The following is a 137035-nucleotide window of genomic DNA, read 5'->3' as shown; positions in this document are numbered from 1 at the left end:
AAAAATCATGAGAGTCCCGCACCCACCTGGTCTGATATGCATATGACATCACACGCTACCAGGCATCCATCATGGCACGTAATACGTACATTTCGCGTATGTGCCAGGAGTCAAGTACTAGGCGCGTAACGTCTGCATTGGAATAGTCTAGTCGTACTCGTCGCACACCCTACGCAGATCCTATACAGCAATCCTAAAATGGCAGACACGTTTCACATATTGAACGAGCAGGGTGCGCTTAGGGTGCACGACTCCCCAAAAAAACTAAAAAAATAATTTAAGTATATTATTAACAAAATAAAATATAAAAAAATATATATTTTTATTTTTTAAAAAATGTATAAAAAAAGTGTGATTTAATTTAAAAAAATAACATATCTAAAAATAAAAAGATTAAAAAAATGTAGTTAAAAATATTTTTAAAAAAGAACAATAATTATATTTAAAAATTATCATTTAAATAACCTTTGAAATTCACTAAAAAAACATAGGTTTTAGATATGTTATAGTTAGGAATTAGCATTTAAAAAACCTTTGAAATTCACTGAAAATACCATAGGTTTCAGACATGTTATAGTTAGGAATTAGCATTTAAAAAACCCTAGAAATTCACTGAAAAACATAGGTTTTTAGGGTTGTTAGTTAGCTAGACATTTCACTCGTACAAAACTATTGAAATTCCCCCGTTATAGTTAGTTGTACTAACTATACCATGTTTTGGGCTTACCACGCCCTTGATCACTGGCCATACGACTGTCCCGGCAGCCAGGGAAACTTAAATACCTGAAGACCCACCCCTGTGGGTTTCCTGTGCCTTATGGTCTTGGTAGTTTCCTGCCTTTCACATGGTGTGTGCTCTCCGTGATAAAGGTATGCAAAGTCTGTACTCCCCAAGTGGGTGACTGCGGGGAGAAGCCACAACATCTCTGCTTGTTGTAAAGGAACAAAATGGAAGGTGCACTCAAATGAAGTCAGTAACAAAAGTAATTTGTAAATATCTTCTTCTTTATTCAAAAAGTATTCATGAAGCAACGGCACAGCCAACAGCGTTTTGTTCCCATTTTTTGCCTTTAAGGAACTTCGTCAGTGCGAGTTAATATTCCTAAGGGGCAGAACTCGTAAGTCAACCAAAATTAGTGCACCGGAAATAACAGCATGCTCGCTAGGTCAAAGATCGTCACCTTAATAGGGAAAATCCATCTTGAGACTAGGATCATTTCTGATGAGAGCCCAATGCTTACTCATGATGTTATGTATGGCAAACTAATTTTGTTTACTGTATGTAACAACTAATCTGGTTGGTTCCGAGTTTGACATACAACTGGTGGCTTTCTTCTTTGTTTTAGTTGTGAGTGCCTCATCTCTATTTAGGGCATCTGTACATTTCATGGCTGCTTTAATTGTCTTATCTGAGTAGCCTCTAGCTAAGAAACGTAAACGGCATAATGCCGGAGCTTCTTTCACATCCTCTTGCTATGGCTTAGATGTCTTGGATGATGGCTAGAGGCGTGCAGCACAGTGTTGCCTGCAGTGGCCTTGCGATGGAGGTTGGTTTGGATAGTGTTGTTGTCTATGTAAACCTCTACATCCAAAAAATAACAGACATGGCACTCAAGTTAGAGGTAAAATGCAGATTCAGTGAATTACAATTCAGCTCCTTGATAAAGGAACATGCTGTTGGGGTTCAAGGGGGCCTGGGTCTTTCTGTCTAGTTCCCCGTTAGTGATTTATCCTTAAAAGTGCCAAGTGCATATGTGAATTTATGGACGCTCCCTAGGGTTCGCTTTAAAAGGGGGCTGCCAACAGGAAACAGGTGCTTGGTTTCTTTATTGGTCCCTTGCCGTGTGATTCCTGTTCCTGTGGTTCTACCTTGTTTCCATTCCTTCGAGCTACATTCCAGCGGTCTTTTCTAGTGCTGGGTTTTGACCCCATTTTTCCCCTGCTCCCCTGTTTTCCTACTCCCTTGGGCATTACTGAACCCTCTTATTTGGGGACCTGTTTTTGATCTTTGGTGACGTTCATGATTCGCGGCTGCGTTTCCTTGAGTTGTATCATCCCATAATTATCCCTTTTTTGTATCCAAACCATCTTGTTATGTGCATTATTTGGGTGGTTTCACGAAGTAGCTGAATAACGGCCGTTTTTGCGCTACCTTCGTGTTCTTTTTTAGATTGCAGGGGTTTTTTGGGTGTCTTTCATATTCCCTTGATACCATTTTTCCCCTGTCCCTTTTTTGTCCAAAGAATTGTAAATTCCACCCCCTTAGTCATTCTCGGTGTTTCCCGAGGGGGTGTGGTTGGTCTGGGGTTACGCAAAGAAACAACCAATACGATTGTAGTGGAAGAATTCCTGTTTCGTATCAAGCTACACCCGTTTGTTATCTGGGGTAAGCAGGAAGGTCGGTGGTTTGCGTGTGTACTTGGCACTAGTCATAGTAATAGGGGTGTATTTAATCTTGTCCCCTTCTTTCATTTTAGCGGTCTCGTCTGTGTCAAGCTGTCAGCTGCCAAGAAGCCAGAGGAGACGAGTTGTGTTCCCCAAGACCTTGGGTTCCCTTGTTTTGTTACCCACCTTCTCCCGGCGTCGTGTTCTCCACCATCCATCTTGATTGCGGGTGTTGGGGGTCACGGTGAGGGCAGAGGATTGGGACGTTCTTCAATCCTGCGGTGTTGGGCCGGTCGGCATCGGAACACATGCTAGACTTTCCTCTCCCTTCCAGATAATAAACAGATCATCTATATATCTGTAAAGGCATACTACATGATCATTCATGGTTTCAGCGTGAAGGACTCTGAGAACCTGCTTCTCCCACAGTCCCATGTGCAGGGAAGCATAACTGGGGGAGAAGCAGGATTCCATCGCCACCCCTCTAGTTTGCTGGAAACACATTTGTTGGAACATGAAAAAGTTATTCTCTAGGGATATTTCGATCATGCTCAACAGCATCCTGTTGTGTGTATAACAGTGTAGTGGCCTACTATCTATAAATCACCCCGAACTTCCAAGATAGGAGCGGACTTGAGTGGGCCACAGGTTTTGAAAATTTCGCGACGATTCGTAAATCGGTGCCAAAGTTATTGGGAATAGAGTTGAGATTTTCCTATGGTAACTAGGTCCTAACTATATCTTATATATATATTCACTGAAAAAAACATAAGTTTCACACACGTTATAGTTAGGAATTAGCATTTAAAAAACCTTGCAAATTCACTGAAAAAAACATAGGTTTCACGCACGTTATAGTTAGGAATTAGCATTTAAAAAACCTTGCAAATTCACTGAAAAAAAACATAGGTTTCACACACGTTATAGTTAGGAATTAGCATTTAAAAAAACCTTGCAAATTCAGTGAAAAAACCATAGGTTTCACGCTCATTTCTATCTATATCTGGTCTAAAACATTTGTTTTTTTCAGTGAATTTGAAAAGTTTTTAACATGCTCATTATTGTATTAATTTTTTTGTTTCATATGTCTTTATTTTTCACAAAGTGCCTTTGTAAATTATAATGTATTGACTGTATCCAATAATATGCAGTGGCACAACAACTTTTTATGATTTGCTTAAAGTTGAACAGTATAGTGCCGCTCGCAGCTGTTTCTTGGAGTTTGTTCGCTGCCACCGGGAGGGAAGGTCCTGCCAGAAGTTCCCCTGGATACACTGCAGAGGGGATTTATTGACTGTTCGTGACTGTTCGTTCTTTGCATCAGAGGGTGACTGTGAGTACCAGTGGACAGAGCGAGCAGACCATCAGGCACACCTGTGACTCTTCCCGCCCCCCTCCTCCCCCGCAGCTTATTACGGCTCGCGGCCCCCGCTACGCGGGAGCCGCTTGCAGCCGTTTCTTGGAGTTAGTTCACGGCCACCGGGAGGGAAGGTCCTGCCAGAAGTTCCCCTGGATACACTGTGGAGGGGATTGATTGACTGTTCATGACTGTTCGTTCTTTGCCTCAGAGGGTGAGGGACTGCGAGTCCCAGTGGGCAGAGCACGCAGACCATCAGGCGCACCTGTGACTCTTCCTGCCCCCCTCCTTCCCCGCATATAGGTCTACAGGCGCACACGCAGGACATGCGCGGGCGTGCGCTGGGCCAAGCCCGGGCAAAGGGCGGGCCCTCTGTTGCCCTCAGAGGCCAGGGGAGGTTGGGCCAGGCAACCCCCCTTGATTTTGGGGGACAAAGTACACAAACTAAGGTATGCGCATCTAGAGACTATCCACGAATGCTTCTGCTTCCTCTAAATGGTTTACCTATGGGTTATTAAGATACCCACGGGACCGATATAGGTTCGTGTATGTTATTATTGGCTATAACTTAGTTGTACAATGGCTTTTAAAGGGGCCTCCAAACAAACACTCTCTCTGGGGGGGTAACTCAAGGGGACACTGGACTACGAACTTATTAGGGTAAGATCGGCAATTGAGAGAGCAGAACATAGTTTGTCTACTGATTCTATATCCTGCAAACGATCCCCTTTGATTTCAACTGACTCACCAAATTCTTTATTACTGAGGGAAATAAATGAAATTTGTAACACTAGGTACTTCCCAGTAGCACAGGGAACTGATCAATTCAGTCCCCCATCATGCCCTATGGTAAATAGAAGCCCCCAGTTTAATAAATTTCCCCACCCGAATAATAGTCCCCTGGAATACCCTTTTTCATTAATAGACAAAGCTAACACTCAAGCGATGACATATTCCTAGGTCCCTCCCCAGAACAGAAAGCGTAAAGGTGCGGAACATAGGGGGAGTCTAGTGAAACATCCAAAAATGATTTCAAGTCCCCCCTCGGTCTATGTCACTATCACATCTGAACCAAAAAAATCATGTCCAGTACTAGAAACATCTGTATCCACTTTACCATCCAATTTTTTGGTCCAGCTTGAAGAACTGGTTAAAACCTTATTATCCCCGCTCATAGAAAGGATAGAGAGAATAGGGGAAAAGCGTGCGTCGATAGAAGAAACTATCAAGCTAAGTAAGAAACCGCAGAGCCTAGTTGCTTCCAATATGCTTGAAACCACTGCACATAGTATAATTGCCCAAAATCGGTCACTAGATTCCACATTAATAGCCTTAAAAAGCAAGGAAGTACCCAAAAAATCAACAAAGGAACCGAGATCTGCCGCCAGAGCAGGGCCGTCTAAAGTAGCCACGAGCTCTGAGGGGTCAGTTGCTAACCAAGGTAAAATGCGTAGAAAAATCTATTGCATAAATCTACCACCAGAAGCAGCACCTTATGTGTGCATCCTCTCAGGAGTACCGGTGCTCACTAACGGGAAAACTGAAGGGCATCAGGACCTCAAAAATAAAGTACAATTTTGGTTAACTAAGAATAGACCCCTTCCATCTAATATTGATTTAAATGTCAGAAGGGTGGGATGGTTAGGTTCCCGTCCTAAGGACATAGTTGGAGACCTGGTAATTTTTACCTTCAGGGATAACCAGGCCATCCCATATCTACGTAGTTGGGACTCAAAAGAAGGGGACGGGCCCATAGTAACAAGAGAATTGTCCAATTTCTATCCCAGAACTGCGTATCCTCCCCCCCCACAAGATGGAGCGTAGAGGAAAACCACTGGATGGGCAGGAGGGGCCCGTAACGAGTAGTTACAAGATACCCATCTACAATCGTTATGACCTTCTTCATGGCTTAGATTTGGTGATCTGAAAGTATCCAATAAGCACAGTTACCTTTTTCCGTTGTCAAATGTAATGAATCCTAATTGATGTCACCTATGTGCTTTCTTTTACATAGCCCAGATACAGTTTTATATCCAGTTCACTTCCTCGATTGTAATTCTTTCTTTTTTAACTTGCAAAATCTATCTTGTTGGGTTGCCTTCTTACTGTCTGTCCACAGTAAATTGATTTCTGTTTTTCTAACTATATTTTATTGTAAATGAAATTTGTACGCTGTATGCTTTTATGGTTATTAATCTTAACCGAATAACGTACTTTGAACAGTATAGTCTACAACTTGAATCAATAAATAGCAGTCATAGTTGTTATTAATATTTTTTTTTTCAGCGTGCGCGCTCCATGCACGCACCCTTAATTTGTTTTTATAAAATTAAAGAAAAATTTCGGCCTTCAGGGGTCCTTCAGGGACCCCCTAAGAAGGCCTACAGGGTCAGGGAGTGTCTTCACTACCTCTTTTACCACGTTCTCCACTATTTTTTTTTAATCACTTTTGCTTTGGGGTGCTTGCATTGTGCGCGCACCTCGCAATCTTATTTTTAGAAAAAATACCTTTTTTTTACCCTTTAGGGGTCCTTTAGGGACCCTCTGAGAAGGCCTGGAGTGTTTGGGAATCTCTTTAGTGCCTCCTTTACCACATTCTCCACTATTGTTATTTACTCACTGTTGCTTTTGGGTGCGTGCACCGTGCGCGCACCTCGCGATTTTTTAATAAAAAATAAATGCTTTTTTTGTCCATCAGAGTGTTTCAGGGATCCCCTGAGTAAGCCTAGGGTGTCAGGGACTCTCTCCCATGCCTTCTTTTTATGTTTTGAAACTTTTTAGGAAATCGGGCAAAACGCCATTTTGAAGCAGCGTGCGTACACCGTGTGCGCATGCGTGTGCGCATTTTGGGCGCACGTAAAGTCATGTGACTTGAAAACACCACTTTTCATTGGTTTATGGCAGTTTCTATTCAAGAATGTTCAAACACCATACCCACTTCTCTCACTATTTCTTTCACTTCTTTGGAGAAGCACCTCTGCAAACATCCTCTACATTTCAACTCTGAAGACGGCACAGGAATCTTCATCAGACAGTGATATACAATCCTTGCTTGTGGAGCCACCGAAAGATAAGAAAAAAAGATCTTTTATTTGGCAATTTTTTACGATACCAGAGGGGCTAATAAAAAGGTAAATGCCCTCAAAGTGACCTGTATGATCTGTGGGAGTGTTTTGTCCAGAGGAGACCCGAAGAAAAAATATAGTTTTAGCATTCATACTATGATTAGGCACATCAAGAAAGTGCATCCCATCAACTATGCTCGTGCTGCAACCAGAGCAGAAGCTATGGAACTTCCACCTGCTGTGCCGAGCACATCTTCAGGAATTCAATCTCCTAGTACAACAGAACTGGACAAACATCCACATTTCAAGAAAGTGCACATTTCCTGCAATAAATGAAAGGATATCATTTGCTATGGAGAGCAAAGTTTAAACCTGATTGGTATTAAGATTTTAGAGCACAAATGCAGCAAAGACTAATTTTTTTTCATTTTTGATTTTCTTTGTTCCTGTTGAACAGTTTTGCCATTCCAGTTTGCTGTTCCTGTTTGAAAAAATATATATATAAAACTTTCAAAAAAGAAAAAAATATATAAAACAGCAAAAAAAAAGATATTTTCAGAACTAACTCACTTCTCAAAAAAGAACTGTATTTCTTACACCCTGTGTCATTAATTTTTTAATGAATGTGTAGTGTATAAATGAATGACTGAAATAACTGAGTGAAGGGGAGGAAGGGACTAAAGGAATGAGTGAAGAAAGGGGAGTATGGTGAGTGAGGAAAAGGGAATCAAAGAGTGACTGAAAGAAGGGGACTACGGAAGTAGGAGAGTGAGTTAAGGGGAGTGAAAAAGTAAGGGAAGGGCACTAAGGAAAAGAGAGTGAAGGAGGGGGAGTGCGAGAAGTGGAGCAGGGGCGGACTTAGGGAATGGGAGTAAGAGACGGAGAAAGGGAAATAGACTATGGTAAGGGGAGTGAAGGTAAGAGAAGTGAAATGATGGTGAGGGAATGGGTATGAGGATGATAAAAGGGGGGTAAGTGAAAGTGAGAAGTGGGGGTGAGTAAGAGAAAAATTGAGTGATGGAATGGATGGACTTATGAAAGCGTACAGAGAGAATGGGACTGAGGATTTAAATGAGTGAAGGAGAGATAGGGAGAGTGAGGGAAACAGAGTGGAAAAGACAAGAGAGGTGATTTACAGACAGGAGGAAAGGCAAGTGAGATACTGTGAGAGAGGGATAAAAAAAGTGTAGTGAAAATGAGTGAGAGACTAAAGGAATGGGATTTAGCAAAAGGAAATGAGGAAAGGGAAATAAGGGAAAGGGGATTCACGGATGGAGTAAGCAAAAGAGACTGAGGGGGACTGAGGGAATGGGAGCAGGAGAAAAGGAAATAGAAGTGATGCACAGAGAGGACAACATGAAGTGGGAGAAGAGGAGTGACATTGAGTGAAGGGCAGTGAAAGTGAGGGAAGGGATATAAGAGTGAGGGGAGAGGGGTGATGAAAAAAGAAGCATATTAAGAGAAAGGAAAAAGAAGTATGTGAGAGACATGTATTTATGGAAAGACAGAAAAGAAAAGGAAAAAATATGAAGAGAGTGAAAGAGACAAACAAAAGGAGACTGAGGGAGTGTGCAGGAATAAAACACTTACAGTTACTAAAACAGAGCAAGAGACTTAGAAACAGATGGAGGAAAGGGGAGTGAAGGAGGGAATAAAGGAAGGGAAGTGAACAAAAGGGAGTGAATAAGTAAGAGAAGTGGAGTGACTGAAGGTTATTAAGGGATGATGTGATAGAAAAAGAAAAAAGGGGGAGTGAGATAACATTGAACGATACAGCAACACAAGGTAGTGATTGAGGAAGATAGGAAAGAGAAGTGAGAGACAAGCAGTGGAAAAAGGAAGTTAGACAAGGTCAGTTATTGTAAAGGAACAGTACTTTTGGGGAGAAAAACAGTGTAGAGGTGAATTAAGGGTAGTACTAACAATGACAAAAGCACAGTAAGATCAGTAAAGGAAGGTTAGTAAGAGAGAGATTAAAGAATGTGAAAGACAGAAAGAAAAATAAGGTAAAGATGAAAAAGTATTTTTTGTTTATCAACCTTACCTTCCAAATAATGACAACGTTATACTATATTGTTTTAAAAAATAGACTATCTGTGGAACGAAAGAAAAAATGTAGGTATAATATATATTTCATAATAGAAAAAAAAGTAAAAGTGAAGGAAACAGAAACGGAAAGACAGGAAGAGTGAGAGAGAGAGAAAGACAGAGATAGAGTGAGAGAGAAAAAGAGGGAGAGTGAGTGACTGAGATGGAGTAAAGCAATTACATTCAGTAAGACAGAAAAAGAAACGGATAGAGAAATCGAGTTAAGGAGAATGGGGGAGTAAAGAAACTTTATCATCTGACTCATATGTGGAGTTTATTGAAGAGCAGCCACGTACTAACATCCTTTATCTGGAGGTTTTCCACCTTTCTACAGGGGCATCCCCTTCATCGACTGCTCTAAATATCTGGCTACTTTTCGCCAATGTCCACCTCCAATGCAACTTGTGCCATGATGTTCTTTATTATCTGTAAAGTAAGAATCAGTAAAGCAGTTACAGTGAGTAAGACAGAGGTAGACAAAGAGAACATTTTTTTAACAAAAAGTGACAGAGGCAGTAAACAAAAGTGACTAAGTGAGATGTAGTGAGGGTGTAATGAAAGAGGAATAAATGAAAGAAAGTGAGGAAAGGGGAGTGATAGAAGCAGAGTTAGAGAGAGTGACTAAAAAGGAGCGGGAAAGTAAAGTGGTGAACAATACAGATAGGATGAAGTGCAGAGAGAGAAAGTGAATGATGGTGATTGAACAACAGTGATAGTTACAGAAGTAGTATGAGGAAGAGAAAAGAAAAATGAGGGAGAAGGAACAAAATTAAGAGACAGGAAAAATGATTGAGGAAAGGAACAAGAGTGATAGAAAAAGAGAGAATAGGAGTTTAAGGGTAAAGGAGAGAGAAGGACAGAGTGAGAGACAGGGAGACGGAGAGCAAAGAACTGAGAAGGAGTGAGCCAGTGAGACTCAGTGACACAGAGTCAAACAGGGAGAGAAAAATGGATGAAAAAAAGAGGGAAAGAATAACTGACGTGGATTAAATGAAATGCAGTGAGGGAGTGAGAAAAGGGGACTGAGGCAAGATGACTAAGGGAGAACTACTAAGTGAGTGAAAGGCAGTAACCCTGAGAAAAGGGGTATATAGGGGACAAAAGACAAGGAGCGAGAAGGAACAACACTAAGAGAGAAGAAAGAGCACTAAGGGATAAAGTAAGAATGAAGGAAACAGAAAGAGAAAAACAGGAAGGGTGAGGGAGAGAAAGAGAGAGAGAGTAACAAAGAAAGAGACTGACAGGAAGTGACTGAGAGGGAGTAAGGCACTTAGACTGAGTGGGATAGACGGTGAAAGGAAAATAGAAAAGGGATGAAAGGAAGTGTGGGACTAAACAAATGGGACTAAACAAAAATGATTGAGGAAAGAGGAGTAACGAAAAGGGAATGCCGTACACATTGACATAAACAAAGAAAGAGAATTGAGCAACAGGGAGTGAGGGAGTAACAGAAATGGAATAAGTGACGGTCAGTGAGATTTAATGTTATGGAGAGTAAGGGGGGAGTGAAAAGAGACTGAATGACACAGTAACAAAAAGGTAGTGATGTAGGAACATAGGAAAGAGAAGTGAGAGACAGACAGGGTAAACAGGGAGTTGAACAAGGTGACTGACAGAAAACCCACAGTACTCATAGTCTCAAAAAAACTAAAAAAGTGAATCAAGGGCAATAATTAGAAGGGGAAAGAGGAAAGTTAGACGACTAGAGGAAGAAGAGGAAGAAAGAGATTAAAGAATAAGAAAGAGAGAAACACAAGTAAGAGAGTGAAGAAACCTTATTTTTCTGTTTGACATACTTTCCTTTTTAATAATGACAACTTAATATAATTCTTTTCCATAAATATAGTATCTGTGGAAGACAAGAAAAAAATAAGTTACAATATATTAATCATAATACAAAAGAAAGTACAAGTGAAAAAAAACAGAAAGGGAAAGAAAGGAAGGGTGAGGGAGAAACACAGAGGAAGAGAGGAACTGAGTGATGGACTGAAAGGAGTAAGAGACTAAAGGAATGAGAGTTACCAAATGGGATTGAGGAAACGAGATTAAGGGAAAGGAATTGACGGATGGAGTAAGCAAAAGAGTGTGAGGAAGAGTGAGGAATGGGTGCAAGAGAAATGGAATGAGAGTGATGCAGAGAGAAGAGAACATGAAGTGGAGGAAGAAGAGTCATATTGAATGAAGGACAGGGATAGTGAGGGAAGGTATATAAGAGTGAGAGAAAAATAGTGAAGGAAAAAAAACAAATATTAAGAGAAAGGAAAAAGAAGTAAGTCAGAGAGAAGAATTTATGAAAAGAGAGAGAAAACAAAAGGAACACTAGGGGAGACAGAAGGAGACAGTAAAATAAAGAAACAGAGAGAGAGTGATAGACTGTGTGAAGTAGTAAATCAGTTATACTGACTACACAAAGGAACAGACTTAGACAAAAATCGAAAAAAGGGCAGTGAGCGAAAGGGAGTGAGAAAGTGAAAGAAGTAGGGTGAGTGAAGGTCACTCAGTGATGATATGAAGGAAAGAGAGTAATGTGGCAGTGACAAGAGACTGATTGATACAGAAAGACAACAATAGTGATGGAGTAAGTTAGGAAATAGAAGTGAGTAACAGACAGAGGAAAGAGGGAGTTAAACAAAATGAGTAAAGGTGAAAGTACAGTACTGATGGTGACAGAAGCAGAGTAAAGGTGAATGAAGGGGAGTAAGTAGAATGAGGGAAGATGAGTAACATGAGGAAAGGTAAAGAAATAAGACAGTCAGTTAAGAAAGGATAGAGAGAAATAGAAGTAAAAAAAAATGTATTTTTTTGTTTCTGATACTTACCTAAATATAATTTCTGTGGAAGAGAAGAAATATTGAGTTATAATATATTTTTCACAATACAAAATACAAAATATTTTGTACAATATGTTATATATTTTATTTTGCTGTTCTCAGAATGTATTGAATTTCACTAAAAACAGTGAGTTCAATACAACTCATCATATCACAGCGGGCAAAAAAAAACACAATCAAAAAGATTGTGTTTAAAAAACCCATTCAACATTTTCATTCCCAATGTAACAATTAGAAAAAAACATATCTTAAATGTCTTTTTCAACCCGCAATTTCTTACCTAAGTAAACAATGTGAAGAATAATCACAAAGTAACAAAACATTACTACTTCTTTCTTATACACTCTAAATAAACTAATATCCAAACATATGCTAACAAAATCTACCCGAAATAGTCATTTGTTTGTGATACTATTCCTATTGGCCAAATACTATCTGTGAAATCCTTAGTTTCGTAGTTACGGAATAGTACTTTCAAGCACCCGTCTCCCAACCTTCTGAAACCAAAGCACCCACATCTTTTGTACCATCTAACAATGGTTATACCTCCACCCAATAGTATTTATCATGAACATAGAACCTTAAACAAATAGCATGCTATCGGAACCTCAACATCATCTGGTATGCCGATCACACTCTGCTCATCCTTTATTTCACTAAGGAGCTGTATACCGTTAAAAGAAATCTCTTCAAGGGAATAAAAAATGTCACCAACCTCTCCAACAACTATAACGAATCTAAAACACCTCTGCCTCACTTATGATCAGCATTTCATGTAATACTTATATCACTCACTATATGATACACTTACACTACCTCTATGACAAGTTTAAGGTTTTTTTATCTTCATCATCCTGACTTACAAAGTAATTCTCAGCAGCAGATTAACCTTTTTTTTACAGCACTAATCTTCATAGGCCAATTGTTTTCCCTAAAATTTAGGTTCCAAAAACACTAGGTAAGAATTTGGTAAGTCAAAAGGCAAACGTTGTTTAAAAGTCAATTCAGTGTCATTACAATGAGTCCAGCCTTTGCACATTTTAAGTATGCTGTATAATGTCCTGATGTTGTAGAAGAACCATCATGCAAAATAATTGCTACAGTTACAAAACTTCTTCCTGAAATTGATATCTGAGAAGCCACAAACCTTTTAATTAAAGTTGTCAATTTTGTTACATCAGGTCTGCATCGTTGAAGCATTAAAATTACATACTGTCCATATCTTTGTATAAATAATGTTGATAACATTTCTGAGTTGCATTGGGTACAGACCATGTTTTGATTTGGTTCTCTAACTAGATTATTAAAAGTCACTGATTTGCAGTCTGGTAATGTCAAATATATAGATCTTTCTGTGTCTATTTGAGTACTACTTGAAAACGAACAATTATCACAGTCATGTTGCCATTTATAAGATACACAAATACATTTTCAATATCTATACCTTTGTCTTCCAATACAACAAGCATATACATAAGAAATTCCTGACAATCTTGCTAAATATTCTGTGAAAATTGATTTACTCCAGAACATATGTCTAAAACATTTCGAATATCAGAAACACTTTCTATTTTTGTTTTATTACTGCTACATTTCTCAAACACTCATTTCATCAAACAACAAAATCTTTGATCCTGATTATCAACAATCTGTTGCTGTAAAGTTTGAAGAAAAACACAACATTAACCACTACATTAGCATAGCAGTTGACACCAGAACTGTTTTCAAACTGAAAACCAACAACCTCTTCAATACTATCCTTTTTGTTTTTCTTTGTAATTACTGGTTCATCTATTGTTTTTCTTCTCTCAACAACCTCACTACAATTTTTCTCCAATGTTCTTTTTCGACGTACCACAACATTTTCAAATAAAGGATATTGAGGTAAATTTGGAGCATATTCTCTTCTTAACCTATTCTACTCTTTCACACAATTCAGATCTGCACTAATCTTTGTCTCATCAAAATCAATCAAATATAATCCATATAAAGTTCTGACTCGAGATAATGCAACATATGCCATACCTTCCTTGAACACAGTACTTCTAATATTCACCAAAGCACTATCTACACTTAAACCTTGAGATTTATGAATAGTCACTGCATATGCCAAACAAACATGAAACTGTTTTCGGCGCACATATAAATCTTACAAGCAAAAATCGAGTTGAACAACAACACAATTGTTGAACTTCTTCAATGTCATCAAATTTGATTTTAATAATTTCAATCTTATCTCTATTTGGGTAATTCACAAAATCAACAACATGAACCATTGCTCCATTTACTAAACCTCTTTCCACAAACCAGCTGTTTTAGATATGGACTTGTCTAAAGAATCCAATTTTGACTTCAACTTTTCTGACACAATAATAGTAGATCCTTCATGCTCTATTCTATCAATAGCTTCCAATTTTATAATTTCTTGATTTTCTAACTTCAACATTTTTTCATTGAAGATTCCACATTCTTGCAGAGTTGGCATCAAGCATATTACTGATTTATTTTCTGCAATTTTTCTATATATATTTTCTGCACCAATATTTTCCTTTGGAAATAAATTAGAAAGTAATCGTGCCTGTAGAGCTTTTTTCCCATGTTCACTTACTTTTCCAATTCTTATATCTTCAAGAATACTTTTATAATCAGCATCCTTTGCCTGTCGCATATTTTGAGTCAGTTCTGTATATTTGAAATATAACCATATATTAACATTCCCAATGCTTCCCAGGCACTTTCTGATATCTTCATGTGTAACAATTTTAAACACTGGTTGTCCTTTCACAGGTGTTAGCTGTAGTAGATCTCCAAAAAACGATGATGTGTTTTCCTCCAAATAACACATCATACTCTGTTTTAAGAATGTGTTGCATTTTTAAATGCACAAAGGCAAGCATTAAATTTAATACTATGCTTACCTCATCAATAATGAGAAGTTTCATTTTTATTAGAACTCTGGAAACTTCACAACAAGCTTCTCCAGATAGCTTGTGGTATTCTAATTTATTGTCATGCTCTACTGGCAGCACCAACAAATGATGTAAAGTAATCCCTTTAATGTTATGCGCTGCCAACCCAGTTGGAGCGGTAACAACAGAAGCGAGTGATGACTCTGTTCTTTTTTGAAGATAAGATGCAATTCCTTTAATTAGAAAACTTTTTCCAGTTCCTGCTTGTCCACTCACATACAGTCGGACAGGTTGAAATGACGTTCATGGGGACTCTTTTTTCTCATGAAGTAAACCATGCTCAATCTGCTCAGTCACTTCATACATATTGGTTTTTGCTGAACATTTAGTTGTTTTTCCAATTCTTCTAAGTTTATTATATCCTCCTGAGCTTGTTCCATTGCTCTTTCCACCTCCTCCATGGCAGTGGCTGCTTCATTTTGGATAATTGGTCCTCCTAGTGGATCCTGACTGAACGAAGCAGAACTTTGACTGTCTTGAGAACTGTCTCTAGCAATCTCTGCTGCAATTGTAGCTTCTTGATGTATTTCCTCGTTCAACATTTGTAGATAATTAGTGAAAACAGGACTTTCTATAGTATTTTTGGTTGCGTTGAATGAATCTTCATAACTGAGAAAATCTCCAAGTAGTTCCTCTTCTGTAAGTCATGGTTTAAAGAGTTGCAAAAGAGCTAAATAATAAAATTCCCTTTTGGCAGGAGTTTCGCAACTCAGTTTTTGATGATTAATCAATGTCCTTTTCTTTGTTTCACCAGACAACCTTCAGATCCAATCACAGCATATACTCCTTTGTTAATATATTCCTCTTAAAAATATAGCTTTGCAGTGCTTCATAGAGACAAACGTTCTCAAGATGATTACTTCTATTTGGATAGTATGTATGCAACTTATTTGTTTTCAAAATATCTGTACTGTTTGGTTCTTTCTCTGCTAAATACTCATTTTCTTGTACAGATTTCCAAACTAGATTTTGTGTTCTTGCAAGTCCTAAACTCACCCAAATAATTGTTCTAGATTTGGCATATAGACTTGCAGATGATAATCGATCTGAACATTCATATGCTCCAATTTCTCGATGAGACAACCTCTTCAAACTGTAGCTGTACAATTTCTTACTTAGGCTCTTTTCATGAGAAATTTCCTCCCACATTTCCTTTAGTTCTGTCTTCTCAGATTTTGTAATGTAAGATGTAACATATTGAGCCACAGCAATAGAGTTGTCTGCAACATATTGAATATCCATGTTAGCATTCCACATTGACAAAATGACTGGGTTATAGTCATTTATGTATTTTGACTCTTCATTTCTCCTTAAGTTGTACGTATTTTTCGGTGATTTTCTTGTCACAGTATGTCGCAAAGATGACATAAAATTGTTCACTCTTCCTTTCAATATTACTGGACGTGGAAATCCAAAACGACATTTTGTGAAGAACTTATCCTTAGATTTGAATTTTCGACAACAGTATTTTCCACAAAGATGGGTTTGAAATCGTAAGACTTGTTGTCTTAAATTCTTTTCTTCTGTACTTTTTGGTACAGCACATGTAGCATATTGTTAAATAAAACTCATCACTGTATCATCTGAATCTGTTCCGAATTTGGGGGCATCTTTAAGCCATAGCCGCATATGTATGTGAGAAGCACCTCTTGCTTGATACTCCTTTCTCTAAAAGAAATCCAGAACCTCTCAAGAGGAGGTTTTTTTTGGTTTGTTATAAAAGACATCATACCTTCAAATCGATGATTGAAATACCTGCATACATTAACTGGATCCAAAGACCACAATTCTCCAGGTGTTTTGTATTCTATATTTTCTATGTTTGCATTTGCCTCTCAAAGAAATTGAAGTAAATCTTCCCAAGCATACTCAGCACAGCTTAGAGTAAGGAACCATGTCGGACTTCCTAAGTTTCTTAACATACATTTCAATTCCCCATGACAAAGGTACCAATACTCATTAGCACCACGCTGACATGCCATGAGATTAATTAGCTAAGATTCCAAAACAGTTTCATTCTGTTGGACTTTATTCATAAAGTCCCTTGCCGAAAAATTCTGCAGATGTACTAAGTGGTTCACTGCATAAGAAAGTCCAGAAAAAGTCACTCTCAAACAGAAGATGAAACAAATATGGAATACATTGATGAAACCTTGGATCTTCTGCATATAATCTTGATGTCCGGTATTCAGATGCTGGTATCTGTACAGGTCAGTCATCATATCGCCCACCTTGTCCTGTTGGAAATACCTGAGGAAAACAACGAGCTTCCAAGATTTCTTCCCATACACTAATGGGACTTCCTTTTGCTTCTTTTATTTGGAATAACTCAATAGCTTAACCCATTACTTCTTTGGAATGCAGTGGGTGAACACTGTAATGTTCGTAGATTTGTTCACTTCTGGACACATCCACTTTTTCAATTTGTCCAGCTGACAAATCACTATCCTCCTCTACAGTTGTCTCCTCTTCTTCTACATATACATGTTTGTAGTATTGATTGTTTTTTACCAAATACAACGTTTCCTTTTTCACTTTCCTAACATCCACTAATTCTTGACAGATTTTCTTACTCTTCGAAGGAACGCCATTAACTAGAATAACTAGAGGTTCCTTTTCCACATTTTCTACACCAATTGTTTCAGTATTTTTCTTTATATTTAGAGGTAAATATACAACTCTTCCCTTTAATCCTCTCTGTAAATCAGAAGGAGGCAATTTCACTGTCTTAGACTCCATACGAACAATAGCCTGAAATGGATGCACACATTGAATAAGAATAGACTCATAAGTATTTAAATCCATCAGTTCAGAAGGAATATTTACCACCTCAAGATTATTATGAACAGCTCTAGCAGGCATCTTATTCTCATCTGATTTATTATAACAATATTTACAAATACGTCGAACAAAACCCAAATCAAAACAATTCTCTACCAACAAATAAGTTTCAAATTCCTTCCACTCATTATTATTCTCCTTTTCACTTTTTAAATATAGATCAACTAACCTGGTCTGATTTTTATAATGAATTCTTCTATAACAAAGGCAAGAAAAATTGGGCCTTTCTCCTGAAGTGACCTTAAACCTTGTAATTTCTTGGTCAAAATTTTCTGTACCAAAATTTTGAACATTTTCATCGACATTTCCTTCTATTACTGTATCAGTTTCTGCACTGTCTTCCTCAGGATGAAAGTAACTAACCTCAATTTCTTCACAAATGTTCTTTACATCTATTACACATCCATGTAAAAGAGCACTGTTTAACTGTTTTAGCTTAAGTGCTGGACTTTTTGCATAATACAACCTTCTCACTAATTTCCTCACTTCAGTATGATGCACTGCTAACATCCTAAAATGATGAAAAACACTCTGACATAATTTTTTAAGAAAGACAAGCCAGAGAATGACCTTGCAGGTCGCTCCCCTCGCTACCCCCTACACATCAGCCTGCTCCTGGTGGTATGGTTTTCACCTTGCTGTGCACGCTCCGCTATCTGCAGCGCCTCTTTACAGACTTGGTTTCACTGCTTAATTAATTATTTATTGTAGCGCCGTGCGCCAGCTTGCCACAGGCTTGGTTTCACTGCTGAATTAATTATTTATTGTAGCGCCGTGCCCCAGCTTGCCACAGACTTGGTTTCACTGCTGAATTAATTATTTATTGTAGCGCCGTGCCCCAGCTTGCCACAGACTTGGTTTCACTGCTGAATTATTTATCTATTGTAGCGCCGTGCCCCAGCGTGCCACAGACTTGGTTTCACTGCTGAATTATTTATCTATTGTAGCGCCGTGCCCCAGCTCGTCCTGCGCTGTTTGTATCACTGCCATTTTGTGCTTTTGCTGTTGTTGTTGTTTTGCCTTGCCTACCAGCCCAGCACCCGCCTCCCAGCTGCTCCTCCCTCGCCCCTCCCCCCCACTATCGATATATGACAGATGCTTTTACGCGCAGCGTCCACGCGCAATGTTCGCACCGAAGGTGCGCCAAAGGTAAGCCCGTCTACGCCCGTCCGCGCCAAGCCCGCGCACAGCGCCAGACCCCCTGGCCCCCGTACCACCCACCCCACCCGCATCACATACGACGCCACCACCCTCTTAGCCCTAAACCCCGGCCGTCTCCCCAACTGCGTCCAAGCCGCTCCTGGACACATCCATGGACCCTTCTCCTGCAACTCCTGCAAGTTCGACGGCACCAAGAACAACTCCTCATCCTCGGACACAAAACAGTTCTCTGACACAAACCACCTAAAATGCATCCTGCTCAACACCCGCTCGGTCCACAGGCACGCCATCGACCTCTGGAATCTTCTTGACACCATCTCTCCAGACGTCGCCTTCCTAACCGAAACATGGATGAGCGCCACATCAGCCCCAGACATCACCATTGCCGTCCCGGAAGGCTACAAGATCATCCGTAAGGACCGCACTGACCAAACAGGAGGAGGCATCGCTATCATCCATAAGAAATCCATCCGCATCTCAACCAGCTCAGACGTCAATCTCGCTAACGCAGAACACCTTCACTTCCAGATCCACATCGACCCCAAGACCACACTCAGAGGCACCCTCCTCTACAGGCCACCAGGACCCCGTGCACAATTCAGTGAAGACATCACGGACTTTATCACCCCACACGCCCTCCCCTCCAAGGATTACATTCTTTTGGGAGACCTCAACTTTCACCTGGAAAAGAACAACAACCGCAACGCCACCACCCTTCTGGACAATCTTGCCAACCTCAGACTCAAACAACTTGTCACTACCCCCACCCACACTGCAGGTCACACACTCGACCCTATCTTCACCTCCAGCAAACATGTCTCCTTCAGCCACACCACAGCTCTCCTTTGGATGGGCCACAGCTGCGTTCACTTTACCTACAATAAGACCACAACCCACAACCATCCTCAATCCACTCTGCGAAGAAACTGGAACAAAATCACCATCGACCAGATCTCCTCATCGCTTCTTCAAAACCCCCCTGCCCACTCCTCAAACCCCGACCAAGCAGCCATTAACCTCACCCAATGGCTATCCAACAGCGCCGACATCCTAGCACCGTTGAAAAAACGTCAAATCGAACTAGGCAGCAAAAAAGCCTCCTGGTTCAACGATGATCTTAAGAAATCTAAGAAACTCTGTCGCTCCCTTGAGAAGGCCTGGAAAAAAGACCCAAACACCAGCACCAAGGACGCCTTCAAAAACGCCACCCGTATACACCACCAACTGATTCGGACTGCCGAGAAAGCCGCTTTCAAGGACCGACTAGATAACAACGCCCACAACAGCAAGGAATTATTCAACATCGTCAAGGAATTTACCAACCCCTCAGCCAACTCCAACGACATCACCCCCTCTCAAGCCCTCTGCAACTCCCTAGCTTCATTCTTCCACAACAAGATCGCAGACATCCACAACAGCTTCGACAACCGACCCGAAGACCAACCCACCCAACCCTCTGCAGGACCTCCACCCCCCTTGAACATTCTCAATGACTGGAACCCAATCTCCACTGAGGACACCATCCGCCTGATGAACTCTATCCACTCAGGATCCCCCACAGACCCATGCCCTCACCACATCTTCAACAAAGCAGACTCCATCATAGCACCGCACCTCCGAGACGTCATCAACTGCTCCCTCAACTCTGCCACCTTCCCGGAAAGCTGGAAACACGCCGAACTCAGCGCCCTTCTGAAAAAACCCACAGCTGACCCCACCGAACTCAAAAACTACCGCCCCATCTCACTCCTTCCATTCCCGGCCAAAGTAATCGAGAACGCTGTCAACAACCAGCTCGCCGCCTTCCTCGAAACCAACAAATCCCTCGACACCTCACAGTCCGGCTTCCGAGCCAAACACAGCACGGAGACCGCCCTCATCGCAGCAACAGACGACATTCGAACTCTACTGGACAATGGAGACACAGTCGCCCTCATCCTCCTCGACCTCTCCGCAGCCTTTGACACAGTTTGTCATAGGACCTTAATACAACGCCTCAGAAACATCGGAATCCAAGGAAAAGCACTGGAATGGATCACCTCGTTCCTTGCCGGAAGAACTCAGAGAGTCCGCCTTCCACCATTCAAATCAGAAGCCACCGAAGTCATTTGCGGCGTGCCACAAGGATCTTCACTCAGCCCCACCCTCTTCAACGTATACATGAGCCCCCTCGCAGCCATCGCACGCCAACACAACCTCAACATCATCTCCTACGCTGATGACACTCAACTGATACTATCACTCACCAAAGACCCTAACACCGCCAAAACCAACCTACATGAAGGAATGAAAGAAGTAGCCGAGTGGATGAAGCACAGCCGTCTAAAACTGAACTCAGACAAAACAGAAGTCCTTATCCTAGGTACCTCCCCCTCCGCCTGGGATGACTCTTGGTGGCCAGAGACCCTTGGAAAAGCACCCATCTCGACGGACCACGCACGGAACTTAGGTGTCATCCTGGACTCCTCACTCTCTATGAACAGACAAGTCAACACCCGTCTCATCATCTTGCTTCAATATTCTTCGCATGCTCAAAAAAACATTTTGCTGGATCCCCACCGAAACTAGAAAAACGGTCACCCACGCACTGGTCACGAGCTGCCTGGACTACGGAAACACCCTATACGCCGGTACCACCGCAAAACTCCAGAAAAAACTCCAACGCATCCAGAACGCTTCAGCCAGACTCATACTAGACATCCCGCATAAAGACCACATCTCTGGCCACCTGAAAAACCTCCACTGGCTCCCCGTTAACAAGAGGATTACTTTCCGCCTCCTAACCCACGCACACAAATCACTTTACGAACTTGGACCCGAATGCCTCAACTCACGACTTTCCTTCTACACCCCCTCCCGCCAGCTACGATCCTCCAACCAAGCCCTTGCAACTGTACCCAGCATCAACAAAACCACCATGGGAGGCAGATCCTTCTCCTACCTGGCAGCTAAAACCTGGAACTCACTTCCCACTCACCTTCGCCTCACTCAGAACCACCTAACATTCAGAAAGCAACTCAAAACATGGATATTCGACAAGTAATTCCCCACCCTTCTTCAAGCGCCTTGAGACCCTCTGGGTATGTAGCGCGCTATATAAATCACTTGACTTGACTTGACTCTCACTAGGCAGGGGTCTAATTCTTGCAACATCTTAATCTTCTGTTTGATACTTTTCTTACTATACTTACGTAAGAAATTGGGCAAAAAAATCAATTGAATCCTGCCGTACACTACAAATACAATTACTATTCCAAGTGTACACTGGAGCCTTAGGACGTCTCCCTAAAACTTCATCAGCTAATACCTCTTCTGCATTTCTTGGTACAATTTTCTCTTTTTCAATCGGACAACCGTCCTTCACCTCATATGCTCGACCACTGGTGTCAACTGCATGCAACAAATCATTAGTCTGAATGTAAGCCTCTTCGTTAAAAAATGGCTCAGACCTTGAACTATGCTTCCATTCTCCAGAAAAAACATTACAAAAATTAGTTCTATTATTAAGTCTTTTCCACTAACTTTTCCCTTTTAAAAAATGAATTGCCTTGTCTAGTGTACGAAGTCTATTGATTACTAAAAAATATAATTTCTTTTCTAATTCTAACACTTCATCCACAATACCTTCAATTTTTTTTTTTTTTGCTCATAAAAAGCTGTTTTTCTTTTTGAAATCTTTCCACTTTTCAACAAATTTAAAATAATTCTGTTATAAAACACTCTCTTCCGAATTTCTAAAAATTGATCCCTATGTCCATTACTATAGATATTCTCATTGCCACAATTTTCCACATTTTTTTGTGTTCCTTCTTTTTTTTGTTGTTAGAGAAGATTTTTTGATTGTTACCACATTATTCACATTTTTTTTCCTTTCAGTTAATCTCCTTATAAAATTCTCTGTTGTCTTACCAGGAGCATTCTTCTTTTTCTCTATACAATGATGTCTTTTTTTTTTTTGTCCTCATTTGCCTTCCCTTTCCGTCAAGGATCATACCAACCACCTTGCACGACTTAAAGACGTGAATTAATTTTGCGATGGCATAGGTGTCTCAAAACAGAGAAGGAGTATATTTAGCTCCATTTAGGTATTTTTCAACCAGTAGGACCAAATCGATTCTGAGCTGAACCTGATTCAAGAGCAATGATGGCATAATCATCGGACCTGGGGAAGAAAAAAAAACCCGGGTTTATTTCCAGTTAATTAGGAGATCCCAAAAGGCCAAATTACGTTTACTGGCAGTTCTTTTGAGGTCCATTTTAGATGTTTCATATAAAGATGAAAGCCACCGAGAATATAAAGGGGGAGTTTTTTCTATCCACTGGATACAAATCTGTCTCCTCACCAATAGGATCGCATAAAAGAGGAAAGATTTCTCATTGCCCTTAATATTGTCTTCTATTCCAAAAATGACAAGTGGAAGAGTAATTATCAAAGATCTATGTAGGATAGAATTAAGGGTGTTCTTCACCTCTTCCCAAAAATTCGAGATATCTGGGCATTCTAGAAACATATGTATGTCGTTGGCACCTACCATGTTACATTTATTACATTTTTTGTCTGGTAGGAATTTAGACAGTTTTAGTGGTGTTATGTATGCACGGTGAATTGAAAAAAGATGATTGTGTCTTAACCATGCAGGTTTTACCGTTTTGTACAATAAGCTACAAGATTGTCGCCATTTCTCATCGCATGGAATATTAGTCGCTGTTCCCCATAACTCGTCTGGTAGTTTAAACTCCCCATCATTTTCTTCTAAGATCTGCCAATACCAGGTCGCTACTTCTTTTCCTCCACTAGGTCGCTCTACCAGCATTTGTTCTAATACATTAATTTTTCCAATGTTGGTATCTGTGCGGCTCTGTGATCTCACCCAGCTATCTAGTTGGATATATTTAAATCTAGATATTTCTGTTCCTACAAGTTCTTGTAGTTCATTCCAGGCAATTAATTTCCAGTTTATAATCAGTTGACCCCATCTAGTAATACCTGCTTGTTTCATGGTATTTGATAGCCTATCTTCCAAAATTGATGGTAGGCTGGGTGAGTAAAAAATTGGAGAATACGTAGAATAATATGACAAGCCTATTTTTTTCCTTATGTTATACCAATTTTTAGCCCATGATTGTGCCATTTTAAGTTTAATTTTTTTAAAGAATTTGTAATTTCCAAATTTGAACATAAACTCCTCTGGTCTTAAGTTTGCCCCCAATAATATTGCTTTGTACATGGAATTAGAAGTTATGTTAGATGGTGTCTTCAATAGCATCCTCGAGTGTGACATCTGAAAGGCCCATGAGTAATACAAAAGGTCTGGGAGTGCAAGTCCCCCCTTTTCCCTTCTTCTTCTTAATTTCTTCCATGCTATTCGTGTTGTTTTATAATTCCATATAAAGGAGTTAATTTCTTTTTGAAATTTTTCAATTTGTTTCTGCTCAAATGCAGTTGGGATGGTGTTAAAAATAAAAGTAAACTTGGGGAGAATACACATTTTAACTAGATTTATTCTACCCATTATAGAGAGTGGTAAATGTGTCCAAGACTTTAGAAGTTTTTTACTTTCAATATGTATTCTTTCAAGGTTGTTTGATCCAATCTTGTCCACTTCCTGTGTTATTCTTATTCCTAAATAGCGCATTGATGTTGATATTGAAATATTTGTCTCTAACTGAATATTTGGAAGGTTCCATACCATAATCTCTGTTTTGCTAGAATTTATGTCATATCCCGATATCTGACCAAAATCTTTTGCACATGCGATAATAACTGGGAATGCCTTAACTGGATTAGATGTACAGACCAGGATATCATCAGCGTATAAAGATACCCGCTTTTCCCACTCTCCATAGCTAAAAGATGGAATATTAGCCTCGTTCCTTAGAATTTGAGCGAACGGTTCGATATATAAGTTGAAAAGGAGCAGGGAGAGCGGGCAGCCCTGCCTTGTGCCTCTAGTTATGTTGAAGGCTTCAGATAAACCCCCTTTAATCATTATCCTAGCAGAAGGTGTATTATATAAGAGTTTAATTGTTCTACGGAAGCCTTCCCCACAATTACATTTTTTTAGTACGTCGTTTAGATAGAGCCAATTGGTTGTCTTGATGCATCTTGTAATTGTGTGCTTTTGGCAAAGTGATCCTTTTTATATTTCCTTCTCTTCACCTCCTTTGAGGGCAACTTCATTTTCTTTAGTCTTTTCTTTAACCCCTTCGAAGCTAATGACGAGCTGGGCTCGTCATGGTGCTTACCTGCCGTGCGCGGATGACAAGGCCAGCTCGTCATGAATTACCGTGATTTTGGTTTTTTCAGCACAGGACGGGAAAACGCCTAGCAGCCATGTGGTTAAATCTATTGTTAAGGGAAAAAAACATGTTATTGACCACTACTAACATACTACATATCAATTACAACAACTACATGATGTAAACACTGATTCACTTTATAAGTAAGTTGAAAGTACAGCAACAGTGCCTGAGCAGAGTTGCAAATCATACAGTCACTGCTGTTTTTAAGTTCATGATAGTGCAGTGGTGTTTTAGAGTTCTGAACAGTGCAGTGATGTTTTGACAGTGTAGAGAGTCATGGTGAGATTCATATTTCTGACTTTAGAGCAACACAGTTGTATGTAGTCAGTATATGGTATCATACAACGGCCAGAAGTATAAAGCACTGCATGTCCTAAAGTCTAACTCACTCCAGGAGTACATGTATTCCCATATCTTTAAACACATACACCGAGGAAGTGAAATGATTACTACATGCTACAGAGAAACTTGCTATGGCATTTCTACAACACAGCCATGATCTCCAGTACACAGCATGGAGACTATTTCCTAATTAACAGGCCTGACAGACATACTGCATAGCAGTTTCTAATACTACATACCCTAAAGCCTAACACACTTCATCAGAACGTCTATTCTCATAAATTATAAATTATAAATGTATTCATCAAACATTTCATATTCCAATAAAACTTCCAACATGACTTCGTCCGGTATTTCATTTTCATAAAATACAAAATTTCCATCTTCAAATTCAAAATCTTCCACCGCTTCCACAAAATCACTGTCCAAACTCTCATCAAAGAAATCTTCATTTTCAGTATCAATTTCCTCTGGAAAAGGTCCATCTTTGACATCCTCTATTAATTCGCCTGAGATCTCAAAATTCAAAGCAAACGTTCTCTGGATACTCTTCCATTGCACCAATAAGATAATGTTGCTGGTCCTTGCAAAAAAATAAAAACACGTAATTATATCGTTTTCACTAATAGATAATAAAAAACTACCTTTATCAATTTGATAAGTACATATATTCCCATATTTTTAAACACACTAACTACACACATTATTCTGCCACCTTCCTCTTAAATCAAAACAGACTCACACTGTGATCTTACACACATAACACTATCCCTTCCAATTCAGTAAAATGGTTAATACAATCAAACAGAGTCTTGGTGGGAATATTCTTTCAGGCTTTACAACACTGCAGTTGTGTTACAAGAGTTTAGAATATTTTTGTATGTATGAATGGAGTTTCATGGTTTAGGACAATGAAGTGATTTTAAAGCAGTGTAGTGAGTCAAAGTGTGACTGGGAATGTACAAATAAAATTCACTGAAATGATTACTACATGCTACAGACACAGTTGCTTTTCCATTTCAACAGCACACCAAACATATAAATTGCAGAGCATGAACACAATCTGAAAACTAAGATGCCAGAAACACATACTATATAGGACTTTCTACAACTACATCACCTAAATCATGACTCACTTCTTCATTAAGGTGATGTAGCACACAGAGGGAGAAAAAGTACAAACAGACACAAAATCATACAGGCAGAGGGTTCAAGACTACAGACTGAGAGGGGAAAATATAACATGGTAGCACTTTCTAATACACACCAGCAGCCATATCATAATAGGCCTCTAAAGAAGCACATGAGAGGGTACAGACAGAGGCTTCACACCGCTACCATGTTAAATATTTTCCTTCTCTGCCTGTAGTCTCACACCCCTGTGAGTATCATAACTGTGTCTGCTTGCACTATCTGTCCTTCTGACTGCACCCACGGACCCTTCAGCTGCCACACCTGCAAGGTCACCTGCATCCGGACCTGCCCTGCACCAGCACCCGCCAAGCCGAACACCAGCAGAAACCACCTCAAGTGCATCCTGCTCAACACCTGCTCCGTCCACAGACACGCCATCGAACTCTGGAACCTCCTCGACACAACAGCCCCTGACGTTGCCTTCCTCACGGAGACCTGGATGAACGCCTCTTCAGCGCCTGACATCGCCATCGCCATCCCAGAGGGCTACAAGATCACCCGGAGGGACAGCACAGCCAACCAGATGGGAGGAGGCATCGCCGTCATCCACAGAGACACCATCCGCATCACAACCAACACCGATGACACCCTAACCACCGCCGAACACCTGCACTTCCAGATCCACACCGACCCGAAGACCACCCTCAGAGGCACCCTGATCTACCGACCCCCGGGACCACGCACACAATTCAGCGAGGACATTGCCGACTTCGTCAGCCCGCATGCCCTCCCCTCCGCTGACTACATCCTCCTGGGGGACCTCAACTTCCACCTGGAGAACAACAACGACCGCAACACCATCACCCTGCTCGACAACCTCACCAACCTCGGACTCAAGCAGCTGGTGTCCACCCCCACCCACCTCGCCGGACACACACTCGACGCCGTCTTCTCATCCAGCAAAGACATCGCCTTAAGCCATGCCACAGGACTCCACTGGACGGACCACAGCTGCGTCCACTTCACCTTCAAAAGAACGACGATCCACCACCACCAGCAACAGGTTGCCCGAAGAAGCTGGAACAAGATCACAACCGACCAGCTCACCGCTTCCCTGAGCCAGCACCCTCCTGCCAGCTCAGCGAACCCCAGCCAGGCCGCCGACAACCTCACGAAGTGGATCAGCAACTGCGCGGACGAACTCGCCCCTCTGAGGACCCCGCCCAGCAGACCCGGCAGCAAGAAAGCCCCATGGTTCACCGACGAACTCAAGAGCTCCAAGAAGAACTGCCGAGCCCTCGAGAAAGTCTGGAGAAGGGAACCAACACCGGACAACATGACCACCCTCAAGCTTGCCACCCGGAAGCACCACCAACTGATCCGCGCCGCCAAGAAAACTGCATTCAAGGACCGGCTGGACAACAACGCACACAACTGCAAGGAACTCTTCAACATCGTGAAAGAGCGCACCAACCCCAACGCCGGAAACAACGACATCACCCCATCGCAAGACCTCTGCAACTCCCTCGCCTCCTACTTCCACAACAAGATCACGGACATACACAACAGCTTCAGCACTCAATCGACGAACTCCACGACCGAACCACCGCCCCCCACCACCACCCTCCGCGCCTGGACTCCGATCAGCACCGAAGACACCGTCCGCATGATGAACTCCATCCACTCCGGATCTCCGACCGACCCCTGCCCTCACCACGTCTTCAACAAGGCCGACGCTGTCATCGCACCCCACCTGCGGGACATTATCAACACCTCCTTCAACACCGCCACCTTCCCGGAGAGCTGGAAGCACGCCGAACTCAGCGCTCTACTCAAGAAACCTACAGCAGACCCCACCGAACTCAAGAATTACCGCCCCATCTCGCTCCTCCCGTTTCCAGCCAAAGTCATCGAGAAGACCGTCAACGAACAGCTGGCCGCCTTTCTCGAGACTAATGGATCCCTCGACCCCTCACAGTCTGGCATCCGAGCCAACCACAGCACCGAGACCGCCCTCATCGCTGCCACCGACGACATCCGAGCCCTGATGGACAACGGAGAAACAGCGGCCCTCATCCTCCTAGACCTCTCCGTGGCATTCGACACTGTCTGCCACCGCACCCTAGTGCAGCGCCTCAGTAACGTCGGAATCCAGGAGAAGGCACTGGAATGGATCATCTGAGGTTCCGTGACAATTATAAGTGGTGCATTCGACTCGCACGAATAATGGTCGAGTCTGGTATCTATGAACCGCAAATGACGAGTTTAATGAGTGTGCGCAGTTTCGCTGCGCTAACCTAAACCGTTTGTCTGTTACGTGGGTATTACTATCTGTACCCACGGGTTCCATCTTAGATACGGCATCCATTTTGTCTCTTGCCCTCAAGTAGCCAGCGAACGGACGTTGTCCGCTTCGCGACCCTGGGACTCCAAAGATATTTGCGGAAGACACATGTCCTTTGTAAGTGTCTTTATGACGAGGGGGATGTTACTGTAAGGCAGATGGCACCGCTCGAGGCTCATCTTGCCGCACGGACTTATTGTTTCAGCCGTGCATCTCATTAGGCACGTCTCTTTGATGCCTGTATCTCGTGTTTCCCGATACCTCCCCTTTTACACCCTTTCCGAATCCCCCACTGTCTCCGTCTTCCTCTGCACCTGTCTTTGTTCCTATTTTCGATCTGTTTATTACCGATTGGAATGCACTAATGTTGGGAAGATGGGTTTTTACAGTTGGGAACCGCCAAATGTTTCCGCACTTATGATCCGGACCTTGTGTGTTTTCAAAATGACCAAAGCGACCCCTCTGGGGGATGATGGTGGGAACCGGGTTGTAAACTTTTGTGTACCATGTTGTCTTATTGGTAAAAACTGTATAAAAGGAGCGATCTACAGAACCAATTTGAAGCAGTCTCCCCAAGTTGCACGTGTGTTGCTTGTCGTGATTACTGTATTCCCTGCAGTAAATAAACCTTGAATCTTTGACGCCAAAGGAAGTGTTCCGTGTCTCTGTCATTCGTACGCCGGAGCAGGTTACCCACGAAGGTTTCAGGTGTTGTGCCCTGGCACCGCTGGGTCCTACAGAACCCAGTCCTTCAGTTGGCGCCCTTCGTGGGGCTGCATCAGTGGTACCGGTCCAAGCCCGACGATCGTGAGGAACTTCGTGTGAAATCACCAAGGGAAGGTGCACCCCGCTTCATCGATCCTGTTGTCAAAATAAGTGGCCCGAAGACTTTTCCCGCGAAGATTCCCACCTCCTGACGGCTGCGACGGACTGCTGCCCTGACTGTAGACCTGTTTTGGCGCCTGGCGTAGACCTTGGTAGAGCGAGACGATAGACGGGCCTTCCTGGTGACGCCATTGATCTTTGAGTTAAGTATTTGTGGGTCGCTCCCAGAGTTCTTGGTTGTTGACACTTTAGCGAGTGTTTTTGTTGTTAACGCTGTGTGAGTGTTTTTGAGGCCCCGATCTTAGATAATTTAGAGATTAAACTGTTCGAAAGAAAATCAAGGCCGGCCATGTTTGATGCCTTTCGGTTGTGGCGCAAAGAAGCCCGACAGAAGGAAATTAGACAAAATAAACGAAATCAGCGAGATAATGTTGCTACCATAGTGAAGAAAGCAGAGCAATATCAGCGTAATAAGGAGGATAAGGATAAGGAAGTGTTTGATAGATTACAGCGCATGACCATAGATAAATGTTATCCCGCTTTGCCTACGGAGTCAGAAAAGAAGGAAGAGCCAGTTGAGGATCCTTTAATGTCTTATCTTATGAAGTCGCCACCTCCCTACATGCAGGGTACCGCAGCTCCTGTGGTTCCCGCCGTACCTATTCCTCCGCCTGTTCCTCAACCTGCACCCGCTCTTCCGACTGTTCCTGCTCCTTTGCCTGTTTCTATCCCTACTGCTCCTCCACTTCCACATACTCCTGCTCCCGCTGTTGCTCCTGTTTTGTTAACTCCTGCTGTTGCTACTGTTTCTACTCCTTCACTCGTTAGTCCTGTATCTTATACTTCTCCCTCTACTCGTTCTCGTAATTCTCCTCTTGCAGCTAGTTTCTGTCATTCGCTCGGGCCTGTTCATGGGTCCGCTAGCTCCGATGGTCCTCAGAGACGTAGTCAGCTTCCTGGGAACAGAGAACGCGTTGCACTATATAATATGGCGATGGGTTGGATGGTAAACCCTCTTAGAAACCCGCCACGTGTTGTACTCGAAACGTTTTGTCAATTCAATATACCAACCCAAAGATACGTGTTTGATGAAATGTGTAAGTTTCTTCGCGTTCAGATATCGGCTGATGCGCCTGACGAGGTGCTGGCCGCTTTGTCTGATCTTCAGCTTCAGTTCTCAAATGGACTGATAGTGGATACTAATGTTCGACGTGCTATTGAGCGGTTGCTATCTTTTCGCCCCGCTCCGATCCCTCATGCATTGTTTATTGAGGATGTTGAAAGACTGCCAGATGAGTCTGGTCAGTTTCCCATGCGTGAAGTGCCACCGGTTTGGATACCACCTAATCCTAATGCTCAACCTCCGACGACAGTGGGGCATTTTCAGAGAATATGGATACATCTTCCATGGAAACGCTCGGAAGTGTTACAGGTGAAGCAATCTTTGCCTGACCCTCGCAAAAATCCTACAGGGTATTACAAGGAATTATCGCAGCTCGTGGATGCTACGGTAATGAACCTCGCCAATATCGACATGTTGTTCGGCAATGTTGTACCGCAACCGGTATGGGCTAAGATTCGTCATGAAAACCATCCGAATGAATTAGGTGGTGCTTGGGCTGCCATTGTAGCGGCAGATGCCGGACAAACGGCTGCTGCTAAACCCGACCAACTGATTGTTGATCTTCCTCAACGAATAATAACATTAATGAAAACTCTTATGCCAGCCATGAGGGTAAATTGGGACAAATTGTCAGCTTGTAAGCAAAAGAAGGACGAGAGTGTTTCCGACTTCTTTACGAGGTTCGAGGAAGCATTCATTGACCATAGTGGACAGGATATGGGTACCGAGGGTGGTCAGCGATTGTTTGTGGATAAATTTGTTTCAAACTTATTGCCCGATTTGAGCAATAAATTAAAGAATTCGGAAAGTGCATGGGCCGTTTCTACTTCAGCTCAGATATTGGCCACAGCACAATATTATGAGAACAGAGAGAAAGAAGAGAACGACCGTGCTGATAAAAAGACGAAAGAGCTTAAGACTAAAGTGTTGCTTCAACAAGCATATCCTCCGCGTTCAAATCAGAATGCATCTCAACAGAATAGATCACAGTCGCAATCAAACCGATCTCAAACGCGTAATGATTCCTCCTCCCAAAGATCGTCGTTAGGGTATAATCAATGTGCTTATTGTAGACAGGAGGGACATATTAAATTCAATTGCCCTGTTTTGAATGAACAAAATAGTGGTAACTCATCTAGAGGAGGTCGTGGTGGTTCGCAGCAGGCACCACGTGGTAGAGGTCGTGGTATTCAGAATGATCGTTCTGATAACTCCTCTAATAATAATAATTGTTTCGATCAACGTGGATCATCGCAAGGACGATCTGCGCAGTACAATGTAGACGACTATTACGTCGATCAGGGAACTGACGACAGTAATTACTAGGACAGCCAAAGACAAGGAGAGGGAGTGGTATCAGTTCCGGTTGATCAGAGAGGGCCTTACGTCGCAGTTGCTACATCAGGCGTCGTTGAGCCTTTTCTGTTGGACACTGGTGCAGCTAAAAGTTCCATTCAGCATTCGAAACTGCCTGGCGCACCTTTGTCTGGCTTAACAAATGTTTCCGTTGGATTCTCTGGCGCCCCCGTTAGCAATCCAGTTTCGCGCCCTTTGCCCCTTACAATTGGGCCACGTGAGCTTCAGGCTCCGTTAATTTTGACTACTGGTTGTGGTGAAAACCTTTTGGGCCTGGATTTGCTTAAACGTTTGTATGCAACTTTGTATTGTTCTCCTGCGGGTGTAAAGCTTACGTTAGGAGAAAGGGTTGTCTCTCCTATGTATTTGTCTCTTGATAAGCTTCCACCGGAATTGAGTTCTCTTCCTGCGTCTTTGTGGGCGACGGGTCCGAATGACGTGGGCCTACTTGATATCTCCCCTTATGTTGTTCAGTTGAAATCTAATGTGCGTTTGCCACGTATTCCCCAGTATCGTATCTCTCTTGATGGTGAACGAGCGTTGTTAGCGATCATTTATGATCTGATCGAGAAAGATGTTATTGAAGAGACTCGGGGAAACGTGTGCAACAGCCCTGTGCTGCCCATTCTTAAACGTACGGATCCTTCCAAACCGCCTGTTTATCGCTTTGTTATCGATTTACGGGAGGTGAATAAAATAGTGGTCCCTCAATTCCCTGTTGTGCCTGACATCACGGCGCTACTGACTCTGATTCCAGCTTCTGCATCGTGGTTTTCGGTGATTGACTTGAAAAATGCGTTTTTTAGCATCCCGATTGCCGAAGAGAGCAGGGACCTTTTCGGTTTCTCTCTCGGTGGACGCAGTTTCCGGTTCAAGCGCGCTCCTCAGGGCTACTGTGAAAGTCCATCGATTTACAGTCAAGCCTTGAAGGGTCAACTGGATGCGTTTCGGTTGCCGGTTGGTGAAGCCTTAATCCAATACGTCGACGATTTATTGGTGGCTGCCGATACTCAGGACATTTGCAAAATTGCTACAGTGTCGTTGCTGCAACATCTCTGTGAATTGAATCACAAGGTGTCACCTACTAAACTCCAATATTGTTGTCAAGAAGTAACCTATCTAGGTCACTTATTGTCAAAGGAGGGAAGGAGGTTGACCCCAGAGAGGATTGCAGCGATTGCGCGAATGGCTGTGCCAAAAACCCAAAGAGATGTGCGTGCCTTTCTAGGTATCACGTCGTACTGCAGGCAATGGATTCCTAATTTTTCATTGCTAGCGAAACCATTGGTGGCTCTTACGTGTAAGGATGTTACAACTCCTTTACCATGGACGGAAGAATGTCAGAAAAGTTTTTCTGAATTACGTGATTCATTGTGTTCGGCTCCTGTGTTGGGTACTCCTGACTACAGCAAGCCATTTACATTATATGTTCACGAGAGGGAAGGTTGTGCTTTGAGTGTCTTAACGCAACCTTTTGGTGGTAAGCAACGTCCATGCGCATATTTTTCCTCGACCTTGGACCCAGTAGCTAGAGCATTGCCGAGTTGTTTGAGAGCAACTGCGGCAGCTGCGGTCTCCATCCGACAATCAGCAGGATTGGTCATGGATAATATGCTTACGGTGATGGTTCCGCATGCAGTCGATACTCTTTTGAATCGTACGAAAACTCAGCACTTGACGAGTGCGAGGTTGTCTGGGTACGAGTTGACGTTGTTGGCAAGCCACATTCAGATAAAACGTTGTAATGTTCTGAACCCGGCAACTTTGTTACCAATTAGCACAGAGTCAGATGAAGTAGCAGAGCATGACTGCTACTTGAGGACAGAGGAAGAAACAAAAGGTCGAGTGGACCTTAAAAACACCCCATTGGAAGATCCGGACGGTACACTGTATGTGGATGGGTCATGTTTTAAGTTGCCGAATGGTGATGTGACTACTGCTTATGCTGTTGTAACGTTGAATACTGTTGTTGAGACTGCAAGGTTGAATCAGAATTCTGCCCAAGCTGCAGAATTGATTGCTCTCACTAGAGCATGTGTTTTAGCAAAAGGGAAACGTGTGAATGTGTTTACCGACAGCCAATACGCATTTGGCGTCGCACACAGTTTTGGACGATTGTGGAGAGAGAGAGGTTTCTTGACGTCGCATGGTACGAAGATTCAGCATGGCCAACTTGTGAATGATCTTTTGGATGCACTGACGTTGCCTAAGCAAGTAGCGATCGTTAAATGTAGTGCGCATCGTAAGGTGACGGATGATGTTGGTCGTGGTAATGAGTTTGCAGACGAGATTGCTAAGGAGACTGCCCGGAACCTTAACACTCGGATGTATGTGACGAGTTCGGTTAGGTGGCCTACAGAATCGAGCATGTGTGAAGACACTATTGAGAGTGTGAAAGAAATTCAGAATGAGGCCACCGAGACTGAAAAGGCGAAGTGGAAAGAAAGCACGGGAAAGTTGGATGTGAATGGTTGCTGGATTGATTTGTCGGATCAGAAAAGATGGTTGTTGCCCGATGCGTATGTGCTGGCCGTTGTGACAATGGCACATGGGTTAGCACATATTAGCGCGAAAGGTATTTGTAAGTTGCTGTCTCCTGTATGGAAGAATGATGGTATCACGAAATGTGCTGAACGTCTGGTGAAGAATTGTATGGTGTGTATGATGTACAATCCTGGCAAAGGAACCCCAACTCCTCCTGGCAGTTTTGCTACCCCTTCATGTCCCTTTGAGGTGATTCAATTGGACTTCATCCATATGGAGCGATGCAATAACTTGAAATACGTTTTAGTTGTGGTTTGCGCATTCTCCCGATGGATCGAGGCCTATCCTCTCAAAGACAATACTGCTTTGTCCACTGCGAAAATCCTACTGAAGGAATATTTTCCTCGGTACGGAATGCCTAGAGTCGTGTGGTCAGATAACGGAAGTGAGTTTGTGGGTAGTGTGATGAAGAGTGTGTGTAAGGGCCTTGGAATTAATCAGAAATTCCACAGCGCCAATCCTCCCCAGTCAGCTGGTTTGGTTGAAGGGTACAACGGCACCCTTAAACTAAAGCTAGCGAAGATTCAGGCTACGACTGGTCTTTCGTGGCCTGACGCTTTACCTTTAGCATTACTGTCAACTAGGGCGACTGTACACTCCCGAGTAGGGCTTAGTCCCTATGAAATAGTGTTCGGCCGTCCTGCGAATGTGTGGGGGGTTCCTAGGCCAGGAATGTTCTCTGATCTTGAGTACCCAATGTTGATCGATTATCTACATGACTTGACTGCTAAACTGAGGTTAATTCACCAACAGGTTTACGACGCATTGCCGACGCAGACGGAGGGTCCAGGCCACCAGCTCCAGCCCGGAGATTGGGTGGTGACAAGAAATTTTTCACGCAAGAATAACCTGGACCCGAGGTTTACTGGACCCTATCAGGTGCTCCTGGCCACGAGGACTGCCGTTCGTCTTGAGGGACGCAAGAATTGGGTGCATGCCACCCATACCAAGCGAGTCCCCATCCCTTTGCCGGCAGACCCGTGGGTGAAGAAAGGCATTGCATCAACTGAAACCGAAGCATTGCCAGTGTTTGTGCCTTTTAGCGACGCACAGCCTGTTGGAGAAACCTCAGCGCAGCAGAAAGACACTGTTGAACAATTATCATCGAAGGACTCAAGACCAGAACACCCAACTGATCAGCAGGACGCTGCCTCTTCAACGGATCCTTTGTTCGACGAGCAGACACGTCCTGGGAAAACCCGATACTTTCTACGATCTCGTACTAAGAAATAATAAAAGATCCTGCTTTGCTGTATTGACAACTGCATTATCCCGTTTTCCGTGATCAGTTTTGAACATTCATATTACTGTAAATTATTCCTATATATATATTAAGCTTCATTCCTTATACTTTTTGCTTCCACAGCTGAGAGACTTTGTTTTTTGCATATATATATACATATTGTGCATTGAAGGCCGTAGGGCCGCGCGCGTACTTCCTTCTGAATAGTAGGTCTTGACGCTAGGTTAAAGGCCGTCGGTTCCTGGGAACTCCTAGGGATTGACTATTGCTACACAGAACGAAGTGCGTCAAGAAACGTTGCGGACGGTCGTAGGGAATGGCATTCTCGAAGCTGAACGATTTGGAAGGAGCACAAGCTCATAGATTCAAGCTGCAGCAATTCAGTCGTACCAAATGTTTTATATTCCAACTGTTTGTATTGTTTTTGACTGCTTCTGCACTTTTGGCGGGTGGGGTGTATTACACGATGTCTTACTTCTTACTTTCTGCTACACCTACTCCTACCCCTGACCCTAAACTTACCTCTACTGTTTCCCCTCATTCCTTTCATATGTTACCCGAACACGAACAGGCTAGACGTGTAGAATTCCGCAACAATTCCTTTATTCAGCTCCTTCATCAACATCAGTTAGTGGTTAACACTACTAATTGTTGGGTGTGTGGATTGATGCCACATACTACGGATAAGGGAATTCCATATCTGGTGTTACCATACAGCTCCCAAGGGTCTGCTCGAGCATTTCAAACAATGTTTCGAAGCGCACTGGGTTTCCACCCCATTCGAGAACCACGTTCCCCCTACTCTGGTCCTACCTCGTATCAAAAACCTTTGTCAATAGCAATAGAGGATTTAGATAGTCATATCTATGATCCCTCGCTTATTCCCGAAGAAGAGGTACAAGCCTATAGGGTCCTAAGTAGAGGTGAATATAGTGCGTTCACTAGCGAAAAGCAGCTTAAAAGCTCGCCTCCAATATGGGTCGTACCCCACACTGGTAATTTTTGTCTCATGGGTCGTGGTCGAAGATCGCAAGCCCGACTTGGAGCAAGTGCTTGCATTGAAAATTACATACTGCCGATGGTCTCGTCCCCTGTGTTTCTGGCTGCCAAGGGTACATACTTTATCTGCTATGATCGTGCATATGCATGGTTGCCCGCTGACTTCATGGGCTCATGCTTCATTGCAAATCTGTTGCCTCCGACGTTCACTGTAGATGCCGATTATCATAAGACTAGAGTTGTGCGAGGCGTAATTAGCGAAGAGGATACTGCCGGTCAAGAGGCAGGAGACTTTTTCAAGGGTTTCCTCCCGTTTTGGGGACCTATGGTTAATAGTAGGAACCTGAGACAATTGACTCGAGTGGTAGAATCGACAGCTAATATTACTGCCAGTGCCCTTGGTAATATCACCACGGAACTTCAGGCGGATAGACTTATGACGTTACAAAACCGAATGGTTTTAGATGTCATCTTAGCAGATCGAGGTGGGGTATGTAAGGTGATCCATTCGAGCTGCTGCATTTTCATTCCAGATAATGCTCCGACTGTTTATCAAGCCATCTCGAAGTTGCATAAAATCTCCGAATCCATACACGTGGAAGTAGGGGATTGGACGCTACTTGGATGGTTTTGGGGCCTGATGTCGACTTGGGGTTGGAAGATTATGATGATCATCGGGGTTGTTGTGGTGTTCCTGTTCACGTGTTGCCTTTGTGTGCAGTGTGGTCCTGCCTTATGTGGCCTCTGTGCTACAACGTGTATGAGACAGCCACCTGTTACCAATGGGACTCGATTGGACAGAGCTATGCTACAGCAACATCTCGAGGGTCTGATGAATATCGAATATGATTCCGACTAGTGCTTGCCTACATGAGGGCAAAAGGAGCGTCTGAGGTTCCGTGACAATTATAAGTGGTGCATTCGACTCGCACGAATAATGGTCGAGTCTGGTATCTATGAACCGCAAATGACGAGTTTAATGAGTGTGCGCAGTTTCGCTGCGCTAACCTAAACCGTTCGTCTGTTACGTGGGTATTACTATCTGTACCCACGGGTTCCATCTTAGATACGGCATCCATTTTGTCTCTTGCCCTCAAGTAGCCAGCGAACGGACGTTGTCCGCTTCGCGACCCTGGGACTCCCAAGATATTTGCGGAAGACACATGTCCTTTGGAAGTGTCTTTATGACGAGGGGGATGTTACTGTAAGGCAGATGGCACCGCTCGAGGCTCATCTTGCCGCACGGACTTATTGTTTCAGCCGTGCATCTCATTAGGCATGTCTCTTTGATGCCTGTATCTCGTGTTTCCCGATACCTCCCCTTTTACACCCTTTCCGAATCCCCCACTGTCTCCGTCTTCCTCTGCACCTGTCTTTGTTCCTATTTTCGATCTGTTTATTACCGATTGGAATGCACTAATGTTGGGAAGATGGGTTTTTACAGTTGGGAACCGCCAAATGTTTCCGCACTTATGATCCGGACCTTGTGTGTTTTCAAAATGACCAAAGCGACCCCTCTGGGGGATGATGGTGGGAACCGGGTTGTAAACTTTTGTGTACCATGTTGTCTTATTGGTAAAAACTGTATAAAAGGAGCGATCTACAGAACCAATTTGAAGCAGTCTCCCCAAGTTGCACGTGTGCTGCTTGTCGTGATTACTGTATTCCCTGCAGTAAATAAACCTTGAATCTTTGACGCCAAAGGAAGTGTCCCGTGTCTCTGTCATTCGTACGCCGGAGCAGGTTACCCACGAAGGTTTCAGGTGTTGTGCCCTGGCACCGCTGGGTCCTACAGAACCCAGTCCTTCACATCTCCTTCCTCGACGGAAGAACACAGAGAGTCCGCCTACCACCGTACAAGTCAGAGGCCACCTAAGTCATCTGCGGCGTCCCTCAAGGATCCTCGCTGAGCCCCACCCTCTTCAACGTCTACATGAGCCCCCTCTCGGCCATCGCACGCCAACACAACCTCAACATAATCTCCTACGCCGACGACACCCAGCTGATCCTCTCCCTGACCAACGACCCCGCCGCCGCCAGAGCCAACCTGCACGAAGGGATGAAAGATGTAGCCGAGTGGATGACGACCAGCCGCCTGAAGCTGAACTCAGACAAGATGGAGGTCCTCATCCTGGGCTCCTCGCCCTCCGCCTGGGACGACTCCTGGTGGCCCCCCGCCCTGGGCACCGCACCCAAACCGACGGACCACGCATGCAACCTGGGCTTCATCCTGGACTCCTCCCTCTCCATGACCAGACAAGTCAACGCCGTCTCCTCGTCGTGCTTCAACATCCTGCGCATGCTACGGAAGATCTTCTGGTGGATCCCCACCGAGACCAGGAAGACTGTCACCCAGGCCCTCGTCACCAGCCGACTGGACTACGGCAACGCCCTCTACGCCGGAACCACTGCCAAGCTCCAGAAGAGACTCCAGCGGATCCAGAACGCCTCAGCCAGACTCATCCTCGACATCCCACGAAACAGCCACATCTCCGGACATCTGAGAGACCTGCATTGGCTCCCCGTCAACAAAAGAATCACCTTCCGTCTCCTCACCCACGCACACAAAGCCCTACACAATCAAGGCCCGAGCTACCTCAACAACCGAATCAACTTCTACACTCCCAAACGCCACCTCCGATCAGACAGCCACGCCCTCGCCGCCGTCCCCCGCATCCGAAGAGCGACAAAAGGAGGAAGGTCCTTCTCCTACCTGGCTGCCAAGACCTGGAACTTCCTCCCGACCAACCTGCGCCTGACCCAAGACCACCTCTCCTTCAGGAAGAAGCTCAAGACCTGGCTGTTCGAGCAGTAACGGCACCCCCCCCCCCCCAAGCGCCTTGAGACCCTACGGGTAAGTAGTGCGCTCTATAAATGTCTTTGATTGATTGATTGATTGCAGCCCTACACCATCTACCCTCTGTGTGTACCATGTCTGTGTCTGCTTGCACTATCTGAGTCTCTGCTTGAACCATCTCACCCTCTCTCTGCACCATCTTTTCTGTAACTGCACCATCTATCCCTCTGCCTGTAGTCCTACACCATCTACCCTCTATGTGTAGCATGTCTGTGTCTGCTTCCACTATCTGTCCCTCTGCCTACAGCCCTCCACCATCTATCCTCTGTATGTACCATGTCTGTGTCTGCTTGCACTATCTTGGTCTCCACTTAAACCATCTCACCCTCTCTCTACACCACCTTTTCTGTGACTGCACCATCTTTCCCTCTGCCTGGAACCCTACACCGCCTATCCTCTATGTGTACCATGTCTGTATCTGCTTGCACTATCTGTACCTCTGCCTACAGCCCTCCATCTTCTATCCTCAGTGTGTACCATGTCTGTATCTGCTTGCACTATCTGAGTCTCTGCTTAAACCATCTCACCCTCTCTCTGCACCATAATTTCTGTGACTGCACCATCTGTCCCTCTGCCTGCAGCCCTACACCATCAACGCTGTGTGTACCATGTCTGTGTCTGCTTACACTATCTGAGTCTCTGCTTAAACCATCTCACCCTCTCTCTGCACCATATTTTCTGTGACTGCACCATCTGTCCCTCTGCCTGCAGCCCTACACCATCTACCCTCTATGTGTACCATGTCTGTGTCTGCTTCCACAATCTGTCCCTCTGCCTACAGCACTCCACCATCTATCCTCTGTGTGTACCATGTCTGTGTCTGCTTACACTATGTGAGTCTCCGCTTAAACCATCTCACCCTCTCTCTACACCACCTTTTCTGTGACTGCACCATCTGTCCCTCTGCCTGCAGCCCTACACCATCTATCCTCTGTGTGTACCATGTCTGTGTCTGCTTGCACTATCTGTACCTCTGCCTACAGCCCCCCATCTTCTATCCTCAGTGTGTACCATGTCTGAGTCTGCTTGCACTATCTAGGTTTCTGCTTCAACCATTTCACATCCCTCTGCACCATCTTTTCTGTGACTATACCATCTGTACCTCTGTCTGCAGCACTACACCATCAACACTCTGTCTGTACCATGTCTGTGTCTGCATGCACTATCTGTCCCTCTGCGTACAGCACTCTACCATCTATCCTCTGTGTGTACCACGTCTGTGAATGCTTGCACTATCTAAGTCTCAGCTTCAACCATCTTACAGCCCTACACAATCTACCCTCGGTGTGTACCATGTCTATATCTGCTATATCTATCTATATCTATCTCATCAAGCGCTTACAGATAGCGCAGAATGCCGCCGCCAGGCTGATCTGTAATATCCCATATCGCCACTCTATCACACCATTCCCGGCCACATTACATTGGCTCATAGTGAGTCAACGTTTACAATTCAAGTCTTTAATCATCGCCTTTAGGGCTCTTAATGGCCGAGGCCCGGCATACCTGAGGCACAGACTTAAGATCACTCAATCAGTACGCGACCTGAGATCAAATCATCTTCGCCTGATGTACTCTCCTCGCTTCCGCCGTGCACGAATGGGAGGTCGGGCCTTTGTGGTGACCACATCTAAATTTTGCAATGGCCTCCCGCTGGAGCTTAGATCTCTCCCCACCGAATCCTTGTTTCGGAGGAAACTTAAGACCTGGCTCTTTTCCAAGTTCTAGCTGCCAATGAATCTCTCTGGTATCGGCTGTCTGCAGCGCGGGGACACCCCCGTTGGGGGTAGCCGTGCACTTTGTAAGCTACAAAATAATAATAATAATAATATCTGTACCTCTGCCTGCAGCTCTCCATCTTCTATCCTCTGTACCATGTCTGTGTCTGCTTGCTCTATCGGTCCCTCTGCCTAATATGTTGCAGATGGTTTAGGGCTTCAAGCAGAGGGACAGATGGTGCAGTCAAAGAAAAGATGGTGCAGAGAGAGGGTGAGATTGATGAAGCAGAGACTCAGATAGTGCAAGCAGACACAGACATGGTACACACAGAAGATAGAAGATGGAGGGCTGTACGCAGAGGGACAGATAGTGTAAGCAGATACAGACATGGTACACACAGAGCGTTGATGGTGTAGGGCTTCAGGCAGAAGGACATATGGTGCAGTCACAGAAAAGATGGTACAGAGAGAGAGTGAGATGGTTGAAGCAGAGACTCAAATAGTGCAAGCAGATACAGACATGGTACACACAGAGCGTTGATGGTGTAGGGCTTCAGGCAGAGGGACAGATGGTGCAGTCACAGAAAAGGTGGTGCAGAAAGAGGGTGAGTTTGTTTAAGCACAGACTCAGATAGTGCAAGCAGATACAGACATGGTACACACAGAGCGTTGATGGTGTAGAGCTTCAGGCAGAGGGACAGATGGTGCAGTCACAGAAAAGATGGTGCAGAGAGAGAGTGAGTTTGTTTAAGCACAGACTCAGATAGTGCAAACAAACACAGACATGGTACACACTGAGGATAGAAGATGGAGGGCTATAGGCAGAGGGACAGATAGTGCAAGCAGATACAGACATGGTACACATAGAGGATAGGTGGTGTAGGGCTGCAGGCAGAGGGACAGATGGTGCAGTCACAGAAAAGGTGGTGTACAGAGAGGGTGAGATGGTTTAAGCGGAGACTCAGATAGTGCAAGCAGACACAGACGTGGTACACATTGAGTATAGAAGATGGAGGGCTGTACGCAAAGGGACAGATAGTGCAAGCAGATACAGACATGGTACACACAGAGCGTTGATGGTGTAGAGCTTCAGGTAGAGGGACAGATGGTGCAGTCACAGAAAAGATGGTGCAGAGAGAGAGTTAGTTTGTTTAAGCACAGACTCAGATAGTGCAAGCAGATACAGACATGGTACACACAGAGCGTTGATGGTGTAGAGCTTCAGGCAGAGAGACAGATGGTGCAGTGACAGAAAAGATGGTGCAGAGAGAGGGTGATATTGTTGAAGCAGAGACTAAGATAGTGCAAGTAGACACAGACATGGTACACACAGTGGATAAAATGGTACAACAGAGAAGAAATACTGAAAACAATGAGAGAAATGTTACATGCAGAGTCTAATTGGAGCATACACAGGTAGAGTTAGTAAAGACAGAGATAAAATGATACACACAGAGGGTGCGAGATTACAGACAGAGCAGGAAAAGATTTAAAATGTAAGCGCTGTCTAATACACACCAGCAGCCATATACATTAAAGGTCTCTGCAGATACACATAAGAGGATGCAGGCAGTGGGAGAGGGTTGGTACAGACAGAAAATGAGATAAGCAGAGAGAGATAGCCTGTAGGAGAAACAGGGGAGATTATACAAAAAGGTGCAAATATATATATATATATTTTACACAGACACTCAGTGTGATCCTGGACAAAAAGTTTAAAACCATACATTTTACCAAAACACATCAACAACACAAAAAAGTTAAAGAGACAGAACACAGCCTAACTATTTCAAAACTACAAAACAGTGCAGAAACCTGAGCCATTTCCAATTTACAGCATTACTTTTTGCCAGCATTACATCCAAATATGAGACACAATTGTATTGCTTTGCCCACTTGCGTAATCTGAACTTACGCACACCACTTACTCACAGAGAAACTCCAACACTCCACTGGAGGTAAAAATGAGCTTTATTAATATTGTAGGCAAAGGCAATAAGACACTGAAACTAATAAAGTCTTAGGCACCGAGTGAAAGGCAATAAACAATGAATACACCACACTATATACATAAATATGAAACTCTGCATACAAGTATATAAACAGTTAATGTACAAAGCACCTCACCAGATTCATTTGCAGCACCGGAGACTTCAACATCCCTGGGCCAAGCACTGAACACCAAGTCGGGAACCCTGCAGACCGGGGCTCAGGGAGTAATCTCTTCGGGCACCAAAGTTGTCCCGCGAGTGCGTCCACTCCAAGACTGAGTTCCTGAGCTCCACCCCACAGACACCGCTTTTTATAGCTTAAATCAAACTGTTCGAGAAGCCTCTAGCAGGCGCTCTCGCCCATCTATTCACAAGTGCTGGCCCCCATCTCTGCATCAGACCCACCCAGACAGACCTGGCCAGATTCTGTTTAGGCGGTGTCGAGGCAAAAGACATTCCTTTCCCAATCTCCGGCCTTGGAGACTGGCACGGCCATCCTCCCTCTGTCCTAGCGATAAGTATGGAATGCATGAAAACACTCTGAAGGTACAACATAACCTCACGAGTCATCCTCACGAGACGCCTCGCACCTGCTTGTACTGGTTTACGTGAATAACATGTTTATGTTACTGCTGAAGTGTAACCTCAGGTCAAGGCAGCTCAAAATGGAAGTGCGATGCAACAAAATGGAAGATCAGAGCATTGCATGGAATCAAGGTCAACATATGATTTAGCTCGTGTAAAATGGCAAATGCAGCACATTCCACCCCTTGACCTTCGATTCACCCATCATACCCCATTGGTCTAAATACCATGGATCTGGAACGAAAAAGGGAGAGCACACCTTGACCCTTGAACATCACCATTCACATATGTCAAAAATAAAATCACTGAACTAAAGGCACAGCTATGACCGCATCATTGGGGCACTGTATCTGGTAACTGTAAAAGCAGTATCAATGCTTAATAACCAGCAACTAAATAAAGTCTAACTGAAGATCTGATTGTCATTAAAACATTGCATGTCGCATTTAAAGGCAAAACCTTAAAAACTAAATTGTCAGAGTGAAGGATACAAGACTGTAGGCCATATTTGAAAGAGTAAAAACTGCATTACAGAATCAAAAACATAATCAATAACTCTCGTGTTAAAGTGACTACTCAAAAACATTGAATTCAAAGCAGATCATAATGAACTGGTTTTCTCTTTTTGTTCTTTTTACACATACTGCATTACTTAAAACAAGAACTCAGGTGAAATATCTAAAAATAATTCAGCTTGTGTCATTTAAACCTCTAATAATGAAACTGTAAATTATACTGCCAAGGCAGCCAACTGTAGCTCCGAAAATATAAAACCAAAAAACACTGCTGTCTCTTGTCAGGGTGCACAAGCAGTTCTCCTGTGCGAAAGACACATAGCTCTCATGCTTTCAAAGTCAGCCTCACTTGAAGGGGACAGTTCCAATTGTAGCACACTCTGCTGATCCCTTCTTTGCTTAGAAAGAAGCAGTCCATCTATGGCATCCATCTTCATCATCAGTATACCCTCGACAAGGAAGAACCCCATCTGATCTGTGTAGGAAGGTGAATACCTGACTATGGTTGCCCCCAACTTTTTTGCCTGGTGTTTTGCTGGTTTTCTGACTTAGTTGGCCTGGGACCCTGCCAATCAGGACCCCAGGCCTACTGCTCTCTCTCTAAAATGGATTCCATGTACCTTAGGTACATTTCCAATTGGTGCTGGGCCACCTTATCAGACCCTGTAACTCAGGGCATAGGTGTACCCAGGGCCTATCAGGGGCTGAAGCATGTATTATGCCACCCCTGGCTGGCCATCTAAATCTGACACAACTGGCTGCACGACAGCTGGGGCGAGGTGGTGTAATCACCCTTTGCTTTAGATATAGTATACCTATATCTAACCCTAAAAATGGACACACAGATTCCTATCAGTCACTCCTATGGCAGGCCTTGACAATCCTGAAGGCAGAGTGCTTGGAATCGTGTGAGATGGTGCTCTGGCATGAGCTGAGCCCGTTTGCAGCTTGCAGAACCAAGTCCTAATAGCTGTTCCATGATAACGCATACCATATACTCTTAAGTGCATTATAATCCTCGCGGTTAAATGCTATCTCTGGTATCGCTTTATCAAAACATGTTGAGTAAGGTGTCATACGAATTGGAATACTAACGCCACACCAATTCTGGCGACGGGGTTAGCATTCCACCCTTCTAGAGGTACACGACATGTATGTAACTGTGAACCCCGGTTAAAGTTAACTCAAGCCTCAGCATGACAAAATGGATGCTGCCACCACAGACATGAGTCTGACCCCCTGCAGCTGGGAGTCCTTCCAGCGAGGGGAGCATGGACAAAGGGTTTCCTGTCAGGGGCGGTGCTAGCACCCTCCCAGACAGGGTTTTGTGTATCCTGGGTAGGCAGGGCTTTACAGGAAGGTGACTGCAAGTGGCACCCCGGTGCTCACTACGCATCTGCCGGCTAGAACCAGTTCCAGGGGCACACCAGCCCCTGGCCTGGGGAAAGTCCAGCATGGGAGAGGGGTGTAACCACCCCCCTTCCTGGTCCCACCCCTAGGGCAGGACCTAGTCGCGTATCCACCCCTTTCTTTAGGATAAAGGCAGGAGCGGGGACCCTTCCAAATTAGATCATCTTTGAATCAAGACACTACTTTCTACGAAAGGAACTCTCGACTTCTTCTTAAGATTTCTCCCTTGTGACTAAGGAGTAGTCACCCTGCATCCGCAGGCACCATCTAAGAACACTGCGGTTTGCTGCACGTCCTTCCTCCGGAATCTGACCGACCAGCACGACGAGACCTGGCTTCCGTGGCACCTCTGACCTCTAACTACCTCTACAGCTAAGCTGAGAACCGTAGGTGCGACGAGACCTCGAGGGACCGGCCATCATCAGAACTGCATGACTTCTATCCAGCACGACCGCCAAGGGATCCTCTGGTGAGTGCTTTGGGGTCCGAGAAGGCCCGACCCTGAGCAGCTCCAGCACCGAAGTCCAGCCTCCCAGCATCCACGAGATCTGCGTGGGGCCCTTCTGATTTTTGCTGCTCACCGTGTTGTCTGGCTACTAGTCCGCTGGCTTGTGGCCTTCCCGCCGACGACCGATGACATCACCACTGCTAGTCTGGTTGCTCCAGACTGGCCCTTGCTCCCTTCCAAAAGAGGAGCACCCCGGACCCTCCTGGTCCACTCCAGACGCCATTTTAGGTCCACCGCGTGGGCTTGAATTTGCCAAGACTTGTTGCCCCAATCCTGGGTCCAGCGACGTCAACAGCATCAACCATCATGGGACAGCTCGCATCTCCATCCTGGTCGCCGTCAACGCCTCCTGGTCCGGGAGACTGCAGAGCCCAGCGTCGCCCATTCACCTGGTCGAGGTGACTACCATCCGGTGCCATCCTGCTGCCCATCTGATCACTGGCTAGTGATTAAGAACTTAGTCCCCTCTGCTTTCAGGTGTCATCCATCTTCGATCCAGGCTTGGATCACTTCGAACAATCTTCACTGGACGCCTGCCAGCAACTCCTTCTTTCAGGCTCCTGGTTCGTCAACGAGGATTCCTGACGTCTTTTCAGACCTATGCAGCCACAGCCCCTGGGCTAGGTAACTTCTGCATTTTGGTGCCCCAGCATTGCCTCAATATCCAAGGGTCCAGATCCACTTTCGTTTTCAACCTACCTAGTCGGGTTCGCCCGAGAACACTAACTTTACTTTTACTAGCCTCCATAGACTTTGTCCCGCATCCCGCATGAGAGTGCACACTCTGCACCCGAGTCCCCTAGGCCTCCTACTAGTAATCTGAAGGTTCAGTAACATAGTCCTAGCGATTCCAAAGCCTATTAGTCCAGTACTTACCTGCTAGTAATTTCGCATTCCACTTTCATAGTATATGGTTTTTCGTGCCCCTCGGGCATTTGTGTAAATTGTGCAACTTAAAGTATTTTCGTAAGAGTTTTGTTGTGTGCTTAGTACCCTGTCCTCATAAAGAGTACAGGGCTGTTGTGATCTAAATAAATACACTGTTTATTTTCAAAACACTTGTGTGGTGTCCTTTCACTTGGTGTTCATGGGGTATATGTGATGGTATAACAGCTGGCTTAACACGCCCTCTAGAGTTTAGCCCGAAGACTGCTCATATCCATGCTACTAGGATAGCTGGTCTATAAGGTTGACTTAAAACCAATCACCATAAGGGTTGTTTGGACTGATACAAAGTGCTCACTAGAATAGTGAACATTATATATCAGGCCAACTTCTCACATTGGTGAGCAGCGGTTGGGATTTGAGCTTGCTGAGCCACACGTATCCTAAGAATATCTTTGTGAAAGATCACATAAGTATAAGGTACATATAACTTAGTTTAGAATACTCTGAGTTCTACTGAACCAGCTGTTGTAGTTCAACAAGGCTTAGCACACCTTGACTACAACTCTTAGCAAGGGATCAGTAGGCAAACAAATAGTGTAGGTAGGTGCATCACTTACACCACACTCGAAGCATGTCTAACCACGGAGAGTCTTCAGAGACCCCTCTTGTGGTTGTGGACCCTCCACAGGTCCCTTCCAGATATGCTGCTCTTAGCTTCCAGGAGATGAGACAAGTGTGTACCTCCAGGAAACTAAAACAGGGTTCTAACCCTACCATTCCTTTTCTGATTGGTCTCTTAGAGACTTATGATGCTAGGAGGGCTGCTAACACAGATCCTTCTCATCCAGATGGGGATATGCCCCCCTTAAAGGGAACCCTTGGTGACCCTGACCGCCACCTCCAGGCAGCAGATGATGCTGAGGAGGAGGAGGAAGATGAGTTATCAGGGGATGAGGCAGACAAGGGACAGGTAGAAGTCAGGAGACTCACCAGGTCCAACTTAAGTAGGCATGAGACTGGATTTGGGGGGCCCCCAGGGCCACTCTCAGGCAGACTTAACATTGGGAGTGGACGAGTTAGGTCTCTATCCAGAGGCTCTAACAGATCCATTCAAACCAATGGCTCTCAAGCCTCTTCTCATAGAGGGATGTCATCCCCTAAGAGAAGGGAGCATGAAGCTAAGATGAGGGAAGCCAATCTGAGGATTGAAAGGGAAGAACTTGCCCTGGCCAAAGAGACGCTTGCCTTTGCTAGAGAGCAGAAATTGTGTGGGCTAGAGCCCACTGGTGGCAGCATTATCATTAGAAAGAAAGACAGGAGTTTAGATACTAGACACCTGAGTAAAATAGTGCCCCCCTTTAAACAAGGAGATGGCATCCTCAAATGGATGACTGCTTTGGAGAGGGCCTGCACTGTACAGTGTGTCCCCCAGAGTCAGTGGGCAGCTATCTTGTTGCTCTCCTTTGAAGGCAAAGGTAGAGATAAGCTCCTCACTACTAGAGGTGAGGATGCCAACAATTACCAAGTCCTGAAGAATACACTGGTTGATGGGTTTGGTTTAACCACTGAACAGTACAGGTTGATGTTCAGAGATACCGAGAAAACTCAGTCTCAGGATTGGACTGACTTTGTTGATTGTGCCACTAAGGCTTTTGAGGGCTGGCTACTGGGAAGTAAGGTTACTGATTTCAAAGGATTGTATAATCTAATTATGAGAGAGCAAATCTTAAGTAATTGTCAGAACCAGTTATTACACCAACACCTGGTAGACTCTGATCTGACCTCTCCACAAGAATTGGGTAAGAGGGCAGACAAATGGGTCAGAACCAGGGTCAGGCCTAAGAACCAGGGTAGGGACCAAAAGAAGGAATCAACCAAGCCTCAAGAGAAGGGTGGGAATAAATCTTCTGATCAAACTACATGGCCCCAAAATTCCTCTGAAAAGGGTGGGTCCCAAACTTCTCCCAAAACCCAAAAGAAACCTTATTGTCATACCTGCAAACAGGTAGGCCACTATAAAAGTGACAGCAGTTGTCCCAAGGCCAACCACAATAAGGAGAACATACCCCCAAGTAATACTCCCAGACCTCCTGTTACCACTAGTGGTAATCCCCCAGGTGGTGGGAGTGCCCCCAAGAATGTAGTGGGCATTACTTTGGGAAACCAGGTGGACTATGGCCTAGCCAGGTCCCCTAACAACACTCTTGTCTGTGAGACTGGCATGGGGTTTGCCAACTTCACTACTGGTTCCCACATTTTGGGAAAGTATAGACAAGAGCCCTTTATCAATGGTCAGAAAGTTGAGGCATACAGAGACATAGGGGCCAGCATCACCATGGTGATTGACCATCTGGTCCACTCTGCTCAACTGACCCCTGGTTTCATTTATCAGGTGACAGACGTTCATGGAGTGAAAAGAAGGCATCCCATGGCAGTAGTCGAGCTCAGTTGGGGTAATGTCACAGGGCCCATGAGAGTGGCAGTGACAGACACCCTACCTGTAGATTGCTTACTGGGGAATGACCTGGAACTCTCAGCATGGGCTGAGGTGGAGCAAGAAACTCACTCCAGGATGATAGGCCTACCCAGAAAGGTTAGTGGGGCAGTAATAGCTACAGCCCCAGTCCAAGCACCAGTCCTCCCTGAAAAGGTTGGAAGAGCAGTGGTAGCCACTGCCCAGGCTCAGACAGACTTTCCTGAACAGGATAGGAGGGCTGTGACAGTCACAGCCCAAACACAGACTGAGTGCCCTCCTGAAAATTTGGCAAGGTTGAAATGGTCTCAGCCTCTACTCAGACAGATAGTGGGGTTGTGAAGCCTGAAACAATGGATCACTCCACCCAAACTGAGAGCATTGAGGAGGAAGAAAAGTCTTCCCCCTCCCAGACACTAGGTGAGAGCCAGCCTCCTCAGGGAACTGACTCTACCCCTGGTGAAGGAACTGCCCCAGAGGTAGTCAGGCCTAGCCTGGCAGAGCCCCTGATGGCAGTGGACCCTTCCCAGGTGGGACCCAGTCTGGAGCAGGTAGCCTGCACCTCTCTACCCTGCCTCAGTCAGCCCAGGGCTGTAGAGGTCAGGGAGGCCAGTGGTGGACCCCAAAGGGCCCCCTGTCCAAAAGAACTCCCCAATCAACAGATTAGGATCACTGAAACTAGTAGACCTAGCCAAGTGGAAATAAAACAGACTCCTGAGGGATCCCCCTTAAAAGTAGTTAGGGACCTCCCACAGCTGGACACTGTTGGGCACAGCCAAACCTGGGGCCTAAAAACCCCAAACCTGACCTGTCCCTCCAGTAAGCCAAACAGAGGGACTCAGCCTCTAGCTTTAGGTAGCCAGAGGTTGACCCTGAGAGCTCATAGCAACTCAGTACTGGAAAGAAAGGCACATATGGTGGATAGTGATTGGAGGAAGTTAAACCCAACAGTAGTGGAGTCTCACTTCAGTACTCCATTCCCACACCAGCCTTTTACTTTGCCAAAGCACACCACAGGTAGTGATTCCCTATGGTGGAGACCCTCAGATACCCTTAGGGTGAGGGGTTGCTTAGTGGATCATGATACAGGGGGTAACCATGCCAGTGCATGTACCACCTCATATGGCCACCCAGGCAATATAGGCTTACCTGGTCAAGGATAGCCTTATCTCCTTTCATTTGGGGGGGTTGTGTAGGAAGGTGGATACCTGACTATGGTTGCCCCCAACTTTTTTGCCTGGTGTTTTGCTGGTTTTTCGACTTAGTTGGCCTGGGACCCTGCCAATCAGGACACCAGGCCTACTGCTCTCTCTCTAAAATGGATTCCATGTACCTTAGGTACATTTCCAATTGGTGCTGGGCCACCTTTATCAGACCCTGTAACTCAGGGCATAGGTGTACCCAGGGCCTACCAGGGGCTGAAGCATGTATTATGCCACCCCTGGCTGGCCATCTAAATCTGACACAACTGGCTGCACGACAGCTGGGGCGAGGTGGTGTAATCACCCTTTGCTTTAGATATAGTATACCTATATCTAACCCTAAAAATGGACACACAGATTCCTATCAGTCACTCCTATGGCAGGCCTTGACAATCCTGAAGGCAGAGTGCTTGGAATCGTGTGAGATGGTGCTCTGGCATGAGCTGAGCCCATTTGCAGCTTGCGCAACCAAGTCCTAATAGCTGTTCCATGATAACGCATACCATATACTCTTAAGTGCATTATAATCCTCGCGGTTAAATGCTATCTCTGGTATCGCTTTATCAAAACATGTCGAGTAAGGTGTCATATGAATTGGAATACTAACCCCTCGTCAATTCTGGCGACGGGGTTAGCATTCCACCCTTCTAGAGGGACACAATATGTATGTAACTGTGAACCCCGGTTAAAGTTAACGGAAGCCTCAGCATCACAAAATGGATGCTGCCACCACAGACACGAGTCTGACCCCATGCAGCTGGGAGTCCTTCCAGCGAGGGGAGCTTGGAAAAAGGGTTTCCTGTCAGGGGCGGTGCTAGCACCCTCCCAGACAGGGTTTTGTGTATCCTGGGTAGGCAGGGCTTTACAGGAAGGTGACTGCAAGTGGCACCCCGGTGCTCACTACGCATCTGCCGGCCAGAACGAGTTCCAGGGGCACACCAGCCCCTGGCCTGGGGAAAGTCCGGCATGGGAGAGGGGTGTAACCACCCCCCTTCCTGGTCCCACCCCTAGGGCAGGACCTAGTCGCGTATCCACCCCTTTCTTTAGGATAAAGGCAGGAGCGGGGACCCTTACAAATTAGATCATCTTTGAATCAAGACACTACTTTCTACGAAAGGAACTCTTGACTTCTTCTTAAGATTTCTCCCTTGTGACTAAGGAGTAGTCGCCCTGCATCCGCAGGCACCATCTAAGAACACTGTGGTTTGCTGCACGTCCTTCCTCCGGAATCCGACCGACCAGCACAACGAGACCCGGCGTCCCAGGCACCTCTGACCTCTACCTACCTCTACAGCTAAGCTGAGAACCGTAGGTGCAACGAGCCCTCGAGGGACCGGCCATCATCAGAACTGCACGATTTCTATTCAGCACGACCGCCAAGGGATCCTCTGGTGAGTGCTTTGGGGTCCAAGAATCCCCGACCCTGAGCAGCTCCAGCACCGAAGTCCAGCCTCCCAGCATCCACGAGATCTGCTTGGGCCCCTTCTGCTTTTTGGTGCTCACCGCGTTGTCTGGCTACTAGCCCGCTGGCTTGTGGCCTTCCCGACGATGACCGACGACATCACCACTGCTAGTCTGGTTGCTCCAGACTGGCCCTTGCTCCCTTCCAAAAGAGGAGCACCCCGGACCCTCCTGGTCCACTCCAGACGCCATTTTAGGTCCACCACGTGGGCTTGAATTTGCCAAGACTTGTTGCCCCAATCCTGGGTCCAGCGACGTCGACAGCATCAACCATCGTGGGACAGCTCGCACCTCCATCCTGGTCGCCGACAACGCCTCCTGGTCCGTGAGACTGCAGAGCCCAGCGTCGCCCACTCACCTGGTCGAGGTGACTACCATCCGGTGCCATCCTGGTGCCCATCTGATCACTGGCTAGTGATTAAGAACTTGGTCCCCTCTGCTTTCAGGTGTCATCCATCTTCGATCCAGGCTTGGATCACTTCGAACAATCTTCACTGGTCGCCTGCCAGCAACTCCTTCTTTCAGGCTCCTGGTTCGTCAACGAGGATTCCCGACGTCTTTTCAGACCTATGCAGCTGCAGCCCCTGGGCTAGGTAACTTCGGCATTTCGGTGCCCCAGCATAGCCTCACTATCCAAGGGTCCAGATCCACTTTCGTTTTCAACCTACCTAGTCGGGTTCGCCCGAGAACACTAACTTTGCTTTTACTAGCCTCCATGGACTTTGTCCCGCATCCCGCGTGAGAGTGCACACTCTGCACCCGAGTCCCCTAGGCCTCCTACTAGTAATCTGAAGGTTCAGTAACATAGTCCTAGCGATTCCAAAGCCTATTAGTCCAGTACTTACCTGCTAGTAATTTCGCATTCCACTTTCATAGTATATGGTTTTTCGTGCCCCTCGGGCATTTGTGTAAATTGTGCAACTTAAAGTATTTTCGTAAGAGTTTTGTTGTGTGCTTAGTACCCTGTCCTCATGAAGAGTACAGGGCTGTTGTGATCTAAATAAATACCCTGTTTATTTTCATAACACTTGTGTGGTGTCCTTTCACTTGGTGTTCATGGGGTATATGTGATGGTATAACAGCTGGCTTAACACGCCCTCTAGAGTTTAGCCCGAAGACTGCTCGTGTCCACGCTACTAGGATAGCTGGTCTATAAGGTTGACTTACAACCAATCACCATAAGGGTTGTTTGGACTGATACAAAGTGCTCACTAGAATAGTGAACATTATATATCAGGCCAACTTCTCACAATCTGGTTCTCCATAGATCATCAACTCCCGTCTGCCATCAGCCCCAGGACATCACCACTGTCCAGTCTGGCTCCAGGCTTGTGGGGGGTTTGGGGGTCCACTCTCCAAAAAATAACAAACTAAAATAATAAAATAAAATAATAAAAAGGGGGGGTGAGGGCCCATGCATACAGGGAGGGCATCACTTGCACCCTGGCACTGCAATCTGAAACGATGAACAAGTATCACATGTCTTGCAAAAAACTTCAATTCAAAAACGCATAATGTTCTTTTTACATCTCTCAAGGTCCCATATTTTATTTCTGTCTGCAAAGCTCTCCTCTAGATCTGGGGAATAGTTCAAGAATACTATCTGCATTATATCCTCTAAACTTATTTGGGCAAAATCTGATTTTTTCTGTCACAGTCAGAGGGGCTGGAGAAGTCCCTTCACACCCTTCTCACTCATTGCTGTCAGGCCCCTCCCGTACAGAAATGTCCACGTCCCAGGGCTGGCTCAGTTTAAACCATAACAGAGACAGACTGCTCTCTGCCTCGTACCCCTCCCTTCGAGGAGCTCACATTCCAAGAGCGAAGCGCCTGCCAATTTCTGTCCGCCCTGTCTCTCTCCTCATAAGGAGGTAGCACCTCTGCAAGCCTCCCTATGATTCCAATTGATGGAAGCTTTGTATCCTAAGGAGTGGAATTACCCCTCCCTTACCCAAATCCAACGCGCACAAAACTGGTTGATTGCCAACTATAAACAAGCAGAGAGGAGACTGCTCCTGCGGTTCCGGGCTCTGTGTAATGCATGTTATCTCCTCAAGGTCAAAACAAACTAGTTTGCATGCAATATTCTTTTCCTAACTTGTATATCCTTCCCAATTAAATGCTCACAGCCCAAAACTGTGGAACTTTTTGTTCTTAGATGGAATACACCAAAACAACCTACTCAGCAGCTCACGTTTAAATACATGCACCATTTCTTTTAAGGAATACATGTCACACAGTTTAAAAACTCTTCTCCTGTTGCAGACAAAAACAGCTTTAACCTCTCCTGACCTCCAGCAAAACCCTGCATTCTGTTTTTAAAGCTCCACACTTCTAACTAATTCAAGCAAATTCTAAACTGTCATTTATCTATGAGACTATTGGTGAGTAAAAAGCAAAGCATTGGCAACAATAAAAAGTCACATACAAAGTCTCATGGTACTTCTGTAACAATATCTGGGGCAGCATCAGTTTATTGTCATAATCTAGGAATTCTCACATTTATGAAAACATTTTATTCTTGTGATTGATGTTACCAAATCTGTTTCTGTTTAATTCTGTTCTGCACAGACAACCTTCCTTGTCTAAATGGGCCATTTTATAAGCAATGCAATCTCCCATAAGCAAATCACATTTTCTCTCATACTGTTCTGTCAAGTATCTTTTACTCTGCACAAGTACAGATTCATGGGCATTTGTTCTGCATCTAAATTGAAAAGTCCCTGCACTTCACTGTAGCTAAAATGGGCACATTGCTTTTGGGTAATATCACAAAATAAATGTTTAAACCTTTTTTATACACACTCTGCTGTTGTACACTTTCAAAAACATATGGGTACATTTCTCTTTTAAAGCACAGTTCATCATACACTGTTGGGTCTGATTTATTTCCACCACTGGTGATCCTTAATTCTAAAACACAGGTTTCCTTTCTGACTGAAAACCCTCTTCAGAAGAATTAATTAAAAATGCCTGTGTAATTGGCAACCTGACTAGATTTTCTGTAACATTTTTCACATGTAAATCATGCACGTTTAATTCTTTTTGCAAAGGTATATCCTCACATAATTTTGGATGCATATTAAACAACACATTAAAAATAACCCCACTATCTCTATCTGAAATGTCATCCCACCCTTCAGGATTATATTCTGAGATGTTACATTCGCGTTGCAGCTGCACACCTTTTAAATGCATCTTTTACTGAACACTTTTAAAGGGATCCAGCCCTTTCTGCCTAACGTAAAAAAGCTATTCACAAGCCCTTTATACAAAACACATTTAAACACACAGCAATTCGTGTTCAACCAAACATAATTAGCTCACTCATGAGCCAGAACACCATATGGGCTACCCCCATGCAAATAAATCAACTTATATCTGAGAGTCTGCTTTCAATTACTAAAAAAGCAATATTTTCCCCTTTTAAATCAACGTACATATCCTGCCGACTACGCCAAATTGTATTGCTTTGCCCACTTGCGTAATCTGAACTTACGCACACCACTTTCTCACAGAGAAACTCCAACTCTCCACTGGAGGTAAAAATGAGCTTTATTAATATTGTAGGTAAAGGCAATAAGTCACTGAAACTAATAAAGTCTTAGGCACCGAGTGAAAGGCAATAAACAATGAATACACCACACTATATACATAAATATGAAACTGTGCATACAGGTATATAAACAGTTAATGTACAAAGCACCTCACCAGATTCATTTGCAGCACCGGAGACTTCAACATCCCTGGGCCAAGCACTGAAAACTAAGTCGGGAACCCTGCAGACCGGGGCTCAGGGAGTAATCTCTTTGGGCAACAAAGTTGTCCCACGAGTGCGTCCGCTCCAAGACTGAGTTCCTGAGCTCCACCCCACAGACACCGCTTTTTATAGCTTAAATCAACCTGTTCGAGAAGCCTCTAGCAGGCGCTCTCGCCCATCTATTCACAAGTGCTACACAAGTCTCTGCATCAGACCGACCCAGACAGACCTGGCCAGATTCTGTTTAGGCGGTGTCGAGGCAAAAGACATTCCTTTCCCAATCTCTGGCCTTGGAGACTGGCACGGCCATCCTCCCTCTGTCCTAGCGATAAGTATGGAATGCATGGAAACACTCTGAAGGTACAACATAACCTCACGAGGCATCCTCACGAGATGTCTCGCACCTTCTTGTACTGGTTTACGTGAATAACATGTTAGTGTTACTGCTGAAGTGTAACCTCAGGTCAAGGCAGCTCAAAATGGAAGTGCAATGCAACAAAATGGAAGATCAGAGCATTGCATGGAATCAAGGTCAACATATGATTTAGCACGTGTAAAATGGCAAATGCAGCACACACAATATCGGAAGAAAGAACACAGTATAAGCAGAGAGAGGTACACTATGAGGATAGACAGAAGAGATTATACCAAAAGGTGCAAATATAATTCTTTAATTTACACAGACACTCAGAGTGATCCTGGACAAAAAGTTTAAAACCAAACTTTTTACCACAACACATTCACCACACGAAAAAGTGTAAGAGACAGATGTTGCAGAGAGAGGGTGAGATGGTTTAAGCAGAGACTCAGATAGTGAAAGCAGACAGAGACATGGTACACACTGAGGATAGAAGATGGAGGGCTGTAGGCAGAGGGACAGATAGTGCAAGCAGACAGAGACATGGTACACACAGAGGGTAGATGGTGTAGGACTTCAGGAAGAGGGACAGATGGTGCAATCACAGAAAAGATGGTGCAGAGAGAGGGTGGGATGGTTTAAGCAGAGACTCAGATAGTGCAAGCAGACACAGACATGGTACACACTGAGGATAGAAGATGGAGGGCTGTAGGCAAAGGGACAGATACTGCAAGCAGACACAGACATGGTACACACAGAGGGTAAATGGTGTAGGGCTTTAGGCAGAGGGACAAATGGTGCAGTCGCAGAAAAGGTGGTGCAGAGAGAGGTTGAGATGGTTGAAGCAGAGACTAAGATAGTGCAAGCAGACACAGACATGGTACACGCAGAGGATAAAATGGTCCAACATAAAAGAAATACTGAAAACAGTGAGAGAAATGTTACATGCAGAGGCTAACTGGAGCATACACAGCACACAGAGGGTGCGAGATTACAGACAGAGCAGGACAAGATTTAACATGTAAGCTAAGTCTAATACACACCAGCAGCCATATCATAATAGGTCTCTGCAGATACACATAAGAGGATGCAGGCTGTGGGAGAGGGTTGGTACAGACAGAAAATTAGATAAGCAGAGAGAGGTAGACTGTAAGGAGAGACAGGGGAGATTATACAAAAAGGTGCAAATATAATTCTTTATTTTACACAGACACTCAGTGTGATCCTGGACAAAAAGTTTAAAACCATACATTTTACCAAAAAACATTTACCACACAAAAAGTTTAAGAGACAGAACACAGCCTATCTATTTCAAAACTACAATACAGTGCAGAAACCTGAGTCATTTTCAAAATACATTCCCAATTTACAGCATTACTTTTTTGCCAGCATTACATCCAAACTAGAGATCTACCTTCAATATGCTCAAAGTCTGGATAGTAGGACATAGCTATGTTTTCTGGAGTGAAAGGTATGCAGCAAATAGATGCTTTCACAACCTTGATTTCCCAAATGTGGATATTATGTGGATTGGCCAGAGAGGATTGAGATGTCACCAATTGATACCATTTGTAAAATCCTTTATGCATCTACCACACCCTGACCTGATAATTGTGCACTGCGGTGGCAATGACCTGGGCACTTTGACTGGGGTAGGTCTGGAAATGCTTTTAAAGGACACTTTTGGGCAATTGATATCACTTTTACCAAAAACTGCCTTGGTATATTCTAATATATGCCAAAGGCAAAAAGGGAACTGGCCCAACCAATTTTGTCCACAGATTGAGAAAGCAAGGACACATGTGAATAAGTCTGTTTCTGCTTTCCTCAGAGACTATGGTATGGGTTCTATATATCACAACAACCTGCGTTACAACATGCAAGGCATCTATAGGGAGAGATGGTGTACATTTCACAGATGAAGGGAATAGAGTCTTCCTTTTAAACTTTAGACTCTGCATCAGTACTTACTTATACTCAATGAACACAACAGCTCTTTTTAGAGCCAACCAAAATCTAAACACTGTAACTTGTTATTTCACTGTATTTTTTTAGTTTTCTTTCTGACGTGCGCGTCGGGGTTGCCCTTCGGGGTTCTTCAGGGACCCCCTGATAAGGCCTAGGGGGTCAGGGAGTCTCTTCACTGCCTCCTTCACCATGTTCTCCTCTTCTGAAACTACACAAAATGGCGACTGTTGGACTTGGCCCTTCTGGCAGGTTCACCCCTAAACTTTTTGCTTTTTGAATGTGAATTGGTGGTAGTGTTTATTGGTTTCTGTGCACTTTCACCGTGTCCCAGTGGAAAGTGCGTGCGCACTCTGAGTGCGTGGAGTAAGGTTGGCCTGCCCTCCCTTAGGAATGCATGGGGAATATCTGTGTCCTCGGTAGTTTCTGAGGTGTGAGGTGTGCAGGTTCAAGTTTGGTATGTGCGGACTCATGTGATTGAATGCTGTGCAATGATGTATGCAGCTTCTTTGTGTCTAATATGGAGGTGCCACTTCTAGAAGTGTGCCTGTCTGTGCAGTAAATGTGCTGGTGTGTGATTGGCTGGAGCTGGCTGGGGTGCCAGGCTCCATGAGTCATGCCCGGTGGTGAGTGTGGAGATTAGCATGCTGATGGCTGGGGAGGAGGAGTGCACCTGGGTCCTGAATAGGGCTGGGCTTTCCCCACACAATGCTGACTCCGCCCCCCGTGGTGCGTCTAATGATCCTAGCCCTGCCAGTGAATAGAGTGAGGGGCTGAGCACATCAAGGTTGCTCCCAGACCAGCTGCAACTGGTTCTTCCCCCACCCTGCACAAAGACAAAGGGTTTCACTGTATAAAAATGGGCTGTGAACCCTTACAAGTTGTTCTCTTCCAGGATCCTTTTGCTGAGGGGGGCTGTTGCTGATGGGCACCAGGAAGACCGGCACTTGGACAGCCTCCCTGCCTGGAGGCCCAGTGAGCTCGTTTTGGGCCCAGCCTTGCCCCCTACCTGCCTCCAGAACTTTGCTGGAGCTTTATTCTTTGCTAGCGCTTGGGAGCGCTTTACTGGCTCAGCCAGTGCCCACCTGGCGATTGCCCCGTTTGTTTGCCAATTTTACACCCCTGGCAGGTACCCACCCCGCCAGGGACCTGGTGTCATGGTTTTGGCCCCAAGCGAGTGCCCACCTCGCTTCATATTTAAATTACTGAGGGAGCCTACCCCTCGTGTGTCTCCCCGCATCACCACCGCAGCCTGGGATGGCGAAAATCGCCACCCGGCCCGTGACCAGGAAGCCAGGCAGGCCAGTGGCGGTACTGCGGGACACCCCCGTGACTTCATTCCTGGGCCGCGCTGTGATTGGCTGCCGGCCCGGGACTTGACTTGGAAGTCGAGAGAAGCAAAACCAGAAGCCAGAGCCGGCTCGAGCAGGGCTCCCCTGAGGGAAGGAAGAGCCCCGCGTGGCGCCTGGAGACCGGTACCTGAGTCAAGACCCAGGTGGGAGCCTACCCCGCGCCCCCCTCTCCGGTGTGTAGAGCCTGATGAGGCTCATGGGACATATCTTTGTGTTCGAGCCCCCGAGCGGGACTCCACAGTAGCGGGAGCATTTCTGGAGAGCCCACAAGGCTCGAGGCGGCATTTGCAATATCGAGTCCCCCGAGGAGGGACTCCAACGTGTGGGGCATATTTGATTCAGAGCCTGCGAGGCTCCCAGGCGCATTCTTGTTCTCAGAGCCCACGACCCCACATTTGGTTGTAGAGCCGACGAGATGCTAGTGGGGGCATTTCTGTATTAAGAGCCGCAAAGGCTCCCCGGGGCCATTTGTAATTAGGAGCCCCGAGGCTCCAGGGCCCCATTGTTGTTTTAGAGCCCAGAGAGGCTCACAGCCCACATTTTGTTTAGAGCCCAGAAAGGCTCTTGAGGGCCCAGTCAGTGGCGCAGAGCCTGCGAGGCTCCAACGTTGGCCCTCAGTATCTACATAACTGCCCAGCACTTAGTGGGCAGCTGCCATGTTTAGTCCCCCCTGACTTTGGGACACAGGGCGTCCTAGGCCCTACGAGGCCAGTTGGCCTAGGGACAATAACAGGTAGTGACTAAGGTGATTTCTGCGCAATTGTGTTCTCCTGCACCTCTGAATGTATGTTATGCATCATGTGCTTCTACCCCTACAGGTATTGTGATACTTAGGTGGTTGTTCTTGCTAGTACAGGTATTGCTAGTGAGGTCCTGGTTCCCTGTGTGACATTTTCCTAAGGTGGTTAGGGTTGCTTAGGTGGTCCTTACCTGTTAGTAGTAGTTACTGGTTGGGTGCTCTATTTTTCTATTTTGTACTACAGTGATTATTATTATATGTGCTATGTGCTAATTATTATTCCTACGAGTGCTAATTCTACCAAGTACTAAGTTCTAAAAGTGATGATTCCTGACAGTGGTCCAGGTGGCCCTGTCTTGTACATATCCCCTGTAAATTCTGCCCATGCCTGTTGGCACATTGTAAAGTTTGTGTTTTTATCTAATGTGTTTTGGCATAATACAAAGGCCATTTTGTATATATAACCTTGTGTGGAGTTTCCTTTGTGGTGGGCATTGGGTGTTGTTGCTGGGTGCATGTGCAAACACTTAACCTACATAGCCTCCAAGTTTAGCCTTGCTGCTCGCGTCACGTTACCTAGAGGGTGAGCAGGGGTTATCTTGGCGTGTAACTCCCTTGCCCTGACTTAGGAATGGTGGTCTCTGACTGACTTTGGCGCAAGCCCTGGCCAGCCAGGGATCCCATTTCTAACATTGGTGGCAGCGGAAAGGATCCGGATTTGTGTTTGCTTGGTGCGTAGCGGCAACTGGCCGCACTACAAAACTCTGCATTTTAGATGACCACATTTTAGGAATTTATTTTTTTTGTTTAAGTTCCATATTTCTTCTCTTAAAGGTATCATTGTGTAATTGTGTCCAGTACATTTGTCCCCCGTCCTGTGCCCAGAGTTGGTACCTGTGTCACGTGTGGTCAGGTTGAGGAATCAGGGGTGGTAGAAACTGCCTAACCAGTCCGAGGGGAGGGTTGTGTGTGGATGAATGGTGTGTTGCACTGGACAAGTGAGGGTGAGTTCTCTGGGAGAGGGAACTTGCTGAATACCTTTGTGAATTGTGTACTCCTGTGTTAAGCTCAGACCCCTAGGTTTCCTGTGTAATCTTGTCTCTAGAACATCCACTAAAATGAAGTCTACTTTTGATTTCAGTGATCTAGATACCTAAGGTACATGGGAGCTGGTAAGGTTCTGTGACGAGAGAGACATAGGGAGGGGTGAGTCAAACCCTTACGAACCTAGGGACCCCCTGGTCAGATGGCAAAAGGATCAATGGGATCTTGAGCACAGTGAGGAAAGGGCCCGGGCCTCACGCCATGAGGGTGGTGGGTCTGTGGGGAGCCCTGAAGATTCAGAAGAGGAGGAAGAAGATGACAGTACCTGGACGCCAGTAGAGAGTGAAGACCCCATAGGTAGGGAGTCCCTTGCTGGGTCCAGCATAGGAGGCAGCGCCTCATCCCTTTCCCTGTCCCCCGAGGAGTGTGGAAGATTGGAGGAGAGAAAGGGAGCACCAGCTGGCTATGGAGCAGCTCAGGTTAGAGCATGCCAGAGAGATAGCGCAGCTGGGTGTGCGAGAGATAATTGCAGAGGCTGAGAGGGCTTTGGCCAGGGAGAAGATAGCCCTGGAGGGTAGGTTATCCCCTGACCACAGTTATAATTTTCTGGACTCCCCAGGAAGGGTTGAGTCCAGTGGTGGCAGCTATCTAGACTTCAGTACAGGATGTCCCAGTCCCAGTTCCCAACGTATGGTACCTTGTTCCCAAGAGGAGGAGAACTGGTTGAATTTCAGGAACCATAGGAAACCATCTCACCAGCAGTGGGAGTATTTTGTGGATGACTGTTCGGATGCAATGTGGGATTGGCTGGCGGCTAACTCATACGATGAGAGGGACGAAGTAGTGAATATGTTTCTCAAAGAGCAGTTGCTCAGTGTTTGTTGTCCAGAGTTGCGCCAGAACCTGTTGAAGTCTGAACACGTTAGTCCTTGGGTGCTTGCAGAGGAAGCAGAGTGCTGGGAAAGTGCTAGAGGTTCTCTCGAGTCATTGGTGAGTGACTCCAAAAGTAGTGGTTCAGGTATCCTCCAGCCCAGGGTGGTGGAGGAGACTCAGTGTAGCCCAGCTAGGTCCCAGGATAGTGAGGACGGTGTAGGGGCTCACTGCCTGGCTCATTAGAGCAGGAGTGAATGGTTGACCGAGAGTCCCCAGACGCATGAAGCCCTGCCTCAGGACTTGAATGGTTTCTGTAGGGAACACCAGGTTGGGGACCTAGGCTGTCCCGTTACTCCATTTGAGAAAGATCTCCTAGTGTGTAGAGGACCTGGAGCGTCTGTAAACAGAGCTCCTGTGGTTCTAGAGTCTGGCAGTACCTCTCCGGTAGGGAGGATACAGGAGTCCAGCGTGAGGAGTGATTGGGGATGAGTTCCCCAGTGGAAGAACCAGTGGGTCAGGGACTACCCAGTTGGGCGAGGTTCCCATGTAGTGACTATGGTGACACCACTTCTGTTCTGGGGGATCTTCATGCACTGTCAGGTGGACAGGGGATGGGAGATCTGCGCCAGACAGACAGTCACACAACATACGTGTCATTTGTTAGCCTCAGGGCGGCGGTGTGTAGGTCCCCAGAAGTCCTGGAGTGCCAGGCAATTATTCCACCAAAGGTTCTAGACCCGAGGTTGGAAGGCAGGTTCAGGATCCGCCTGACCTGAAGGGTAGGATTTCTATAAGCAGTGTCCTGACCGGTTCACCTTTCAGGGGAACCCCTCCAGTTGGAGGGTACAGACCTCTGGAAGGGGGTGCAGAGGTCTGCACCCCCTGCATCATTGATGTCATTTGAGATGTCATCAGTGATGTCACTTACCATGTCATGAATGATGTAATATGTGACATCATCAGCAGTGGATTGCGGGTGCGCAAAATATAGTTAGTCCAACTAACTATATAGGTGCAATTTCAAAGGTTTTTTAAATGCTAATTCCTAACCATATATGACCTGAAACCTATGGTTCTTTCAATGAATTTGCAAGGTTTTTTAAATGCTAATTCCTAACTATATATGACCTGAAACCTATGGTTTTTTCAATGAATTTGCAAGGTTTTTTAAATGCTAATTCCTAACTATATATGACCTGAAACCTGTGGTGTTTTCACTGAATTTGCAAGGTTTTTAAAATGCTAATTCCTAACTATATAAGGCCTGAAACCTATGGTTTCTTCAGTGAATTTGCAAGGTTTTTAAAATGCTAATTCCAAACTATATAAGGCCTGAAACCTATGGTTTTTTCAGTGAATTTCAGAGGTTTTGTTAAAGATAATTTTTAAATATACTAATTATTAAATTTCTTTCTTTTTATACTAATTTTTGTTTTTTATAATACATCTTATTTACATATTATTTTTCCCTTCTTTATATTTCACATTTTATAGTACAAAATTTGTAAAACTAATTAAAAAAATAATCTTTTCATTTTTTTTATTTTCAAGGTTTTTTTTATATGATTACAAGGTCTGCGCACCGTGAGAGCTCCGTAAGCACACCAACTTTCTGTGCGCTTACCCCGGTAAATTTTTTAAATTTCATAAACATAATATCTACGTATTTAATGTAGATTTTAAAGGTAGACAATATCTGGTATAATGAAGAAAATGTTTTTTTTAAACTTGTAAGAACAGTATATTACTTTTTGAAGTAATTACAAATATCACGAGGGTACGTCGCACGTGCATGCAACGTGAGAGCCCTGTCCGCGCACCGTAAACTCTTCAAGCGTTTACCCCCGAATGTATTTTAAACTTAAAAACATTATATCTATGTATTTATTGTACAATGTAAAAGTACACATTATCTGGGATAATAAAAAACATGTTAATTTTAAAGTTTTAAAGACCGTATTTTTTTATTAAAGCAAAACGAGATTTCGCGAGGGTGCGTCCTACGTGAGCGCAGCATAAATAACACGTAAGCTCATCGTTAGATGACATAAGTTCTCCGTAAATAGAACGTAAACGCAAAGTAAGCTTATGTAAGCGCTCCGTAAATGCTCCGTAAGCGCTCCGTAAGCTTACGTCCAACCATGTGACCTTAAAACAAAAGATTTTATTGGTTTATAATGCTTCCTACTCCAATTGTTGAAAGACCTCTCCCATGTTCATCATTCTTCTTTAGCTTTCAGAGAAGCAACACCTTTTTTCTACAGCTCCTAGCTACAGAAAAATACTTCAAAATGGCTGAACATCCAGAGTCTGACCATTCTTCTAATGAAGACTATGTTGAAGAAGACCCTCACCCAAGTAAGAAGGAGTCCATAGTCTGGAAGTTTTTCAGCTTTCCAGAACATCAGAAGAAAGTAAAAGCACCACTGGTCACCTGCAAGATCTGTGACCCAGTGTTATCTAGAGGAAATCCTAATAAAAAATATTCATTCGGAACCCACAGCATGGAACGCCATGTAAAAACTATACACCCCAACAATTAGAGTAGAGCTGTGGTGCATAGATCTCAGGAGCAGGACTCTTCTCCTAGTACATCTACAGCAAGAACCGGAGTACCACCAATGCCATCTTCAATGGTGGCGACCATTCAGCCAGAACTGAAAAATGTAATGATGCAATGCATACATTGCAATAAATTAGTAGCCTTCGGACAACAGTCCATTGAATTAATTTTGCAGAAGAACAGGAAACACAGATGCAGCAAATAATTTTTTTCTTTCAATTTCATAGTTTGTTCCTGTTGAACAATTGTTTTGTTTAAAAAGTTTATTTTTTTACGTTTTTCCTGCAACAAAAAAAGGATAAAAAAATAGTTATTTTAAGAACTACCTCTACTGGTTAAAAAAAGAACTACATTTCTATGTTTGTATGTAAAAGTTTGTCATAGTGAATGTCAAAGTGCAAAACTATAAGGATGTGGTACAGCATAAATCTATAAGGTGTTTACCTATAGTATACTGTATTACTTCCAAAGCACTGAAATGTAACATATCTATATAAATATGTTACAACTCTATGGGCCAGATGTAGGTAATCTTGATTTACCTACTCTTAAATACCGAATCATACCAATTCAATATTTAAGAGTAAGTAAATGGGATATAGGTAATTTCTCTTTTGAAATTACCGAATCGGTATGATTCAGTAAATTACTGAATCGGTGTTTACTGATTCGGTAATTGCCATTGATTCCTATAGGCCTTGAGGCCCATAGGAATCAATGTCAATTACCGAATCAGTAAATACTGATTCAGTAAAATTACCAAATTGTCAACAGGGACAGGGTGTCATTTTGAAACCCTGTTGCACCCCTGATTCTGGTTTGGTTGCCATGTGAAACACATACATGCCCTTAGGGCATGTATGTGTGCCACATGGCACAGATGTACATGCACAGATGTGCATGTACACAGGAATTTGTTATTTACCACCAAATAGTATTTGGTGGTAAATAATAAATTCTTAAGGGCCTGTGGCACTGTTTTCAGTGCCACCTACATCTAGATTTACCGATTTGGTTAATTTACTGATTCGGTATTTTACCGAATCGGCAAATTTACCAAATCGGTAAATTTACCAATTTTGTAAAATGTAGGGCCCCTACATATCAAACACCAAATACCGGTCAGTAACGGCCTAAAACAGCTGTTACCAACTGGTACTTGGTGTCCTACATCTGCCTCTATGTTTCAATTTACACTATTAGTAAAACTGCATGAATTAATGTATATGTAGTATGGGTAATTTATAATAGCCTTGTGTGTCTTTTACACAACTATTGCTTCACATCCGTGATGCAACAGTGGTACAAAAGATATACCATAAAGTATGCTTTTTACAATCTGATCTACTTGCAAAGTGCATCATATTGTAAAACAATACACCAAAACAAGGCTTTCCTGCATACATAGGGAATGTACAAATGCAGGAATACCACCTAAAAATGAATAAGTACAATTTATAATGTTTCATTTAATCACTCTTGGATTTAGACTACGTAAAAAACATGCACTGGTTTGCAAAACAAAACAAAGAGGTGTAAACAAAAGTTAACACAAAAGGGAAGAGGTGTGAGAAACAGACGGAAGGAAGTGCACTGGGGGAAGTGGAGTGCCAATAAATGAAGGCTTACTGACAGGTAAGAAATGGATAACAGAGTGAAGGAAGGAAAATAAGATCAAACAAAAAAAAATAAAGAAAGAGCGAAACTGACTGAGGTAAAGAGGAGGAGTGGTAGAAAGAGAAAAAAAACAAGATTAAGTGTAAGGGAGAGAGATGTAGAGAGAGAGAGAGCAAGGGACTGAGAAAGAGTGAGGCAGTTATTCTGTCACAATAACAGAGTGATGACAATCTTATTTTTGTTTCTCATACTTACCTTATAAATAATAAAAACTTAGAGACTGTTGTAATTTTTTTTATTTGTTATACTTACCTTCTAAGATATAAAAAAGTTAAGGAAATTATTTTTTAAAAATATAACATCTGTAAAACACAAGAAAAAAATTAATTGTAATGCATACAATGTATATTTCACAATACAAGAAAGAAGGAAGAAGATTAAGAGACGGGAAAGTTAGATGACACATGCAGAGGGACAGATGCCACAGGTAGAGGGTAAGATGGTGCAGGCAGAGAGTGGGATAGAACAAGTAGAGGGAGAGATGGTGCAAGCAGAAGGTAAGATGACACAGGCACATGCATAAATAATTTGTGCAGACAGAGGGTAAGATGGCACAAACAGAGAGCAACATGGAACAGCCAAAGGAAGATATAGCACAGTCAAAAGAGAGTTGGAAATGAGCGGGACACAAGGGAAGTGACAACACAGAGGGAGTGAAGAAAGAGTGAGAGAAGGGGACTGAGTGAGGGAACAAAGAAAGATAAGTGATGGAGTGTGGGTGAGTTAAAGAGAGTGAGTGTGAGTGAAGGGCAGTGAGACAGTGAAGGGACAGAGGGAGTAAGGCTAACAGAGACACAGTGAAGGAAGAGAAGTGAGGATGTCAGAGTTCAGAGGGAGTGACAGAAGGAGTAAGTTAAGTGTAGTAACGTGAGTGAGGGAAAGTTAATGAGTAAGGGAGCAAAGGAAGGAAAGAGAGGTGAAAGGGAGTGAATCAGATGGACTGAGAAAAGGTAAGTTGGGGAGAGAAGAAAGGGGAAGGGGTCTGAAAGATGTGGAATATGGTGTACTGAGGGAAGCAGACTAACAAAACGAGGGTGAGGTGGGTGAGAGAAGGAAAGTGAGGTTGAAGAAAGACAAGTGATAGAGGCTGGATAAAGTCGAGTGAGCGTGAGACAACGGGAATGAGTGATTGAGAACACATATGGAGTGAAGGAAGTGAGGTAATATAAATTTTATGGTCAAGTTATGTTCCCTAGCGCGTACCCCACCGACTCCATGTACGAGTTAAAGTGCATGTAACTTCCCTCCTGTACCAGCTATGAAGACGCAAATACATTTGCGTCCAACGTTAATATGTCCTCTTTCAGACCCACCATGAATGGGTTGAATGGTCCGTTCCTAAGTATGCTATGCCAACGTCTTTTTGTAATGTACTCCTACGTTTTTCAGCCCTGGCTGAAGTAGGCCCTGAATCTCTGCCACCGAGCCTCTTTTCTGGCTTCTGACTCCGAGAAATCTCTGCCCAGGCAGCCCCCGTACCCGTGAACTCTGACTTACTTCTAGCGCGGCCCTCCGTGCTCAGCTCAGCCGCTGCCTGCCAAGATTGACTATAACCTTCGAGTTATCTGTTTCCCTCCCCGAAAATACATTCCTTCCTGCTAGCTTCAGTAAACATCCTTCCTCAGCTACAGGGCTAAAGGGCCGACCTGTCTCTATGCAAGTAATTCATAGCTCCGTTGCCATGCTTCCATGGAAGGCCCCATGCCCCACGCTTCTCATACAGACACTCAGGCGCTTATACACGCACTCACAGCAAGTATAGAATAGCTTCTGCTCTAGAAACCTTTCTGCCCAGATAGCTTAGTTCCTAAACATCAGATATCAGATATGATAGAAGCACAAGTTGATCTGACATGCCAGACTTCTGTCTCTTTCCGTCAGTGTAAATGTCAAGTCCCCTGCACCCCTCCAATCACACGTCATGCAGCTGCGCGCGCATCCAAGTTTCCGATTTCTGCTGACATTGCCACATTTTCCGTTAGTACCACCCCTTTGTGACACCTATCAGTGACGTTTCCAGACCACACCTCTAGTTCACGCCTCTTGATTACGCACATGCACCACGTGTATATTGTTATCTTGTCTTCTCTCAGCTGTTACGCCTCTTGCACTGTAACCTATGGTATGAAATAAGTATATAAGCTATGTACTGTTAATAAAATGTGGCGCGCTCATCTATCCCTTCTGACACCCTGTGTGGTGGTCAGAACATGATATCTTGGTCATGACCATTCCTTTTTAAGGAATAAAACCCCTTAGAACTCTAACACCACGGACTCTGTCTTCTTTCATCCGATCTGAGTTATTATTGATTAAGTACTTACCTGCATAGAAATTAAGAGAGTAAATTAATTATTTACGTCATTTTGGCGCCCGAATAGGGACCCCTCCCCCACCTCACGCGCCGGTTGGCGCATTGCAAGCTCTGTCCCCTGCCATCAGTTAGAAGGACCATACGCGTACCGGCAGGATTTCCTGCATCTCCCTCTGACCCACGGAGGTGACGAAGACTGCGATCAGTGCCCAGACGAGGCGGTGAGGAGTGCGGAGGATCCCGACCAGAGCCTAGCCGAAAGAAGCAAGGTCCGAGGTGTCAAGAGGCCCACCAGGTTTCCGAAGTTTTCCGAAAATTCCCGAAGTTTTCCGAAGTTTTCCGAAGTATCGAGTCGAGTCCAGTCGAGTTTTCCGAGGCCTTCTGTTTCCGTGCTTCCCGGTGAGTACCATTGCTGGGTCGTATCTAGACGGGTTTGGGTACGCAAGTCCGGTCTGCACTGTTTTTAGGCAGTGTATCTGTACTGTTTAGCAGTATATCTAGTATTCCGAATTTCCGAATTCTGCACTGTTACAACAGTGTATCTGTACTGTTGAGCAGTACATCTAGTATAGAGGGGTAGTCATCTATGTTTTAAATGTTTTTGTGATTAATGTCGTGGTATGAATGTGATTGTTTTTTTTTGTGCATTATTGTGTTTTCTTGTATAAATAGTTACATTCAGAATTGAGTATCAAGGATCGAGCATTTCAGTATCAAGTAGGCACAATGCCGTTTTTCAACAAGTTAAAGCAGATAGGAACTAGGAAAGGGATGTTAGAGGAAGAAATCCCTATCCCCCCTAGGGACACTCCAGGAAATTTTATGTATAATAAACATGGCATAGACGCCATCCTATATCTAGAATTATGGACCGAGTATACGAAGCACCTAGAGGAAAGATACCGATGGCCAGTTAACGGAACATGGGATGCCGAGTGCATCATAAAGGTAGAAGAAGCATTACGGAAAAAGAAAGCCAGACAATCTCAGAAAGACGCCATAGAATTTTGGCGTAAGGAATCACATAAACGTGCTGAAAGAGCACTCCGTAGAGAAGACAGACTTAGAGAATCAGAAAAGGCCCAAGAAAACGAATTAGTTATTGAAGGAATTCGAGTAAAATCAGAACAAATAGATCGCATCCGAAATAGCCAAGTGAACAACATGTATCTTTTGGCCGAGGGTACACCTGACGCCATTTCAGAAATACCGAAAAATCTGCCGTCACCATTAGTTCCAACTAAAGTAATGCACAAGACTACTAAAGACATATTCCTAAATTCCTACCTAGAAGATGTAGCACCAGCTTACACCAATCTGCCTGTTCGTGCCCTGCCTACTGACAGGGACGGGGGTGGTACTCCGCCCCCAGGTCATGTTCCGCCGGTACCACAACAGACTTCTCCTGTTCCGCCAGCCCCGCCACTTCCCGTACTCAAAACAGACCTGCCGAAATCACGTTTACCTGATCCACCTAAACGACAAGTTCAAGCTCAGATACAGACTACGCAGGGAGGTAATGCACAAGCTTCCGCTTCAGGAGGTGCGACCGCGGGTCCTCAGACCCCGCCACCAACTCACAGATTCAATCTCAGAGATATGCAGAGTCCTCTCACCTACAGGTCTCCCCACTCCTCTAATTCATCCCGCCTTGACGCATTAAAAGAAAACATGTCAGTTTGCAGATACGATCCAGTACCCGGAAAGGACGATTTAATGATATTGGCATCATTACGGTTAAGGTCTGCTACGGATAGCTTGTTATGCTATGCAGGAATGAAGGATCGTCTAGATAGAATATATGAGTTTGTTCAGACAGGGAAAGACCCTGACAGTATTAAGGATGCCCTGGAAAAACAGAAAGTTGCCATACAAACACTGATACTACGATTTTTCATAAATTGCCTAATAAGAGAACGAGACAGGCCCGGAACAGATCAGAGTGAATTAGACGCATTGAACAAGTGGGGTCAAAATATAGCTGATGGAAAACATGACAGACAAAATTGCATAGACTCTATGTACAAGAAAATTAGGAAAGCAGTGATAGCAGTACACCAGAAAGAGAAAGAAAAGGTTTCCTCCGAGGAGGAAGAAGAATCTGAAGAACACGAAAGAAATGTAGGAACAATAGCCTATGTAGGTAAGGGAACTTACCTTAGGAAGGGTATCCGTCCGGAGAGCAAGAGAGTTTTCTTCTCTGCCTTAACAAATCCGAATTCTGCTGAGCATCAGTTCCAAGAAACTGATAAAAGGCTCCGAGACCGAGTTGGGTACCACGTACTCAATTCTATGGATGAACAAGAACTAGCCCGATCAGCTGTATCATGGGCCGAAAATGCAGACATATATAATGATGATACCGTAGCACAGACATTTCTGAACCTCTCCCCCGACGAACAGAAATTAGCAGGTGTATACATGATTCAGCACCTTCTTATCAAATACAGATAACACTATTCTGATCCAGGTCCCTTACACGAGACACTAGAAGCACTACTGATGGATAGATGGAGAGGCCTAAGCACCAAATTAATTCAAATAATTCTAGAACAACGACACAGATATGATACCTTTGTAAGCTCTGAATATGTTCCCGCCCCACCTCCAGAAAGGAAAATGTACCATATGCAATGCGGGGGTGGTATTGAAAGTCAGAACCCCTTACGGGAAGTGCACCCTGTTATGGGTGAGGATAAAGTCTTGAAACGCGTGTATGTACACACGCCTCTGACTAAATTAGAACTGTTATAAATGAAGAAATTAGTCCCGTGCCATGATAAAGACCCTGCAGGTTTTCATAGAGAGCTCAAAGACATGTTACTGATGGGAGACTACACGTATGATGATATCATGAAAATGTTGAAAGTATTATTGCCTACGGGTATATTCGAGAAACTGAAGGAAAAGGAATGGGAGGTGGGAGACACAAAGATTGCCTGGGCAGAAATAGAAGAGGAAGAGAAAAAACGGGTTCCAGGGTTAGGCCTTGGGGACAAAACTAAAGCATTACCAGGTTTGATAGTACAGGTCCTGCCCAGATTATTGACAACTAGAAAGGAGGATTGGGATGCAATCTCGTCCTGTAAACAGAAACATGATGAAGATACTAGTGACTTCTATTCAAGATTCGAGAAATGTTTTATTATCAATAGTGGTCTCCAGCCAAGTAGCGAGTCGTACCCACATCTTTTTGTATCAAAGTTAGTCGAGAATTCCCTACCGTTAGTTAAAAATAGAGTGTATAAAGTCGAGAGTACATGGCAAGCAAACACGCCATCACAGATGTTACAAATGTTACAATATCACCAGAACAGAATCAGAGAAGAACAAGATCAGGAACAAAAACGCATGAAAGACACGAAAATGAAAATGTTAGTAGCTCAGACGGTTCCATCCGACAGTCACAGAAAAGGTACGACCCAGACAAGTCACACTGCAGCTCCCGTTAAAGGGACATGTAACTACTGCAAACAGCCAGGTCACTACGTACACGAATGCCCAGTTCTGAAACATAACATAGCGACAGGTAAAACTAAAGAAAGACCGCATCCGCCTAGACACGACCATAGCCAGCCTCAGTCTACACAGAATACACAGCCTATGCATGCTTCCTCGACTCCAGCACAGACCGTAGCAGTACCACAGCCACAGCCCATTGCCGCAACTCAGCAAGTTTCACAGCAGATGTACCAGTATGCCCAGTCCGCTTACCCCGAATATTCCCGATATACATGAAACAGCCTAGAGAGGGAAGGTGGCTTGCCTCTTATTGAGATTCCCGTAGATCAAGAAGGTCCTTATGTACACAGTCAAGTATTGGGAAAAGACAGAAAGTTTTTAATTGACACAGGGGCAAGTCGCACTACAATAAGTCATGATGAAGTTCCAGGGGCACCCCTCTCAGGCTCACAGAATGTTTCCCTGGGTTTTTCAGGACAGCCTATTGTAAATGAAGTATCAGAACCAGTTCCCCTGGCTGTGGGTCCATTATCACGCGTTACAGACCTGTTACTCACAAAATCATGTCCGGAAAATCTGTTAGGAATTAAAACATTGAAGGCTCTAGGAGCCATAATCTGCTGTTCCCCGGAGGGAGTTAGACTTTTTCTGCGGGATTTCAAGGGTCATTATGTTCTGCGTGAGTTTGATGACAGATTGAAAAATGTACCTGATTACTTGTGGGCAAAAGGCCCAACTGATGTAGGATGTATGCACATTACACCATACCGCGTTACACTCAAGGCAGGTGTTGTATTACCCAGAATCAGACAATATAAGTTACCACCCGATGCTGTAGTGGCTTTACTGAAAATCATTGAAGAGCTCATTGCCCAAGGAGTGGTCGTCGAGACCGACTCCAATATCTGTAATTCACCCATCATTCCGATTCTTAAACGTACTGACCCCAATGCACCGCCAGTATATCGGCTGGTGATTGATCTTCGAGAATTAAACAAATGCATTATTCCACAGTATCCTGTGGTCCCCGATATCTCCTCTCTATTGACTGCTATTGATTCAGAAGCAACGTTCTTTACTGTAATTGATCTCAAGAACGCCTTCTTCAGCGTGCCTATTGATCCAGAGAGCCAATATCTCTTCGGATTCTGTTTAAATGGACGCAGTTTCAAATTTTCGCGCGCACCTCAAGGATTCACAGAAAGCCCCAGCATCTATAGTCAAGCACTGAAAAGACAACTAGATTGTATTCAAATGCCAGTTAACACCGCTTTACTGCAATACGTCGATGATCTACTGATCACCGCACGAAGTGAGCCCGAATGTGAAAAAGCATCACTGACAGTTCTACACTTTCTGGCCGACAAGGGACACAAGGTGTCTCCTTCGAAGCTACAATTCTGTGTTCAGCAAGTTGTGTACTTGGGTCACTTGCTGTCCAAAGTGGGGAGACAGCTCACTCCCGATCGCATTCAGTTAATTACAAATATGCCGCAACCCCAGACACAAAAGGAAGTGCGGGCCTTCATAGGCCTCACCTCGTACTGCAGACAATGGATTCCCCAGTATGCATTTCTAGCCAAGCCACTCATCCAGTTAACGACACAGGAGGCAGCGACTTCGACTGTCCTCCCTTGGACTCAGGAACATACACAAGCTTTTGAAGACTTAAAGAAAGCCTTATGTCAAGCACCAGTTTTAGCGACACCATGTTACAACAAACCGTTTACACTTTTTGTTACAGAACGTGACGGTACAGCATTGTCTGTCCTCACTCAAGATCAAGCAGGTTCACATAAGCCGTGCGCTTATTTCTCTAGTACATTGGATTCAGTAGCCCAAGCACTCCCTGCGTGCTTAAAGTCGGTAGCAGCAACAGCGTTAGCAATAAGACAAAGTGATTCAATTGTTTTAGGTCATCAGTTAACAGTTCAATGGTAAATCATCCTTTAAAGCTACCAGTCATTCCTATTTTGTTTGTGGTCATACCGCATACATACGTTTGCCTCCAGATTGGGATGGTACCTGTTATATTGCATTCCTTCTGCCACCTGTTTTTCTAGCTCCCCCTGATTACCATAGAAATACGAATCTAGTACAGAATAGACCCAAAAGAGATATTCCACTTGTCGACTACACAGAAACGGCATGGGAACAGTACACTGATTTCAATAAAGGATTCTTTTTCTTCCTAGGACCTGTCCAAAACAGTAAATTAATACGTAGATTAACTAGAACACTTGAAGCAGTAGTACATGAAACTGCCTCCGCCTTAGGTAACTTAACAGAGGAGCAATCTGCTATGCGGGTTGTTGTCCTTCAAAATCGTCTTGTGATTGACGTCATCTTGGCAGATAGAGGTGGAGCCTGTAAGGTCATTGGGTCAAGTTGCTGTGTTTTCATTCCACAAAACGCACCATCTGTCTATCAAGCTATTACCCGTTTGCATAAAATTGCCAATCAGATACATCAGAATCCAGGCACCTGGACTTGGTCCGGTTGGTTCTGGACAACGTTAACAGCTTGGGGATGGAAGATCTTATCATTCCTAGGCATTGGCCTTGTTATAGTATTCAGCTGCTGCCTGTGCCTACAGTGTGGGCCAGCGATATGTGGACTGTGTGCCACATCCTGCATTGAGCATTCCAGTTGTCTCTCAAACAGTCAAAGAAAGAAAGATGAACATATAATGTTACAAGAACAGACTGATCGATTCATGAGGATCGATATATCATGAAGGGTCCGTAGGGAACAAGGAGGGAATGAGGTAATATAAATTTTATGGTCAAGTTATGTTCCCTAGCGCGTACCCCACCGACTCCATGTACGAGTTAAAGTGCATGTAACTTCCCTCCTGTACCAGCTATGAAGACGCAAATACATTTGCGTCCAACGTTAATATGTCCTCTTTCAGACCCACCATGAATGGGTTGAATGGTCCGTTCCTAAGTATGCTATGCCAACGTCTTTTTGTAATGTACTCCTACGTTTTTCAGCCCTGGCTGAAGTAGGCCCTGAATCTCTGCCACCGAGCCTCTTTTCTGGCTTCTGACTCCGAGAAATCTCTGCCCAGGCAGCCCCCGTACCCGTGAACTCTGACTTACTTCTAGCGCGGCCCTCCGTGCTCAGCTCAGCCGCTGCCTGCCAAGATTGACTATAACCTTCGAGTTATCTGTTTCCCTCCCCGAAAATACATTCCTTCCTGCTAGCTTCAGTAAACATCCTTCCTCAGCTACAGGGCTAAAGGGCCGACCTGTCTCTATGCAAGTAATTCATAGCTCCGTTGCCATGCTTCCATGGAAGGCCCCATGCCCCACGCTTCTCATACAGACACTCAGGCGCTTATACACGCACTCACAGCAAGTATAGAATAGCTTCTGCTCTAGAAACCTTTCTGCCCAGATAGCTTAGTTCCTAAACATCAGATATCAGATATGATAGAAGCACAAGTTGATCTGACATGCCAGACTTCTGTCTCTTTCCGTCAGTGTAAATGTCAAGTCCCCTGCACCCCTCCAATCACACGTCATGCAGCTGCGCGCGCATCCAAGTTTCCGATTTCTGCTGACATTGCCACATTTTCCGTTAGTACCACCCCTTTGTGACACCTATCAGTGACGTTTCCAGACCACACCTCTAGTTCACGCCTCTTGATTACGCACATGCACCACGTGTATATTGTTATCTTGTCTTCTCTCAGCTGTTACGCCTCTTGCACTGTAACCTATGGTATGAAATAAGTATATAAGCTATGTACTGTTAATAAAATGTGGCGCGCTCATCTATCCCTTCTGACACCCTGTGTGGTGGTCAGAACATGATATCTTGGTCATGACCATTCCTTTTTAAGGAATAAAACCCCTTAGAACTCTAACACCACGGACTCTGTCTTCTTTCATCAGATCTGAGTTATTATTGATTAAGTACTTACCTGCATAGAAATTAAGAGAGTAAATTAATTATTTACGTCAGAAGGAGTGAGAGAAGGGGACTCAGTGAGGGATCAAAGAAAGGTAAATGAGGCAGTGTGGGTGAGGGAAGAGGATTGACAGAGTGAGGTGATGGAGGGAGTAAGGCCAAGAGAGAGGGAGTGATGGAAGGATAGACCGAAAGAGAAATAAAAAAGTGTTTTTGTCAGATGTACTTACCTTATAAATGGAATATCTGTGGAAACGAAAAAACAAATCAGTTATAATATATTATTCACAATACAAGACAATACAAGAGACAAGGCAGGAGATTAAAAGTCACAAAAGGGTACTTACAAATAAAGTGAAAGATAAAAAAAACAAAAAGGGAAACAAAGGAACAGTGAAGGAGAAAAAGAGGGAAAAAGAAATAAAGAGAGAGCAAATAACTAACAGGATAATGAGGCAGATAGAGTCAGAGACACAGAAGGAAAGACAAATGAACTGAAAATAAGTAAGGGACTAAAGGAATGGGAGTTAGCAAAACTAAATGAGGAAAGAGGAGTAAGAGAAGGGACATGAAGGAGAAGCAATGGGGAGTGAGTGGTGTGCATTAATGACAGTGAGGGATAGAAGATGACTGAGGGTGACTGAACGGAACTGACAGAGTAAGGGGACAGTGAAAGTCAGGGTAAGAGAGAGGAAGTGAGGGAAGACGACAGAGGGATTTTTGAGAACATGTGTTTAAAGTCGAGTAAAGTGAGTGACAAAAGGGAAATTAGTGAGGGAGTGAAGGAAGGAAAGAGAGGTGAAAGGGGAGTGAAGCAGATGGACTGAGAGAAGGTAAGTGGGGGAGAGAAGAAAGGGAAAAGGGAGTGAAGGATGGGGAATAAGGGGTACTGAGAGAAGTGTATTAAGGAAACGGGGTTGAGGTGCATGAGAGAAGGACAGTGAGGTTGAAGAAATAAAAGTGGTAGAGGGTGGATAAAGTCGAGGGAGCCTGACACAATAGGAGTAAGTGATTGAGAAGACACAGGGAGTGAAGGAAGGAGTGAAAGAAGGGGACTGAGTAAGGGATCAAAGAAAGGTAAATGAGGCAGTGTGGATGAGTTAAAGAGAGTAAGTGTGAGGGAAGAGGAGTAACAGAGTGAGGTGATGAAAGGAGTGAGGCTAAGAGAGAGGGAGTGATGGAAAAGGACAGAGAAAGTAAGAGGACAGAGGGAGTTTTGAGAAGGTGTGTTTGAATTGGAGTAAGGTGAGTGACAGAAGGGAATTAGTAAGGGAGCAAAGGAAGGAAACAGAGGTGTAGGGGAGTGAAGCAGAGGGACTGACATAAGATTAAAGGGTGAGAAGACTAAGAAGAAGGGGAGTGAAGTATGGAGAATGAGGATAAGTGAGGGAAGCACAGTAAGGGGACAGGGGTGAGGTAGGGTAGGAGAATGACAGTAAGTTGGAGGAAACAGAGGTGATACAGGATGAATAAGGTGAGTGAGCATGAGACAAGGGGAGTAAAAGAGTGAGGAGATAGAGGGAGTGAAGGAAAGAGTGAGAGAAGGGGACCAAGTGAAGGAGCAAAGAAAGGTCAGTGACGAAATGTGGATGAGTTAAAGGGAGTGAGCATTTGAGAAAGGGAGTCAGAAAGTGAAGGGATGAAGGCAGTGAGGGTTAGAGACAGAGAGTGAGGGAAGGATAGAGAGAAACAGAAATTAAAAAGTAATAAAAATTTATTTTTTATTAGTCGTACTTACCTTATACATGTAATATCTGTGGAAGAGAATAAACAAATCAGTTATAATATATATTTCACAATACAAAAAAACAAATTAACTTCTACAACATGTTATATCATTTATTTTTGCTGTTCTCAGAATATATTGATTTTCACTAAAAACAGTGAGTTCAATACTAATCATCATATCACAGCAGGCAAAAAAGAACACAATCAAAATTATTGTGTTTAAAAAACCCATAAAACTTTGAAAAAACATATTTTAAATGTTTTCTTCCAAACAGCAATTTCTAACATACAGTATCTCATTTTTATACTCTCAAACTAAAGTGATATAGAAACATATATTAACCACATTTCCCCAAAATACGTATTCTTCATTTACATACCTTTCCACATGGCCAAATGGTATACAGGAAGTCCTGGTTTTGGAAATTACTTAATAGTAGTTTTAAACTTCCATTTACTGGACTTTCTGAATGAAAAGCTCTAACATCTATTTCATCATCTAACACTAGTTATATTTGCACCTCTGACTTACTCTTGATTAACATTTCCTATAATACTGATATGACTCACTATGTGATACACTTACTCTACCTCTATGACAACTCCAAGTTTACTAATTATCTTGATCACTTTCACTCACAAACTAATTTTGAACAACACACTTACTTTTATTAACTGCTCCAATCTTCATTTTCCAATTACTTTCTCTAAAATTTTGGTTCTAAAAACACTAGGTAAGAATTTCTTAAGTCAAAAGGCAAACGTTGTTTTGAAATGAATTCACTATCATTACAAACGTATGTAAAAACATATATTATCAACATTTACCCGAGAAACTCATTATTCATTGACGTACTTTCCCACATGGCCAAATAGTTCGTAAAAATTCCTTGGTTTTGAAAATACTTAATACTACTCTTGAACTTCCATTTCCCGACCTTCTGCATGAAAAGCTCCACTGTCTTATGTAACACCTAACAATATTTACATCTCCACCCGATGATGTGTATCATGTCCATAAAACATTAAACAACAAGAAAAATATCACAATCTCTACATTATATACTATCCTGATGACTAACTTTTATTAATTGTTCCAATCTTTCTAGGCCAATTACTTTTCCTAAAATTTAGGTTGTAAAAACACTAGGTAAGAATTTTTTAAGTCAAAAGGCAAACGTTTTTTGAAAGTCAAAAGAGTATCATTACAATAATTCCAGCCTTTTTGACATTTTAAATAAGATGTATAATGTCCAGAAGTTGTTGAAGAACCATCAAGGAAAATAATTGCTACAGTTACAAAGGTTCTTCCTGAAAGTGATAATTGAGAAGCCACAACATTTTTAATTAAAGTTGTCAATTTAGTTCCATCAGATCTACATCATTGGAACATTAAAATTACATACTGTCCATAACTTTGTATAAATAATGTTGATAGCATTGCAGAGTTACATTGGGTACAAACCATGTTTTGATCTGCTGCTGTAACTAGATTATTAAAAGACACTGATTTGCAGTCTGGTAAAGTCAAATATATAAATCTTTCAGTGTCTTCTGTAGTACTACTTGAGAAGGAACAATTATTGCAGTCATGTTGCCATTTATAAGAAAGGCCAAAAGATTTTCAACATCTATACCTTCCTCTGGCAATACAACAAGCATGTACATTAGAAATTCCTGACAATCTTGCTGAATATCCTGAGAAAATTGATTTATACCAGAACATATATCTAAATCATTTCGAATAACAGAAACACTTTCTATTTTTGTTCTATCACTGCTACATTTCTAAAACACAGTATTCAATAAACAACAAAATCTTTGATCCTGATTTTCAACAATCTCTTCTTGCAAATTTTGGAGAAATAAAACAACATTAACCACTACATTTGCATAGCAGTTGACACCAGAACTGTTCTCAAATTGAAATCCAACAATATCTTCAACAGAATCCTCTTTGTTTCCGCTTACAATTACTGGTTCATCTACTTTTCTTCTTTTTGCAACAGACTAGCTACAATTTTTCTCATTTTTTCTTTTTCGGCCTACCACACGCTTTTCAAATAGAGGATATTGAGGTAAATTTGGAGCATACTCTCTTCTTAACCTATTGTATTCCTTTACACAATTTAGATCTGCACTAATCTTTGTCTCATCAAAATCAATCAAGTGCAATCCAGATAAAGTTCTGACTCGAGATAAAGCAACATATGCCATACCCTCCTTGAAGACAGAACTTCCAATATTCACCAAAGCACTATCTACACTTAAACCTTGAGATTTATGAATAGTTACTGCATATGCCAAAGAAACAGGAAACTGTTTTCGGCGCACATATAAATCTTTCACAAGCAGAAATCGATAAGAACAACCACTAAACTGTTGTACTTCTTCAATTCCATCAAATGTAATTTTCAAAAATTCAATTCCATCTCTATTTTGGTAATTCACAAAATCAACAACATGACCCATTGCTCCATTTATTAAACCTCTTTCCACATGTAAATTCCGTCGTAAAATTATACGACAATTTAAACATGCATATAGAGTTTTTTCAAAATCAGCAGTTTTAGATATTGTCTTCTCTAAAGAATCCAACTTTGATTTCAACTTCTCTGACAAAACAATAGTAACTCCTTCGTGCTCTATTTTATCAATAGCTTCCAGTTTTCAAAATCTCTTGATTTTCTAACTCTAACATTTTGTTGTTGAAGACTGAACATTCCCGTAGAGTTGGCATCAAGCATATTATTGTTTTGTTTTCAGCAATATTCTTATAGATATTCTCTGGGAGAATATTTTCATTTGGAAACAAATTTGAAATTAATCGTGCCTGTAAAGCTTCTTTGCCATGTTCAGTTACTTTTCCAATTCTTACATCTTGTAAAAAATGTTTGTAATCTTCATCCTTTGCCTGTCGCATATTTTGACGCAGTTCTGCATATTTGAAATATAACCAGATATTGACATTTCCAATGCTTCCTAGACACTTCCTGGTATCTTCATGCGTAAGCATTTTGAAAGACTTTCACTGCAGTTAGCTGCAGTAGATCTCCAAAAACATTGATGTGTTTGCCTCCAAATAACACAACATACTCTGTTTTAAGAATTTGTTGCATTCTTAAATGCACCAAAGCAAGCATGACATTTGATACCATGCTTACCTCATCAATTATAAGAAGTTTCATTTTCTTCAGGACTCTGGAAACTTCAAAACAAGCTACACCAGATAGCTTGTGGTAATGTAATTTATTATCATGCTCTACTGGCAGCATCAATAAACAATGTAAGTAATTCCTTTAATGTTATGTGCTGCCAACCCAGTTGGAGCAGTAACAACACAAGACAGTGATGAGTCTGTTCTTTTCTGCAGATAAGTTGCAATAGCTTTAATCAGAAAACTTTTCCCAGTTCCTGCTTCTTCACTCACGTACAGTCAGACAGGTTCAAATGAAGTATATGAGCACTCTTTTTTATCATGACGTAAACAATGCTCAATCTGTTCTGTAACTTCATCATACATTTCTTTCTGCTCCACATTTAGTTGTTTTTACAAATCTTCTAAGTTAACTACTTCCTATTGAGCTTGTTCCATTGCTCTTTCCACCTCTTCCATGGCAGTGGCAGCTTCATTTTGGATAATTGGTCCTCCTAGTGGATCCTGACTCAACGAAGCAGAACTCTGACTGTCTTGAGAACTGTCTCTAGCAATCTCTGCTGCAATGGTAGCTTCTTGCTGTATTTCATCGTTCAACATTTGCAGATAATTTGAAAAAACAGGACATTCTATGGTATCCTTGGTTGCATTGAAAGAATCTTCATAACTGAGAAAATGTCCAAGTAGTTCCTTTTCTGAACGCCATGGCTTAAAGAGTTGCAAAAGAGCTAAATAGTAAAATTCCCTTTTGTCAGGAGATTCACAACTCAATTTTCGATGATTAATCAAATGTCCTTTCCTTTGTTTCACCAGACATCCTTCGCATCCAATTCCAGCATATACTACTTTATTGATATCTTCAATCATATTCCTCTTAAAAGTATAGCTTTGCAGTACTTCATAGAGACAAACGTTCTCAAGATGACTACTTCTATTTGGATAATATGTATTCAACATGTTTGTTTTCAAAATATATGTACTGTTTGGTTCACACTCCGCCAAATACTCAATTTCTTGTACAGACTTCAAAACTCGGTTTCGTGTTGAAGCAAGACCTAGACTCACCTAAATGATAGATCTAGATTTGGCATACAGACTTGCTGATGATAATCGATCTGAACATTCATATGCTACAATTTCTCGATGCGACAACATCTTCAGACTGTAACTGTATAATTTTTTACTTAGGCTCTTTTCGTGAGAAATTTCCTCCCACATTTCCTTTAGTTCTATCTTCTCTGATTTTGTTATGTAAGATGTTACATATCGAGCCACAGCAATAGAGTTGTCAGTAACATATTGAATATCCATGTTAGCATTCCACATGGTCAAAATGACTGGATTGTAGTCATTTATGTATTTGGAATCTTCATTTCTTTTCAAGGTGTACGTATTTTTGGGTGATTTTCTTGTCACAGTATGTCGCAGTGAAGACATAAAATTGTTCACTCTTCCTTTTGATATTACTGGTCGTGGAAATCCAAAACGACATTTTGTATAGAACTTCTCCTTGGATTTGAACTTTTGACAACAGTATTTTCCACAGCGATGGGTTTGAAAGCGTAAGACTTGATGTCGTAAATTGTCTTCTTCTGTACTTTTCGGAACAACACATGTGGAATACTGTTCAATGAAACTCATCACTGTGTCATCCGAATCTGTTCCAAATTTAGGAGCATCTTTGATCCGTAGCAGCATACGTAGGTGAGGAGCACCTCTTGCTTGATACTCCTTTCTCCAAAAGAAATCCAAAACCTCTCCAAGTGGAGGATTTTTTGTGTTTGTGATGAAAGACATCATAGCTTCAAATCTATGATTAAAATACCTGCACACATTAATTGGATCCAAAGAGGACAGTTCTCCTTGTGTCTTGAATTGTATATTCTCTATGTTTGCATTTGCCTCTTGAAGAAATTCAAGTTAGTCTTCCCAGGCATACTCAGTGCAGCTAAGAGTGAGGAACCATGTAGGAGTTCCTAAGTTTCTTAGCATACATTTCAATTCCCCATGACGGTGGTACCAATACTCATTAGTACCACGCTGACATGCCATGAGATTGATTAGATGAGATTCCAACATATTGTCTTGCTCTTGGACTTTATCCATAAAGTCCCTTGCTGAAACATTTTGAAGATTTACTCCAGATTTCAGTATATGGTTCACAGCATAAGATATCCCAGACAAGTCACTCTCAAACAGAAGATGAAACAAATATGGAATGCATTGGCGAAATCTTGGATCTTCTGCATATAGTCTTAAAGTCCGGTATTCCGATGCAGGAATTTGAACAGGTCGCTCATCATATCTTCCACCTTGACCTGTTGGAAACAATTGAGGAAAACAACAAGCTTCCAAGCTTTCTTCCCACATACTTATGTGACTTCTTTTGGCTTCTTTCATTTGGAACAACTCAATAGCATTCCCCATTACTTCTTTGGAATGCAGACGATGAACACTATAATGCTCATTAATTTGTTCACTTCTGGACACATCCACTTTTTCAATCTGTCCAGCTGAGGAATGACTGTCCTCTTCTACAGTTGTTTCCTCTTCTCCTACATATACATTTGTGTAGTACTGATTGTTTTTTACTAAATACAACGTTGCCTTTTTGACTTTCCTAACATCCACTAAATCTTGCCAGATTTTTTTACTCTTTGTCGGAACGCCATTAACTAGAATAACCAGAGGTTCCTCTTCCACTTTTTCTACACCAATGGTGTCAATATTTTTCTTTAAATCTAAAGGCAAATAAACAACTCTTCCCTTTAATCCTCTCTGTAAATCAGAAGGAGGCAATTTCCCTGTCTTAGGCTCCATGCGAACAATAGCCTGAAATGGATGCACACATTGAATCAGAATAGACTCATAGGTATTTAAACCCATCAATTCAGACGGAATACTTACTAACTCAAGATTATTATGTACAGCTCTAGCAGGTATTCTGTTTTCATTTAATTTATTATAACAATATTTACAAATCCGTAAATCAGAACCCAAATCGAAACAATTCTCAACCAACAAATAAGTTGCAAAATCCTTCCACTCATTATTATTTTCCTTTTCACTTTTTACATAAAAATCAACTAACCGAGTCTGATTCTTGTAATGAGTTCGTCGACAACACACACAAGAAATATGTGGCCTTTCACTTGAAATGATCTTAAACTTTGTAATTTCATGATTAAAATTTTCAGTACTTACAATCTGTACATTCTCTTCCACATTACTTTCAATTACTGTATCAGATTCTGCAGTGTCCTATTTTTCACCAAAGTAACAAAACTCAATTTCTTCACAAATGTTCTTCACATGTAATTCAGATCCATGCAAAAGAGCACTGTTTAACTGTTTTAGCTTAAGAGCTGGACTTTTTGCATAATACAACCTTCTCACTATTTTCCTCACTTTAGTTTGATGCACTGCTAACATCCTAAAATGGTGAAAAGTATTCTGAAATACTTTTCACCAGCTTTTCCGCGCTACCGTAGGAGCGCCATGCATGTGGGTAGGTTTACAAGCCCTGGCTGCACGTACTAGAGTTACCGTACCTTACCGTGCTGCCCCACGGGAATAGACTGCAGGGCCCATTAGGAAAACCCTTAGGGTCACCACACTACTGCAGGACCTCTTGGCCTGCCCCCTTACAGACCCAGAGAGGTTGTATCTTCCTTTTTTTCTTTATTGTTATTTTATCACTGTGTAGTACTGAGCACTTGAGGTCCTGAGGAATTGCCATTTGGGCAAGAAACATGTCGACCTGACCAGAGGGTTTGAGGTAGTCCGCTGTGCACCTTACAGTCTCTATCTCCCCTCCCACCTTTTTAAACAAGGGAATTAGCTACGCGAATAAATGTCCTTGTGAACTGACTTACCTTTTTTAATCACAATCCCCTCACGACTACACCTTCACTTGACCCCTCACACGCATTCAACCATTGGCTGGAACAACAGAACTCCAATAAAGAGCGCCTGTTAGGCGCCGGTCAGACATTGCAGTACCAGTCTGACGAGGAGCTGGAGGCCAATGATGAAGCATGACATCTAGCTCACTGGGTGTGTGAGGCCTTTTAGTTGCAACAAGGGAACTTCTTGTTCCCTGCCTTTTCTCTCCCTCTGTACAACATACACGCTTTCTTGTCTATTCTCCGGGGAACATTGTACCTTCTGCTGTTTATACTTTTCTAGAAAGACAAGCCAGTGAATGACCATGCAAACCTGTTTTTTTCCCTCACTCTGCAAGGATCTAAGTCTTGCAACTTCTTCATCTTTTGTTTTAGAGTTTTCCTAATATATGTATGTAAGAAATTGCAAAACAAATTAATAGAATCCTGTCGCACACTACAAATACTACTACAATTCCAAGTATACACCGGAGCCTTAGGACGTCTCCCTAAAACTTCATCAGCTAACACCTCATGTGCATTTCTAGGCACAATTTTTTCTTTTTCAACCGTCCTTCACCTCATATGCTCAACCACTGGTGTCAACTGCATGCACCAAAACAGTAAGTAACTCTCTTCATTAATAAATGGCTCACAACTTGAACTATGCTTCCATTCTCCCAAAAAACATCACAAAAATGTGTCCGATTAATGACTCTTTTCCACTTACATTTCGATTTCAAATCATTGATTGCCTTGTCTAGTGTACGAATTCTATTGATTACTAAAATATACAGCTTTCTCTGCACTTCAAAAGCCTGATCAACAAACTTTTCTATTCTTCTATTTTTCTTGTAAAACACTGTTTTCCTTTTATCGTGCTTAAGATACTCTGTTAGAAAACATTCATCTACGAATGTCAATAAACTGATTTCTCCTACGATTACCATACACACTATCATCTCCTCGTACCGTTATACCAGTTTTTGGGGAGCTCTGCTTTTTCTTTTTTTTGCATTTGTTTTTTTTTTCATAGGAAAACTTTCTTGTCATTGTTTGCATTTTATCAATTTCTTTAAGAAATCTTTTCTTTGCTTACCAGGAGCATTTTTTTTCTCTGAAAATTGTCTTTTGGATGAATCTTCTAATTCAGTCCTCTTGGTCAATAAAGCTTGCTTATAAAGTTTTCTTTTCCGGTCCTTGGAAGGCATATTCTAATATGGCTCTGTAGATATTTACAATCGGTTGAAAAGAAAAAAAGCAATTACATTAACTAAACGATGTAAACACTAGTTCACTACTTAAGTAAGTATATAGCGCAGCAAGTGTCTCTCACCAGAGTAGGAAATCATGCTCTGACTGCTGTTTCTCAGTTTATGTCAGTGCAGTACAGTTTCAACATTATTCTCACTTTCTACCTACGCCATCTCTTTCTCTTTGTGTGTCTCATATCACTCTCTGCCTACACCATCTTCCTTTTTGCATGCCTCATCTAACTCTCTCCTTCAACCATCTTTCTCTTCCCTTGTGTGTGTCATCTCACTCTCCACCCACACCATATCTCTGTTTGTGTGTGTGTGTGTCATGTCACTCTCTGCCTGCACCATCTCTCTATTTGTATACGTGTGTCATCTCACTCTCTGCCTGCACCATCTTTCTGTTTGTGTGTGTGTGTGTGTCATCTCACTCTATGCCTGCACCATCTCCCTGTTTGTGTGTGTTTGTGTGTCATATATTAATCGATTTCTTTAATGCATAATTTATTTTACCAGCATTACAAAAAAACATGATTTACAATGAAACAATAATGAAGCCCTATGTACTTCTTAATGGTCCCAAGAGTGTATACTACACTCTATTTATATTAAATAAATCATTACTCACCTGAAAAAAAACTTTAAAAGAGTTAGAACAGAGTCAGTGACACACACCAGATTTTCTTCAGCAGAATCTCTGAAATGCAACACAGCATGTTAGAATACATGCTTTTCATTTTTCAAAGAAGTAATTCTAATGGTTGAGAAAAGTTAATTAAAAGGAACATTCACAGGAAAAGCTGGTATACAGAGAAGTCAAACCCTCTTGCTGAGTTATTTACAGGAAGAGAAAACTTTAACATAGATGCAGGCAGTGATTGCATGTAGAGGAATTAGGAATTGAACCCAGAAAAGAATATAAAATGGATTTCACTAATGGCATCAATTGAGCAACAATATAAAAAAAGAGACACATATTTACAAGCCCTTTGCGCCACTTTTAACATGGGCATTGATTGCTTGTACCCATGTTAAAGGTTGCACAAGGGGCTTGTAAATATGCCCCTTTTTTAATATTGTATCTCAATTGATGCCATTACTGAAATCCATTTCATATTCTTTTCTGTGTGCTATTCCTATCACTCTCCATGCATTGACTGCCTGTACCCATGTTAATGGTTGCGCAAGGGGCTTGTAAATATGCCCCTCTTTTTCTTATATTCTATCTCAATTTATGCCATTAGTGAAATCCTTTACGCATCTCTCACACCATTTCATATTCTTGTCTATGTGCCATTCCTATCCCTCTGTATGCATTTACTGCTTGCACCCGTTTTAAAGATTGCGTAAGGGGCTTGTAAATAAGCCTCTCTTTTTTTATATTGTTTCTCAATTTATGCCATTAGTGAAATCCTTTATGCATCTCCCACACCATTTCATATTGTTTTCTATCTGCTTTTCCTATCCTTCTGCATGCATTCACTGCCTGCACCCATGTTAAAGGTTGTGCAAAGGGCTTGTAAATATGTCCGTCTTTTTTTATATTGTTTCTCAATTGATGCCACTAGTGAAATCATTTATGTATCTCCCACACCATTTCTTATTGTTTTCTGTGTCCCATTTGTGTCTCTGTGCCTGCATTCACTGGCTCTACCCATGTTAAAGGTTGCACAAAGGGCTTGTAAATATGTCCCTCTTTTTTATATTGTTTCTCAGTTGATGTCATTAGTTAAATCCTCTTCTTATTTACAAGCCCCTTGCGTCACCTTTAACAAAAATAGGAACATATTTACAAGCCCCTTGCGTCACCTTTAACAAAAATAGGAACATATTTACAAGCCCCTTGTGTCACCTTTAACAAAAATAGGAACATATTTACAAACCCCTTGCATCACCTTTAACAAAAACAGGAGCATATTTACAAGTCCCTTACATCACCTTTAACAAGAAGAGGAGCATATTTACAAGCCCCTTGCGTCACCTTTAACAAAAAAAGAAGCATATTTACAAACCTCTTGCGTCACCTTTAACAAAAAGAGAAGCATATTTACAAGCCCCTTGCATTACCTTTAACAAAAATAGGAGCATATTTACAAGCCCCATGCGTCACCTTTAACAAAAACAGGAGCATATTTACAAGCCCCTTGCGTCACATTTAACAAAAAAAGAGCTTATTTTCAAGCCCCTTGCGTCACCTTTAACAAAAAAAGGAGCATATTTACAAGCCCCTTGTGTCACTTTTAACAAAAATAGGAGCGTATTTACAAGCCCCATGCGTCACCTTTAACAAAAATAGGAGCATATTTACAAGCCCAATGCGTCACCTTTAACAAAAACAGGAGCATATTTACAAGCCCCTTGCGTCACATTTAACAAAAAAAGAGCTTATTTTCAAGCCCCTTGCGTCAACTTTAACAAAAAAAGGAGCATATTTACAAGCCCCATGCGTCACCTTTAACAAAAACAGGAGCATATTTACAAGCCCCATGCGTCACCTTTAACAAAAACAGGAGCATATTTACAAGCCCCTTGCGTCACATTTAACAAAAAAAGAGCTTATTTTCAAGCCCCTTGCGTCACCTTTAACAAAAAAAGGAGCATATTTACAAGCCCCTTGTGTCACATTTAACAAAAAAAGAGCTTATTTTCAAGCCCCTTGCGTCACCTTTAACAAAAAAGGAGCACATTTACAAGCCCCTTGTGTCACTTTTAACAAAAATAGGAGCTTATTTACAAGACCCTTGCGCCACCTTTAACAAAAATAGGAGCATATTTACAAGCCCCATGCGTCACCTTTAACAAAAACAGGAGCATATTTACAAGCCCCTTGCGTCACATTTAACAAAAAAAGAGCTTATTTTCAAGCCCCTTGCGTCACCTTTAACAAAAAAAGGAGCATATTTACAAGCCCCTTGTGTCACTTTTAACAAAAATAGGAGCCTATTTACAAGACCCTTGCGCCACCTTTAACAAAAAGAGGAGCATATTTACAAGCCCCTTGCATCACCTTTAACAAAAAGAGGAGCATATTTACAAGCCCCTTGTGTCACCTTTAACAAAAAGAGGAGCGTATTTACAATCCCCTTGCACCACCTTTAACAAAAACAGGAGCATACTTACAAGCCCCTTGCATCACCTTTAACAAAAACAGGAGCATATTTACAAGCGCCTTGCGTCACCTTTAACAAAAAGAGGAGCATATTTACAAGACCAATGCATCACCTTTAACAAAAATCATAGCATATTTACAAGCCCCTTGCATCACCTTTAACAAAAATCATAGCATATTTACAAGCCCCTTGCGTCACCTTTAACAAAAAGAGGAGCATATTTACAAGCCCCTTGCACCACCTTTAACAAAAACAGGAGCATACTTACAAGCCCCTTGCATCACCTTTAACAAAAACAGGAGCATATTTACAAGCCCCTTGCGTCACCTTTAACAAAAAGAGGAGCATATTTACAAGACCAATGCGCCACCTTTAACAAAAATAGGAGCATATTTACAAGCCCCTTGCATCACCAATAACAAAAAGAGGAGCATATTTACAAGCCCCTTGCATCACCTTTAACAAAAAGAGGAGCATACCTACAAATCCTTTGCGCCACCTTTAACAAAAAGAGGAGCATATTTACTAGCCCCTTGCGTCACCTTTAACAAAAACAGGGGCATATTTGCAAGCCCCTTGCATCACCTTTAACAAAAGAGGGGCATATTTACAAGCCCCTTGTGTCACATTTAACAAAAAGACGATATACCAGCATTTCAGCAAAGCATAAGAAACAATCTAGAAAAAGAGAGACATATTTACTAGCCCAATGAAACCATTAGCACTATCAGGATACCAGCATTCAATGCAAGCATGAGAAAAACTTTAAAAAGAAGACTACCCTATTAGCTTAGAGATGCAAACTGTGAGAAAACACAGGTAAAAGGTGAAAGTATAATTCCTTAATTCACACAAACACTCAGGGGTCGATTCTGATTCGAGAAATAAATCGTCCGTACGATTTGTATGCAGAGCCCTCTCCATACTAATCATACCCGTCCGTCCGAGTCGCGTAGTACGATCCGTATTCCGTGAATCCGTCTGAATCGTCGCAAGCCGTATGTATTGCAAGGCTGAAACCGTGAACCGTACGACTCGTACACGTGCCGTACGACTCGTACACATGCCGTACGACCCTACGAGTACGATCCAGACCAGGGTATGATGATGCAATTTGTATGGTTCACGTCAGGTAAGGACGAGTCGAACGGAAATGCACACAAACACATACACACCGTACAGTCTGTACACCCCATGCTCGCAGGGGTACAGTGCATACCCCTGCGATCATACATCGGGTACGGCTCGTACACCTGTACTCCTGTGATCATGGGGTGTACGCAGCGTACCCAGGGGGGCCATTCCGTACCTGTTTCAGGGGGAACTCTGCTTTTACGGCTGTTTTCAGCTCCCGTAGAAATAGGGTCGTACGGTGCGTACCCGACAAGTATCGTCCTTGCTGGGTTGTAAAAACCAGCCGCAAACCGTACAGATGTCGCGTACAGCGGGTTCCGAGGGAGAATCGTACAGAGATTAGAGTCGTACAATCTCTGTACCACTTGTATGGAGTACGGCTCGTGGTACGAATCGTACTTCGTCGTACGTATGGGGGACGTTGCAGGGTACGATTCAAACGGTAAAAATGCTCCGAACGTCTATTCAGAGCATTTTTTCCCGAATCGAAATGGGCCCCTCAGTGTGATCCCTGTCAAAAATCTTTAAGCCAGACATATTTCCCAAAAAAAACATTTAGCATGTTAAATTGTTTTAGACACAGAGCACAGCCCATTTAAATGTGCACTACATTACAATGCAGAAACCTGACTCATTTTCAAAATAAAACAATAGTGAAGCCCAATATGCTTGTTGTGCTTCCCAATACTGCAAACAGCACTCTCTCTATATTAAATGAACCATTACTCACCTTTGAAATCGTTTTTGAAAATTTTGAACAGTGTCAAACACACAGCAGATTTACTTAAACAGAATCTCTGAAATGCAGCTCAGACACTGGAACCAGAAATTGCAGAAGTTTCCCATTAATTCTTCACACATATCTGTGGTCATAACCAATCAAATATCTTCCCACACTATTTCAAAACTTAACTAACATTTTATTTGGTTCTACATTTCAACACTTTCAAACTCACATAATATTCACCCATTCCCCTTTTGCTCATTCAGCCTGTTACCATGGGAACTCCCACCTAACTAAGGACACAGGTAAAAAGTTCATCATACAATGTTGCAAATGAACCCAGCAAGGGTGTTTGAGCTCTCAATATACCAGCTAATCATGTGCATTGTTCCTTTCAAAGACCTTTTTTTTCAACCATTTGAATGGCTTCTTTAAAAAATCAAAACTATACACCCTAATATGCTGTGTTGCATTTTCAGAAAGCACCAATCATTTCTTGAGCTTGAAGTGCATTGAATGTCATCTTCCTTTTTCTAAACTGCAAGCTTTCCAACTGCCATTTCATTTACAGCCCTCATCTGAGTACAACCAGACCTGCCTTGAAGATGACTTCAGTATGGATTGTTGGACACAGCTTTATTTTCTGGTCTAAGAGGTACGCAGCAAACAGAGGAATTCACAACCTTGATTTACTAAATGTGGATATTTTGTGGATTAGCCAGAGAGGATTGAGATGTCACCAATTGATACCATTGGTGAAATCCTTTATGCATCTTCCACACCCTGACCTCATAATTGTGCACTGTGGTGGAAATGATTTAGGCACATTGACTGGGGTAGGTCTGGAAATGTTTTTAAAGGACATCTTTGGACAATTGATGTCACTTTTTCCTCAAACTGCCTTTGTCTATTCCAATATATGCCAAAGACAAAAATGGAATTGGTCCAACGAATTTTGTCCGCAGATTGAGAAAGCACAGAAACATGTGAATAAATCTGTTTCTGCTTACTTGAGAGACTATGGAATGGGTAGTATATACCACAACAACTTGCTTTACAACATGCAAGGCATCTATAGGAGAGATGGTGGACATTTCAGTGATGATGGGAACAGAGTCTTTCTCTGTAACATCAGACTCTGCATTGGTACTTACTTGTAGGTACAAAAAAAGCACAATGAACACAACTCTATTTAGAGCCAAATAACATCTAAACACTCAAATATGTTTTTTACCTTTATTTTTTTATTAATTTTTAAAAAGTTCCGCGCATGGAGCACTTTCCGAGCACTCCCCGTACGCGGACCCACCGAAATATTTCATATTTAAAAAAAAAATAAACATTACTTTTCACCTTTGGAGTCCTTTAGAGGCCCCCTAAGAAGGCCTAGGGGGTCATGGGCACTCAACCCTGCTCCCTTTCCACGTTTTCATCTTTTATTGTTAACTTTCTTTTAAAACCACAAATGGCGGCAGTAGGGTTCGCTCTCCGAGCACTCACAGGGCACTCTCCGAGCACTTCCCGTGCGCGGACCTAACAAATTCTTTTTTTTTTTAAATAAACATTATTTTTGACCTTTAGAGTCCTTTAGAGGCCCCCTTGAGAAGGCCTTGGGGGTCATGGGCACTCAACCCTGCTCCCTTTCCACGTTTTCATCTTTTATTGTTCACTTTCTTTTGAAAAACAAATGGCAGCGATATTGCACTCTATACTACAAGTCTTACATCATACCACAATCACTTGGCAACTACCTCATAAATTACAAACAAACAATTCTTAATTTCTAAATATAAATTTAATCTTCAGAATTTTCAAAATGTAAAAGAACTTCCAACATTAACTGATCTGGTATTTCTTCTTCATTCACATCTTCTGGATTCTCCTCATGAAAAGTCTGCAAAGAAATTTCCTGGCACTCTATGGTGTCCAAACATTCTACTAATTCATCATCCACAGACTGATCAAAAAAGTCCACCAGTTCTTTGCCTCCAACATCATCTTGATTATCACTGATACTGTCAATTTCTGGTTCATCGATAATTTGAATATAGGTTGCAAAAAATTCCTCATCGTTGTGATCCATTTTATATTTAAATTTTCTTGCTGTAACTTGGAAAGAAAAATAAATCACTTTAATTTATCGTTTTTAGAAATACTTAATATTAAACTAGCTTTATCAAGTCTTTAGTAGTTCAGTTCAGTTCAGTTCAGTTCGTATTTTATTTCAATAATTAAAAATCATCTTAAAAATACATGGTAAACAGTGCATAAAATGTTATTAAATTAAATTACATTTCTGAACATTACGCCTATTTGAAAAAGATTAAAACATTGACTGGGCACATTGTACATGGATCATGATTCAACGATGGAGTTTGTGCTAAGGTTAATTTCTTGTGTTTCTTGATCTAACAGCTATTTTTAGAAAACTTGAAATGGCACACAGGGTATACGTATCATTTGCTTTTTGTAGAAACAACAGGGCTGCTTTCGCATGTCGTATTTTCTGGCTTTTAAGTATGTGGACCAGAAATCGACGCCTAGGCAATTGATAAAATGAACATAAAAGTACAAAATGAAGGGTGTCCTGCGGAGACCTATTGTCGCAGCCGCAGACACCCTTCTGCTCAATCGTTACAGTAAACCCCGAAGGATAGGCTAAAATATTAGGTAAAAGATTGAGCCTAAAATGACATATTAAAAATCTGTCCTGTTGATTATACATTAAAAACAGATAGGGTTCCATGCCCACCCCGTTGTCTACTAGACTATGCGCTGTTACTGATCTCTTAAGTATCTCCGCTTTTAGTCTGGCAGCTGCAAAGCTTTCTAATAACAGTTTCTTCACTGTCATTTTACAATTGTTTGTAATCAGCGCGTGATCAAGAAACAAATGAGACTGGTGAATAGTTGTCAGAGTAACATTAACATATTTCAACCAGGGGATTTGGAGTGCATTGTCCCTTAGCAGACAGTCTTTTGCAATTTCCCTGGTTAATTCAGCCTCTGGGTTGGTCCATATTCTAATCCAAGCAGTGATAGGCCTAATCTTCACCTCGTCCGAGATGTATCCCATCCCCAATTCTTGGTGTACAATGACTGAGGGGGTAGATTGTGGAATTTTGAGGATTCTACGGAAGAACTTGTCTTCTTCAATTTGTAGTTTTGTCGGGTCCTTGAATCCCCACACCTCAGCTCCATATACTGCTTTTGACGTGGTGATCGAACCATAGAGGGTCATTATTTGTTCAGGACACCACCGGCTAAGTCTATTCGCAAAACTTAAAATTGCCCCATTGGAAGATATAAGCTTTGAGCAATGTCTTTAGTAATAAGGATAGTGCACTGCTGTTAGGGTAGTATAAAAAGACAAGGCAGCATTGGTATTTCAAAAATTACAGCAATGCAGTTACATTTACACGGTTCCCATACGATCATGCAATCTCCATGTCTTTACATTTCAATAAGGCTTAAGGATATGAGTAAACTTACTATATAACACAAAAATGTTGCACTCTATACTACAAATCCCACTTCATACAACAATTATTTGACCGCTACCTCATAAATTACATTTTAAAAAGTTTAATTTCTCAAACAAATGTTATTTACTAAATATAAATTTATTGTTGGGGTTTTTAGAAATTTAAATCATCGTCTAACATTGCATCATCAGCAATATCAACATTGAAAATCTCCCAAAAAGAATCCTCAAACTTAATGAACTCCAAAGCTTCCATTAAATCTGAATCCAAGGATTCTGCGTTGAAGTCAATGGAGCATTGAAGAAAAGATGCTGCAGGCGACCAGGAGGAAGCCGTCCGGAGTGATCCAAGGGTGGATCAAGGAAGAAGAAGATCTGAAACCAGAGGGGACAATGTTCACAGTCACTAGCCAGTGACTGGAGTGGAACCAGGAAGGAACCAGATGCTGTCGTAGTGATCAGGTGAAGAGTGGATGCTTGACTCTGCAGCCACATAGACCAGGAGGTGTCCTCGATGACCAGGATGGAGGCATGAGCTGTCCCATGCAGGCTCTCGCTGTCGGCGGTGTTGGTTCTGGATTCGGCATCAACAGGCCTTGGCAAAGGCAACCCACGCGGTGAGTGGAAAAGGCATCTGGTACAGACCAGGAGGGTCCGGGGTGCTTCTCCTTTGCAGGGAAGCAAGGGCCAGTCTGGAGCAACCAGACCAGCAGTGTTAATGTCGTGGATCATTGTCTAGGAGGCCACTAGCCAGCCGTCAAGGGACCAGACAACGCGTCGAACAGCAATCAAGCAAAAGGGCCCCACGCAGATCTCGTAGATGCTGGAGGGCTGATCTTCTGTGCAGGAGCTTCTCGGAGCTTCTCAATCCCCAAAGCACTTTCTCGTGGATGCCTCTGAAGTCGTGCTGGAAGCGAAGTGCAGTTTCTTCAAGATGGCCGGTCCCACGTGTCGATAAGGCTATCCTTGTCCAGGTAAGCCTCTATTGCCTAAGTGGCCATATAAGGAAGTAACAGCACTGGCATGGTTACCCCCTATCTCATGGTCCACTAAGCAAACCCTCACATTAAGGGTATCTGAGGGTCTCCACCATAGGGAATTTCTACCTGTGGTGTGTTTTGGCAAAGTAAAAGGCTTGTGCTGGGATGGAGTACTGAAGTGAGGCTCGAATAATGTTGGGCTCAACTTCCTCCAATCACTATCCACCATCTATGCCTTTCTTTCCAGGGCTGAGTTGCAGTATGCTCTCAGGTTCAACCTCTGGCTACCTAAAGCTGGAGGCTGGGTCCCTCTGTTTGGCTTACTGGAGGGACAGGTCAGGTTTGCGGCCCTTAGGTCCCAGGTTTGGCTGTGCCCAACAGTGTCCATCTGCGGGAGGTCCCTAACTAAGTTTAAGGGGGATCCCTCAGGAGTTTGTTTTATTTTCACCTGGCTAGGACTGCTAGCTTTGGTGCCCTTAATCTGCTGATTTGGAGGTTCCTTTGGACAGGGGGGCCTTTGGTGTCCACCACTGTCCTCCCTGACCTCTACAGCCCTGGGCTGACTGAGGCAGGTTAGAGAGGGGCAGGTTACCTGCTCCAGACTTGGTCCCACCTTGGAAGGGTCCACTGACATCAGTCGTTCTGCCAGGCTAGGCCTAACTACCTCTGGGGCAGTTTTTTCACAAGGGGTAAGATCAGTTCCCTGAGGAGGCTGATCCTTTCCTAAAGTTTGGTGGGAGGGAGATTTTTCTTTCTCCTCATTGCTCTCTGTTTGAGTGGAGTGATCCATAGTTTCAGGCTTCACAACACTATTATCTGATTGAGTTTGGGCTGTGGCCATCACAACCCCACCAACCTTTTTAGGAAGGGACTCAGTTTGGGTATGGGCTGTTACCATCACAGCCCTGCCAACCTGTTAAGGGAAGGAATCTGTCTGAGATTGGGCTGTGACTAGCACAGCCCTCCTGACCTGTTCAGGGAGGACATCTTGGACTGGGGCTGTGCCCATCACAGCCCCACTACCCTTTTCATGGAGATTTACCATTTTAAAATGGGTTTCTTACTCAACCTCAGCCCAGGCTGAGATCTCTAAATCATTCCCCAGTAGACAATCTACAGGCACGTTTGATGACACTGCCACTCTCTTGGGCCAGTGACACATCCCCAGCTGAGATTTACCACTGCCATGGGATGATCTCTCTGCACTCCAACAATGTTGGTCACCTGATATGTGGCTCTAGGTAAAAGTTGCCTTGAGGGGACTAGGCTCTCAGTCACCATGGTGATGCTAGCCCCTGTGTCTCTATAGGCCTCAACTTTCAGACCATTGATGAGGGGCTCCTGTCTGTACTTGTCCAAAGTGTTGGGACAAGCAGTGAAGTTGGCAAACCCCATGCCAGTTTGACAGACAAGAGTATCTGTGGTAGGGGACCTGGTTAGGCCAGAGTCCACCTGGGTTCCCCAAGTATACCCAACCAAATTCTTGGGGGCACTCCCACCATCTGGGGGATTACTACTAGTAGTAACAGGTGGTGTTGGAGTATTACCTGGAGGAATATTTTCCTTATTGTTGGCCTTTGGTCAACTGCTGTCAGTTTTCCAATGGCCTACCTGTTTGCAGGTGTGGCAATAAGGTTTCATTTGGGTATTGGAAGGATTCTGGGACCCACCCCCTTCAGAGGATTTTTGGGGCCCTTTTGTGGTTTGATCTGAAGATTTATTCCCACCCTTCTCTTGAGGCTTGGTTGATTCTTTCTTTTGGTCACCACCCTGGTTCTTAGGCCTAATCTTGGTTCTGACCCATTTGTCTGCCCTCTTACCCAATTCTTGTGGAGAGGTCAGATCAGAGTCTACCAGGTGCTGGTGTAATAACTGGCTCTGACAATTATTTAAGGTTTGCTCTCTCATAATTAGATTACACAATCCTGTGTAATCAGTAACTTTACTTCCCAGTAGCCAGCCTTCCAAAGCCTTAGTGGCATAATCAACAAAGTCAGTCCAATCCTGAGACTGAGTTTTCTGGGTATCTCTGAACATCAACCTGTACTGTTCAGTTGTTAAGCCAAACCCATCAATCAGTGCATTTTTCAGGACTTGGTAATCATTAGCATCCTCAGGTCTAACAGTGAGGAGCTTATCTCTACCTTCACCTTCAACGGAGAGCCACAAGATAGCTGCCCACTGACTCTGGGGTACCTGCTGTACTGTGCATGCCCTCTCCAAAGCAGTCATCCATTTGTGGATGTCATCTCCTACCTTATAGGGGGGCTTTATTTTACTCAGGTGTCTGATATCAAAACTCCTGTCTTTATCTCTAGGGATAATGCTGCCACCAGTGGGTTCTAACCCACTCAATTTCTACTCTCTGGCAGAGGCAAGTTTCTCTTTGGCAAGGGCAAGTTCTTCCCTTTGGATCCTCAGATTCACTTCCTTCATCTTTGCTTCATGTTCTCTTCTCTGAGGGGAAGTCATCCCTCTCTGAGAAGATGCGTGAGAGACGTGGGAGTGAATAGATCTGTTAGAGCCTCTGGAGCGAGACCTAGCTCGTCTATTCCCAAGGTTAGGCCTGCTTGTGGACAGGACTGGGGCTCCCCCAGTTCCATCCCCATGTACGCCTAAGTTGGGCCTGGTAAGTCTACTGATTAAAGGTTGGCCATTGTCTACCTCCTCCTCTGATGAGTTCCCATCTTCCCTACCATCTACAATTTCTGTTTCAGGGAGGTTAGACTCAGGGTCACCTTCTAAGGGGGGCATGCTTCCATCTGCTGCATCTCAGGGGCCTGGATTAGAAGCCCTTCTAGCATCATATGTCTCTAAGAGACCTAACAGAAAAGGAAGGGTAGGGTTAGAACCCTGTTTCAGTTTCCCGGAGGTACACAATTGTCTCAGCTCCTGGAAATTGAGTGATGCATATCTAGAAAGGACCTGTGGAGGGTCACTAACCACAAGGGGAGCCACTGCGTTCTCTCCTGTGATAGACATGCTTTCTAGTGAGGTGTAAGTGGTGCACTTACCTACACTATGGGTTTTCCTACTGATCCCTTCCTAAGAGTTGTAGTCAGGGTGTGCTACTCCCTTTCTACTACAACAGCTGGTTCAGTAGAACTCAGAGTATTTCTAAGCTTGTTATATGTACCTATGGTACCTTATGTGATCTTTCAAATGATATCTCAAGATTATATTTGGTAAAAACAACAGCAAGCTCAAATCCCAACCGCTGCACACCAATGTGAGAAGTTGGCCGGATATATGATGCTCACTAGTTCTAGTGATCACCTTGTATCAGTCCAATCAACCCTTATGGTGATTGGTTGTAAGTCAACCTTATAGACCAGCTATCCTAATGTTAGCATGGACAAAGCAGCCTTAGGCTAAACTATTTTGGCATGTGAAGCCAGCTGTTTTACATATAACCCCTTGAATACCAAGTGAAAGAACACCGCACAGGTTGTTATAAAAATAAACCAGATATTTATTAATAACAAACACCTCTGAGCTCTTTATGAGATCGGAGGGCTAAGCAAATGACAAGACTCTTAGGAAAAATATGTTTAAGTTGCACGAATTACAATGGTGCCCTAGGGGCACATCAAACCATATATTAAAAAAGTGGTATAGGGAAATCGATAGAAGGAATGGAGCTGTCCAGAGGCTGTAGGTTCGCTGGGACTACACTACCCTAACCTTAGGTAAGTAATAGGAGGCCCACGGGATGCATGTGCAGAGTGTGAACTCACACGCGAGATGCGTAACAAAGTCAATGGACAGTACAGTTTACGAAAAGGTAAGTATTAGACAGTTCCGACTAGCTAGGACTAAAATGACTGGATACCTGGACACTAGGTTAGTCAATCTACCCTTGAGCACCGAAATGCTCTTGTTACCTCACCCATGGGCTGCGGGTGCATAGGTGTGAAAGTGCGTCGCGTTTCTGCGTTGAAGTAAATGGAGCCTTGAAGAAAATATGCTGCAGGCGACCAGGAGGAAGCTGTCCGGAGTGATCCAAGGGTGGTTCAAGGAAGATGAAGACCTGAAAGCAGAGGGGACAATGTTCACAGTCACTAGCCAGTGACTGGAGTGGAACCAGGAAGGAACCAGATGCTGTCGTCGAGATCAGGTGAAGAGTGGACACTTGACTCTGCAGCCACATGGACCAGGGGGTGTCCTCGATGACCAGGATGGAGGCACGAGCTGTCCCATGCAGGCTCTCGCTGTCGGCGGTGTTGGTTCCGGATTTGGCATCAACAGGCCTTGGCAAAGGCAACCCACTTGGTGAGTGGAAAAGGTGTCTGGTGCGGACCAGGAGGGTCCAGGGTGCTTCTCCTTCACAGGGAAGCAAGGGCCAGTCTGGAGCAACCAGACCAGCAGTGTTGATGTTGTGGATCGTCGTCTAGGAGGCCACTAGCCAGCAGGCAAGTGACCAGACAACGCATCAAGCAGCAATCAAGCAAAAGGGCCCCAGGCAGACCTCGTGGATGCTGGAGGGCTGATCTTCTGTGCAGGAGCTGTTTGGGGCTTGGGCTTCTCAATACCAAAAGCACTTTCTTGAGGATGCCTCTGAAGTCATGCTGGAAGCGAAGTGCAGTTTCTTCAAGATGGCCGGTCCCACGAGTCTCGTCGCACCCACAGATCTCAGGTGTGCTGCAGATGTAGGTAGAGGTTGGAGAGGTCTGGAAGTCCGGGTCTTGTCAGGCTCTGAGGTCTGGATCCACCAGGGAAGATGACAAAGTGAACCGATGGGACGCTTGATGGTGCCTGCTCATGCAGGGTGGTCACTCCTTGGCCACAAGGCAGATTTTGTCAGTCTTCTGTGGAGCAGAACATCAAAGTCCAGAGTTTCTACTTGTAGAGTTTCAAATCAGGATTAATCTAATTTGGAATGGGACCAGCTCCTACCTTTATTCTCCTAAAGGGGGCTGTACTGCGACTAGGTCCCTCCCATGGGTGGCACCAGGAAGGGGGATGGTTACACCCCCTATCCTTTGTCCGGTTTCGCACCAGAGCTGGGGCTGGAGTGCCCCAGCAACTAGTTTGAACAGGTGTATGCACAGGGACACCTTGTGTGCCCCAGGCATGTCTCATTCCTTTCAGCCTGTCCTAACTAATACACAAAATCCTGTCTGGGGTGGTGCTAGCACCTCCCAAGGCAGGAAACCCTTTGTCCAGGCCTCCCTCGCTGGAAGGACTCCCAGCAGCAGCAGGTCAGACTTGTGTCTGTGGTGGCAGCATCCATTTTGTGAATGCTGAGGCTCGAGTTAACTTTAACCGGGGTTCACAGTTACATACATGTTGTGTCCCTCTAAAAGGGTGGAGTGCTACCCCCGTCACCAGAACTGGTGAGGGGGTAGTATTCCAATTTGTATGACACCTTACTCGACATGTTTTGATAATGCTATGCCAAAGTTAGCAATAACCGCAAGGATTATAATGCACTTAAGAGTATATGGTATAGCGTTATCATGGAAACAGCTAAAGGACTTGGTTCCGAAAGCTGCAGACAGGCGCAGCTCATGCTAGAGCACCATCTCACATAATTCCAAGCACTCTGCCTCCAGGATTGTTAAGGCCTGCCATAGGAGTGACTTATAGGAGTATATGTGTCCATTTTAGGGTTAGATATAGGTATACTATATCTAAAGCAAAGGGTGATTACACCACCTTGCACCAGCTGGGTTACCAGCCAGTTGTGTCAGTTTTGGATGGCCAGCCAGGCGTGGTACAATACATGCTGCAGCCCCTGGTAGGCCTTGGGTGCACTTATGCCCTGGGTACCTATGGTACACTGTACAAGGATTTACAAGAGTGACCCAATACCAATTAGATATGTACCTAAGGTACTTGGAGTCCATTTTAACAGAGAGAGCAGGAAGCCTGGGGTCCTGGATAGCAGGATCCCAGGCCAACTATGTCGAAAACAAGCAAAAGACTAGGCAAAAAGTTGGGGGCAACCATAGTCAGATTTCCACCTTCCTACACTGTTGAACAGTAAATACTGTGTCAATCTCACACCAGAAACTCAACTCAACAATAATCCCTCAGAAGTGTACCTCAGACACTATAATTACAAAATGGCTGTGTTTCCCTCTCATTTCTCATACATATTCTGATACCCAGCCAATCAAATTTCATCACACAAAATCAAAACCAAAGTAAGATTTTAATTGGTTCAACATTTCAACACTTTCAAACTCACATAATCTTCAACCTCCCCCCACTGCTCTCTATCTATTACCATACTAACTCTCCACAAAACACCTACCTAAACCCAAAGGTGAAAAAGTCACCACTCAATATTACACTTAACCAACATCTAAACACTCAAATTTGTCATTTAAATGTATTTCTTTTTGTCTTTTTAGACCACCGTCACAGTGATGTGATCAGTGGTGTCAAATGAGATGTCATCAGTGATGTCATCAGTGATGTCATTTGAGATGTCATCAGTGATGTCATCAGTGATGTCACTGACCATGTCATGAATGATGTAATATGTGACATCATCAGCAGTGGATTGCGGGTGCGCGAAATATATTTAGTACAACTAACTATATAGGAGCACTTTCAATGGTTTTTTAAATGCTAATTCCTAACTATATAAGGCCTGAAACCTATGGTTTTTTATCTGAATTTGCAAGGTTTTTTAAATGCTAATTCCTAACTAAATAAGGCTTGAAACCTATGGTTTTTTCAGTGAATTTGCAAGATTTTTTAAACGCTAATTCCTAACTAAATCAGGCATGAAACCTATATTTTTTTTCAATAAATTTCAAAGGTTTTGTAAATGCTAATTCTGGGACCACCTGAGCTGCCATCTTGTTTCTCAGGAGAAGTGAGGTACAAGAGAGCACAAAACAAGAGTGGAAAACTTGAAAAGGGGGCAGGGTTGAGACCCCCTGACCCCCTTGCACTTCTCACTTGGCAAAATTGTAGGGACTGGTAGCCCGATGTGCCTTTGCTATGTCTCAAGATATGTGCTCCATTGGATTTTGAGTAATTTAGGTGCGAGCTACGCGAGTTCGCGAGCAGAAATCTGATTGGCTCTCGGATGTCTGTAAACATCCCAAACAGTCCGGAGCGGCCGCCATCTTGTGTTTCGGTAGGATCGAGACACAAGAGGTGGCAAAAACAAAGGGGGAAATGACCAAAAGGGGGCAGGGTAGACCCTCCTGACCCCCTAGGTTTGATGTGGGGGCCATTAAAGGGACCCACGGGGCAAGCGCCCGGTACGCGCACCGGGGAGCGTACCATGGGGAAAACCCAATGAAACAGTAAAATAATAATTTAAAGTGCTTAGAGGTAGGGTGGCTCTGAATAGAGTTGTTGTGTTGTGTGGGTGATTTATGTACCAACATGTAGGTACCAATGTAGAGTCTTAAATTTAATGTACACCGTCTCCTCTGTAAGCATGGGCGAATTTTGCGAATCTCGCGTTCGCGAATTTTGCGGATTTGCGAACTCGCAATCCGCAAAATCCGCGAATTCTCGCGAATTTGCGGATTTTTTTTTTGTGTTCGCACGGGTTTCTGCCAGTTCGCGAGGGTTTTGTACAATTTCGCAAACGCGAACTTACCTGTCGGGTCGCAAGTTTTGCGAACTTGTTGTTTCTACGTGTCCAGCCTGTTTGGGACACTCTTCTTCATCACTGCCACTCTCTGTCACCACTGCCACTCTCTGACTACTCATGCAACCCTCTGGCCCACCCATGCCACCCTCTGTTTCATCACAGCACCCTCTGGTTGTCCAGTCAGTGTACATTATTGTGGCAAAGCAAAGCACACCTTCCCTGCCTCAAGTGACCTGAATTAATTTGGGGCTGATTATTGTGTCACAGAATATTTTTTTAGCTGGCACCTGCTTCCTTAGTGCTTCCTGATTAGTGATCTTTTGCACTTGCTAAGTGCTTTCATTGTTGCAAAATTAGTTACAACACCTGCCCTGCCCCAACTGACAATAATGAATTAGGGGCTGATTAATGGATTTGAACTTCCAGCCTGGCTCCTGCTTGTCTCCCTTAGCTGTAATTCAGGACCTTTGTGGCATATGTGTAACTATTCTGAGGTTCAGAGCAGGGTCACATAATAGTTGCAACTGGCAACTGAACTCTGGAGGGGCCCCTCAGGAAGCACTACAGGAAATGGCTACTAATGATGAGCCTGAACTTTTGAACCTGGTAAGTAGTTTCAGTTTTGCTAAGATCGTATTTCTGCAATTTAGCCCTTATTCGCGGGGCGCGAAGTTGTACTGGGAAGCCCCGAACTCACGCGAACAGTGCGAGCAAGCCATAAAATCCGCTGCTCGCGGATTTGCGGATTTTGCGGGAGATTCGCGAATCTCGCGGATTGCGAATTTACCGAAAATCCGCAAAATCCACGAGCGAAACGGATTTTCCGCCCATGCTTACTCCTCTGTAGATATCTTGCATGTTGTTACAGAAGTTATTGTGGTATATGAATCCATACCATAGTCTGTCAGGAAAGCAGAAACAGATCCTTTAAGCACTCCCTGTGAAGGCCTAGGGGATCATGGGTAGTCTATCCTGCTCCCTTATGATGTTTTCAAGTATTACATTTTACTCTCTTCTGAATCTACACAAAATTGGCGGTGATATGGTGTATTAGAGACAGACAGTGAGAGAAAGGAGGCAGGAGATGAAAAAGAGATGTCAAATACACATTGGAGATAATATAGTGGGTGAAAGGAAGTAACTATGAGCAAACTTACTATGTTATACAAAAAAGTTGCACAGTATACTATTAGTCTCACTTTATAATATAATCATTTTGGTACTACTTCATGAATTAGATATAAAAATGAATAATGTCTCAAACATTTTTTAATTATTAAATATACATTTATTCTTCTGAATTTTCAAAATTTAAAAGAACTTCTAACATCAGATTGTCTGGAATCTCCTCATATTCTATGCTTTGTAAACAGTCAATCATTTCTTGGTCCAGTGATTCATCCATGAAATCCAAGTCATCATTATTTTCTTCAGGATTGTTCTCAATGATAATTTCAAAAGGTATGTTATTGGTTTCCTCTTTCCCTTCCATTTTCTTGCTGTAAATTGCATAAATAATAACTATATCAGTAGAGTTAGGGCACAGTTGAGTTTAAGTTCAGACAGGTACTTCTGAGTTTTTAACAGTCAAGTTATCTTTGGGCAGTGTATGGTATTAGGCAGGAAGTAAAAATATAAAAAAGTGCATGTGATGAAGCCTAAGTAAATTCATATTTATACCAGAGTAGCCTAACTCAATCCATAACTATAACAGAGAAGCCTATTTCAATCTATATCTATAACTGAGGGACAGTAAATACCTATCAGAAAATGTTTTTCCAAATTAACTTAAAATGCACAACATAGTTCCTCTTACAAATTAACAACTTACCTTACAGGAAGCTGTTGAAGTTTTCAGAGAATATTGTTTATAAATGTACCTCAGGTAGTACTAGTCAAAATGGCTGTGTTTCCCTCTCATTTTTCATATATATTCATGTACATAACCAATCAAATGTCAGCACATAAAAGTACAAAATGAAAGTAACATTTTAATTGGATGTAAATTCTAACACTTTATATGTGTTTTTGTCATGTAATTTACCTCAGGATATTTAGACAGGGCTACAGCCCAAATGGCTCAGTGGAATTCCACCAAATTTGGGAAACTGGTAGGGATTGGTATGTAGTAGGGCCTATTCTATATTTGGTGAAAGTCTCTCTAGTGGTTTTTATGTAAATTAACTTCTAACATTTTATGGGAGCGCTTACCGGTGCGCGCCCCGGTATGCGCACCGGTAGCGTTACGGGAGTCCGCCATTTTGTGTTTCGGTAGAATTGAGACACAATATGGAGGACAAACAACGTTGGGAATGGGTAAAAGGGGGCACAGTAGACACCCTCTGACCCCCTAGGTTTTCTGAGGGGGGCTTAGGAGGCTCATATAGGCCCAATAATAATTATTTTTTTTTATTTCGCGGGGGGAGGGCTCGGTACACGCACCGGGGAGCGTACCGGGGAGCGTACTTTGGTGAAAAATAGTGAAAAAAGGTAGAGTAAAATAATCATTTTGAGTGATCAGAGGTAGGGTAGCCCTGAAAAGAGCTTTTGGGTTCTGTGTCTGACTTAGGTACCTACAAGTAGGTTCCAATGAACAGTTTTAACTTCAGGAGGAATATTCTATTCCCCTCATCTGAGAAGTGCACACCATCTCCTCTGTAGATATCTTGCATGTTGTAACGCAAGTTATTGTTGTATATTGAACCCATTCCATGGTCTCTCATGTAAGCAGAAACAGATTTAGTCATGTTTCCGTGCTTTCTCAAATTGTGGACAAAATTGGTTGGACCACTTCCATTTCTGTCTTTGGCATATATTGGAATATACTAAGGCAGTTTGTGGAAAAAGTGCCATTAATTGCCCAACGGTGTCCTTTAAAAGCATTTCCAGACCTACCCCAGTCAAAGTGCCTAGGTCATTTCCACCACAGTGCACAATTATCAAGTCAGGGTGTGGCAGATGCAAAAAGGTTTTCACCAATGGTATCAATTGGTGACATCTCAATCCTCTCTGGCCAATCCACTTGATATCCACAGTTGGTAAATCAAGGTTGTGAAAATTTCTGCTAGCTGCATACCTTTGAGCCCAGTGGATGTAGCTATGCCCAATAATCCACACAGAATACATGATGAGAGAAGGTTCTGGTGCAGTCAGATGAAGTGTGGGAATGAAATGGCAGTTGGAACAGTAAGAGTTTGCAAAAACAAATGGTGGAGTTTCAGTGCTCTTGAATCACAAGCAATGGTTGGGTTAGATAGTTGAAAACTGTACGTTAGGGTGCATGGTTCTGTTCTGTGAAAGAAGTAATTTGAATGGATAAGAAAAAGTCATTTAAAGAAACATTGCACCGGACCAGATGGTGTATTGAGAGGTCAAACATCCTTGCTGAGTTCATTTGCAACATTGTAAAATAAACTTTTGAACCTGAGAGCTCAGTGAGGAGGGAGTTGCTATGGTAACAGGCAGAAAGGGTTGAGGGAGGAAGGGTGTTGGTTTGAAAATAGTGAGGGAAGAGTTTTAATTGGTTAACAAAAGAGATATGTGTGTAGAATTAGAGGTTTTCTGTGCCAGTCATGGTTGCAGTGTCTGGAGTGCATACCTTTTGCTCTGCTAAAGAAATATTGGTGTGTGTGTCTGACACTGTTCTTAATCTCTCAAAGCATTTGTAAAGGTATGTAATAATTCATTTAATATAGATAGAGACTTGTATGCTCTATGGAGAAGATTTGGAAGCAGATTGTGTTTTTTTAATGTTGCTTTGTGTCATGTTTTTTGATAATGCTTGGTAAAAAGATTTGGCTGCATAGAGGAATTATATTTTGTAAAATTGAGAAGTTTCAGTCCTGACATGGAATGCTTGTACATAGGAGCTGCGCTCGGTTTCTAAAATGTGATGTGAAAAACGATTTTGGGGTAAAGTAATGGCTTTTACATTTTTGAGAAGGAATAAATAGTGTCTAAAAGATTAAATACATATATGTGAACCTTTCACAATGGTGTCACCTGTGTTACCTCAGATTAGAAAGCAGATTGAGCTTCTTTCTTGTTGGTTTGTGTCATGTTTTTTTATAATGCCTGGTATCAACATTTGCAAGATAGAGGAATTGTGTTTTGTGAAATAGTGAGGGTTCAGTAGTGAAATTGAATGCTTGTACATAGGAGCTGCGCTCTGTTTCTAAAATGTGATGTGAAAAACGATTTTGGGGAAAATGAATGGCTTTTACATTTTTGAGATGGAATTAATAGTGTGTGCCTAATTAAATAAATATATTTGAACCTTTCACAATGATGTCACCTGCATTACCTCAGAGTAGGAAGCAGATTGAGCTTCTTTCTTGTTGGTTTGTGTCATGTTTTTTGATAATGCTTCGTATCAACATATGCAAGATAGAAGATTTGTATTTTGTGAAATAGTGAGGTTTCAGTAGTGAAATTGAATGCTTGTACATAGAACTTGCGCTCTGTTTCTAAAATGTTATTTAAAAAACGATTTTGGGGTAAACAAATGGCTTTTACATTTTTGAGAATGAATAAATAGTGTCTGCATGATTAAATAAATATAGGTGAACCTTTCACAATGATGTCACCTGTGTTACCTCAGATTAGGAATTAGATTGAGCTTCATTCTTTTTGGTTTGTGTCATGTTTTTTGATAATGCTTGGTATCAACATTTGCAAGATAAAGGAATTTTGTGAAATAGTGAGGTTTCAGTAGTGAAATTGAATGCTTGTACATAGGAGCTGCGCTCTGTTTCTAAAATGTTATTTAAAAAACGATTTTGGGATAAATGAATGGCATTTACATTTTTGAGAAGGAATAAATAGTGTCTTTAAGATTAAATACATATATTTGAATCTTTCACAATCATGTCACCTGTGTTTCCTCAGATTAGGAAGTAGATTGTGCAGATGAGGTGAGGCCTGTCCAGGGGTGTAGATGAGGTGAGGCCTGTCCAGGGGTGCAGATGAGATGAGGCCTGTTTAGGGTTGCAGATGAGGTGAGGCTTGTACAGGGGTGCAGAGGAGGTGAGGCCTGTGTTCAAGAGTGTAGTGGAAGAGAGGCCTATCCAGGGATGCAAAGGAGGTGAGGCCTGTATCTAAGAGTACAGTGGGGGAGAGGCTTCATGACGTCCAGTCCACTGCACTCTTAGACACAGGCCTCACCACTTCTGCTCCCCAGGACAGGCCTCACCTCATCTGCACCTCTGGTAAGGTCTCACCTCATATGCATCTTGTTACCATCTATTATTTCCAATACATTGAGGCTTGTACAGGGGGCACAGAGGAGGTGAGGCTTGTCTAGGGGTCAGAGGAGGTGAGTCCTGTCCATTGCACTATTGGACACAGGCCTCACCTCCTCTGCACCTCTGGACAGGCATCAACTCATCTGCACAATCTGCTTACTAATCTGAGTAAACACAGGTGACATGATTGTGAAATGTGCTTATATGTTTCTAAAATCATGCAGATACTATCTAATCCTTGTCCATAATGTAAAATCAATTCATGTGCCCGAAATCTTTTTTTAAATAACATTTAAAAAACAGAGCACAGGTCATATGTACAAGCATGTCATTGCACTACTGAAACCTCACTCATTTACAAAATACTCCAAGTTTTGAAATCTGTACAAGAAATTGAGTATTTGGCGGAGAAAGAACCAAACAGTACAGATATTTTGAAAACAAACATGTTGGATACATACCATCCAAATAGAAGTAGTCATCTTGAGAATACTTGTTTGTAGGAAGTTCTGCAAAACTACAGTAATAAGAGGAACATCACAGAAGATATCAATAATGGAATATATGCTGTCATTGGCTGTGAAGGATGTCCAGTGAAGCAGAGAAAAGGCCATTTGATTAATCATCGAAAAATGAGTTGCGAATCTCCAGACAAAAGGTAATTTTACTATTTAGCTCTTTTGCAACTCTTTAAGCCATGGCGTAAAGAAGAGGAACTACTTGGAGATTTTCTCTGTTACGAAGATTCTTTTAATGCAACTAAGGATACCATAGAATGTCCTGATTTTTCCAAATTATCTGCAAATGTTGAACGAAGAAAAAGAGCAAGAAGCTACCATTGCAGCAGAGATTGCTAGAGACAGTTCTCAAGACAGTCAGAGTTCTACTTCATTGAGCCAGGATCCACTAGGAGGACCTATTATCCAAAATGAAGCTGCCACTGCCATGGATGAGGTGGAAAGAGCTATGGAACAAGCTCAGGAGGATGTAGTTAACTTAGAATATTTGGTGAAACAACTAAACGTTGAGCAGAAAAAGATATATGACAAAGTCACAGAACAGATTGAACATGGATTTAGTCATGAGAAAAAAGAGTGCTCATGTACATCATTTAAGCCTGTGCGACTCTACGTGAGTGGAGAAGCGGGGACTGGAAAAAGTTTTCAGATTAAAGCAATTGCAACTTATCTGCAGAAAAGGACTGAATCTCCGTTGTCTTGTGTTGTAACCGCTCCAACTGCGCTGGCAGCACATAACATTAAAGGGATTACTCTACATCGTTTACTGATGCTACCAGTTGAGCATGATAATAAATTGCAATACCACAAGCTATCAGGAGATGCGTGTTCTGAAGTTTCCAGAGTCCTGAGGAAAATGAAACTTCTTATCATTGATGAAGTAAGCATGGTCTCAAATCTAATGCTTGCTTTTGTGCATTTGAGGATGCAAGAAATTCTTAGAACAGATTATGATTTATTATTTGGAGGGAAACACATTATTGTTTTTGGAGATCTACTACAGTTGACTCCAGTGAAAGGTCAACCAGTGTTTAAAATGCTCACGCATGAAGATACCAGGAAGTCCCTAGGAAGCATTGGAAACATTAATAAATGGTTAAATTTCAAATATGCAGAACTGCTTCAAAATATGCAACAGGCAAAGGATGAAGATTATAAAAAAATTCTACAAGATGTTAGAATCGGAATAGTAAGTGAGCATGGAAAAGAAGCTTTACATGCACAATTAATTTCAAATTTGTATCCAAATGAAAACATTCTTCCAGAGAATATTTTTATGAAAATTACTGAGAACAAATCTGGGATAGGTTTGATGCCAACTCTGAAAGAATGTTCCATTTTCAACAATAAAATGTTAAAGTTAGAAAATTAGGAGATTGTGAAACTGGAAGCAATAGATAAAATCGAGCATATGGGTGCAACAATTGTTTTGTCAGAAAATTTGAAATCAAAATTGGATTCATTAGAGAAGAGTATATCTAAAACTGCTGGTCTTGAAAAGACACTGAATGTGTGTTTAAATTGTCGTATCATTTTGAGAAGGATTTTAAATGTTGAAAGAGGTCTGGTAAATGGAGCAATGGGTCATGTTGTTGATTTTGTGAATTACAGAAATAGAGATGGAATTGAACTTGTAAAAATTAAATTTGATGGCATTGAGCAAGTACAAGAAATCAGTTGTTGTTCTGCTAGATTTTTGCTTGTAAAAGACTTATATGTTCGCCGAAAACAGTTTCCTGTTTGTTTGGCATATGCGGTGACAATTCATAAATCTCAAGGTTTAAGTGTAGATAGTGCTTTGGTGAACATTGGAAGTTCTGTGTTTAAAGAGGGTATGGCATATGTGGCATTATCACGAGTCAGAACTTCATCAGGATTGTACTTGATTGAGTGTGATGAGACAAAGATTTGTGCAGATCTAGATTGTGTTAAAGAATACAATAGGTTAAGAAGAGAGTATGCTCCACATTTGTCTCAATATGTTCTGTTTGAAAAACGTATGGTAAGCCGAAAATGAAGAAATGAGAATAATTGCAGTGAGGTAGTAGCAAAAAGACAAAAAGTAGATGAAACTGTAATTGTAAGCAGAAAGAAAAAGGATTCTGTTGAAGATGTTGTTGGATTTCAGTTTGAAAACAGTTCTGGTGTCAACTGCTATGCTAATGTAGTGGTTAATGTTGTTTTTTTTCTTCAAAGTTTACAAGAACAGATTGTTGAAAATCGGGATCAAAGATTATGCCGTTTATTCAATTCTGTGTTTGAGAAATGTAGCAGTGATAGAGCACAAATAGAAAGTGTTTCAGAAATTCGAAATCTTTTAGACATATGTTCTGGTCAAGAAAAATTTTCACAGAATATTCAGCAGGATTGTCAGGAATGTTTAATGTATATGTTTGGTGTATTGGAAGATGAAGGGGTAGATGTAGAAAATATTTTTAGTCTTTCTTATCAATGGCAGCATGACTGCGACAATTGTAGTTTATCAAGTAGTACTAGAATAGACACTGAAAGATTTATATATTTGACTTTACCAGACAGCAAATCAGTGTCTTTTAATAATCTAGTTAAAGCAGCTGATCAAAATATGGTGTGTACCCAATGTAAGTGTGCAATACTGTCCACAATATTTATACAAACCTATGGTCAGTATGTCATTTTAATGTTCCAACGATGTAGACCTGATGGAACTAAATTGACAACTTCTATTAAAAATTTTGTGGCTTCTCAGTTATCAATTTCAAGTAGAACCTTTGCAACTGTAGCTATTATTTATCATGACGGTCCTTCGACAACATCAGGGCTTTATACAGCTTATTTAAAATGTCAAAAAGGTTGGACCTACTGCAATGATACTCATTTGACTTTCAAACAACGTTTGCCTATTGACTTAAAAAATTCTTACCTAGTGTTTTTAGAACCAAGATTTAAGTTAAGGTAATTGGCCTATGAAGACGGGAGCAGTTAATAAAAGTTAGACTGCTGTTTAAAATTATATTGTGAGTAAAAGTGATCAAGATAATATAAAAATTCTAGTTCTCATATAGGTACTGTAAGTGGATCTCATAGTAAGTGATATCCGTATTATAGTAAATGTTGAACATGAGTGAGCCAGAGATGGAAATATGAATATTTAAACATTGTGAAAATGTTGTATGAGCTTTTCTTTCAGAACATCGGGAAAACGGTAATTTCAGAGTTTGTTTTGAGTAATTTGAAAACATACTGATACATCTGACACTATTTGGCCTTAAGGGAAGGTGAATGAATGAGCAAAGAGTCATGACTGAACACAAGGAGGAAATGAAAACATTGAAACATATTTCATATGTTCTTGGAGCTTTTCTTCAAGAAATTAGATGAAATGGAAGTTTTTAGAGAACATCAGAGTATTTTCAACTAAAAGGACCTTCATGATGTACTATTTGGCTTTAAAGAAAAGTAAGCGAATCAAAGATTAGTGTACATATGTAATTTTTAAGTTTATATGGTTATAGATTGTGTTTTCTTTCCCACTGTCATATGATGAATAGTTTGAACTCACTAATTTAAGTGAAATTCAATATATTCTGAGAACAGCAAAAGTAAACTATCTAACATGTTGTACAATATATTCTATAGTTTGTATTGTGTAATTTATATTGTATTACCATTGTCTCACACTCATTTTCCTTTTCCACCTCTTTCAACTCTCTTTACTCACTCACACTGCCTTTCTCTCACTCTTTCCATCTTTTGCTCCCTTACTCATTTTACTTTCCTCACTCATTGTACTCCACTTCACTCAGTCCTTCCCCTAGTCCCTCTGTCTACTAACTTCTTCACTCCTTTTCCGTCAATCCTTTTATATTATCCTCACTCCCTTCATCCCTTCACTCTGTGACTCCCCTTCACTCACTCTCAGTCATCTTCTATTCCTCATTCTTGTAAATGCATCCTCAATCAGACTTATTTCCCTCTCACTCATTCTCCTTTTATTTACTCCTCTTTCCTGATTTAGTTTTGCTAACTCACATTCTTTTACTATCTTACTTACCTTCAGTTCATTTCTCTCTTCTTCTCTTCCTCTCTTAGTCATTTGCTCTCCTTCTTTTTCCCTCTTTTTGTCCTTCAACATTACTTCATTTCCCTTTCTGTGTCCTTCACTCTTACTTTAATTCTTAGTACACTTTTATGTCTTTTAACCTCTTGACCTGTCTCTTTTATTTTTAAATATATATTTTACTAATTATAACTTATTTTTTCTTCTCTATTTCACAGATATAAAGTGTAGTAAAAACATGTAATTACGTTTACATTAATTATATGGTAAGTGTAACTAAAAAAATGTAGTTTGCCATCACCCTTTGCTTTAACCTCACTATTATTCTCTCACCCTACCTCACCCCTGTTTCCTTACTCTGATTCCTTCACTTACTCTTATCCGCCATGTTTACTCCTCTTTCCATTACTCTCCTACCACATTCAACTTCTTACAGTCCCCCTGCTTTACTTCCCTTACCCTCTGATCCCTTCCTTCGCTCCCTCACTCATTCCATTTCCCTTACTCACTTACTCCACTCCTCTCATTCCTTCACACAGTGCCTCTGTCCTCACAGTTCCTCACTCCCGTTCCCTCACTCCGTCTCTCTTACCCTCACTGTCTCTGTCCCCTCACTCTGTCACTACTTTTTCGTCATGGTCACTCCCGATAACTCACCCACACTCCCTCACTTATCTTTCTTTGCAGCTTCACTCAGTCCCTTTCTGTCACTCCTTCCTTAACTCTCTATGTCCTTTCTCTCTGTCACTCCCCATGTCTTACCCTTATTCACTTTTATCCACCCTCTTTCACCCCTCTTTACTTACACTCACTGCTCTTTTCTCACCCTCCCTCACCGCTGTTCCTTTACTTCGGTTCCGTCACTACCCCTCATTCTCCATCCATAACTCTCCTTCTCTTTACTTTCAACACCCACTCACATTCTCCCAGTACCTCTGCTTTAGTCTTCTTCCTCTCTCTTCTCTTCTTTCGCTCCCTTATTCATTTTCCTTTTCTTAGTTATACCCTTACACCTTTTCTCTGTCTTACTATCTATTACACAGTCCCTCTGTGTTCCTCTCTCTAGCTCTCTTTCTCATAACATTACTCTCACTGTCCCCTTCCCTCATGCTCACTCCTTCATTTTTTTTTCTTTTTTGGGAAGGTGCGCTCCCCGGTGCGGGCACCGGTATGGGTACCGGGAGCGCTCCAGGGCAAAAAAAAAAAAAAAGAAATGAAGAATATACATAACAAAATAGTATTACATAAATATACAATATAGGATTCATTTAAAAAAATATTATATTTGATAGCAATAGAAATTTGCTATTAAAAAACCAATGAAATTCACTGAAAAAACCATAGGTTTCACACCAGGTATAGTTAGGAATTAGCATTTGAAAAACCTATTAAATTCCCTGAAAAAACCATAGGTTTCACACCAGTTATAGTTAGCTGGAAATTTTACTCGCATAAAACCATTGAAATTCCCACGTTATAGTTAGTTGGACTCACTATAACTTGCGCGTGCAATGCACTGCTGATGACGTCACATATTACATCACTCATGACCTGGTCAGTGACATCACTCATGACATCACTGATGACACCATCCTTGTGACAGAGTGACAGACCTTCTTTCACTGTAATGTAACCCTTGAAACACATATTCAAAAATAGAAACTTCAATTTATAAAAAAAATGGAGATACCCATACCAGTTACAACAACTAATTCAATCATTCCTCCATCTATATACACATCCACTCATTCACCAATAGTTCTATATAGTCACTCATACATATACTCACTCATTATATGTAGTGATACACCTATACATCCTATTACACACCGACAGTCATCCAAAAGATACTCTCACACATACTCACACATGCAAACAAACTATTGAACATCCATTTATTTGCATACACAGCTATACACATACTCCCACTTTACTTCTATGGAAATTTACACATACTTACTCTCTTAAACAATCACTTATAGAAACACATACTAATTTAAACAGGAACTCCTACAATCACTCACTCTCACATATACTCACTTATATACATCAATATTCACATATACTAGATTAAAACATATGTCGTTACTGATAAAGACACTAGTGAGACAGTCATTCACTCACTAACACATACATATACACACTCATCCACCCATACAGTCCTGAAGATATGCTGTCTTCAAAACACATACAAAGAGAGAGTCAGTCATTCATGCATCTATGTGCTAAGTAATACCCCACCAAACCATACAAACACTCATACTGATACTAAGAAAAACATCTAATAACCCATATACATACACATGTAGCTACTCACCAACCCATGCAGCCATTTATACACAAAGTGAAACACTAATACATATATTTAAATATTTAAACATTACTCTCTTATATATGTATTCACTAATATACACCAGTTAACTAATCATTTTTTTTTAAAACCTCCATGTAAACACGTATTTAAACATTTATTCGTCCATCAACTTTTATATATATATATATATATATATATATATATATATATATATATATTTCACCAGAAAATCCCCTTACAGAGAAAAGAGTCAGCCGCACACCACAACGAAGCTTTCATTCCTTTATTCTGAGACAGACGGCAATCCTGACATGTTTCGTTCGCCTTGAACTTTTTCAAAGGTACGCCTCTCACCTCGCACTGGAATGATTGGAAACACCTGCAATGTGTCTTTTATGCATATGTTCGCCCCCAAGTGGGCGTCCATAGTAGGCTGCAAAGTCTTCTGGTACTTGCAGTTTCCAACAAGTTTGTTCCTCTTTTTTACCCTCCATTGGGTTTTGTAAATTGTGCACGTGGTTTGTAGTCTCTGAATGAGCGGTCCGTTGTGCCCCAAATCTAAACCATTTTCAAGTTTAGTCGGGAACCCTGCCAAAGACGGTCTTTGGCGTCACCTGTCTGCCCTTTTTCGCTTGCGCGGTCCAAAACAGAAGGCTCGGTTCGGGCAGGCACTGGCGCACTTGCGGGAGGTGCGTTGCTGCGATGGAGCCACATCGTCAAATATTTCACCAGAAAATCCCCTTACAGAGGAAAGAGTCAGCCGCACACCACAACAAAGCTTTCATTCCTTTATTCTGAGACAGACGGCAATCCTGACATGTTTCGTTCGCCTTGAACTTTTTCAAAGGTACGCCTCTCACCTCGCACTGGAATGATTGGAAACACCTGCAATGTGTCTTTTATGCATATGTTCGCCCCCAAGTGGGCGTCCATAGTAGGTTGCAAAGTCTTCTGGTACTTGCAGTTTCCAACAAGTTTGTTCCTCTTTTTTACCCTCCATTGGGTTTTGTAAATTGTGCACATGGTTTGTAGTCTCTGAATGAGCGGTCCGTTGTGCCCCAAATCTAAACCATTTTCAAGTTTAGTCGGGAACCCTGCCAAAGACGGTCTTCGGCGTCACCTGTCTGCCCTTTTTCGCTTGCGCGGTCCAAAACAGAAGGCTCGGTTCGGGCAGGCACTGGCGCACTTGCGGGAGGTGCGTTGCTGCGATGGAGCCACATCGTCAAATATTTCACCAGAAAATCCCCTTACAGAGGAAAGAGTCAGCCGCACACCACAACGAAGCTTTCATTCCTTTATTCTGAGACAGACGGCAATCCTGACATGTTTCGTTTGCCTTGAACTTTTTCAAAGGTACGCCTCTCACCTCGCACTGGAATGATTGGAAACACCTTCAATGTGTCTTTTATGCATATGTTCGCCCCCAAGTGGGCGTCCATAGTAGGTTGCAAAGTCTTCTGGTACTTGCAGTTTCCAACAAGTTTGTTCCTCTTTTTTACCCTCCATTGGGTTTTGTAAATTGTGCACGTGGTTTGTAGTCTCTGAATGAGCGGTCCGTTGTGCCCCAAATCTAAACCATTTTCAAGTTTAGTCGGGAACCCTGCCAAAGACGGTCTTCGGCGTCACCTGTCTGCCCTTTTTCGCTTGCGCGGTCCAAAACAGAAGGCTCGGTTCGGGCAGGCACTGGCGAACTTGCGGGAGGTGCGTTGCTGCGATGGAGCCACATCGTCAAATATTTCACCAGAAAATCCCCTTACAGAGGAAAGAGTCAGCCGCACACCACAACGAAGCTTTCATTCCTTTATTCTGAGACAGACGGCAATCCTGACATGTTTCGTTCGCCTTGAACTTTTTCAAAGGTACGCCTCTCACCTCGCACTGGAATGAATGGAAACACCTGCAATGTGTCTTTTATGCATATGTTCGCCCCCAAGTGGGCGTCCATAGTAGGTTGCAAAGTCTTCTGGTACTTGCAGTTTCCAACAAGTTTGTTCCTCTTTTTTACCCTCCATTGGGTTTTGTAAATTGTGCACGTGGTTTGTAGTCTCTGAATGAGCGGTCCGTTGTGCCCCAAATCTAAACCATTTTCAAGTTATTCGTCCATCAACTTTTATATATATATATATATATATATATATATATATATATATATATATATATATATTACCTGCTGGCGGTCGCCAGTAGGCATATATAGTTAGGATTTTTTTCCTATGGGACTTTTGAAAATTCTATGTCTAATAACTTTGGCGTTTGTGGACGGAATCGGCTGAAATGTTCAGGAAAATGGCACATTTTGTTTCTGAGCAGCCCTTGAAAATTTGGGTGGGTTTCGTCAAGGGGGGGCCGAGAAAAAAGGGGGTCCCAAAACGCGTTTTTCCTATGTTAATTTCCATAGGGCGTTTGGCCTCACTTTTAGCTCAAACGGCTGAATGGATTTGCACGAAACTTTGCAAAATTGTAGGGACTGTTAGCCCGATGTGCCTTTGCTGGGTTTCAATATATGTGCTCCAGTGGATTTTGTGAAATTAACGTTTTAAAAAATTTATATATCTGTGACAGCGTCCTGGATAGCGCACCAGTTCGCGTACTTTTTGCGTAACGGAGCTTTGCGAAGCGAAGCTGATTGGCTCTCCAGTGTCTGTCAACATTCTAAACAGTCTGTAGCGGCCGCCATTTTGTCTCTCGGTAGGATCGAGAGACAAGAGGAGGCCAAAACGAAGGGGGAAATAAAGGAAAGGGGACAAGGTAGACCCCTTCTGACCCCCTAGGATAGATGAGGGGGATATTAAAGTGCCCCGCGGGTCCCCAAAAAAAAAAAAAAAAGTGTTTTTTTCGTGGGGTGCACCCGGTTCGCGTACCGGACAGCGGTCTGGGGAGCGTACTATAAGGAAACAAGAATGATCGACTTTTAACTTATTGTATGTTTATTGATTGTTCGTTTTGTTTTTTTTTGTTTTTTTTATTTACGTAGCTACATGTAGGTACCAATGCAGAGACTATAATTTAATAAACGCCGTCTCCTTTGTAAATATCTTGCCTGTTGTTATAGAAGTTATTGTGGTATATGGAATTCATACCATAGTCTGTCTGGAAAGCCGAAACAACATGGTGACAGGAGATGATAAATAGATGTTAAATACACATTGGGGATTATATAGTGGGAGAAAGGAAGTAACTATGAACAAAGCTAGTATGTAACACCAAAAAGTTGCACAGTATATTTTAAGTCTGACTTCACGTTATTATACATTTGCTACTAGTTTTCAATATACATATAAAAATAAATAATGTGTCAAACAATTTTTGAATTAAGAAATTAAAATTTATTTTTCATTTTGTTTTTCAAAATTTAAAAGAAAATCTAAAAAATCGTGATCATTTTTTTCTTCATTTTTTAGTAGAAAATCTACTGCATCTACACATTGCACAAGTTCATTATTTATTGTGTCGTCTTAGAAATCCATGTCAACTTGTTGTTTTGTTGTTCTTCCATTTTCAATTCTGAAAAATGAATTTTTAAAAAATATATCAGTACAGAAAGGGCATTGTTGGGTTTCAGTACAGATTGGCAGTTTGGTTATTTATATAGTGTTTTTTTCTTTGGACAGTGTATGGTATCAAATTAGAAGTAGAAATATGAAGAAAATGATCAAATAAACTCTTAGTCAATTCTGAATTATACTATAGAAGTCTAACTCTATCCTTAATTCAGGGCTGGCGCTAGGCATGGGCAGCGTGGGCTGCCGCTCATGGTCTCGCAGTCAGCACACCAGCATGGGGCCACGCACTGGTGATGTGTCCTTTTGTTTTCCTGGAGATCTATCATAAAGAAAGGTGTCGCCTGCAATTAAGGTCTATTGCAGGGGGCCCCCTCCTTGGGCCTCTCATGGATGGTGTCAAGAGGTATAGGGGAGGGAGAAGGAGACGCTCCCTCAATTGCAAGGAGACCATTCACAGACACTGCGGGGGCCCATTGTCCAGCATTTTTGCGCACCCACAGTTTTAACTTTTAGACCACAATCAATTCTCACACCTATGAAGGTGTGAGAAATGCATGTGGAGTAAAAGTTAAAACTGTGGGGGCGTCAAAATGCTGGACAATGGGGCCCCCTCAGTGTCTGTGAATGTTCTCCTTGCAAGGGGCCACTTATGTAAATTGGAGGGGGCCTCGCGCACGTTCCCTTTTAGCCCATGGTCTTGCAAATCCTTGGACTGGCCCTGCCATAACTAAAACAGAGAAGTCTATTTTTTTCTATAAGTATTATAGAGTGATAGAATATAATTGTCAGAAAATGTTTTTCTAATTAGCTTTCAGTACAGAACATACTTCAGTTTTATAAATAATATCTTACCTTTTAAATATAAGTTGAAGTTATCAGTTGATTTTTTGTTATGCACTTCACGAAGTAGTAGTCAAAATAGGTGTGTTTCTCTCTCTTTGTATATATATATATTCAGGTACATAACCAATGAAATGTCATGATATAATAGTAGAAATTGAAAGTAATCTTTTAATTGGTTGTCATTTCCAACACTTCCGATATGTTTTGTGAAGTAATTTACCTCAGAGATTTTAGAGAGTTCTACATGCTAAATGGTAAATGGTATTCCAACAATAGTTGTGAAAATGGTAGGGATTGGTATGTAGTATGAGCTAATGTTTAATTGGTGAAAGTGTCTCCAGTTGTTTTTTCTGTAAATTACTTTTCCACCTTTTTTGAGCGAGTGCTTGTCAGTGTGTTTCCCGGTAAGCGAACTTGCAGCGTTACGGGAGTCCTCCATTTTGTGTTTCGGTAGAATTGAGATACAAGATGGAGGGTAAATAATGATCAGAATGGGTAGATTGGGGTAGTTTAGACGTATCCTGTCTCCCTAAGTTTTCTGAGGGTGGCTCAGGAGGCTCATATTTGTCGTTAAAAAAAATTGTTTTTTTTCGCGTGGTTAGCTGCCGGTACGCGAACTAGTTAGCGTACCGGGAAGCGAAGATAGGTGAAAATAAGTGAAAAAAGGAACATTCGAAATTTCAAAAGAGTACACTAAGTTAAGGTAGCTCTGAAAAGAGCTTTTGGGTTTTGTGTATGTTCTAGAAACTTATAAGTAGGAACCAATACACATTCTTAAATTTAGTATGAAAACTTTGTTCCCCTCATCTGAGAAATGCACGCCATCTCCTCTGTAGATATCTTGCATGTAGTAACGCAAGTTATTGTTGTAGATGCAGCCCATTCCATGGTCCCTCATGTAAGCTGAAACAGACTTATTTACATGCTTCCTCGATTTTTCTATTTGTGGACAAAATTGATTGGACCACCTCCATTTTTGTCTTTGGCATATATTGGAATATACCAAGGCAGTTTGAGGAAAAAGTGTCATCAAATGCTCAAAGGTGTCCTTTAGGAGCATTTCCAGACCTACCCCAGTCAAAGTGCCTAAATCGTTTCCGCCACAGTGCACTATTATGAGGTCAGGGTTTGGCAAATGTAAAAAGGTTTTCACCAATGGTATCAATTGGTGACATTTCAATCCTCTTCGGCCAATCCATTTTATTTCCACATTTTGTAAATTGAGGTTGTGTAAATTTCTGTTATCAGCATACCTGTGAGCCCAGTGGATTTAGCTATGTCCAAGAATCCAGACTGAAAACATGGCTAGAGGAGTTTTTGCTGCAGTCAGATGAAGTGTGGGAATGAAATGGCAGTTGAAATAGTGAAGTTTGTAATGAAAAAAAACTGTGGAGTTTAAGTGCAAATGATTCATTAGCAGTGATTGGTGTATTTCTATTGCTGAAAACAGAAAGTTAGGGTGCATGGATGTGTTCTTTGAAAGATGTAATTTGAATGGTTAATAAAAAATGATGTTATGAAAGATTTCAGTGGATTAGCAGGTGTAATGAGAGTTCAGAGTTCATTTGAAACATTGTTGTGTGAACTTGTAAACCTGAGAGGTCTGGCAGGCGGTAGTTGCTATGGAAAAGAGGTAGAAAGGGCAGAGGGGGGAAGGGTGTTGATTTGAAAATAGTGAGGGAAGAGTTTTGATTGGCTGACATGAGAGATATGTGTGATGAATATCAGCGTTTCAGTGCCTTTGTTGGTTCCAGCCTCTGGAGTGCATACCTTTAATTCTGCTAAAGAATAATTGGTGTGTTTCTGAGTCTGTTTTGAATTTCAAAAAGAATTTGTAAAGGTGAGTTATCGTTTATATATTTTAGATAAAGACTAGTATGCTTTTTTGCTTAAATAAGAAAGTTAGCTGTGTATTTAAAATGATGTTTTGCGTCAAGTGTTTTGCATTGTGCTTTCAAAGGATTTTGGATTCTTTTACCAATTGTAATTGTAGATAATGTAAATTATTAGTACTGACAAGGTGTGTATGTACATAGGAGCTGTGCTGTGTTTTCAAATTATGATCGGAAAATCGTTTTTAAGGAAAAGGCATGCTTTAAAAAATTATGAGAAACTATGTACTTGTGATGTGACTCCTGCAATGCGTCGCTTTTGCGGAACAGATATATGATGCTTTTGTGTTGGTATTGTTACGGTGTATATGTAAAAAATGATGCATAAGTGTTGCACGGGCATTGTAAATACTCTCGTTTTGTGTGCTTAGCAATTTCAAGTCACTTCCCCCGGGTTCAAGGGCCTTGTGAATAAGTCCCCATGTGTGTCTGGTCATTTGAAGTCACTTTCCCCGTAGTGCAAGGTCCTTGTAAATACGCCCCCATGTGTGCCTGAAAAATTTTCATTTTGATTGTTTGAGTTACATAGCCATGTTAAAAGTTATTGAAAAAAAGGTGCAAGTTCCTTAAAAAAACTTTTTGATGTGTATTAGGGCATCTTAAGTCTGTTCCACATGAATGTAGGTGTATTATTGTTTTACATAAAAGGTTTAAAAAGTTTGTTTGAAATCAAATGCATGCATACTTAGGGCCCGATGTAGGTGGTTGTTTCAGGCCATTTACCGACCGGTTACGGCCGATTTCGGCCGTTTCCGACCGGTAAATGGCCAATCGGTATGTAGGGGCCTAAATCCAAGGCCACATGTATATTTTAAATGATGTTTTGCGTAAAGTGTTTGCATTATGCTTTGAAAGGCGATTTTGCATTTTTTACCAATTGTAATTGTAGTTAATGTAAAGTATTAGTACTGATAAGGTGTGTATGTACATAGGAGCTGTGCTGTGTTTTCAAATTATGACCAGAAGAGTCCTACCTACATATGGGTGGCTTTAAATCGGTATATTTATCAATGTTTTATTTTACCGAATCGGTAAAATTACCGATTCGGTAATTTTACCGATTCGGTAATATATTGCCCCTTACATGACAAATACCGTTTTTCGGTTGTTACCGACCGACCTACATCTGGCCCTTAAAGTCTTAGAGACAGATTTATGATGGTTGTGCGCCTCTTTTGTGCTGTTGGTGCGTCACTTTTGTAATGCAGGAGAGATTTACAAGAAGCACCATGTTGCAAAACAGCAGCCGCGGGTCGTGGAGGGAGTTACGGTGGGGCAGGCATACGGGGAGGGTGAGGGGCAGGGTGGAGGGACGTAAACACTGGCATATGGATTATTGCAGGTAAGTACACAGTTTAATGTGTGTAAAGTTTCATGTGGGCTTTTTTTTGCAGGGTGGGTAGTCATTTGCATGAAAGCCCTGTAATACTATCACTATCACAGTAAAATTAAAAAAAAATTAATGAATCATCTTTATAGCGTTGCTGAATCAAATTCTTACTGTTGATTTACTGTTTGGTATTAGTGGTTAATAGCATTTTTTATTATATTTTACCACAGATTCAACTGCAGATTATTGAGAAATTAGACAATGCCATCTAAAGATAGAATCCGAAAGTCTACGAAACGTCAAAGACAGCAGATTACTACATTTTTGCAGCAGTCCTCTACATTTAAATCATCTCAACGCACGAAGAAAACTTCGGGTAAGTGAACGAAATCATTTCTTAGAAACATTTGTAGAAACAAAAGTATAACTACAGAACATGTTTTAGTGCCGAAAAAGAGAGCCAATTTAAATGGAAAGGAAAGGCCCGTCAAAAAAGTTTCTGCTACAGCTGGAGATAACTCTGTGCATGACAGTAGAAGGGAAAATGTATTCAGGGACATTCGTAGGCGAATGTTTCGCAACAGGGTAATTGTTAATTTGCTAAAACAATTCAAGAAAGGCCAACAGAAAGCGGCATTTTATAAGAAAAAGAAAAATGTAGAGAAAATTATTGATCAGGCAGTTCGAAATTAAGCGAAAGTTATTTATTTTGGTAATTAATAGAATTAGGAAACTAAACAAGGTAATCTATGTTTTCAAATCTAATAGTAGATGGAAGAGAGAAGTAAATCAAACTAATTTTTGTGATGTTTTCTCAGGAGAATGGATGCATAGTTCAAATAGTGAGGCATTTTTTAATGAGGAGAGTTATTTTCAGGACAATGATTTGGTGCATGCAGTTGACACCAGTGGTCGAGCTTATGAGGTGAAAGACGGTCAACCGGTTGAAAAAGAAATACTTGTGTCTGCAGATGCAGAAGAGGCGTTAAGTGATGAGGTTTTAGGGAGACGTCCTAAGGGACCAGTGTACATCTGGAAGTGTAGTTCTAGTTGCAGTGTGCGACAGGATTCCATCAATTTGCTTTGTGATTTTATACGGACATTTCATAAGAAAAGTGTAAAAAATAAAAAAAGATGTTGCAAGAATTAGATCCTTGCAGAGTGAGACAAGTGACAGGTTTGCGGGAAGCGAATCAAAAGAAATAGAGGATGCTAGAGTGCTAAACATTCTAGCAATTTTTTTAAAAAGGGAAGGTAGTTCTGAAAAGAACTTTTTTTTATTCTTTTTGATGTTTTATATTTTTTTTGTGTTTTTTTGGAGGAAGGGGAAACAAAAATGATTCACTTCAAAGGGCTCAACAGGAGCAACAAAAAAAAAAATTACTTTCTTGGACGGTTTGGACATTGATGATTTTCAAAGGATGTATTTATTAAAGTAATACTCATCTCTCCGCATGAAATTAATTTTCCACATGCTAGACATGTAAATCTCATCTGCCCAAAGTTCTTTTGGAGATTTGGGACCGTTTCTCTTGCCGCTGACTCACTTATTGCTAAGTCATTGGTGGATATTTTAGCCGGTCGGGGGTTATCCATCAGATCTCGAAGTTGTGCTTTAGAATAATTAAGAGGGTGCCACCTCTCCATGTGCCGATGCATGGTATGATTACCATAGCTATATTTTTTCTCGGTCCCTCTTGAGAGTTTTTTTTTTTGCAGATGAGGCAGGTAACGTATCTGGCATTAACTTTCTTTTCATGAGAAGGATGAGAAAAAAATTGCCAGATAAAATTCACTTTGATATGGGACGTTCTTGGCATTTCTTTTAGAAAGCCACTTGTCCCTTGCTCCTGTTCCTCGTCTTCCTCTTCTTCTTCCTGGTCGAAGATGACCTGGCTAGTCGGTCCTGTCTTCTTTGGTGGTGGTGGAGGTGGTGGAGATCCACCAGCTGCAGCTAATACAAATGCTATGTCTTAGCAAACAAAAACAGGTCTTTCTCTCATAAAAATGAAAGTCGGAGTGAGGAAAAAAGGTGGGACTTTCATCATTTGAGAAAAGAAAATGTTCTAAACCAACGAAAAGTGTTTATTTTACGTCATATGCTCAAGCGTTCCATCATTAGGAAACTAAAAGTAAAATGAACCAATGAAAAGTTTTATAAACAAGTCACATGACCTGTTATGCTTACGTTACACGCTGCGCGCCGCGCCCCGGATCGATTCCGAGCCTTTACGTTTCGCGCCTTGGTTCGCGTTCTAGAACGCTTCCGGGTGCGCTAATGCAGAACGTCTTAAGGGACATTACGTAGTAACGCGATATGTTGCGTTTACGGGACGCATCGCGATGTGCCTTTCTAACGCGGTATTTGCACTAACGGAACGTTTACCGTTTCGCAGATCGGCAGCGAAACAAGAAAAAATAATTTAAACTTAAACTATAATATAAATTGAATTTAAAAAATATAATACAAATATATATAAAATATATTTATGAATTAGAATAAGAACATATGTTACAGCTATAGATATTAGCTTTTAAAAACCAATGAAATTAACTGAAAAAACCATAGGTTATAGACCATATATACTTAGGAATTAGCATTTACAAAACCTTGAAAATTCACTGAAAAAAACGTAGGTTATAGACCATATATAGTTAGGGATTAGCATTTACAAAACCTTATTTTACTCGCATAAAACCATTGAAAGTCGCATATATAGTTAGTTGCGCTAACTATATATCGCGCACCCGCAATCCACTGCTGATGATGTCACATATTACATCATTCATGACATGGTCAGTGACATCACTGATGACATCACTGATGACATCATCCAGTGACTGTATGTTTCTGTAAAGTTAAAATATGTATTACATATTGAAGAATGAGTGGATGTATAAGTGTCTGGATGAAGGATTTAGTAGGTGCATGACTGACTGTATAAGTGAGTCTTTGGTTAACAAGTGCACAATAAAGGGTTTGTGCAAGAATTCCTGGTGTGCCGTCTCTGTTTCCTTCTATTTGGTGGGATCCAGTACCTGCAAATATATATATATATATATTCACTGAAAAAACCATAGGTTTCACACCAGTTATAGTTAGCTGGAAATTTTACTGATATAAAACCATTGAAATTCCCACGTTATAGTTAGTCGGACTCACTATAACTTGCGCGTGCAATGCACTGCTGATGACATCACATATTACATCACTCATGACATGGTCAGTGACATCACTCATGACATCACTGATGACACCATCCAGTGAATATGTGTCTTTCTGAAAAATAAATATTAGTGAGTTATGTTTAAATATTTAAATACATTTATTAGTGTTTCACTTTATGTATAAGTGGCTACATGTGTTGGTAAGTAGCTACATGCGTATGTATATGGGTTATTTGATATTTTTATTAGTATCAGTATGAGTGTCTATATAGTTTGGTGGAGGTATTACTTAGCACATAGATGCATGAGTGACTGACTCTTTGTTTGTATGTGTTTTGAAGACAGCATATGTACAGGACTGTATGGGTGGATGAGTGTCTATATGTGTTTGTTAGTGAGTGAATGACTGTCTCACTAGTGTCTTTATCAGTAACTACATATGTTTTAATCTAGTATATATGAATATTGATGTATATAAGTGAGTATATGTGAGAGTAAGAGATTGTAAGATTTCCTGTTTAAATAAGTATGTGTTTCTATAAGTGATTGTTTAAGAGAATAAATATGTGTAATTTTTAATAGAAGTAAGGTGGAAGTGTGTGTATAACTCTATATTAAAATAAATCGTTGTTCAATAGTTTATTTGCACGTGTGAATATGTGTGTGAGTAACTTTTGGATGAATGTCGGTGTGTAACAGGATGTATAGGTGTATCACTTCATATGATGAGTGAGTATATGTATGAGTGACTATATAGAACTGTTGGTGAATGAGTGAATGTGTATATAGATAGTGGAATTACTTGTTGTAACTGATATAGGTATCTCCTTTTTTTATTTAAATTTCAGTTTCTATTTTTGAATATGTGTCTCAAGGGTTACATTATAGTGAAAGGAGGTCTGTCAATATGTCACAAGGATGGTGTCATGAGTGATGTCACTGACCATGTCATGAGTGATGTAATATGTGATGTCATCAGCAGTGCAATGCACGCGCAAGTTATAGTGAGTCCGACTAACTATAACGTGGGAATTTCAATGGTTTTATATCAGTAAAATTTCCAGCTAACTATAACTGGTGTGAAACCTATGGTTTTTTCAGTGAATTTAATAGGTTTTTTAAATGCTAATTCCTAACTATAACTGGTGTGAAACCTATGGTTTTTTCAGTGAATTTCAAAGGTTTTTTTAATGCTAATTCCTAACTATAAGTTTCACTTTATAAATAAGACTGTTAGCACTCTAGTTGTTCTTTTTAACACTCTGGTACATTCTCTCATTGGGCTACAGTTGGGCTACATCTAGTTGAATTTTGGGCTACATTTTCAATTTTTGATCTCTGGTGGCCATCTTTGGGCTACATTGGGCTACTTTGGGCTACATTTGGGCTACATTTTGGCTCTAACATATATTAAGCCCAATGTAGCACAATACATATTTTTCTAAAGTTAATGTTTTTTACAAACCACTTCAGAATAGGGCTACCTGTCCCTACAATTATCCCAATTTTTTTTTTTTAAATTATTTTGGGGAGCGCCCCGAAAAGCGTATTTTTACAAAGCGCCCCGGGGCGCGCTCCGGGGAGCGCCCCGTGAGCGCCAATATCGCAAACGAAAACAGGATTGTGACGTATCGCGTAGCCGCGACCGCGTGATACGCACGGCGTAAGCGCACCCGGAAGTACTCGAGCGAATACGATCGCACAACGTAAACTTCCGACGCGCTTACGCTGCGCGACCCGGGGCGCGCCCCCGGGCGCGCCCCGGGCGCGTAGCGTAAGCGCGTCGGGTCATGTGAGCAGAAAATAACACTTTTCATTGGTTCATAACAGTTTTGGTTTCATAATGATGAAGCCCCTGGTCTTGTGACCTGAAAATAACACTTCTCATTGGTTCAGGACAGTTTTTTTTTCTAAATGATGAAAGACCCCACCTTTTTTCCTTATTCTGACTTTGTCCTTTGACTGAGGAAGACCTGTTTGTTGCTCTGTCTACTTTTTTGCTCTAAATAATGGCTTCATTAGTAGCATCAGCTGGTGCATCTGCCCCACCACCACCACCACAACAACCAAGAGGACCAGCTCCAAATTATATTGGTGGTCAAGAACAGGAGGAGGAAGAGGAAGAGGAAGAGGAGGAGGGGAGAAGAAGATGGCTGCCTGAAGAAAACACACCTTATAAACCCAAACCACACTTCATTTGGCAGTTTTTTTCAATTCCAGAGGGGAAAAAAAAGGTGAATGCGCCCAAAGTCACTTGCCTCATCTGCAATGATGAACTTTCACGGGGCAACCCAAATAAGAAATATTCTTTTGGTAACTATACCATGATTCGGCACATGACAAGAAAGCATCCAAACAACTACTCTCGTGCAGAGTTCCGGGAACTGGCCAGTAACCTCCCCCATTCATCAAGGACCCCCTCCCAAAGAAACCAACCCACTTCCTCGGAACCAGAAACATCCGAGGTGATGCCTTGCATTCAGCCGAGATTTGCTGATTTTAAAATTACTTGCACTGCTTGTGGCAAGCTTATCTCCTATGGGGAACAAAGTGTGAAACTCATCGTCCTTGCAGGTGATAATCACAAGTGCCCCAAAAAGAAGTAATTTTTTGGGTTTTTTGTTTTTTTGCTCCAGTTGAGCCAGTTTCAATTCCCTTTTTTTGTTTCTCCCCCAAAAAAAATACAAAAAAATATATAAAACTGTTTTGAAAAGCCAAAAAAATTCAAAAAGTTCAAAAAACACAAAAAAAATATAAAACAACAAAAAGAAGAAAAAAAAAGTTCTTTTTAGAACTACCTCCAATTTCTAAATCAAAACTTCATTTTTTAAACACTCTGTCACCTTTTTTCATCATAGTGCGCTCCCAGGGCCGCTCCCCGGTGCGCGCACCGTGCGCTTCCCCCGGGCAAATCGAAAAAAAAAAAAATATTTTAAATGCCCCGCGGGGCCCTTTTATAGCCCCCACATCAAACCTAGGGGGTCAAAGGGGTCTATCCCTGACGCCTTATGGTCAGTTCCCACTTTGTTTTAGCCACCTCTTATGTCTCGATTTTACCGAGACACAAGATGGCGACCGCTCTGGACTGTTTCGAATGTTTACAGACACCCGAGAGCCAATCAGCTTTCCATGCGCACCTCGCGTGGCGCGCCTGGAGCGCTCTCCGGTGCGCGCACCGGTGCGCTGCTATAGATATATATATTTTTTTGAACCTAAATTACTCAAAATCCACTGGAGCACATATCTTGAGACATAGCAAAGGCACATCGGGCTACCAGTCCCTACAATTTTGCCAAGTTTGGTGTAAATCCATTCAGCCGTTCGGGCTAAAAGTGAAATCGACCGCCCTATGGAAATTAACATGGGGAAAACGCGTTTTGGGACCCCCCTTTTATCTCGGCCCCCGCTTGACGAATCCCCCCCAAACTTTCAAGGAAGGACCGGAGCTCGACGAGGCCATTTTCAGGAAATTTTCAGGCAGATTCGTCAACCGGTGCCAAAGTTATTCCAAATAGAATTTTGAGATTTAACATTGAAAAAAATCCTAACTATAACTACCTACTGGCGACCGCCAGTAGGTAATATATATATATATATATATATATATATATATATATATATATATATATATATATATATATATTACCTACTGGCGGTCGCCAGTAGGTAGTTATAGTTAGGATAATTTTCAATGTTAAATCTCAACATTCTATTTTGAATAACTTTGGCGCCGGTTGACGAATCTGCCTGAAATTTTCAGGAAAATGGTCTCATGGCGGTCCGGTCCTTCCCTGAAAGTTTGGGGGGGATTCGTCAAGCGGGGGCCGAGATAAAAGGGGGGTCCCAAAACGCGTTTTCCCCATGTTAATTTCCATAGGGCGGTCGATTTCACTTTTAGCCCGAACGGCTGAATGGATTTCCACCAAACTTGGCAAAATTGTAGGGACTGGTAGCCCGATGTGCCTTTGCTATGTCTCAAGATATGTGCTCCAGTGGATTTTGAGTAATTAAGGTTCAAAAAAATATATATATCTATAGCAGCGCACCGGTACGCGCACGGGTGCGCGTACCGTGCGCGCCACGCGACTTGCGCGAGGAAAGCTGATTGGCTCTCGGGTGTCTGTAAACATTCTAAACAGTCCGGAGCGGCCGCCATCTTGTGTCTCGGTAAAATCGAGACACAAGAGGTGGCCAAAACAAAGAGGGAAATGAACATAAGGGGGCAGAGTAGACCCCCCCTGACCCCCTAGGTTTGATGTGGGGGCCATAAAAGGGCCCCGCAAGGCAAAAAAAAAATTTTTTTTTTTTTTGATTTTCGCGGGGGGAGCGCCCGGTACGCGCACGGGTGCGCGTACCGGGGAGCGTACCATGGGAAAAAAGAATGACAGTTTTAAAAGTAGCTGTTTAGAAAAAAAAATGTTTAGTTGTTTTTTTTATACATACACATACATATATATAAATGCATATGCACATATATATATGCATATATGTCTATATGTGTGCGTGTAGAGAGAGGTAGAGAGGTAGAGGTGTAGAGGTAGAGAGGTAGAGAGGTAGCGGTAGAGAGGTAGAGATTAGTAGAGAGAGAAGAAGAGAGAGGTAGAGAGGTAGAGAGTAGAGAGTGAGTAATAGAGAGTAGAGAGTGAGTAGTAGAGAGTAGTAGAGAGCAGTAGAGAGAGTAGCAGAGTGAGTAGTAGAGAGTAGTAGAGTGAATAGTAGAGTGAGTAGTAGAGAGTAGTAGAGAGTGAGTAGTAGAGAGTAGTAGAGAGTAAGTAGTAGAGTGAGTAGTAGAGAGCAGTAGAGAGTGAGTAGTAGAGAGTAGGAGAGAGTAAGTAGTAGAGAGTAGTGGAGAATATTCCAAAGTTTGGCACAGCACCACTTTCACAATGAGTCCAATCAAATCATATCACTTAGAGTACTTATTGAAGCGCTGAATCTTGGTGTATATTCAAATGCTTTTATTTTCCTTAAGTTTATGTACCACAGCCAGCCGAAACGTTTCGTTCTGTACAACAGAACTTCTTCAGGGCGTTCTTATTTCCTTCAAGTTATGTCGGTATCCCGTTGTCATATAACTAGATATTTCTTCCAAATGTTAGACGAGACATAAGTATATTCTTATTAAAAGTGACTAGGTATCAATTTTACCCACACAATTCGGGCAGACTTGAGTAATTTATAGCATCCTCAAAGTCAGTCTTTCAAAAATTCCAAAGTATAGGACATGATAATCCAAATCCAAATGTTTCTCAAGAAAAGTCATTTACAATCGTTCGGAATATCGGTGTTTGGGCAGATATGATCCAGGGACCCCCAGTATGCAAGGGGAATTAGTCCCCCCTCTACAAACATGCACGGGGGCTGCGTTGCAGAGAGGTGTAAAAAGGGTTGTGGCTTCATTACACCTCTCTGCAATGCAGTCCCCTGGCGCATACTGGAGATTCCTGGTGGGCTTTCAGGTCTTATATAGTTAGGAATTAGCATTAAAAAAACCTTTGAAATTCACTGAAAAAACCAAAGGTTTCACACCAGTTATAGTTAGGAATTAGCATTTAAAAAACCTTTGAAATTCACTGAAAAAACCATAGGTTTCACACCAGTTATAGTTAGGAATTAGCATTTAAAAAACCTATTAAATTCACTGACAAAACCAGTTATAGTTAGCTGGAAATTTTACTGACATAAAACCATTGAAATTCCCACGTTATAGTTAGTTGGACTCACTATAACTTGCGCGCCTGCAATGCACTGCTGATGATGTCACATATTACATCACTCATGACATGGTCAGTGACATCACTCATGACATCACTGATGACACCATCCAGTGAATGTGTGTCTTTCTGAAAAATAAATTTGTTTTATATATGTATTTGTAAAGGTCGATGGAAGAATAAATGTTTAAATAAGTGTGTAAATGGATGTTTTTTTAAAAAAAATTGGTTGGTTAACTGGCTTATTAAGTGTATCTTAGTGAATACATATATTAGCGAGTATTGTTTAAATATTTAAATGTTTGTATCAGTGTTTCTCTTTGTGTATAAGTGGCTGCAGGGGTTGGTGACTGACTCACTGTTTGTATGTGTTTTGAAGACAGAATATGTGCAGGACTGTATGGGTGGACGAGTGTGTATATGTGTGTGTTAGTGAGTGAATGACTGTCTCACTAGTGTCTTCATTACTAACGACATATGTTTTAATCTAGTATATGTGAGTATTGATGTATATAAGTGAGTATAGTATATATAGTGAGAGATTGTAGGAGTTCCTGTTTAAATAAGTATGTGTTTCTATAAGTGATTGTTTAAGAGAGTAAGTATGTGTAAGTTTCCTTAGAAGTAAGGTGGTAGTGTGTGTATAAATGTATATGCAAATAAATGGATGTTCAATAGTTTATGTGCATGTGTGAGTATGTGTGTGAGTAACTTTTGGATGACTGCTGATGTGTAACAGGATGTATAGGTGTATCACTACATATGATGAGTGAGTATATATATGAGTGACTATATAGAACTGTTGGTGAATGAGTGGATGAGTATATAGATGGTGGAATTACTGAATTGGTTGTTGTTACTGGTTTGGGTATCTCCATTTTTTTGAAAATGTTTGTTTCTATTTTTGAATATTTGTTTCAAGCGTTACATTACACTGAAATTAGGTCTGTCACTCTGTCACAAGGATGGTGTCATCAGTGATGTCATGAGTGATGTCACTGACCATGTCATGAGTGATGTAATATGTGACGTCATCAGCAGTGCATTGCAGGCGCGCAAGTTATAGTGAGTCCAACTAACTATAACGTGGGAATTTCAATGGTTTTATGTCAGTAAAATTTCCAGCTAACTATAACTGGTTTTGTCAGTGAATTTAATAGGTTTTTTAAATGCTAATTCCTAACTATAACTGGTGTGAAACCTATGGTTTTTTCAGTGAATTTCAAAGGTTTTTTAAATGCTAATTCCTAACTATAACTGGTGTGAAACCTTTGGTTTTTTCAGTGAATATATATATATATATATATATATATTACCTACTGGCGGTCGCCAGTAGGTATATATAGTTAGGATTTTTTCTCTACGGGATTTTTGAAAATTCTATGTCTAATAACTTTGGCGTTTGTGGACGGAATTGGCTGAAATTTTCAGGAAAATGGCACATTTAGTTTCTGAGCAGCTCCTGAATATTTGGGGGGGTTTGTCAAGGGGGGGCCAAAAAAAAATGAGGGGTCCCAAAATGCGTTTTTCCCATGGTAATTTCCATAGGGCGGTTGGCCTCACTTTTAGCTTGAACGGCTGAATGGATTTGCATGAAACTTGGCAAAATTGTAGGGACTGTTAGCCCGATGTGCCTTTGCTAGGTCTCAATATATGTGCTCCAGTGGATTTTGATAAATTAACATTCAAAAAAATATATATATCTGTGACAGCGTCCCGGGTAGCGCTCCGGTTCGCGTACTTTTCGCGTAACGGAACTTTGCGAAGCGAAGCTGATTGGCTCTTCGGTGTCTGTCAACATTCTAAACAGTCCGGAGCGGCCGCCATCTTATCTCTCGGTAGGATCGAGAGACAAGAGGAGGCCAAAACGAAGGGGGAAATGACCATAAGGGGGCATAGTAGATCCTCCCTGACCCCCTAGGTTTGATGTGGAGGCTTTAAAAGGGACCCGCGGGGCAAAAAGAAAAAAAAAATAGTTTTTTTCGCGTTATCAATAGTGTTGTCTGTATTCCCAGTCAGTACCCTTCCCCGCCCGCCATGTGCACAAAGACTGCATACATCCCCCATAACGTCAAGGCTAAGTAACTAGAACGTCATAAGGAGTTGCAAGTCGCTCCCATACTGGCGCCATTTTGTTCGAGGTCAGGCAGGTTCAGAGTATAGTTCAATGTCTCCAATAAGTAGCGGCAGGACCAGAATCCCTTTTGGCAGTTTTGGCTTCGTCATTACGAGCACTAGAAAACAAGACATTCTGGGCAGTATCACCCTTGACGCAACCCTTTATTGTTGTGGTAAATAAAATTACCGGGACTATTTTTCTATACATTAAATGACAATAGGAATAGCTCAATAAAATGAGAGGCAGAGTCCGTGGTATCTTGGTCATACGGGCTTTATTTAAGTGGCTCGAGACACTGGACATCGGGTTCCATCACCACTAAGGTTCAGGAAGGGATATTCAACATTTTATTGACATCACACATTATATATAGTAAAACTGTATAATGGAAATGAATACAGTAGGCGTAACAAGTGAAAAAGAGAGAAGATAAGAACACATGTGCGTAAAGAAGGCGTGTACAGGGGCGTGTACAGGGGCGTGTGCTGGAAGCGTCACAGAAGTGTCATAGATGGGTGGATGCATAGAGAAATTCTGCAGGGTCAGCAGAAACCTTTACCCTGGATGCGTGCGTAACTGAGCATGACGTGTAACTGGGGAGAGCTGGGGGGCTTGACTTTAGCACTAGTAGAGGAGTCTTGTGTCTGGGGTGTCAGAACTACCTGCACCTATAGCATATCTGGTATCTTATGTTTGGAGGATGTGTTGTCTGAAGTAAAAGGTCTCTCGGGTAGAGGCCGTTCAATACTGAATGCTAGTGCGTGCATAGGGTTCTTCATACAATGCGCGGGGGCCATGGGTCTACCATGGTAACGGGTGCAGTAAATTACGTGCAAGGAGACAGGAAAAGCCGGGCCCTTTGCTCTGCAGGCTGGAATATGTTTACCTATTTCACTGAACTGGAATGTGTTTTTGCGGAGGCTGAGCAGATAACTGTAGGCAAAATACCGTCTTGGCAGGCAGGCCAGGCCGAGCCGGGCACCGCTTGCCTGAGCAGGAAGTAAGGTAGAGGTCAGGGATGCATACCTAAAATGCAGCTTTCAGAGACAGAAGAGACTCGGAGCCTCAATTAAGGGCCTGGCTCGACTGAGCCAGAAAAACGTGTGCTTCGCGTTATTTCAAACGTGTAACATGGAAATGCATTGGAAACGTAGGCCTAAAAGCCAAATTAACGTTGCTATCATGGAGGACTGAATAACCGACATGTTAACGTTAGACGGAAATGTAAATGCGTCTTTATGGCGGGCACGGAAAGGAAATTACATGACATACATGGGGCACGGGTGCATGGTTAGGGTGCGAGTGGGGGACACATTGACTACCTAAAAATTTCTATTTCCTCATTCCCTCCTTGGCCCCTACTGCGCCCTTCAGGATATATCTATTTTCATGAGACCATCTATCTGTTCATATAACATCATTTGCTCATCTTTCTTCATTCGGGAACGGGAACGTAGACTTGGACGGGGAATACAAGACGTGGCGCACAAGCCGCAAATCGCTGGCCCACATTGCAGACAGAGACAACAACTGAATACTATGAGCAGTATTATTCCTAGGAATGACAGTACTTTCCATCCCCAGGCAGATATCACACTCCAGAGCCAACCGGACCATGTCCAGGAGCCTGGATTCTGGTGTATCTGGTGAGCTATTTTATGAAGCCTCGTTATTGCTTTATATACTGACGGCGCGTTATTAGGAATAAACACACAACAACTGGATCCGATCACTCTACAAGCCCCGCCCCAATCGGCCAGTATGACGTCAAGGACAAGGCGGTTTTGAAGAACAACAAGTCTCATAGCAGACTGTTCCTCGGTTAAGTTACCTAAGGCAGAAGTAGTCTCATTCAGTACCGCTTCCAAAGTTCTGGTTAATTTGCGTATCAGTTTACTGTTTTGGACAGGACCTACAAAGAAAAAGAATCCTTTATTGAAATCTGTATATTGCTCCCACGTTGTCTCAGTCTGATCGACAATTGGGGACTCAATCTCCCTTCTATGTCTTATATGTACAAGGTGTGAATTTCGATGATAATCGGATGGAGCTAGAAAAACAGGTGGTAATAGGAATGCAATATAGCATGTTCCATCCCAATCTAAGGGCAGACGTACATAAGCTGCCTGACCACAAATAAAATAAGAATGGCGGGAAGCTCTGAAAGTAGACTTTCCTTTATCAATGAATTCGACCACAGTATTACAATCACTGTGTCCTAGATGTACTGAACCATTCTTTCTAACACATAATTCACCTTTGACTGGTAAAACTGTTATAAACGGCAAGTTCGAATTAGTCTCGGACTGAACATTCAGAATCATGAGGCTAAGTGTAAAATTTCATAATCCATATACTTTATTTTCTAGATCGGTCCCTGTCCTTTGGGGAAGGCCGTCCTTGTCTGGGAAACATGCTTGATTCATAATTGTGTTCAGGTTCCCCCATATCCAATTGCCTTGGGAAACTTTGGACTCACTGTCTAAGGAGGACATTAAAGTAAACCATGCACCGCACGAACCATTATGTGTAAACGGATAGGGAAAGAGGGGCAGAACTCCCTTGTATTTCTGATAAGGAGGGAGTCGGCCGCACACCCAGCAATTCGTGGCATTGCTGGTCTGATGAGAATGGTGTAACATACGGATAAAAGTGTTGTTGCGCAGTGCTAGACGATAGGATAATTTGTGTGGTGGCAGGTCACTGAAAGTGTGCTCTATGGTGTCATTGGAAGAAGAATGTACATGTGAACCAAGAGGAGGAAAGAAAACATGTAATGTCCAGCTTA

At 42.4% G+C, this 137035-nt stretch overlaps 1 pseudogene; it reads right to left on the bottom strand.

The window, feature by feature from the left end:
- Nucleotides 1–25652: 25652 nt before the first annotated feature.
- Nucleotides 25653–105063, bottom strand: LOC147672001 (uncharacterized; annotated as a pseudogene).
- Nucleotides 105064–137035: the final 31972 nt, after the last annotated feature.

This window comes from Lissotriton vulgaris, unplaced genomic scaffold (assembly GCF_964263255.1).
Source record: "Lissotriton vulgaris unplaced genomic scaffold, aLisVul1.2 SCAFFOLD_3203, whole genome shotgun sequence".
Lineage (NCBI taxonomy): Eukaryota > Metazoa > Chordata > Amphibia > Caudata > Salamandridae > Lissotriton > Lissotriton vulgaris.
The sequence above is the reverse complement of the archived record's forward strand: the minus strand, read 5'-3'. Positions and strand labels throughout refer to the sequence as shown.